This window comes from Lycorma delicatula, chromosome 13 (genome assembly GCF_047948215.1).
Source record: "Lycorma delicatula isolate Av1 chromosome 13, ASM4794821v1, whole genome shotgun sequence".
Classification (NCBI taxonomy): Eukaryota; Metazoa; Arthropoda; class Insecta; order Hemiptera; family Fulgoridae; genus Lycorma; species Lycorma delicatula.
Genome location: NC_134467.1, coordinates 9779009 through 9915528, shown reverse-complemented (window position 1 = coordinate 9915528; position 136520 = coordinate 9779009). Strand labels below are relative to the sequence as shown.

The 136520-nt window shown below is 31.8% G+C and overlaps 3 protein-coding genes across 8 annotated transcripts; all 3 read right to left on the bottom strand.

Annotated features, from left to right (window-relative positions):
* Nucleotides 1–19289: 19289 nt before the first annotated feature.
* LOC142333968 (uncharacterized) lies at nucleotides 19290–130445 on the bottom strand. 6 transcript variants are annotated; one of them, XM_075381623.1, is made up of 5 exons: nucleotides 129319–130445; nucleotides 86170–86322; nucleotides 85229–85378; nucleotides 21715–21843; nucleotides 19290–20045 (listed from the first exon to the last, which is right to left on the bottom strand). In XM_075381623.1, exons 2-5 carry the CDS (start codon nucleotides 86317–86319, stop codon nucleotides 19935–19937), a joined length of 540 nt encoding a protein of 179 aa, XP_075237738.1. In that variant the 5' UTR covers nucleotides 86320–86322; nucleotides 129319–130445; the 3' UTR covers nucleotides 19290–19934. The 6 variants fall into 6 exon arrangements, with proteins under 6 accessions (XP_075237738.1, XP_075237743.1, XP_075237739.1 ...); XM_075381628.1 differs by having other exon boundaries at nucleotides 130346–130445; XM_075381624.1 differs by lacking the exon at nucleotides 129319–130445 and adding an exon at nucleotides 102594–102651.
* On the bottom strand, nucleotides 108818–121880 carry LOC142334004 (uncharacterized). The gene is made up of 3 exons (XM_075381671.1): nucleotides 121278–121880; nucleotides 120041–120248; nucleotides 108818–112334 (listed from the first exon to the last, which is right to left on the bottom strand). The coding sequence occupies exons 1-3, from the start codon at nucleotides 121712–121714 to the stop codon at nucleotides 109158–109160; spliced, it is 3822 nt and encodes a 1273-aa protein (XP_075237786.1). The 5' UTR covers nucleotides 121715–121880; the 3' UTR covers nucleotides 108818–109157.
* LOC142333970 (uncharacterized) lies at nucleotides 119496–120914 on the bottom strand. The gene has a single exon (XM_075381629.1). It carries the CDS (start codon nucleotides 120781–120783, stop codon nucleotides 120274–120276), a length of 510 nt encoding a protein of 169 aa, XP_075237744.1. The 5' UTR covers nucleotides 120784–120914; the 3' UTR covers nucleotides 119496–120273.
* Nucleotides 130446–136520: the final 6075 nt, after the last annotated feature.

The following is a 136520-nucleotide window of genomic DNA, read 5'->3' as shown; positions in this document are numbered from 1 at the left end:
CTTGCTTCAGATTTATATTCAGATGAAGTAAAATACAAGGTGTAAACAAAAAATATCCAATCTTGGCTCATAAAAACAAAAATAGTTAACATAGTTCAGTGACTTTTTTCCCTTCAAATTAGACTCCTTTTGATGTAACAGTTTTATCCCAGCAATGTTTTTATTGTTGGAAGCTTTTTCCAAAGTCATTTTAAGTGAACCGATAAGTCATTTTGCTGCATTTCTTTTGATCTCTTCTCTGTTCTTCAAGACTTCTTTCCTCTAAGCAGAATTTTAAACATAGGAAGGTGCATAGCCAAAAATCACAGGGAGCCATGTCTGGTGATTAAGGAGTCTGCTGAAGTAGTTTGATCTTGTGTTTTGGCAAGAATCTCTGGGTAAGTTGTGATGCAAGGGCTGGAATATTGTCGTGATGAATTTTCCCAAAGCTGTAGTTTCTTGCATCGAACAGCAATTCTTAGCCTACGAAGAACAGTTATGTAATAGTAATAGTACTCTTCATTGACAGTTTGTTCTAGAGGAGCACACTTGTGATGAGCTGTGCCTTGATGTAAAAAAAATTTCAACATGACCATGAACTGAAAAAAAAGCAGAGCTCCTACCTTCCAAACTACTGGAAAGGCATCTATTGCAGGGACAAACATCTGTTTATCGCAATTGTGAAAAACATTTACTACATTCGTTTCTTCAAAGTTTAATATGACCTTTGCCACAGACGTTGATGGAATTATGAAATCTGAAATGTGAACATAAACCAAAACAATGGCGATTGTTTATAGATTCTTCCAAGGCCAGTTTGAAAGTAATTCTACTTCATATAGGAAATTTTCTTCCAATTGTACATATTTTCCATGCTATAAATATGATGGAGTCATGCGAGACAATTTTATATAGATACTATTTTAAGTTTAACAATATTGGGACTACAAATGTAAGATATGTTTCACTATATTAAAATTTATGAAGAGTAAAAGAAATTTAAATTTCATAAAATAAATATTAGAAATGGGTGCAGATCTTAATATAACATATGACCATGTAGGAAATTCAATATTACTTACTGCTAGCAGTAAGTAATTTTTTTAGCGGTGATGATATCGACGTTATTTAATTGTTGATTGATTCTGGTGCAGATACCAATGCTGAAAATTGTTCTTGGGAAAAATGTTTAATGAAATTACCATTTAATGCAGATCAAGATTTGTGTTAAAAACTAAATGAAGGAAGACTGGATGATATTGATGAAAGCAGCAATAAAAAAATTATCATTCACTTTGATGAACGAATTAAACAATGATTGCTGGTATTTCTACTATTAAAGAATGTGTAGATAGTAATGTTGTTTGTGTTGAAGGTGATGCTACTAATATTTGTAATGAATCTTTGTTAGAATATCTAATGAAGTTATCAGCGGCACTGGTGCGTGAATGATAGAATGATGCAGAATTATCATGATTAGTTTAATTCAAGCATTAAAAAGGTTTTTTCCAGTAAATATTTTTAATCAAATTTACTTGCTTCTAGTTCATTCGAAATTAAATTATGGATTGCATTGCTGGGGCTTAGTCTACATCACTTATTTTTATCTGATTATAATTTTGAAAGAAGTTATTGTACAGGTAATGTGTGGTGTGATAGAACATTATTTACTTCTTTTTTTTTTTTTAGAAAATATCTTTGTTTTCCATTAGATTTCTTTCTTTATAAGATGCTTCTAATCTTTTACAAAAGAAGTGGTAATGTCCGAGTGGTGATAGCTAAGGGTGAAAGCTATTATATAACTAGCAGATTTTTACAGAAAATATTACTGTTCCTAGGCCTTACTGTATACTGTATAAAATAATTTTCTTTTTCTAACACCTAAGTTCTTTAGTTTACTGCCTGGTAATGTAAGAAGCACCTGTAATCTGAATCAATTTAAATTTAACTTAAAGGAATAGAATTTCTGCTTAGCAATCGATGAGGTGGAAGTGTTGTATTCAGTGGTAATTTAGTCATGAAAGTTACCAATTTTAAATCTAAATGGGATCTTAATATACTTATATTCATACCTGGTTGGTAACAATATTGTGTTGTGTGTTTAAGTGTGTATGTGAGAGAAAAAAGATAACTGAAGAAAACTGGGTGTGTGTAGGAAGTTATTATTTTATTTTACTGTTTTTCTAATTAAAATTGTAAGCTTTTGCTTTGCAGGTAATATATTTTCATATGCAATTACAGTAATATCTTTATCGGAATATTAATTTATTTACATATTAATGTGATTAAATATCAGTGCGACCTAAATTAATTACCTAAGTGCTTTATATTTTATATAATGCATTATATTGTATTACTTGTCTTTTGTGTATACGTTTTCATGTTGCAGTTGAGAATAAATAAATTAAATTTGTTATTAGTAATGTCTTGTATTTGAAAAATGCTTCAGTGCTGGCAAATATTTTTTTTTTCGCTAGCGTATATGGAACAAACCATACAAGATATTGGGTATAATATGTAAGTGGAAAAACCTTAATTAGCACAAGATAGAACTGTCTGGAGGAGGAAGACTACTGCAAACAAATCCTAGGATTAATTACTATAAGAAGACATTTTATATTTGTACTACTATCTTACAGCAATTCTATTATTATAGATTGTATTATTATTAATTTTTTTTTTTGTTTTCATGGAATATCCTGTTAATTTGATATAAAAAATAAATAATTCTGAACAAAGACTTAAGAAAAGTGACAGATTCTGAATCAACTTTTAGATAAGCGGGATAAAGGACCATCCAAAAAGCTGAAAGTTTTTTTTTGTTAGTTATATAAACTGCTCTAGCAATTAAAAAAGTCAATTGTTGCGATAAATAATAAAATTACAAGAGCATCCAATGAGATAGAACTTTATATTATTTAACTTTGGTAATCTGTAGGAGAAACTGGTTTATTAAATTTGGTTTCAGCCATTGGCATAATACCTTACTTCTTTGTTTATAACCAGTTTCTAGGCTGCTACTATTTTCTGTACATAGATATCGCCCACATGTAGGTACTTCTACTGTGAAATATGAGCTTCACCGGTTTCAAAGAAATGGGTAGTCACTCAGACCTCAGTAGACCAAAAGAACTCTACTGAAATCAAATATAGACCTAAGTATTAAAAGGAGATTCTTTAAATTATTTGTATGTAGTGTAGCAGTTCATGATAGTGAAAGGTAAATAGATAAAAAGAGGAAAAAATAGATACCTTTGAAATGTGTAATTACAGGAAAACGTTTATAATAAGGTAAGTCTAATACTAGATAAATCCAAACTGAAAAGGTGTTAAGATGAATAAGAGATGATCAAATTTGTGACAGTTTTGAAAAACTATGTTAGCTAGGGTCACATATTAAATAATCTACGTTTAGTTAATTTTATGATTAAACTTTGTAACATGTAGAAGGTAAAAAACTGGATAAATAAAACATAATTTAGGATGTAGTTGTGATAAATATGTTGAGGTTAAGAGTTAACACAAAACAAAGTGAAATGGGGTCAGGTGTGTTTTTAATAGCCCTTGGTCCGTGGCGGTTGAGGCACAAGGGTGCATGGAATTAGTGAATATCTTGTAGTTTCCATTAACAACTATTTGCATGTCAGACAACTGGACACGGAACAGGGGACTATGCAGTTCGAGATAGATAACAACCAAATGTGTTTCTGTATACTACTCAAATATATCTGTCTGTGTATGTAATATGAGAGAGAGATATTTTATGCTTAAGGGGAACAGGCATGACAATTTTGGTTGTAAAAATCAATTTTCAATTATATGAATTGTTTTTGGATTCTCAGTTTAATTTATATGAATTGAATTAACTCATATTATGTCCAAAAATATATTCAAAATATAAAAAAACTCATATTTTTTTATCTGCACAGCTGCTACTTAGAACATAATACTGAGACTTTACTAATTTTTATTTATTTAAAATGTGCTCTAGTTATTGAAAAACTTGGTGTAGTGTAATAAAGCAAAAATATAGGGTAGCCTCCGTGGTGCGAGTGGTAGCGCCTCAGCCTTTCATCTGGAAGTCCTGGATTCGAATTCCGGTCAGGCATTTTCACACACGCTACAAATCATTCATCTCATCCTCTGAAGCAATACCTAACGCTGGTCCTGGAGATTAAAGAAAAAAAGTATATGTAGGGTAGGGTGCAAATTGTGCTTGTAAAAAAACCAGTACCACTTGCTATAGCCAAAGTTGTTAAGCCTGTGTTAAAGATTTGGCAGATAATTTGTTGTTCCTGAAGAGGATAATCCAAATGACCAGTCATATGGTGAAGGGATACACTAAAACAAGATAAGCAGCCGCTTTTAATTCACGTTTTCCATAAATTAGATTTTTTTAACTTTCTGTACCCTTTTCATGAGAACCATTCAACTTGGAAAATGAAATTTTCTGAGGAACTATGTAATGTATTAGTACAGCTAGTTGTACTTTTTTTGACATGTAATCTTTTTCAGTCTTAGTATAATGATGCTAACAATTCCAAAAAACTGATAAATAGTTTTAGAAAATTTAAATTTAGTAATATGAAAAAGTATCAGCTGATGTGATAAAGTTGTATTTAAATGTGGGAAAAATTTCAAAGCTGTAGTTTCTACTAGATGCGATAGGGGAATTTGAAATTGACAAATTTAATATTAAGATTCTATCTCCAAAGGCAGATAGAGCAAAAAAACCTATTTCAATTTTAAGAGGGAGGAGTTGATTTTTTGGGAAGATTTTTTTAAAATTATTTGTATATGAATTGTAGGTAATAAATTTTCTTTCATAATGTTCTCTTTAAAATGCCTCCGAAAAAAAAAATCGAAATTGTTTTTTTCACAATATCCCACTACCACTTTAACGAATTTTGAAAAAATGAACACGATTAATGCCTCATATATAGAAATATTTGTATCCTCTATTTTTCAAATTCTTATAAAAGTAAAACTACTTTTACTAGGATTAGAACTTCTGAGCCTTCAGCGAACCTCTGCTGTTAAACAAATGAATTACGATGACGAGTTTACCACTTGACGAGTAAATTCAATTCCATTACTTACCTTTTTACTACTAATCATTATATAACTGGAAAACATATATTGAAGTTTGTAAAAGTTGAAGCATAAACTAGCGCCATAAAATGAGTGGTAGAACTAAATATAATGAAACGGTGCATGCGCAAAGGTAAGTAAGAGTAGAGATAAAACCACGTTTTAAACCGATGCATAGAAGTGCTTATGTATTTTGAACACTGATCTCTATATAAAATTTCTATAACTGTCCGTAAATTTCTGCTTGTGTTGCGAAAATGACCATTCTTTTGGTTATCTGACTTTAGTAAAATCCTTACCATTACGATTATAGTCGCGCAAGCGTACAATGGTTTTATTTAGTTCACAGCCGCTCATTCTGCGGCGCTGAAGTATGCTTCAACATTGAAAACTTTGTAGTTTACGCCATAAGGATCCCCTATTCAGTTATATAGAGATCAGTGCTTTTTACTCATATGGGGATACGTATCGAAAGTGTTCGAATAAAAATTATTGATTACACCCTTGAATCACAAAATTGTCATCTCAACTCTACCCACCACGCTCAGATTCTCAACTATGAATTGGATAGGCGATAAGATATCAAAAAGTAGCGGCTCGTAATTAAAATTAGTAAGGGGTGCTGCTCCAGAAAATGTTTTTCTAGGCCTTTTCAAGGCCATGGTTAAATCTTTCTGTACGATAAAAGAACCAAAAAACTGAATCAAATAGAATAGCAGGAAGCAGGATAATAATCTAATTCTAAACTTTATCACATTCAAGAATATAGTGCACGGATTTTAAGCACAATGTGCTTAAAAGCCGTATTTGATTTAACCGTATAAATAATAAAATGTCAATACAGATAATATTTTTTTAGTATTATCAGATAACTTAATAAAATGTCCGCTTAAAAACACTATAGTCCGATGGTGCTTAATTTAAATTTCTATGTATAGAGAAAAAATTCTTATTAATTTTTACTAATTAACTACTCTTTCGCCCTACCAGCGTGTTTTTGGACAGATTTGGCAATCAAAGAGCCCTTGCTATCCGCCATCTTCTGATCAGAACTGAAAAAACAACTAAATCGTTTTCATATTCCTGGGCGGGCAACCCGGACATTTGGTCGGGGCGCCAAAATTTGGAAGTGGCATTTTGGCTGTAAATTTGAGAAAAATATTGATGTGTTAAATACCAAATTAATAGAAAATTTCACTTATCGATTTTTCGTTCGCTAAAAATTTACAGTGCGTAGCGTATTTATATTGTTTATGTCTATAAGCTAAAAATATTTACACTATTAGCATTCTTCTTCAAACAGTTTTAAATTTGAATTTGGTGTTTCCTTTTCAATTTGAGGGTCCTTTATTCCTTTTATAAAAGAGATATGAGGTATTCTAACACAAGCTTTTTATTCTACTAAATATCTGTACCCCTTCTTTAACATTATTATGAGTAAAATTTCCTTCTTAATTCTTAACTTCTGTTTTTTACTTAAAACAAAAAAATATTCCATAATAATTTTATTTTAAGATAAAAGAGAATAATGAAAATAAAAGATATATTGTAATTACACAAGTTGCGAGAGATTGATTAAAACAGGAATTGTGATTTACTGTTTACACAAACATATGTTATTTTGTTTCTTGAAATCGCATTAAAATTTCTTAATTTTAAATTTTATCAATTCACCAATTAAAAAAAAAAACACTTCAGAAGGAAATTGTAATTTCCTTCTAAACATTACTTTTTTGGTAAATCTTTTTTCTAATTATATAATTAGGAAGTTGTTATGATTATATTACACAACTTTTGTGTCGTACTTTTTTCAACTTATTAAATTATTTAAAAAAATTGCATATATTTATTAAAGTATTATTAAATATTAACGATTTACTATGCCCTTTCTTCTTCTTCATGTTAATCCTTTATTCAAAAATAAAATGTCTTAAATGTAGTACATCGCTAATTTTTTTCATTATAGATAACGTTTTTAACGTATGCCCGTAGAAAAAAGTCTAGGGTCGTCAAATCTGGGCTTTTCGGAGGCCCTACCGATCCAACGATTAGAAATTTTTCATCGAAAGCGGTCGAACGCCTAGGCTAAAGTGGGGGCGTGGGGGGGGGGGGGGCGAACCGTCTTGTAAAAAACATTACAGCAACGTTACTTTCCTGTTCGATTCGGTGGACTTGCGGGAAAACGTATAGTTGTAGCACGTCTAAATAAACATTCCCTATGACGTAGCGGTCGACATATTGCTGTGCACGTATGCTGACGGCCGGTTTACCGCGCTGTTAACTATCTAACTGTGACAATGTACTGCGGTGATTACCAGACTGTGCGCCGCGATGCCCTGTCCTTTTCACTACGGCGCCGCGAAATATTGTAAAAGCTTCATAATTAATTAAACCAAGACGTTTATAATGATTAATTTAACGTTAATAAAGTAAAAAAAATAAAGTACACGAGTTTTATTTATTTTTATCTCTTATTTACGAGTAGTCATACTTTTATTTAGAGTACGGCACCATGGTAAAATTTTAATTGAAAAGGGCGCGGCGACTCGGAAAAGTTTGGGAACCACTGATGTACAGCGTATGTAAGTATACGGAGTTTTGCGAGATGTTTTCCTAACAGATGACTATCTAACTGCTCCACCCGTCCTGTTAAACTTGTGTCTCGTGGCAGGACGGTGAGGAGCAACGAACTCGCCCGAAATAAGCCGATCGCTTGCTCGAGTTCTCCTCACAGTCGAGCTACGCGCGTATTTCAAATTCAACTTCTAATAAAGAAATTACGAGTTGAACGTGAATTAAATTGACCGCGTTTTGTTTATAATTTTAACATTTAAATAATTATTAATTATTCATAATATTTAGTTATACTAAAATAAACGAAATAATACATTTATAATTATTCAAATATTTATTTTTTATTCAAAAATAAGTATAACTAAAAATTATTAATTTATTTATCGTCGCTTTATCCGCACGATGAAAGTGACAATTGTCTTGTAATTTTAGACAAAAATAAAATATTACATTGTTCATGTTCAATATAGAATTCTAGAAGATAGATTGAATAAACTTGAAAAGATGTATCCTAGTTTTAAAATTGCATATGAAAAATTAAAAGATCCAAATAGTATACGATTCTTTAACCTTGCTTTTAAAGAATTGAAATTTAAAAGAAAACATAATCATTTTAATATAAATATGTAAATTGATGAATTTATAGAAAAGATGGATTTGTTGTATGAAAATCATTCAATATTTTGATTACAACACTAAAAGTGCAAGACGAGTAAATTATTGTTTCCATTTTTTTTTTTAGCAACTATTAGCAAAAACTGGCAGGCAAGAGATGAAACTTTCGGCTAAAGAAATTTAAAAATCAAAAGAAAAAATTTACAGTAGAAGCTGCTAATTTGAAAAATCTACCTCAAAAACATATGAGGATGAGCAACTGCAACCTGGCAGCTTTGTGTTACACGGACCACTATACACATTTAGAACACATTTCCTTATGATTGATAAATATTAATAGCCATCTTTTGTTTCTCCATTAGGTGACATACCAATTTCAAAACCAACGTATAATGAAGATGTTCAAATCAACAAAGTCTTGACGATGTTCTACGGGCCTAAAATTCAAGAATTTTTCAATAATCTGCTTCACGTATAAAAATATTTTATTTTTTTGATAATATTTAATTGAATTTGGTAATAAAGCTCATAACTTTTTTTAATAAAAATCCATTTGTATTATTTTTCCTAGTGTTATCCAGTATAATGCACAGAAAGAACTTAGGTCCTGAACTTATCATGTTCCCCAGTAAAAATTGGGGTTAGGCCATAATTTTTTTTTTCAAAAAATCCACTGGAACAGTGTAATATATTTCCGCACTAAGAGACGTAAAAAACAACTGAGACTTTATTATTATTACATCAGAGATGAATAGTATCTGTTAAGTTTTATCTTTCATCAAAAAATCTACTTAAAAACGGTCTCCTGAAAAATTACCTATAAGGATTTTTCCCTGCATTCTTCATATATATTTATTTATTTTAAATTAAATGAAGTTAAACAAAATACTACTTTAACAATTTAAATTTATATAAATCAACGCCAAATTAAAAACAACTCTTTTATTTGATGCAAATTTAAAAAAAAGGTCAAAATATAATAAAGGTTTTATTTAAAAATCTGCAAAAATGTTTTTTGCCCTGTGAAAAACGAAGTGATCACAAGAAATACAAGGCTGAAAGAACACTATATATTTTTTTGTTATCATGACAAAGAAACAAGCATAAAGATATTATAACTCAACATAAGTTATGATTCTCAGTAATGTAGGAATAAGGATTATTAGAGTAAATAAAATAATCCACATTCCAGTAAATTTTCCTTCTTATTTTCTTTTCTAATAGTTCAAATAACAGAAAGAATATTATCAATACCTTGTAATACAACAATGCAAACCAACTTTAAATTTAAATAATTAACAAAGCCTTTAATTACATTTATTTTTATCTTATAATGTATAAATTTCTTTACTTATATCTAACCGTATAAAATCTTAGTAGTTTGAAAAATTTTTCTATATCCCCTTATCAAAATGAATCAAATTCCAATAGAATTAAGTTATTACCTTAACGTTACTGATGATCACTATTTTATAAAGAAAATCTAGGTTTAAATTCAAATAAAAATATGGTTACAAGCTTAATTGAAATTTAACACCTGGGATATCCAGATCGCTAAAATTGAATCAACATATAAGAAAAATTGTTCTACAAACTTAAAATTACTGTAAATTATAAGCCAATTGACATAAAAATGGTTACCATTTACTCAATCAATAGAAATAATTATAAAATTAACATGAATACTAGTGTTTAAAATTAGTCAAATGCTAGCCAAGAGATATAACACCCATTGCTGATCATATATCCTCACCCCCTTGACCGATTGTAACCAAGCTTAAATGACATCATCCAGTCTTTAAAAAAAAAATAAACTTATTATCCTCTATCCTCGAATGAAATCACCTAAATGATATACTAATCTAATAGAATCATTAAACAGTAAAAGAATATGACCAAGTCCAGAAAAATATAACCCCCATTCATTTAAGGGAATTTGAATATGACCAAACACCATAAGAAAGTATCTCAACTATTTAAGAGGCATAAAATTATATGGAAAAAAATTACTTACGCTTTTCAGTAAAATTTTGGGATAATGGACCCAAAAAAATTTTGATTTCTGTTCTTTTGACTGATTATGACCAAAATTAAATGACATCAATGCCCCTTATATATATATATATATATTATCATACTAAATTTCATCTAAAACAATCAATCCAGTTTGGAGATATCAAGCTAAAAGCAGGTCGATGACATACAGTCTTTATATATATATATACACACACACACTTCCATAATTTTTAATGCTAAAATAATGCCTTTGTTTGGTAGTTTGGTTGATGAAACAAGATTTCAAAAAAACTACGACATGAAAAATTTGACCCAATTAACAATGGGACCCAATTTTACTTTATGGAATATACAGTAAAATTATATAGCCAGAAAAATAAAAGTTTTACAGGTAATAATAACAAATCTCCCTGAAGTATACTCTACATGGATAATGTAAATGTATACATTCTAGGTACACCAGGAAAGTTTTACAATACAATGGAACAGATCATAACAGGCAGTTACAAGTTACTGTGCATTTAGATAGTTCTCAATCTGCACTGCAGCTGCTCAAGTGTCATTTGCTTTTTAGCTGTTACTGAAAAGAGGTAGTGATGTCGTCGTGGTCAAAAACTGAATACCAGGCAATTTTGCATGTAAGTGTAGATGAGTTTTTTGAGCAAATGACTCCTGAGCTTGGAGAAGATTATTTTCATTTTAAAACAAAATTTAGGTGTACCAAGAGTTTGAAAGAGAAAATTTTAACCTTGAGGATGCAAAGAAGTTGACCATCTTTGTCTACGAGTGAAAGAAACATTACTACAGTACAAAAAATGCTTAAGACGTATAGATGTGAGTCCTGCCATTAAAACACCATCAGGTCATGCTATTCTGCGAGATCAGCAAATTAGAAAGCTTTGTAGCCTTTGGATGCCACATAACTTGACGATGATCAGATGGCACAATGTGTTTCATGGTGCTGTAAAATGCTGATAAAGTTTAAAAATGATATCGCCGTATGTGAACAGTTTTGTGATAAGTGACAAAACTTGGCTTTTCTATTATGCTTCCGATCGAGGCTCAGAATGAAGTGCGAGTGTTCGAAGATGAGTAGAACCTCATGGCTGTTCAAAAATCCAGATCAATGAAGGGAATGTGGCTTTTTTTTAATATGACAGGAGATTTAGAGCAGTTGTGTTGGAAACTTGTAACAGTTACAGGGAAGTGATATAATGAGGAACGCCTTCGCGTTGTCAAGCTCTTAATAATCTGCATCCAAACTCAAGGATAGATATAACGTTTTTTTTCACCATGATAATGCTCCAAGTATTTGACTAGTACTGGAATAAAACTGTTAGATTACCCTTCCTGCAGTCCTGACCTCGCTCCATGTGGCAGACTGAAAGGGAGACATTTTACAAACAATGATAATATCCTAAGGACATGGGACAACGAATGTGCCCAGATCTCTGACAAAACGACACGGTTTCTTTGAAGACTGGTTTTGAAGGATGGAGAAGTGTATAATGTGTAGTGGAAATTATTTTCATAAAAAATAAAGTTTTATTACAAAACTTTCCTAGTGCCCTTTGTCATAAAGCAATTCTTTTACAAAAATCTGTTTTTTTTTGTTTTTAATAGATTGTTACAGTAAGAATACAAACAGTAAATAATATGAACTTCTTTTCAAAAATGTTTTTAAAAGAATGTAACTCACCTTTAAAGTTTTATGTTTTTTCAAGTAATTTTTTCAGAACTTTCTACAAATAACAAATTATTCTAAAACAAATTAAAAAAATTATCGATTTTTTTTTAAGATTAACAAATTTATTATCTAAATACAGGAAAACCTCAGTTAACAGAATTTCACAGAATCACTTACACTTTTGTCGATAAAACACACTGAATGAAGGATGAATAAAAAGCATAATATGCTAATATATGCAGTAATAAATTATAGAAAAATATGACAGAGTGCTGCCATAAAACAGGATTGAGTTAAAAAAACTAATATATACAAATTGCTATTAAATGTTACAACAAATCTCAGCTCTTCATTTTCTCAACTAAAACTACTGATGGTGCACAATTTATATGCATAAAATTTTGAAGCTAAAAAATAACAAAATTTTTGGATCAAAATTCATAAATTTTATTCAAATATGATGGTGAATTTTTATTTACTAAATTTTTGTAGTGAGAATTGAAAAAGATAATATTTTTTGAGTCTTCTTTCTATGTAGCTTGTTCCATGAACTACTGCACCAATCCCGGTTGAATTTTCAAACAGGATAGCCCATTCTCTTAATTTACCATCCCATAAATTTCAAATTTAATTGTTTATCACACCTAGGAAGGTGTGAAAGCATGGAAAGGCGAATGTTGTCCGGTCCAGGGGAAGTGTCCTGTGAGTTTTTAAGTGCATTCCTAATAGCATATTTGCAATCATCGTTCCACCATGGAACGAAAGGACGTCTAGGATTACCCGATGTTTGTGGAATACATCTGTTGGCATTCTCAAGTATCATGGACGTAAAAGAGGAATATTGGTCAAGGATGTTCGCATCATCGTCATACTGCGATTGGAATGCTTTATGGTATCCATTCCAATCCGCCTTTATAACAATCCATCTCCGTGGCCTTCTTTTAATCTCGCAATCTACATCAAAACCAATAATAATTGGTCTGTGATCACTACCGTGAAAGTCATCACAAACAGACCAATTAAAATGAGGGAGTAAATTCGGTGAGCATATGGAGAGATCAATGTTAGATACAGTACCAGATGATAAGGACATGAATGTGTGTGATCCATTATTCAGTAGACAAAGGTCGAAGTCTTGTCTCACTCTGTTACATATTTGTCTCACATATTTCCTCGAGTGGAGCAGAAGATTGAGCCCCAGGAAATATGATGGGCATTGAAATCTCCTACTATTAACAATGGAGATGGTATTTGCGTGAGGAGATTTGAGACATCTAGAGCACTGAACTCAGTGTTCAGTGAGAGATACAGATTGCAGATATGCAATTTGAAGGGGATAGAGAGCTTTACTGCAATAGCAGGAATGACAGTGGTTAGGTGAATTCTTGTAGCCGACACCCCATTCTTCATGAAGATAGCCACTCCACCACTCTCCCTACTGTCTACTAGGCAATCGTATCTCTCACAGAACTATCCTCTGAGTGTAATTGGGTCATGTTGTAGAAGGTGAGTTTCTTGAAAACACATGATTAGTGGATCATGTGCATGCGCCAGTACTCTAATATCTTCAATGCGGGACCGAATACCTCTAACATTCCACAGAATAATGTTCATAAGCGTAAAAAAAAAATATAATTTTTTATGAATTTATTTCTACTGTTTCAGTTTCAAACCGACAAAACACTTCACGCATAACATATAACCAGACTTCTAGACAAAGATACTACAATATAATATTTAACTTAATTATTACCACGATCTGCTTGAACAAACTTTAATGGTTAATGGCTGCTCATGTACAAGATTTATTGTTGAAAAAATTGACTTGACAGCTGATTGTATTAATCAGCGAACACCTTTTATTGAGCGATCAATTTGAATTCAATAGACAAAATATTCTGTAAAACTGACTTAAAAATTATTATAATACTTTTATTAGCGTAAATTATAAATCTACCAAATTTTAGAAAAAATATAATTCAATTAAGGCTTACCTTTAAAATTATGAGTGAAGAGACTTCCTGTTGTCTTCTTCATCGGTCAAATATGTTGTTATCATATCATTCTGCTAAACTTACCAAAATGCAGATGATATTCAGCCCTACAGACAACCCTATTTATTGATCTATCCACCACAGGAATTAACGCTATATAGAAATCATTATCTCAGAGAAAACAACCGTAATCTGTCATTCTTGCAACATATGTTACAAGCGCTATAACCACGATAAAGACCGGGTTAGATAGTGTATAACAACAAATTAACATAGGTCTTTCTGTATTGAAAAAATATGTTATACACATTACCTCAATTCTGTAAGGGATATAATGAATCGTATATACAATTAAAATGAAGTAGGCTGAATTATAGATACTAAAGTATTATTCCTACAACAGTAAATTAAGTTGTGGATAAGTTTTAACAGGTGAAAATTGTAGTAAATATATTAACACAGAACACACATTTTATGATTAGAACTAAATTTTATTTAACTCCACTTAAAACAACTTATTAACACTCGCGTCTAATTATGACCTGTGGCCAGCAAAAAAGAGGGATCTGCTTGTTTCAAGAATTCAAGTTTCAAGTTATTAATTAAATTAATCTGTCTGTGGTTTCACCTTTTCTCAAAATAATTAAAACTGATAATTCTGAAGCGGTTAATAAATTAACATTTTTTATTTATTTTTACTGTTTTTCTATCTTTGCTGAGCTAAAATATTTTTTTAATCGCAAATAAGAAACGTTAAAAATAAATTCATTATTATAATTATGTGAACACATTTATATTGAGTTCGGCATCGCCCTACACCAGAGATTGAAATGATTCACTTGATGGAATATTTTTTGTCTCTGTGATTGCTATTCTTGTACGGAGTTTCACTGTATTAACTGTGTTCCATATAATAAAAACAATGGTACCAGGAAGTAATTAATTAAATAATTATTAATTCATTCTCTTTAATAATTACAGCTATTACCAGATGATGTAAGCTATTTATATTTAGTTAGATAACTACATACTATTGAACTTGTGAGTTAATGCAGTAACAGTTCACATCAAAGATCGAGTTGTATCAAGTCCATGCAAGAGAACTTTATGGAGGCACACTTGGACAAATGGTTTTTATAGGTTTATTTTGCGCTTTATATGATAAATTAATAATACTGGTCCTAGTGGAGTTGTATCTCTTATCCCTACTTTTGTCAATTTTACCAAATAAAAAAGTTTTTTCTTGTCTTTAAATTTCAGATAAAAATTGTTATCACATGGCAAACTGAATTTGTTATGTTTATATAATTAAATGTCACAGAAATAAAATTAACCAATTGTACTTGAAATATTGATATATGGACAGTTTTATTCAATTGATACAAAAATCAAGATATTTTACTTTTCTCTCTCTCTCTCTCCCGCCCTCTGATATCATAATATCATAATGAAATTAACTGTTTCAGAGAATTAAAGAATTTTGAAAAGTAGTGAAAAATTCATTCATTTAGCTAATACCAGAAACAAAAGTAGGTTATATTGCATTGTATTATTTTATTATTTTTTTATGTAATAAAACTTTATGGTATTACGCTTAAGATTTTATTTATACTTAAGATTATAAAAATTGAGCAGCAACGATCTTTATTATTTTTTTTTTTTGTTGGAATTATTAAATTATAGATAAAATTTAATAAGATTGTAATATCAGGTTAAAATAAATACATTAGAAACCAATATTCTTAAGGTGATCTGACTTGTTCTACGTAAAATCTGTGATAATCAATTCATCTAATCATTTAAATTGCTCTTTAAAGGGCAATTTAAAGAAAATGACAACCAGATGAATGACAATCATCTTTTCATTCTCTTTAAATTACCAGTAGTTAATTCTACACTTAAAATAAAAAAAAATAATAATAAAAAGAATGCCCTGAGGTAGATCATCTCCATATCTGGAATATACCATCTGGGGCAATAACAGTTATATGTACAAAACATATAGCTGGCTAGCGGGACTCCAAATCTTTTCCTCGAAAATGTGATCGTTCTTTTTTAATAATGCTGATCTTACTTTCAACTTCAGATCGATACACAGATCGGATTTTGGAAACTGGTTTACATCATCTTTTGTGCTGGTGATATAGCGACCAGAGTTGAAGCTACCAGGGTAGTAGACACCTACTACAGCTTGAATTGATCTCTGTTACACAACAGAGATCAATTCATTTCTCACTGCTCCCTGCGATGGCAAGCTTGTAATAAGGTGTCCATTTGTGTCGGTTCATAGGGCTCTCTGGTCTCTGCTTTGACATGCTGGTTCCACTGGCATACTGGGTTGGACATCCGGGGTTGGTAGCCCAAATATGGGGATGTACCTGGTGGCTACCCTTGTTACAGAAGGGATCAGTTTAATATGCCCACTTCTTAACAATTAAACATGACAAAGGGTTCATGTAAACACACTCATTTAAAATCATCAGAGATCACCCAAACAGAATCGATCTTCAATAGCTGTGAAGGATATACTACAAGGAATATCTCTAAAGTAAAGGCCATCGGGAAATTTAACATTTAAGTACTGTAAAAGTAAGTTTTAAAGGCTATTTTCTTCAAAAGTATTACTAACTATTAACAAACAAAACAAAGGTACAAAAAATTAATTTTATTAACATCAAAATATCCTAAATGTGGCTGAAAAAATACATTAATTTTCAAACTGAAAGAATAATACTTTTAACATCTGAGAATATCTAAAAATAAAATTATTTAACAAAAATAAGATCAACAGAAAAAAGTAAGATAAAACACCATTTTAATAACTTTATCCACAATTGTTCAAAAAAAAAGTTTAATGGTACAATAAATTTTTTATTTTTATTTCATAAGCTGGTAGAGTTTTAACAGCTGATAAACAATCACAATTTGTCTACAGAATGCGAGTAGTTTTGTACATTTTTAAAAGTTGTATTCAATTGTGCAGTGTGTGTGAAGGGGTGAGTGTTTTGTGTTCTGCGTTCTTAAAATTTCATTTCAGTTTTCAAATGAGGAATATGCTAACAATTTTTATTTATGGTTATTGCAATGGTAACTCCTTGGCTGCAAAAATGCAATATCAAAAAAGATTTCCTAATATAAGGGTTCCAAATCAAAACCTTCATTTCAGCTTTCCATTGTTTACGCAGAACTACATATTCTTTACCTACATATTCTTATTCTCTTGAAAGACAAGAACAACGTCGTGTCGCTTACAAGGAGAACGTGATATAGCAAGTTCAATGTAGCCCGGAACTTAATAATAGACAAATTTCAAATTGCATTGGTTTGCCACATAGTACAGCATGGCGAATACTTAAAGAAAATCTCTTACCTGTACTACTATCAGAAGGTTCAAAATTTACTGCTCGGCGACTTTGCATTGCAGCTAAAGTATTGTCATTGGCTTCAAGAAAACTGTCATAAAGTGTTCTATTTTATTCGCTGATGAGGTAACATTTATAAGAGATGGAGTTAATAACTTTCAAAATAAACATCAATGGAATTTTGAAAATCCACATGCTAGTAGAAAGCAGTTTTCAACACAGGTTTTCTGTTAATGTTTAGTGTGGCATTATTGATAAGCATATGATTGCACCATTTATTTTTGATGGTCGCCTTACAGGAAACTAGTATTTTTTTTAGAAAATAACCTGCTCTAGTTTTTAGAAGACATTCCACTAATAACGAGGCAAGAAATTATTTTTCAACACTATGGGTCTGCTATACATTTTTGTGAAGTAGTTACAAATTAACGTAACATTTAGGAACAACTGGATCAGGCGAGAAGGGCCAATTAATTGGGCCTAGATTACCTGATCTGACTCCAATGGCCTATTATACGTGTGGGCATATGAAATCGATAGTATATGCTGAAAAGATAACTGCAAAAAGAACTGATGGCAAGAATTTTCAATGCATTTGAAATTCTACAAAATAATCCAGATTCGGTGAAAGAGCCACCAAAGGAATTTTAAAATGAGCAGAGTACTGTTAACAATGAAGGAGGACATTTTGAACAGTTGTTGAAATAGTAATTTCTTAATGTGTTTTTACAATTTTACTTTTGATGAATGATTTTATTTCTAGGTATTCTTGGATGTATATATCATTCTCGGATTATGTTGACTCTGATCACTTTTAATTGTTTTCTAGATAGTCATAAAAGAATGGAGGAAAACACTGAAACTCAATGTGGTAGAAACAATAAGTTTAAGTTACAAAAAGGATAATCCAGCAAAAATTCAAATAGAAGTGTTAAAAGTAATTGAGAAAAAACAGGATTATATATTTCCTACGAAAAACAATTATAAATATTAAAAATAATCTATCATAAAAGAATTATTCATCAGTCAAAAAAAATTTCTTTAATATAAATCTCTTAACATACAACAAAAAAATTTCTTTAAGAAATGTAACAATTTTTTTTTAATTCTTAATTTTATTAGGGAAATTGTAACTTGTAGAGTAAAAAAAAACATTTTTTAAAATATATTTAGACAGTATATACACTTACAAAAATTTATCTGTAAATTTTCAAGTATCAATTCAGAGAACGGCGAGTGACCTGGCATCAAAGTCTCTGCACTCTATGTTTAGGTTTGCAGCTCCTATTCTATTGTGAACAGAGCATATATTTGGGAATGTAATAGGACTAACATGATTTCAGACGCCTATTTCAAAATGTTAATTTTTGTTTATTTTCAAGTGTCTTTAAACTGTTTTTAGAATATGTCTTTTGATAAAAGTTACAAATATAACTTTTCTTCTTAGTATGAATATTTAAATTATTTTTAAAGAAGAACTTTGATTAAAAGTCTTCTGACAAAAGTTGGAAACATAATTTTTCTCTTTTGCATGAATATTAATATGTATCTTTGAACTCTTTTTATAATTAAATGATTTTTACAAAAGTTACAAATTAATTTTTTTTCCCTTGGTATGAATATTTAAATATAATTTTAAAGAATAACTTTGATTAAAAGTCTTCTGACAAAAGTTACAAACATAATTCTTCTCTTTTGTATGAGTATTAATATGTGTCTTTAAACTGTTTTTAAAATAATATGTCTTTTGACAAAAGTTACAAATATAACTTTTCTTCGTAGTATGAATATTTAAATGTATTTTTAAAGAAGCACTTCGATTAAAAACCTGACAAAAGTTACAAACATAATTTTTCTCTTTTGTATGAATATTTAAATGCGATTTTAGATTAGATTTATCATTAAAAGTCTTCTGACAAAAGTTACAAATACAATTTTTCTCTTTTGTATGAATATTTATATGTGATTTTAAATAAGATTCTTGAATAAAAGCTCTTCTGACAAATGGCACAAATATAAGTTTTCTCTTTTGTATGATTATTAAGATGTCTCTTTAAATAGCTTTTACAATTAAATGACATTTGACAAAAGTTGCAAACATAATTTCTCTCATTTTTATGAATATTAAGATGTGTCTTTACATTTTTTTTATGATTAAATGACTTTTTACAAAAGTTACAAATATAATTTGTTTCCTTGGTATGAATATTTAAATGTAATTTTAAATGAGAACCTTGATTAAAAGTCTTCTGACCAAAGGTATAAACATAATTTTTCTCTTTTGTATGAATATATAAATGTGATTTTAGATTAGATTTATCATTAAAAGTCTTCTGACAAAAGTTACAAACATAATTTTTCTTTTCATTATGCGCAATAAGGTGGGTTTTTAAATCATCATCATGAATAAGAGCCTTTTGACAAAAGTCACTATTATTTTTTTTGTTTTTACCGTGAAAGTTAATGTTTTTCTTTAAATAACATTTGCATCTGATTCTTTCATTGCAATATTCACAAACCAAATTCTTTCCTTTCTGGATAGGCAACGTGTTTTCACTACTTATATTCTCGACTAAATTTTCTTCTGTCGTTACTTCACAATATGCACACTTACATTCACTGGATTTTTTTATTTATAATTCCATCATTTACAGAATTATTTACACATCTCTTGCAAGTAATACAATGCTTGGTGTTTCCACTGATGGTTGCTTTATCGATAGTAACCTGTAAAATTAAAATAACATTTTTTAATTTGTAATATTTTTAAGTTTATCTGATATTGTGTGTTTATTTTTAATCAAGTTTGCCTTTTTTACAACTTTAAAACATTCCATGAGTCTGGTTTTAAAGAATCTACTGGTCTTACCAATATAAATATGATCAGAATCATTACATACAATTTTATGAATACTACTCAAATTGTATATATCAGAAGTACTGTTACTATTTATATTAATACGTACATTACTCATTACATTTTTTTATATTTTATGTTTTTATCTCTTGTTGAGATTATAATTTTAAATATTTAATTTTAATTAAAGGTTTTAAAGTATAAGTTAAATTTAATTAGTTTAAAAATATTTTTAACATAAAATTATAAGTGGGCAGTATGCTGTCATGGATTGTAAGTGTTTGATGGTTTTGTAATATATATATATATATATATATATATGTATGCAGCTGATGATGTGAATCAAATTCACGAAAGCACTTCTGTTATGTAATGAAATAAGGTAAGTCATCCTACTTTAATTGTTCTATACTTATGGTTGATCTATTAAATATAAATTAATTTGTACTGGGTACAGAGGAGTATGGTTATTAAAAGAATTGCTTTTATAAATCACAAACAAATAATTCACTATTCACAGGGCGATGATGAAAATTATTTTGAGCACATATTTATGTACATTTTTATCAGAAGGTAGATAAATTTTTTTTTGTATATTTAAATATCCATGAATAGAGGAATGTTGTTTCTGTAAAAGAAAATAATTTTCTTACAAGAAGTAGTTTTCTTATTATGAAGTATTGTATTGAATTATATGAAAACACAGTACTGTTGTCTGGTTCAATTTGGATGGATATTGTTATTTTTTAAGAATAACTGACTTCTCTTTAGCAAAGATTGCATATTCAGAAACATAAACACAAGGATAGAATAAGATATTTAATTTTCAGAATATATGAATACGATCCTGAAACAAAGCGGCCAAGCGAAGAGTGGCACACTCCATCATCTCCTGACCAAAAAAATGTCGAATGAGCAAATCAAAGATCAAATCCATGCTGATTTGCTTTTTTGACAGTACGGGTATCGTGCACAAACAATTTGTTTCTCCATGAAAAACTGTCAACCAAGTGATTAACAAAGGTGTCCTTGAAAAGCTCAGGAAAAGCATGATTCGTGTGAGACCAGACATTGCAGACAAGTGGATGCTTCATTATGACAATACCCCGTGTCACACGACCATTTCCATCACGGAATTTTTAACCTCAAAATGCATTCCTACGGTTCCTCAACCCCGCTAGCTATTCACCTGATTTGAGTCCTTGTGACTTTTTCCTTTTCCTGAAATTAAAACATGTCTTAAAACATCATTTTGGAACTCTGGAACGTTCAAAAGACTGTGACCGACCAGTTAAAAGCCTTACCAGTTGAAGCCTTCCAGTGGTGCTATCAAGAGTGGGAACAACTCCACCGGTGTATAGCTGCCCAAGGGAACTACTTTGAAGGGGGATAATATTGTTGTTTGAAAAAAATAAAAACTTTGGTAAGCAAAAAGTCACTCTCATTACTTTTCTCACACACCTAAATTATCCAGATTTTGCCTTTCAAGGACCATCTGGATAATTGGTGTTCACTGTAAACAAAATATAACACTCTTACCACTTCATTTTCAACTTTAAAATTTTCTGTTTTAACTAAGTTGGTCTTTTCAATTGCTAAGGGATCTTTTTCAATATCACCATTCATAATGTCAAGCGGTTCCTCTTTCAGTTGTACTAAATTTATCTGCTGTAATAAAAAAAGCAATAAATTAATGCTATAAATATGTTTACGATTTATTATACAATTTATAAAATAAAAACAATTGAATATCTAATTTACTTACCACAAACAAACAGCACAGCTACAGTTAAATTATTATTATTATTATTATTAGGTGACTTTAATGTGCCAGCTTTAGTACTAGAAAATGTTTCTTTTGCTGAATGTTACCATACAAATTTAAATGTTAAAAATGCTGCTATTCTCCTTACAAACTGAAAGGTGGTATTATTTTCTATAAATTGTTATCTTTTACAATCAAATAATTTGTTAAAATGTTGCGGTAATACTCATGATTTAGTTTTTTTCTAATCTTACTGACAAAATGTTGCTTTTGGTGATATTTTATTGTGATAAATATCATTTATTGAAAATATCATCAGAGATAACATTACCTAGGATTTTGAATTCTAATTTTATTTCTCACAAATACTTACCAGATTATAAAAATATTAATTTTGCAATACTCAACATTTAGTATACGAGAGTTAGATTGTTATTGAGTAATCTTGATGTGATTGCCTAAATTCCTAAATATGTATAAACTACTTTTATAAATAATAATTAGCAGTTTTTAGGAAAAACCATTTATTTGTATCATACATGAATGAATGAGTAAATATTTATTTCACTCGTACAAAACATGAAATGCATAAAAGAATTGCAATACATAATTAGGAACATAATACCTGCAAAGGATAACCTGTGCGCAGACAAGAGCCATTTATAAAAAAGGGAATATAAAAATTAAAAAATAAACAGAAGTAACTAAAAGTTCATACATAAATAAATTAATGTTTTTATAAACAAAAAAAACAATTTAATTGTTAAAGACTGAGATCACTTAAAATTTTAACTTACTATCTTATAAAAATGACGAAAGAATAAAAATAATTAAACATAATAATAGGATAACAAATGACCATCCATACTCTTGCATTAAAATTCAAAATTGTAGATTCAGTAATGTGAAGAAGATTCATAAATATGAAGATGATGTAATAATTTTTATATTATACACACTTTTATGCTTAGTATATTGTACAAATTAGTAAATGTACAAATTTATTGTAATTATAAATTGTATAAATTAGTAAATTTTACATATTTTGTAACAACTTAAATAATGTAATAAAATTTTAAATAATTTCAGTATTAATATTATGACTATAATTATAATTATAAATTTAATCTTAATAAGTTTGCCTTCCTTAGTTTTGATTAGCTCCATTGCAGGATTTTATATAAAAAAACAAAACATTATTACGATTGGAATAGAAAATTAATTAATTACTTATCATTTACACAGGATGACAAAAACACGTTTAGAATAGCAATTCATATACATTATTTGTCATTATCCACTCATATTTTTTTTAAGAAGTTTTTTTTTCAGTTTGTTATATATAAATTTCGCAGTAATAAGATTTATTAATTTAGCAGAAACACATGAAATGTCATCTGAAGAAATTTTTTTATGTTGTTTGATATGTTTTTCTATTATGAGAAAAATATACACAGATGTATATTTACATCCTTTAGTCATCACCATATCAGTTCACGATGGCTCAATTAGATGACAATGATATGTAAACAAAGGTTAGTCTGTCTTGTACAGATTCAGGCCGACCATTCCTGAGACGTGTGGCTGACTGAACCCCAACAACCAAAGCACACAGTATCTACTCTTTAATTTTTAAATCCATACAAAAGCAACTAACGTTTACTAGGATTTGAACCAAAGACCTTCAATGTGGAAAATATATATATACATATATATCACAAATAATAAAAAAATAACCACCAAACACAGTAGCAGAAATCTAAAAAAAAACTAATAACAAACTAATTCATAATAAAACATGTTTTAACCGCAAACACCACGATTAATTTTAAATTTATGATGACGATGCAGGTCATCATTACTTTCAGCGATATGTGTGTACATCGTCGATCGTTATTTAATATACGCAACGATCACTATTTACGATTCGATCTTAAAAATTATTGTTGGTTTTCATAATCTAATAGCTATTCGGTTAACGCTGTAAATTTATAACGACGATATACATCGATCAGTCATCATTACTTTCAGAGAAAGCGGATGATTTTTATTTTTTTATAGTTGTAATAGCTAACTATCGACAGCCGATGTTATTTTATTCATATTATACATAAGAAACGGGATTGCTCGGATATATCTTTTGTTAAATAAAAAAAGGGCGTACCTCAAAAACGGCGCGCCCTGGTGCATTTTTAACGCCATTTTAAAATTCTTAACCCGAAAGGAACTTTGCCATCGCCCGGATCGATCGGTCCTAAACCCACGCGTCTAGAGATACCGCTACCGTTCTCGAGATACTAACACGAGCGAAATTCGCCCCAGCAGAATTGCAGGATCAAAATATTTCATATAAAGTAATTTTTTAACGGTAAACAGCAATATTCACCGACAATGTTTTCAAGGTTAATGATTTTTTAACGCGTATAAATAAGGAATTTAAAATCATCACTTACAGTGAATTTAAACGATTATTTTTTTATTATTACGTGCGATAGAGGGAGAATTATTTTGAATCACCGGCGGTTTATTTCCCACCTCGCAACCTTTACTACTACATATTATAAATTAACCGAAAAATTACCTTATGTTCTGCTTATCGTGTGTTCAATATGACCACCGTCCCGTCTAGCAACTTCTTCAACTCAAACTCTTATGTCTTTAATAACTCGACATATCTCGTTGCAAGCCTCGATAATCAGTTCCATCCCTGTACGAGGATGTTTAGGAAAAATCTTTTCCTTTAAAAATATCCAAAAAAAAATAATCACACGGATTCACATACTAACGGTGGGACTATAATAATAATAAAGAAAAAATTTAATTCACGCACACAGTGTTAAGATGGTTGAAATATACTAATATATTTAATTTTTCCCGCGCAACTTATATACAACATTTTTCACGCAAAATGACATGCAGTTGTTGTAGCCGATCGGTCTAAGGGGTCTATCGGCTGCGTCCCGTCGTACGCAGTTCGAATCTTAGCGGACTCTTAAATTTTTTATAATAAAATTATTTATTTATTTAATTTAAACCAACAGCTGCTCATCAGCGATACCAAGCTTTGAATTAATTATTATAAATAATATTTAAAAGGAAAATATTAACCAAGTTGACGCCCTGCGGAATTTCAAACTCCCGCTTAGGGAATAGGGAATTTTCCAGTGGGATTTTCTATTAAATTACATATTTTTACATTGTTTTTTTTTATATTTATTTTATTGTTATTATTTATTGTTATTTTTTTTTACAATCAGAGGTTAATGATTATTAATAAATCAATATATTTAAATTGAAAAAAAAGGAGATGAAGTCTGATTCGAACCGATATCCCTTCCTCTTGTAAGATCCAAATATTTCATTAATTAAAATTTTATTGAGGTATAACTCTGGAACCGATGAAAATAAGTACCGCTTATGATATAGCGTTGAAAAGCTCTCGAAGAGGGCTGCGATTAAGAAAGAGTCAAAAATATCAATTTTTGATCGGTTCCAGAGTTATAGCCAAATAAAATATTAATTAATGAAGTATTTGGATCTTACAAGGGGAAGGCACCTAGGTTTGAATCAGACTCCAAAAAAAAAAAATTATTAATAAAATAAAATTTGATGTACTTTTCATTTTAAAATAATGTGTATATGTAATTTAATAGGCGTAGAAGGAAGTCATGTGGTGTCCACATCAAATTTCTTAATTGTATTTCCAGCTGATTTGTTTCCTTTTCCAAATATCAGCCGATATTTTGAAAAGGATTTATTTATTATAATAAATAAATAAAAATATACATATATTCCTCATTCATCCTCTGAAGTATTATCTGAACGGTAATTACCGGAGGCTAAAACACGAAAAAAAAAGTATACATAATAACATATTTTTTTGCATCAAAACATATGTTTTCATGCAAATTCTATAATTAATAAAAATTAATTTCCGGATAACCGAGATCCGGTCGACCAAGAGTGTACCCGATGAGTTAAAACGGTTAGCGCTCGACCTGCTGATACTTACGCCGTTTGAATCGTAAAAATCGGACCAGCGGTTGCCGAGATATTACGGTGGCACCCCATCGGTCCCCCCTCCCCAATTTCCGAACGGCGCCACTTGAAAATATTATCGTCTGACGGGAACCGCTAGGAGATGGGGTTGCGAAAAGGGAGGTTGAGAAAATTTTTCAGAGCGCTAGGACCAACCGTTTTCGAGATATTTGCGATTTCCTTCTGAAAATTCGGATCCTATTAAAGTACTAAATTTTTCCCAAGCCAGTATATATATATATATATATATATACATGAGGTTTATATTTTTACATATATATAAAAAATATATAAAAAAAAGAAAGAGAGAGATAGCGAGATAGAGATAGATATAGAGATAGAGATAGATAGATAGAGAGAGAGAGAGAGAGAGAGAGAGAGAGAGAGAGAGAGAGAGAGTGTGAGAGGCGGGCGGGCGGGCAGTCAGGCAGGCTGGGAGGCAGGTAGGCAGGCAGGCAGGCAGACACACACAGAGAGAGAGAGAAACAAACAGACAGACACACACACAGAGAGAGAGAGAGAATTAATAACGGCAGTTAATCATACGCATTACACGCTATAAACATAATAATTAGCCGATATATTGATCTGTACTAATGGATGGTGGAAGAGAGACTTACCCGTTACTGATATTTTTTTGATCGCTTTGAAAACAAAACAAAATTTTTGTGGTACACTCAAATCTCTCCGTGTTATTAGCAGCGGCAAATAATTCGCTTTCCATTTTTTATAATTTTTTTTTTTACATCCCCTCAAATGCAATAACAATACCCAAATTTACTATAGACTATTCCTATAGATATTTTTATTAAACATTACATATAATAGTAATGTTATCCTAACATATTCGATAAAACACCTCGTGAATTTATAGCTTCAGGTCGGGTTAGTTTCATAAACTATAAACAGTAAAGGTAAATGAGTCATGAATTTTCAAACGCGCACCTTTTTTTCATTTTCAGATTTCAACGGAAATATCCATTTTGACCATCCCAGAATCTATTTTGACTAGTTTCGGCGTGACATCTTTACGTACGTACGTACTTACTATCTGTTCATTCTTAGAAGGAGATATGAAGTAAACAAACTGCAAGTGTGGTAGTGCGTGTATTACTGCACACTTTATATTTTCACGGAATTGAAAATAATTAGAAAAAAACGAAACTAAGAAAGTTATTTTGTCTTAACCCGAATATATTATATAAATTCATATTTTGTACGTATACATCTATTTTATATCGATAGACAAACTTATCAGAAACGTAAACGAATTATTTTTATTATGAAAGATATACAGTACAATTTGAAAAAAATATTGCCATAATCCTAGCATCCAAAAAAAAGTTGAAACCTCTCGATTAATGATAAATTTACTTATGAAATTCGGATTCAAAAGTCGACAGTAATATTTTGTTTACGCATTTATAACAACATTAGTTAATAAATAAAATACTTCATCGTATGAATTATTTATTCGATGGCGGATTATTTTATTTTAGTATTTAACTGTATTAACGTTAACGGCGACCGTATCAATTTTTATCGTATTATGTGTTTTTACAAAAACGTTAACATTTTATTAGAACAAAATGGCAGTTTTGAAAATCGGTTGACAAATAATCAGCTTATGATAGAAAATGTACGACTATTTTCTGTCAGATTTCATCTCCTCTATTAAATCGGCTAGTAATAAATTATTTTAATTTATTAGTAGTTTCTCCCGGCGTGCCTATGGCACGCCCTCCGCAGCTAGGCATTCCGGCCTGGTTGTCCTGGCGGGCGGCGTCTCGGAACGGGACTATTAGGTGGTGTCCAAAATCGATTACCTCTTGTATAAATTTTTTTTTTTTAATGATGAAAACCGATCAAGGAAAAGCGAAAAAATATCAGGAAATCTTCCCCGTTCAATCCGGTCCTTAGTCCGATTACTTGTATTCGGATTTGAATACTAGATCGTGGGTACCGGTGTTCTACGGCGGTCGGGTTTCGATTAACCGCAAATCTCAGGAACGGTCGAACTGAGACCGTACAACATTACACATCATCTTCTGAAGTAACACCTTACGACGGTTCTGGAGGCTAAACAGAAAAAGAGAGAGGCATAGGCGTCGGAAGTTTGAATTTTTTTATACGAAATGATATTGTATAGCATAATTTAAATTTATTTATAAATTATATAAATATTAAAACATATAAAATAAATTTATTAATAAACATACAAACAAAAAACCTTAGGCGATTCTTTTATTATATTTAAAAAAAAGTCTTCTCTTCAATAAACCAAAATCACTGTTCCACTTATCGTCTAGACCGTCCAAAATTTCTCTAAAAACAACATTTTTCACTCGTTTATTTCTACGCTCTGAAGACAATTTCACTTTCATTCCGCTCCGTGCTTTTACTCTTGATAACGCGACAAACAACTGCCCGTGCCAGAAAACTTCTCAAATCAATATCGACCGATTCAAAGGTTTTCTTATACAAAATCTAATCGCAGAGGAAACTGAAGTCTGTTCAATGAAAACCGTTTTGTAGTCTCATCGATCAAAGTTATTCTTGGAATACACACACACTGTTTCTCCTTGCTTATCTCCGGTCAAAATTTTGCACTTGTAGCATTATTCTCCATTCCTCTAACAATAACTCTCGTTACATCGCATAAACCATCTTTAAGCTCGAATTTCTTAAACGCAAGACGATCGGATTCTTCTTTAACTGCAAAACATAATTTAAAAAATATATTAGTAACATATATTTCGCGTATATAACGATTAAAGAAATAAATACGTATTACAAGTATAAATAATAAGTACAAGTAATAAATATATAATAATATAACAAGTACGGGACATGTACTAACCGATCGGAATTTTCCGCTAGCGATCGGTACATTCCGGTGCCTGAGCGCATTATTACTTATTGTTGTACGGAACGACTTCGCTCGGACTAGTGGTGTTGTTTTATGTGGTAAGCTAAGGGGGATGGACACACAACAAACAGACTGACACACTTATAAATGCCCTTAATAGGATAGCATTAACCGTTGTTAATACTATTTTTTTTTGTCTTCAGTCATTTGACTGGTTTGATGCGGCTCTCCAAGATTCCCTATCTAGTGCTAGTCGTTTCATTTCAGTATACCCTCTAAATCCTACATCCCTAACAATTTGTTTTACATATTCCAAACGTGGCCTGCCTACACAATTTTTTCCTTCTACCTGTCCTTCCAATATTAAAGCGACTATTCCAGGATGCCTTAGTATGTGGCCTATAAGTCTGTCTCTTCTTTTAACTATAGTTTTCCAAACGCTTCTTTCTTCATCTATTTGCCGCAATAGCTCTTCGTTTGTCACTTTTCCACCCATCTGATTTTTAACATTCTCCTATAGCACCGCATTTCAAAAGCTTCTAATCTTTTCTTCTCAGATACTCCGATCGTCCAAGTTTCACTTCCATATAAAGCGACACTCCAAACATACACTTTTAAAAATCTTTTCCTGGCATTTAAGTTAATTTTTGATGTAAAAAAATTATATTTCTTACTGAAGGCTGGTTTAACTTGTGCTATTCGGCACAATATATATCGCTCCTGCTTCGTCCATCTTTAGTAATTCTACTTCCCAAATAACAAAATTCTTCTACCTCCAAAATCTTTTCTACTCCTATTTTCACATTCAGCGGTCCATCTTTGTTATTTCATTACTTTTGTTTTGTTCTTGTTTATTTTCACGCGATAGTTCTTGCGTAGGACTTCATCTATGCCGTTAATTGTTTCTTCTAAATCCTTTTTACTCTCGGCTAGAATTACTAAATCATCAGCAAATCGTAGCATCTTTATCTTTTCACCTTGTACTGCGACTCCGAATCTAAATTGTTCTTTAACATCATTAACTGCTAGTTCCATGTAATGATTAAAAAGTAACGGAGATAGGGAACATCCTGTCGGACTCCCTTTCTTATTACGGCTTCTTTCTTATGTTCTTCAATTGTTACTGTTGCTGTTTGGTTCCTGTACATGTTAGCAATTGTTCTTCTATCTCTGTATTTGAACCCTAATTTTTTTAAAATGCTGAACATTTTATTCCAGTCTACGCTATCGAATGCCTTTTCTAGGTCTATAAACGCCAAGTATGTCGGTTTGTTTTTCTTTAATCTTCCTTCTACTATTAATCTGAGGCCTAAAATTGCTTCCCTTGTCCCTATACTTTTCCTGAAACCAAATCGGTCTTCTCCTAACACTTCTTCCACTCTCCTCTCAATTCTTCTGTATAGAATTCTAGTTAAGATTTTTGATGCGTGACTAGTTAAACTAATTGTTCTGTATTCTTCACATTTATCTGCCCCTGCTTTCTTTGGTATCATGACTATAACACTTTTTTTGAAGTCTGACGGAAATTCCCCTTTTTCATAAATATTACACACCAGTTTGTACAATCTATCAATCGCTTCCTCACCTGCACTGCGCAGTAATTCTACAGGTATTCCGTCTATTCCAGGAGCTTTTCTGCCATTTAAATCTTTTAATGCTCTCTTAAATTTAGATCTCAGTATTGTTTCTCCCATTTCATCCTCCTCAACTTCCTCTTCTTCCTCTATAACACCGTTTTCTAATTCATTTCCTCCGTATAACTCTTCAATATATTCCACCCATCTATCGACTTTACCTTTCGTATTATATATTTGTGTACCATCTTTGTTTAACACATTATTAGATTTTAATGTATGTACCTTAATACTATAAAAGAATTAACTTTTTTTTCAAAAAGAATGCGATAAAAAAATAATAACCAAAGAAAATCCAAAAATTTGATTTTCAAAATAACATAATTAAATAATTAAACTTTTATCTTCATAACGTAATTTTCAAAATAACAGTAATTATTATTATCGTTTTAAAAATTAATCTCGGAAGATATTCGTTCGATAATATTCATTCAATAATAATCGTTTAAAGCGGTCGTCTAAATCTTACAAACATAAGATTTTAATAATTTAGTTCGGAAATTAAAAAAACGGTAGCACCTATTACGAACAAATAACAGCGTTTACGTTCAACACAGGCCGGTTTTCAAAGCTGGTGACACGGGGACACAATATAATCAACAGTGTTAATATCGGACACCGTAACATCAGCGGACAAACAGTATCGCATAAAAGAAGTTACAATTTAACCGACGCAACAAATAATAGTATTTGAAAGCGGTAGTCGGGGTAAAAATCGAGCGAGAAGAAAGAAGTCTTAGCTGACAATAGGAAAAGACATTATCAGTCGGTCAGACGGTCGGTATAGCCGACTTAAAATATGAAATACGGTCGAATAGAACGTTGAAGTAAGGAGAAGAGCAGAGAAATGGCTGAAAAGCAACAGCAGTTTAGAACTTCCTTCCCTTAGATCCTGACCGAAACTGGAACCGACAGTCGGTGTATTACTTAAGAAAGAGCTGCCGCGTCAATACCGTCGTCTCATCTCCTCTATTCACACCTCTTCTACAAGTAGTGTACCGTTTCAACCCCGCCTGCTTTCATTACACTCTTGTTTGTTTCATTACAGACATTGTTAATCTGTACCCTCTAATTACCCCTGAACTCATCTCTTTCTCTTTAATTTTGAGTTTCATTTATTTTCTCGTCTAATAACAGCGCATTTAAAATCGTGTTAAAATATTTGTATTTAATTATTAAAATGAAATTCTACCTGTATTAGAAAAAAATAAATAAAAAGATAATAAAGTTTACACATTCCTTCTCTAGTTGTATTGTATAACTGAAAAAAATATATATATATATTTCTAAACAAATATAGTTTTTTCTGCGGCATTGAAATATATAAAAAAATATATGTTGTGTATATTATAAAAGAAAAGTAAAAATAAATTTAGTTATTTAATTCGTTTAAAATACTAATCGCTAATTAAACAGCGCATAATATATTAAATGAAGTACTGACACATTTCGATTAGAACTGAAATTTATTTTTGTCTTACCAACAACTAACGGTTGTTCAGTTAGATTGAAGGATCATTTTATAGCTTTAAAAGTATATTTGTCGCCGGGCAAAGTCGTTTAATAAAGATCGCCCGGGATGTGTTGTGAGTACTGTCACGATACATGTCACGTCTCATTATCGTAACATAATATAATTACAAATTAGCGTAAATGTAATCGGCGTGAAATCGATGTATTAAAAATATAAAATAACGAGTTACTAACCGATAACATTAATTTCAACGGATGTAACACGATATTAAATAATAATACTTACGATTATCAAATTACAATATTTTCTCTACCAGAAATATTACCTTAATCTGTAATACTCTGTTGGTTACTCAAAACTTAGGTATACTAGAAGGTATAATCGACTGTGAATCTACGTAATTACGAAATTACCGCGTTACGTGTGAAATTTACTACTATTTGTTTTTTTTTTTTAATTTTGTCCGCCTTAGATCTGACATTTTAAATCAAACTTTTTCAGAAAGGTGGGTGTATCGATATTTGTTTTAATTATCAAAATATCTCATTTTAAACTTAGTTAAATGTTTTCGGTTCTAAATTGTTTCAGAAAATAAATTTTGAAATCGTACCGTTCTACAAGAAATATTCAAAATGTATCCCCTTATCAGACTAGGGCAGTGGTAAAATTGAAAGACCGTATAAATTCAACTGAGGATACGCTCCTTTCGGCGTTGACTTCCGCGTAAGCTAGTCTGGATAAAAAATATTAAAACACCTTTAGGCCCCGGGTGAAAGTTAAACCCGCGTCCAGTCCCCTTATCGAGTACGATTCTATCGAACGTAAAGCGATGCGATTTAACGAACCGATAATTTTGAGTTCCAAACAAATAATCGACAGGTACTTAAGCGGAATAAGAATCTCTCGCAAAAATGTACAGGCGCGAAAAGTTCTCGCGATATATTTTTATAAAACTATTGCAGATTTTAAACGTAAACGTGCAAATTATAAAATTTACACCGCAGCTAAACCACACCGTTCACTCGCAGACCGTTGACACACCACACCGAAACATAGTGCACCAACACGCCCGCAGTAGACCGATTAATCGATAAATTTCAAATTGTACATATGTGTACTCTTTCTATATGTGACTGTTGTAGTGATCGATCGCTTATACTATACCCGTAACCAGAAAGGAACTACTAAGCGATACCGGTCGCATCGCAGACCTAATTACGGCAAGTCCTTCAACGACCCACCCACTCTAGGATATAGTTCGACGAGCGCGTTAGTGTGGGGGAATTGCAGCCACATACATCAGAGAAATGAACCGCTAATAGACCAAAAAGCGAATCGTACGATACGTCAATTTGACCTAGAAATACATCTATTCAAATCTGCGTAAATGACATCGAGCTTCCACCGTGACGACGGGAACCTGTAAACACATTCAACCGTCCCCAAGCGTCAAAAAATACGACTTACTTATCCTAAAATGTACAATCTTATAAAAGCACGGAATACGATATGCAGTAAAATCTACACTTGTCGGGGGTGAGGCCCTCGCCGCACTGCCCCTCTCCCGTTTAAAATGTTTTTTAAGTTAAACACCTTAAGTAAAATCGGTTTGTAACTCGCTACTAAATTTCTACAGAGTGTTTACTACTAAATTTCTACTTGGTTTCATTACTAGCGCGACTGTAAACCGTAAAGGTTTTTTCTTGATTATAAAATTAATTTTCCTTTTTCAATATCTGTTTTATATAAATATGTATTATGGATATAACAAAAAATAGAAGTAGTATGTAAAAAATATTCAAAATTTATTTATTTATTCCGCAATTTCTTTTCTGCTTACAGCTTTACAAAGGAAAAAATGTAATTATTATTCATAAAGTTAACAAAGATTCATTCCAGAATAATAGAATTTACATTTATTACTCAAAAGTGATACCGGCAAGAAGTTACGCGTTTTTTTAATGAAATTTAGCAATTAATTAAATAATCTTGGGACTTATATATTATTTATACTAATAATTTATTTATTACTTATTATCTAAAAAATAACTCTCTTGCTAGGAAGATTTTTGTGCTGTAAGTGCATTACATTATTTATATTTCTTAAGAAATATGGTTCTTTTATAAGTATAAATAGCAAACGTAGATATTTTTTCTTAATTAAAATCAGTTATTTAACTTGAGATTTAAAAAAATCAGATTTATTATGAAAAAATAATATTTACAGTAAATAATAAATGTAAATTTCCATATTCCACGCACAAGCTTCAAGTTTATATGATGATTCAAGGAAAAAAAAATAACACACAACTGCGCTGTAGCAGGGACAGTTTAAAACTGACAAAAGTAGACAGTAATATCAGTGTTAAACGTGACGCTAAAATAACTGCAGTTCGAGACGATTAGGTTCGATTTTAAGTTGCTCACCCGGTATTGCAATAATAAAAAGCTGCTTCAGAAGACCTTGTACTTTTCTCAAAAGTCTGTATAAGTGTATATTTATTTATACATCTATTCAAATATTAATCCTTTAAGGCCGATTTTTGAAAAATTCAGATTACGATAAAAGCGAAGTGTTTAATAAAAAAAAAATTAAATGAAAATGTAAATATAAATAAAATAAATTTAATAAATAAATTCTTTATAGTAATAAATGTTTTAATAAAAAAAACGGTAGTTCCATAGCCGATGATAAAATAAAACGATTATTTATAAAATTGTATAGCTCATACGTCGACAGACGACTTTTGTTGAGAGGAATATTAGAGGTAATTCTTTTTTTATTTAATTTTTTTTGGGATGACGCATCTCAAGTAAAAACATCTGTCAGTCTGACTAATGCGATGATGGAGCGAGGCGAGAGGGGTGTTGAAGAAACACAGGTGGCTTCCTTCGCTTTGATTGGCTACCGTCGGACAGTAATGATCAAGCGATGTAAACTTGCGTACATGTGTGCGTAAGTGTTTGTATTGCAGTCCAGGCACAATATTAATATCTCTATTTCTTATATAGACGTTCGATATAATTAAATTAAATCAAGATTTGTCGATTATTTTATATCTCTATTATTACATTTTATTTAAAATAATAATTAATCTCCCTTAATTTTAATAAACTTATTAAAAATATTACGATAAGGTTTATCCGTTTTGTAATTTACAAAAAAAAAAATATTCTAATATTACATAACAGATAAAATTTTTCGGGAAATCGAGTAACGGGAGGCAAAAAATTAATAATTTCAAAAGTTAAGGGATTTAGGTGAATTCTTTTCCGGTTTACCAGAAAAATTACACTCGAGAAAAGGTTTCGAACAAAAGAAAATATTAAAATCGGTCCGGGTAAACTTTACAAAAAAAAAACATTTTATTTACAAAAATCTTCGTCTTTTAATGGATCGTATACAGAACTAGACTCGCAAAGGAACGCAAAGAATTTCAGGACGCGTTCTAAAAGCGAAAAATAAACAAAAAATTCATATAACTTAAATCTGGAAACTTCAAGTTTTCGAGCACACCTTACAAAAAGCTAGGTAAATTGGAGCCAACAGATCTTATGTTAATCGATAAATAATGAATGTTTTCCTAAATAATTGAATAAATTTGCTCCTACAACTGCATCTATAATAATATTTTAGAAAATAGCCGTAAAAAAAAAAACAAGAAAAAATTGGCGTAAAAACGTTATTTTAGTTTGACATATTTTTTAAATTTCCATTAAAAAAATGTGTAAAGAATTAAATTCTGAGAAAATCTACGCAGTAACATCAACTGAACGTAAAAAATAATTTAGGAAATTTTATTTTGATTTATTTAAACAAAACAGATCGAAACATGACAGAAAAACTCTGTTATATAACGAAATTATATTGAAACAAGAATTATTATCAATATTGCAAAAGTCATTAAGTTAAGAAACAAAGTCATTTTTTATTAAAAATTCATAAACCGAAAGAAAAAATTAATTAACTTTTCAAACGAATATTATTTGTTTACGATATTGTAATACATCTTTAATACCGACAAATTTACAATAAAAAAAAATTTAATACGCTATTTTTCTGCCGTTTTTTGTTTAAATGAATAAAATTCAAATTTTTCAAAACTTCTTTATTCGAAGTTGTTTATGCGTACACGGATTTCTCAGAATTATATTTTACACAAATTTTATTTCTAAATGTCAATTTAACGTCAAATCTAAAAACTTGTTCTTAAAAAAGGAAATAAATATAAAAAATTAAAAATACCTTACCGCCTTAAAAACTGCTAACAAACTCGCTATTTAGTATAGGAGAATTAAAGGGCGTGCGGTTCACAATATTACGTATAGTATATTTCTTCAAATCTTTTTTTAGCGCGTAAAACTATTTTCCAATAAAAAAAATATTCTAAAAACTTGATGCCATCGGTCGATATCATCGCGTAGCATTTACGGGACAAATATTTGTCGGATATAAAAATTTAAATAGAAATTTTTTTAAGTTAGAAATTATACTTAAGAGTTTAAATACATCTTTCGATATCTATTTGAAGCGTTCATAAAAATTTTTATATTTTTACGAAAATATGTGACGTCAAATAAAGTATTCAAATATTTCCTTAAATATGAACGGTATTTTCATCTGAAAAGGTTTATTTTTTGAAGTACGAATAAAGAAACGAGTAAAAAAATAAAATCGATATGTTTGATAGTACATAAAACTCGTATCAAAACATTTCGTTTTATTTGTAAATATACGCATCGTAAGTCGGGTAATTAATAAATAATATTTCTTTCTTTATTAGTGTAAGCTGTTTCAATTTCTTTTATAAATTATCGTTATGTTTTTTAATCTTTAAATGGTTTTTAAACTTTAAATATTCCCGTTTTTAAAATAAAAATTGTCTAAATAAAATTAAAGCGTTACTTTTTTACTTTGTACGTGACTTACGCGTATTTGTAGTATATTGTATATTAATCGGGTCAAATTTTTACGCTTGAGGCATTGTATAGATCTTTACGATTAAAAAAAAAAATTACAATTTTAAGATAGAAAAATTCCAACAGAGTATACATCATCCGTCTGGAATTTTGTACGGCGGGCTGTTTATTTTTTAAAAATTTTATTGATATCTCCAGACCGGATGAATCGATTAGCGGGAAATTTTGCACCGGTTCTGTATAGGGGCATTGAAGTCATTTAATTTTGGCTGCAATCTATCAGAAGGACAGACAGAAACCCTTTTTACGTAGTTTTTACGAGTTCATAGGTAAGTAAAATATTTTCTGATCTCATTCAAACCCCCGCAAACAAAAAACTCATTACTATTTTTTGTAATTTCAAGACGCAAAGTTTCGCATACTTGTATTAAATAAACGATTTCAACTTTTAAATTAATATATATCAGTTTGGTTATTTATTTTTGCTATTCCGTTTTACCGGTGCGTAAATCGAGTAAATTAAAAATACTTTTTCTCGTTTTGGTTTTTTCCAAAGAAAGAAAATTATGAAATTTTTTTATAAAAATAATTCCAAAATTATCGGTCGCAAAAGTTTATTAAACATTTAAAAAAAATAATTTTAACACAGTGACGTTAGGAGATAATAAGCCTTTAAAGTTATTGTTATGCGCGTAAATACTGTATCTTAATACAGTTTCAAAAATCGATAATTTTTTAATTATTTTTATAAAATATTTGGGCATTTTTTTTTGAGGAAAAATCAAAACAAAATATCATATCTATTTTTAAACACTCGTATACATATCTACACAATTATATAAAGTAGAACCGCGTTTTTCTTTGTTAAACAAAGATAAACAAAAATTCTGATGTTGACACCACTTTACTTCTTTGTACGCCGATTAAATTACATATAAGCATTTTTTGTTGCGCTTCGTTTAAACTTATTTCATTTGAGATAAAATACTCCAATTCTTTAATAAAGCGGACGGTTACACGATTTTTGAAACTAGAGAACGCGTACGCAAATTAAGATCAGAAGAATTATATCGAACCAAACAGCGATTAAACGATCGGCAACAAAAAACAAATAAACGACACGATGATCGACTCCGACCTAGGGAGAATATTGTCCGACGATATCAGAGGAGTAATGAATTAAACGATCAGAATTTTTTTGCCGTTTATTAAAGATCGGGCACGTATATGTTGTTCTTGTGAGGGTCTATTTTTCAGTCGCACTATAGTCAACTTAAATGTTGATAAAATTAAACGGAAATTAAACTAGAAAATCCAAAAATAATCTAAATTATAATTTTTAATTAATATTAAATAATCAGATGTTTCACCGAATTTATTACATATACACATATGTGATAACGCCTATTAAATTCCATATACAGATTTTCAAAAGTACATTATAGAATTTTATTCCGGTAATAACTTTTTTTTTTTTATCGTTTAATTATTATTTATCGTAAATATTTTTTAACAAGCAGAGATTAATAATTATTAATAAATCAATATATAAATATAAAAAAAAAGAATATGAATTCTGATTCGAACCGATGAGCCTTCCCTTGTAAGATCCAAATATTTCATTCGTTAAACTTTTATTTGGCTATAACTCTGGAACCGATAAAAATAAATACCGTTTATGAAATATCGTTGAAAAGCTCTCGATGAGGGCTTATTACTGCGGTTAAGAAAAAGTCCTAAATCCGGATTTTTGCATTTTGGGGTTTTTTAGACTCTTTTGAGTTAGTCGTTTGCAATTAAAAGGGGAGGTGCACAAACAGATGTTACAATAGTCCTAAATCCAAAATTTCAACATCGTACCGGTAATCGTTTTTGAATTACGCGAGATACATACGTACGTACAGACGTCACGCCGAAACTAGTCAGAACGGATTAAGAGATGGTCAAATGGATAATTCCGTTGAAATTTATCGCGATTACAATACTTCCTTTACTGCGTACAAGGAAGTAAAAAACTACTCGACGAATCGCAAACAAATTTTTACCTCCGTTTCTTGACGTAAGCGAGTAGTTTTTAGATTTGGTTCGTTTCGAAAAAATCTCTAAATGGAGATTTACGGGTCGAAGCGCAAACTTTAAAGAATTAAATTAACGGACCGTGAACTGCGAGGCGTATTACTAAAATAATACCCTTAAATTTATGTTGCGTAAAATAAAATAATATTAAATAAATTTCTGTTTAACAATTACGGTTTTCCCGTGAGGCTGGAGCGGTGAGGTATACGAGCGCCTCGTGGGAGGCTAGACCGATCATCACCATCAACCGGTAAGAAACGGGGTGCCCCTGGGTTGCTGTTTTGGGAGGTGCAATGGGGTCCTCTTACAATACCTCTGCAAACAATCGTCCGATTTCCAAAATTCAAAGGGGGTATATGTTAGTAGGCTGAAAGCTAATTTTTACACGCATCAGGTTCATTCTAGAACTAACACACACAAACATATATATATATCGTCTCTTCGTTTGTTATCGCATCACGCGAAAATCAACCGACCGATTACTTCAAAATTTGAAGGATACATTCGTGTTTTCCCAGGGAAAGTTTTAAGCCATCCACCGACGCCCTAGCTCCCTTGTAGGTTAAGAAATAAAAACATTCATTATTTTTTCATCCGCAATGAGGGTGAAGTTGTGAAAAAAGATATTCACGAGGGAAATATAGACTAATCTTTTTACTTCGTTGTTATATTTCTGCCACCGCGGCAAAGAAATAGGTTATGTATTTTGCATCGTCAGTCGCGTGTGTATTTTAGTTACCGTTATTCTGTATTTTGTAATTTAGTTTCTTTTTCAGGGTCCTAAAAAGCCTGAATACTATATTTATTAGTATTATTCTCACAACGATGAGGATAACGTTTTGCGCGGGAGTTCAGGGGGTGGAATCTTCTAGGTAGATGGTAATGGCGACCGAAGCAAGCTGTGCGGGGTTCCAAAATGCCGGAAGGCACCAGTAGCCCGTAAATTGGCTCCGAGATTCGCCTGAACCGACCTGAACTCCGAAGGTCCAGGCTCTAGCTAGACCGGCCGGCTGGTGTATATATATTTTATTTATGCACTGGCGGTCAGCGAAGGAAGCGAGTGTATAAGGCGATTCGGGAAAATCGTCGGTTCACAATTTCTGTATCGACCGAATCGTTTTCTGAAATTTCTAGGTCGGCTCTCTACACCGTTGTCGGTGAGAGACTTCAGTACCGCAAACCGTGTGCGAGATGGGTTCCCAACATGCCGTCCGACCGACACAAAACAATGAGAATGGACGCCTCCCTAACGTTTCTCCAGCGCTACCGCGATGAAGGAGAAAAGTTTTTGAACAAGATCGTCACAGGGGACGATACACGGATCCATTTCGAAACTGAAGAAACAAAAGAACAATCCGGCGTAGAAAACGGCTGAAAACACAGGCGGCTCTGTTCTATGACGAGGGTATTGGAAAGTTGGTACCGCGCTGCGACAAATGTCTAAATCGGAGTGGCGACTATGTAGAGAAATAGCCTAACTATGTAAGTACTTGTTACAAATAAATAATTATTTATTTTCACCGTGATTTTAATTTCGTGACCGATCGGACCTTGAAAAAAAATAACCTTCGTACAAAAAAACTAAATAAGTTAGAAAATTATCCAAAGTAATAGAAAATTTTCTAATGCGATTCATTAGGTCAACGATCAAACAAACAAAATAACAGAAAACAAAAGCAGAAAACCTAGACGTTTCGTCCAAGATGTAGGGCTTTATCAAGACAAACTACAACTGACAACCCCCCCCCCCCCCGACACCTGATCTATAAGTCAGTCCCCTCTTTCATTCCTTTTGCCCAGCCCGTATTCACCCACTATATTTCCTTCCTTGCCTTTTCCAATGCTTGCATTCCAATCTCCAACTATTATTAAATTTTCATCTCCTTTTACGTGTTTACACTTAAAATGTACAGGTATGATTTTGTATCAACATAACGTTAATTTTTTATTAAATATCTGAATTCGGATTAATTTGCTTGCTTAAAATAAATATTTAGCATTTAAGAGTATTATATTTGTAATGTACAATCATTCTAATGTAACTTTGTGTTTTACAGGCATGAAAATTTATCAATATTTAAGCAACTTGGATGTAAGAAACTTTATTGTCCTGAGTGAAGCAAAATTTAAATTGAGGTGAAAAATGAAGGGTTTGCATTAAAAAAACAAATCAGGTTACTTAAATTGCATTTTGTTTTTTTATAACAAGATAGTACATTATAATTTTTAGTGGTATCAACAAAATTTCATTAGTACTAATTACAAAATTATTAAAGTACTAATAATAATAAATACCCATTCTTTGATTTCATACTTATCTATTTTTATATAATTGATTAAAATAAATTCACACTCAAATCTGTGAATTTAAAAGAGAGCATAAATATTACAAACCTCTTCAGGATTAGAAAACCAAAATATTGTAATCCTTTCTGTTATGGACAGGGAAAGATTAGAAACAAGTATGAAATTATTTCACTGAGAAACACAAAACGTATTTAAAGAAAAAGCATTGTTATTTGTAATTTTAATGTGCGGTTTTTGTCAAGTGGCAATAGAAATGAATATTACTGTAAATTTTTTAGACAAGCCAGACATTTTAAAATAGTGGAATTATAGTAATGTATTTCTAAACGGTACCACTTTTGATCATTTTTGGTTACTACTGGTATTGTTCTCCCAGAACAGGGTTAAGATGACTTGTCTCCACAGTTCAGTATGTTAAGACTCAAATCCTTGATGAGAATTTTCGGTTCAAGGAATGTTGCAAAAAATGCTGATGCTTTTTATGGAATCAGTTATTCATCCTGATTGGGGGTTGAATTACCCCCAATCCTTTACAAAGGTGTGGTGTCAGCGAGGCAATTATGCTATATGCTGCACCTGTCTGGGCTCACCGCTTGGCTTTTAGGTGTTATGCAGACATTTTGCTACGGGCCAAGCAACTCCTCTTTCTGGCTGTCATAGGTGGTTATAGAACAGTCTCGCAGGAGGCAGTCTGTGTTATAGCCGGAGTCAAACCAAGATATCTTGGCTAATGAACGTAAGGAACACTGCATTTCCAAGGTAAATAACCTATTGACATCACAGAACGAAAGTAGGAGATGGAAGACTGGAGCCTTGTGTCTTGGCAGGTCATGTGGGACGAATCCCACACAGGTTGCTACACGCATGGTATATTTCCTATAGTGTCTGATGTAGGTGCGATTAGATGGGTTTCCCCCAGTCGGTATATCGGCGAATTTGGCTAGGTTTCATTTGGTGGTTTCGAGTTAATGCCCGAATTTTGGGACTGAAGATACAGTGGAGCATGTCCTGTATGTCTGTCTCGATATGAGGTCAAACATTCACGATTTGTTAGGGAACTTGAGAGAATGCATTTCTTTCTGGATCTCCATATTAACTGGATGATCCGCAAAGAGTATTCTCTAGCGGCTGGTTTTCTTCGAGCCATTTTCTTTGTTTTTTCAGTATGTTTTTTTTTTAAAGAAGTGGAAGAGAATCCCATTTACGAGTGCCTGAGCAGTGTCGGGCTCACTAACAGGTTTTGCAAGATGATATTAAATATGTATGTGTTCCTGCGCACTACAGACTAAACCACCCCTGGCTACCCACCCTTCTTGATACAGCTGATGTGCATTACTCATGGAAGCGGGAAATACACCCTCACACACATTCAAACACCACAGTCAACAGGTACGGTTGGTTTTGTAGGTCTGCAGAGGGAGTTCAGTTGAGGTATTTGATCACGGCAGGATCCTGGGTGGCTAGGGTTCCGGCCTAGACATTGGATCGGTTGGAGGTAAGCGTAATGGCATCGTGTCACGGTTATATTGGTATTGTTTGATTCGATTTGGGGCTTTTACATCGGTGGCATCCTGACTGATTACTGTGAGACGTAATCAGAGGGTCTAAAAAGACGACATCCAGTAAAGCCCCTCAGGACTTGGAACAGAGGATGTGGTGTGGTGACTGGTGACGTTACCGTTCTTCCCCCTACAGGATTGGGATGCCCAGATAACAAACACTATTATTGAATTATTTTCTTTATTGAAAATGATGTAATATATGATATATTGAATATGAATAATATATCGTAATATGATCGGTTAGGGATTATGATTGTTTTCTAATAAATTCTATAAAGAATTTCAATCACAGTATAGCTACTATCACAGCTCCTTTTAAGGAAAATAAAAAAAAGGAAAATATTTTGTGATTGACATGGTAGTGCCCCTTTTGAAGAAGTTCCAGGTCAGTAAGTTACTTTTTTGAGTAAGTTTGTGAGATTTAGTGCTCTCACAACCAATATAGAGTATTTAACAAACGAGTAACATTTCATCTTGGAGATTTAGTAGTAATTAATTTATCAATGCAACAGCAAGAATTGTTAATGATTTAAATAATTACAAGACAGTTATTTATTAATTACTAGCAATACACAAAAATTAATATGTTCGGAGCGGTGCAGTCATCTGTATTCAGTTCATTATTTTAAAAATATTCTAAATGTTTTATGTATTCTTATAAAAATTAAAAATAATTTATTTATTAATTAATAATAATTTAATTATTTATTTTTATTTTATTTTTAATTTAAAAATTAAAATTTTTTTTTTTAATTTCAGTACTGAAGAAGCATATGAAAGCAAGTTTTCTGAAGCTAAATATGACAATTGAATCTCAAATTTAAAAAAAAAATCATAAAATTTATGTAAAGAAATGTATATTCCAATTAAAACAATTTGATCGCATAAAATATTAATTTATTGTCTGTTTTACATTTAATATACTTTTGTTGTTTGGAAACTTGATTCAGTAGTTATAATAAGGATTCTAAAGTACAGAAGTAATAAAATATGGAAACATGATGTTAATATTAATATAATTTTACTCTTTTTTTATTATGCAAGTAGAAGTTCCTTCCAACAATTCAAAAATATTCCACTTGCTACATTACATTAAACGGTAGCTGCTGTAAAGTAGCAACTTATTCACACTCATCTTTGGTTATATAAATGTTTGTTATACATAAACATTTATGTTATACATATATTAATGTATATCAGAGAGGACATCTGTGCATAACGCCTCTGTAATATATTTGTTCCGGACAATAATGCGAAAGCTTTTTCACGCTACAAAAAAAAACTGCATCAGTATAATTATTGATTTTTTTATTTTTTTTTTATTAGTCTATTCCCACAATTTTAAATTAGTAAGGATTTTATATATCGGATCATTTTATGCGGTATACATTTGAGATCATTCTCTGCACCTCACACTTTAAAAAAGTATTATCTTCATGGGCTTTCAAAACACTGGTAATGTATGACTGAATATCATGCAGAGTTTTTTTGTACAGTCTATGCTCGGTGTTTTTTAATTAGACACTGTATCAGTGTCGTGAAGAACCATGCAGGTATACGGTTGATCTTTACCGAGGTCTATAATTTTTTATATGTTAATAAATGACTTCAGCGAAACAAGTCATTATTAAAACAAACAAGTATTATCAAGCAGCTACAATGCTTGATAATACTTGTTCGCCGGTATGTTGATAGAAGATAACGCAGGGATGTTATGCGACGTTAACTAAACTGCTGACACTCGACAATGTTGAGTCTGGCATTAGACAATAGCTGTTGTCTAATGCTCGCATGTACAACAATTAACACAATCTCCTATTAGTGTTATTAGGTTTTAAATTTAATATCTGGTTTGGAGGACCAAAAACGGTTAGCACCTTCCTTGAATCATTCAAGGATTGCAATTTCTAATGGTGTTTGATGTAATAAATAATTATTGAATTGTAAACGATTAAAAAATTATTACACATTCACAAAAATGTAAAAACTTGAATGTCTGATGATAGCCACAGAAAATGTTTAGATAATTTACAAATGTACACTTATAGTTGTGGTTGAATTTAATTTGAAGATAAAACACACGCATCACGTTTATATATATATATATTAGCAAAACCAGTTCTTTTGTTACTGTATTTGTCCATATTCCCTTCTGTACTAATTACACCAAAGACAAAAGTATAAAAAACGTTTACCGCTAAGTAATTTTATAAGTGCAACTGATGATGAGGGAAATCCTTGAAAACACTATTACAAAAAACCAATATGCATAAGGTAAGAAGCATTATTGAATTCTGTACTTTGTGGTAAACTGTTTATACTTTTGTCTTTAGCCTATCTATATCTATTTATTTCACTTTCTTGTGAACATAACTTCTGTAATTTTGCACCGATCACTTTCATAATTGATTCATAAAATATGACGCAAAATCTTGGTCAGGTTTGTTAATGGGCAAAATCAGACCATGGAGGTGGAAATGGACGGGTCTTTTTTTAAAAAAACCAATATCGCAATAACTTTCTTATTAATTTCATGACGTTATATATCGACTGAATCTCGCCTATTAATAATTATAATATTTACAATTTTTAATTAAAATTAAACACATTTTAATAAAAAACTTAATTTTATTTTATTTATTTATTTTTTTCTTTGGAAGTTTTTAGGGGCATCGACTACTTTGGACATTAGCCCCGTCCCACTTCAAAACAAAAATAAAAAAGGTTCAATAATTCACATTTTTACGTATCAAAAATGTTCAAAATTTTACATTTTCCTATAACTTCTGATCCAACAAATTACTTCCTAGGCTTTCCTTTCGGCCATCCTTTCTTGCACCGTTTTTCCATTCTGCGAACGGCCTCAACTTCCGATGACAGTGTGTCTGAGGCCTCGGACGTGGCATCGTCTTCTCTTTCTGATGCCGATGACGTTCGCCGGCTTACATCAGCTGATGAAAGCTTCATCGATGCTGGTAACATCGTTGCTATTGAATCTAGACTGGCAAGCGATGCGCTTTCCGCGGCTGATGAGCTGGATTCTATCTCTACAGCGGTGCTGGGTCCAGCTGAAATAGATGCTCTCGCTGAAGCTGTTCTTTGAGCTTTTGGAGGCCCCGTTGTTACAGTATGTATATAGTCTACCTCTGGTGCTTTCTCGATAACGACTTACACCTCCATTTCGGTAGACTCGGATTTTCTTGTCGCTATTTCCTAAGGCTTGTAACTAAACGACGGAGCGATCTTTTCCTCTTTTCTAGACAAATCAAGATTTTTATTTACTACTTCATGCGACGGTGTTATGATCGCAGGTTTAGCTAGTTTTTTATGCTGCGCCGGTACGTTTCTTTTATCGACGATGTCGATGCGGGATTGAGCCTTCTCATGTTTAGACGGTTCTGTGCGATGAGTCGACTCTATCTTAGCATCGATGATTTTTTCTATCGTTGTTGCAAGGCTTGGTGCCATTGTATTAAGCAACTGCTCCGCGTTAATTTCGGTTGAAGAAGGGGCAGCGGCTGCTTCAGCATAAGCGGTCGATTGTCGAGGTGTTCGTTGACTAATAATTTTCTTCGCTTCAGGATAACTAACCTTCTGAAGCGTTTTAACTTCCTGAATGGCCGTTTCAGATTTATAGACCGGGCGATTCCTGGATCGGCAGTTATGGTGCCCTTTACAATTAATACAGATCGGAGGGTCTTTACACGGTTCACCCTCGTGCATCTTCATTTCACATATGCAGATTTCCTGCGCTTCACATCTAGCTGCAGTGTGCCCGAAACGTTGACACTTGAAACATCGCGTAGGCTGCGAAATAAACGCACGTACATCAAGCCGATGTATACCAGCACGCACGTTTTCAGGAAGGGTACGCCTGTTAAATGTCAATACATGAGAGGCCGAAGGAAGAACTTGGCCGTTTCTTCTCGTTGTTAGTCTGCGACACTGAATCGCTCCTTGACTCGACATTTCCTGTACTATTTCCTCTTCTGTAGATCACGGCAAACAAAAACTCCTCTGGATGTATTGAGGGTGCTATGCGGTTGCACTGATATCGCAAATTCACCGATCTTCTTCAATCCCTGGACTTTTTGACTTTGACTGTCGTTAATAGTTTCAACGTGTAATCCGTTAAAGGTTTTACGAATTTCCTTAACAGGACCACCAGCACAATTAGTTATCTCTCTTGCGATCAAGAATGGACTAACGTTTTGAAAGTTTCCATTCTCCTTGGTAATAATTAAAAATCTCGGTTTGGGAGCAATGTTTCCAAACAAAGACTTTCTCAATTCCTTACCGATTTTGTCAGCATCTCTCTTAATTTTATCTGACTCCTTGTTCTTTTTCCTCCATTTTATTTTATTATTTCCGTTTTAAAATTTTATTGAACGTAAGTAATAGTATCGAGAAAATTGCAATTCTTTGACGATTTTGTTTTATACGGTTATTTTAATAAGAATTACTGTAAGTAAGATCGATAACATAATTAAACCTAAAAATCCAATAAAATTATTCATTCTATAATTATTATTACTAGTGTTATCTACTCATAAGTCGTATAATTTTTTTCCAGAAAAAAGTAGTAATAAATACAGGATAACCCGTGGGAAACCGATGATTATTAAAAAAAAATCGGAACATAAAAAATAAATTATTTGCTAAATTTAAGCTAATATTGATACGATAAAAAGAAGTAAATCGTTTTTATTTTCTTGTACGAAATAGGGAAGTATTGTGATTACGAAAAATTTCGGTTTTCAGATTACAACGGAAATATTCATCGTCACCATCGCCGAATCCATTTTGACAAGTTTCTGCGTGACACCTTGTTTTCTTTTTCCTATTTAGCCTTCGGAAATTACCGTTCAGATAATATTTCAGAGGATGAATGAGGATGATATGTACGAGTCTAAATGAAGTGTAGTCTTATACAGTCTCAAGTCGACCGTTCCCGAAATGTGTTGTTAATTGAAACCCGACCGCCAAAGAACACCGGTATCCACGCTCTAATATTCAAATCCGCGTTAAAATATCTGACTTTACTAGGACTTGAACGCTGGAACTCAAATTAGCTGATTTGGGAAGACGCGTTCACCAGTAGACCAACCCGGAGGGCTTCGGCGCGACGTCTGTAGGAACCTATGTATTTATCTCGTAACTAAAAAACGATTAGCCGTAGGATGTTCAAATTTTTTATTTAGGACTGTTGTAATATCTAGCGGTACATCTTCCCGTTTGATTGCAATTGATCGGACCAAAGCGTCCAAAAAAGCTGAAATCCCAAAAAATATTAGAATTTGGACTTTTTCTTAACCGCAGTAATAAGCTCTCATCGAGATCTTTTCAACAATATACCATAAGCGGTACTTATTTTATTCGGTTATAGAGTTATCGTAATAAGAAACAGAGTCCGACAAGGATGTTCCCTATCTCCGTTACTTTTTAATCTTTACATGGAACTAGCAGTTAATGATGTTAAAGAACAATTTAGATTCGGAGTAGCAGTACAAGGTGAAAAGATAAAGATGCTACGATTTGCTGATGATATAGTAATTCTAGCCGAGAGTAAAAAGGATTTAGAAGAAACAATGAACGGCATAGATGAAGTCCTACGCAAGAACTATCGCATGAAAATAAACAAGAACAAAACAAAAGTAATGAAATGTAGTAGAAATAACAAAGATGGGCCGCTGAATGTGAAAATAGGAGGAGAAAAGATTATGGAGGTAGAAGAATTTTGTTATTTGGGAAGTAGAATTACTAAAGATGGACGGAGCAGGAGCGATATAAAATGCCGAATAGCACAAGCTAAACGAGCCTTCAGTAAGAAATATAATTTGCTTACATCAAATATAATTTTAAATGTCAGGAAAAGATTTTTGAAAGTATATGTTTGGAGCGTCGCTTTATATGGAAGTGTAACTTGCTTTATATGCTTTATACGTCGCTTTATATGTAACTTGGACGATCGGAGTATCTGAGCAGAAAAGATTAGAAGCTTTTGAAATGCGGTGCTATAGGAGAATGTTAAAAATCAGACGGGTGGATGAAGCGACAAATGAAGAGGTATTGCGGCAAATAGATGAAGAAAGAAGCGTTTGGAAAAATATAGTTAAAAGAAGAGACAGACTTATAGGCCACATACTAAGGCATCCTGGAATAGTCGCTTTAATATTGGAAGGACAGGTAGAAGGAAAAAATTGTGTAGGCAGGCCACGTTTGGAATATGTAAAGCAAATTGTTAGGGATGTAGGATGTAGAGGGTATACTGAAATGAAACGACTAACACTACATAGGGAAACTTGGAGAGCTGCATCAAACCAGTCAAATGACTGAAGACAAAAAAAAAAGTTATTGCCAAATAAAATTTGAATTATTGAAATATTTGGATCTCACAAGGGAAGGCACATCTGTACCAGTATATTTAAACTAATATTAAATTGTATAAACGGAATAAGAAGTGGTGGAAAACATCGTCATGTTATATTATTTTATCCACACTGCATTAGTCATAGATGTTCATAAACATCTCACTTTTATTTAAAAATTAGATATCCCGTTCTTTATGCAAGTTTAATTTCCCCGTTGTTCATTATAATCATAAAGAATTTATTGCAAAACCTAATTATATTATCCGATTATTCCCAGATTTAAAATATTATTTATTTACTAATAAATTTAATGTAAAAGTTTATTATAATTTAAAATTTATAATTTAATTTATTTGTATAAATATCTCATTTTATCATAACCTAAGCGTAGTAATTGTAGGAGTTATTCGGAAAAGTTCGGGAAATTTCGGCAAACCCCGTATTTTAGTAACTCAGAAACCTTCCCTGGCATGCGTCCAACCGTTCCCTAAAGTTTCATCGCTATCGGATGAACGGTTTAGGAAGGCATAAGAAACATACAGACAGACATTCATTTTTATATATATAGATATGTTACGTCAACCTCATGAAAACCACAACTTTTCTTTCTTTTCATGTTTAGCCTCCGGTAACTACCGTTTACATAATACTTCAGAGGATGAATGAGGATGATATGTATGAGTGTAAATGAAGTGTAGTCTTGTACATTCTCAGTTCGACCGATCCTCAGATGTGTGGTTAATTGAAACCCAACCACCAAAGAACACCGGTATCCACGATCTAGCATTCAAATCCGTGTAAAAATAACTGGCTTTACTAAGACTTGAACGCTGTAACTCTCGGCTTCCAAATCAGCTGATTTGGGAAGACGTGTTCACCGCTAGACCAACCCGGTGGGTTAACTTTTGGTCCTTAACAGCAATAAACCGAACGGAGTGCGATTTTTGGTTATCATAATCAGCGAAAATTTCACCGTTCATCGAGTTTTGCAGACTTCGAAATAGATGATAATCTGATAGCGCAAGATCAGAGCTATTTAGGGGAAGAGTTATTTTCCCCCAAGCTCCAATAATTTTCCACACGTTACTAAATAACTTCCAGGCCTTGCATCGTCATTTTGAAACACGGTTCCTCCTGCCGATTTTCTTCGATTTCTTTCTACAGTTTTACGTCGACATTATACATCTGAATCGGTCGTTTGATTCCTTGGAAGTAGCTCAAAAAGTACATCTTTGTATCCCGTAGAATTGACGGCACGATTTTTTTTTATGAAATTTGATTTATTGCCGGGCATCACGCTAGAATCGTCATCTTTTTCGGTCCATGTTATTGCAGAACATCTGCTTTTTTATCGACGGTGATAATTCGTTTCAAAAAACGGTCGACATCAATGCGTTTGAAATGTATATCGAAAAACTCGATTCGTTATGTTTTGAAACGTTGCTCGATATTTTGAAACGTTCATTCGAAGCGAATCTTTTTCAATTTGGGTGGAACCGCATCCAAGACACTGGATGCGGTTTTAAATCGTTGCGTGTGATACGTTAAATCTATCCTACGGTTATATGACGATCGATCGATTCAATTATTCTTCTGATTTGGTCTTCGTGGACTTCAACCAGTACTTGGACCAGAAAATCGGTTACATTCGAATGAAAAATCTACAGAATGGAATTTTTTAAACCGATTCTGGCACGTGCATTCTGTAGGCGATCAAAACTGTAAACTTTCAGATATCTTCTTGTGCGCGTCAGCGGTTTTCTTGCCTTTACGGAAATAAAAAAGTAAAATACTTCATTTTTCCACTCCATGATAAAATTGACCGTAAATTAACAGGTGCAAGTAAAATTAAGCGGAATTTGCTTCAAAAGACGATAAAAGTGACAGCTATCAAATACCAAAATAAAAAAAATTGTAACGTTGACAGAAATCTTTTAAAAAAGACATAAACCTTTAATTTAAATATAATATTAAAATCAGCTTACCGTTAGATTAGTTAATTCGCTCAAAATTTTTCGACTATTCTGCCATCTTCAGGATCGATCATATAATAATTTAGAATCAAAATATAAAAACGTAAAAAATTCACAAGATAAATCGTTAGAATCGTTGTTATAACGTAATAATTGTGAGAAAAATCGTAAAGGTATCTATTTCTTCAAACCAAAATTATTTTCGCCGATTTGAATGAAATTTCACACAATCGGGCACATTTTTACCGTTTAATTTTAGTCACAAATCGATGAACGGGACAATATATGGATCTTGTAAGGGTCCCGTACCTCAAAATTTACGTAAAAATTTGTTAAATTTCAGGCCGTCTCCTTAACGCAATGATGCAACAGATTTCTAAAATTCACCTTCCCACGTTCCAACACGTCCAAAAGAATTTAGCCTGCCGAACAACATTCTTCAGCCGAAGCAGGTTTGTGAAGAGATGTTGAAAATCTCTGTGTTCAAGTATTCTCATAAAAAAAATCACAGGGCGTTAGATCGGGCAATTGCGCTGTCCACGGGGTGTTACTTCGAATCGACACGATCCGTCCGAGAAACATCGCCCTCGAACCGTCAGCGAAACTTCGGTTGTACGGGCCGTGGCGATATCCTGTTGGAAGCAGATATTTCCTCGATGCATTTCTTCACGCACCGGTTCGAAAACGTTTTGAATCGTGTCCGCAAATCGCTGTGAATCGATAGTAACTGCTCGATTACCTTTCTTAAAAAAATAAGGAACAACGACTTCAACCCTCGATAACGGACACCATATTGTCATTTTATCACTGTAAAGAGGCCTCTCGTGGTTTCTACTAACCGAATAGCGCATATTCTGCTTGATGATACGTCCGGATAGGTGAAAATTAGGCAAATTTTATCGACGAGGCGCATCGCTAACGAAAACAATTTTCTCAGGGGGTAACGTTTCCGATAAAGTTTCGAGCAATTATTCGTTCCTGGAAATCACTTCGTGACGGTACTTGCACGGCAAACATCTTTCAGAGATGGAATGAAGATGTTCGTAAGAATTCGACGCGTCGAACGGCTGGATATTCCTAGATAGACCGCATGCTTATAATAGGACCGCTTTGGAAATATCAAAATCGACTATCAAAGCGCCTCCACATTTTCTGGGCTGTAACGGTCCATCGTCATCCTGGGAATTTTTTCACCGCCCTCCCGGATGTCTTGAAGCACATTCGATCGGGAATCGGACCTCCGGGCTGAATTTCAAAGCGAGTATAGAAAGCACGTTGCACCGCAACGTAGGAACGGTTTTTCGAAAAGTAAGCTTCGACTATAAACGCACGCTACTTCCTACTCTTACTGTACCTCGTGTGTTTTCTACTGAGGGGTTTTCCTTGTGGGAAACTTACGATATTATTTTTGATTAATTACATTCAAGGTAAAATAAAAGTACCAAAAGCAACATTTAGAGAACATTTGCGTTCGAATTCGTTGAGCCCATCCCCCATTTTTTTACGATCTCTCACCTTCACAATGCACCTTCAAAAAAAAAGGGAATATTCCACCCTATATATATATATACACACACATATACCTTCTGGAATTTGTTTATGCTAAAATTGTAAATTGGTTGTTTTTAATGGGAGAGGTGATGGGACGTAAAGATATGTAAAAACCCCGACGTGTAAAATTTCAACCGATTACTATACTTTACTTATCAAGGTTTTATGTAATTTCCATTGAACTACCCAGGCAAATTCTGAAGCAGTTTCTTTTAATTTTATTACTTTATGATTCTATACAATATATTATTATTACTACCGATCAAAAAATAAATTCATTAATTTTTTTAGAGAGAACTACCGGAGAATACTTCGCATATTATTTTTGACCATTATTGTACCGGATTAATCTCAGACGATTAATCTCAAACAAAAAAAAAGAGCTATTTGAAATTTTTTCATTAATTATTAACGAAAGATTAATCGATTTGTTTAGCGATCCGTATTGTTTGTGGAATTTGAACGACACGCTAAATTTTTTGGTCGATTCAGTTCAAGGTACGATTCCACAGGCAGCGTTTAGAGATGATTTAATAAAAACTGCGATAAAAGTAAATTTTAATAAAAAAATATCGGAAAGTTTTATAAATAAAATAAAGTCAACACACGATCTAGTAAATGTAGCAGAGGCGCTTAATTTAATTGTACCGTATATAAACGGTGAGTGTACTGAAGGCGATTTAACTAATTTATCGGATGTTATTATTAAACTTTTCAAAAATTATTCGACAAATCGAGAAAATGCAGTCGATCAAATAAAAATGAAATTAAAAGATAAAAGATTTATTCCAAACAAATTAATTCTTGAATTGGAAATCGCTTGAAACCGGTTACCAAACAAAATAAATTTGTTTAATAAATTCTTATACGATCGTAATGTAATTACACTTTACTGGAAATTTTAACGCGTTGTTTATTTTATCCCTATCGCAAACAAATATAACAAATTTTTAAAAAAATTAAGAAAAAAATTTCAGAGAATATTCTAATTTGGAGACACGTACATATCTTTGATGCTAAAATCGTATAATTTTTTTTAGCGGCGGTTATCATGAGACGTGAGGATCTGTTAAAACCCCGTTGTATTAAATTCGACCCGATTAATTACTATGCTTATCGAATATTTGAAAACGCCTCATTTTTGAGTTTAGGCTTGCGAAAAATTTCGCTCTAATTTCTGTTCGAAGAATTAAATAAAATCTTTAAAACGACAGTTACGGTAAAATTTGATAGGTTTATATACATTTTTGAAAATTTTAACAAAATTTGATATAAAAACTTTATCGTTTACTTTTTCGTCGAATATATCTAGAATAATTATATTGAAGGGGAAAATACGGTCATCCGTATCAAAAATCAGGTATCGTGTTTTTCTTTTTTAATGTTTACGTTTAAGCGTTCAATCGGTTCATCAAGAATATATTTGTAAGCGCGTACGTATTTGTGTCGCACGGCTTTTGGCCTTATATCTCAGGATTGACGGAACAGATTTTTTTCAAATTTGGCTTAAATATTTCTATATATGTTGTATTAATTTTGTTTTCGAATCGTTCAGAGAGTAGAGTGATATCGCGAAAAATCCAATTTCGATTTTCTTCGGAGGGTTTTAGAGAAACCTTTATTAAAGCAAATCTGTTATATGCAATACACATAAAAATAATATAAAACGTTTTTCTAAAACGGACAACCCCCGTAAAATTGAAAATACCTCTTTCTACCTCTTCCGGTTTAAATATTTTTGGAAAATCTTTCATTTTATACATTCTAAACAGAGCCGTCTAGAAATTTCTACAATGTTTTGAAAATTACAGTCTCCAGACTTAAAATGCATAAACGTTTTCGAGGTATTAAATACGAAAAAAGCTTTACTTAAAAAACTAAATATTTTACGCTCGACCTATATACGAATATTTTTAGAAAACTTTTTCTTAAAATTCATTTTCCAGGTTTAAAAAATAGACCTTATTGTTTTCTTACTTCTATGGCCATTCAAACCCTAGTAGGTTTTTGCCTCGTCAACAAGCTGTCTTTATCTTCATCTGTTCTTCGGCACTCTCTTTCCTCGAGTCCTTCACCTGACCTTTTCGGCTCATAAAAAGAAATGTTCTCAGGGATCTTGCGCCGATACGCCATTTTCACCGTATCTTTTTAACCGTTGTAACTTCATCCTTTCTTCAAACGTATAACCATCTTAATATTCTGTCTGTAATCGGCGCGCAGAAAATCTCTGTGCCCTCATAACTCTTCTTTTTTTCTTTCTTAAAATTGTTAAAAGTTTGGAAAAAATTGAGATCATCGCTCGATACTTTTTCCCTTTCTTAACTTCTTTTAAGTTCGAATTTCAAAAATCTAAAAATTCTAGAGAAATTAAAAAAAGAAAAAAGTAAATTTAACTGTTACTCCGTTTTAAGTCTTTACATTCAGAATTTCAAAAAAATGTTTCGCAATATTTTGCGGTTTCATTTCTGTAACGAGAGACACAAACACGTGTTCACTTATTACAGCACAACTCACGACCGAGCAGTCGCATCAATGTGCCGCTTGGACTAGAAGTAGCTTATAGACCGAGGTCAAAGATGATGTGCTTATGCAAGCTGCAGGGTTGCTCATCTTGCAAAGAAAATCAGTCTCATTACTTTATTGTCGCACCTCGTATATTTTTGTTTGGTCTAGATGAACTAGTCGGACCGTAAAACGTAAATATTTGTAAACAACCCGTTACCCAATTTTTGACACGATCGTACTTTCCCCCTTTAATATACGTAATTTTACTATATTCTTCGGGAAATAATAACATATTAGAATATTTCAGTCGTCGTTTGCATGTAGAATTATTTTTCGCCGGAGCTACTTTTTATTTTTCTTGATTTTTATAGAATTTTTTTTACGAAAAAAGAAGCAGATAGATTTGGAAAAGATCAGGGAATGATGATTTTTATATAAATTCTATTCAAAAAATGCGAAGAAGAAGAGCAGATACGTGTAAAACATCCCGGTCGCGAGTTCAGAGAATAAGGAAACATTAAAACGATTTACGGAAGATATTACATCAAAACTTGTAGAAGGTTAATTTTTCTTTGTTTTCTGTCAGTATACACTGAAAATACACGGGAAGGGATGTAAATCGATTTCATAATATACGTAAAGATTTACCGACGGTTAAAAATTTCAGTAAAATTCTCAGGAAATGAACCGACCAGCGTACCGGATTAGTTTCGACTAGTTTTCTATCGAATAATACCAGTTAAATCTATCGAATTTTGATTTTAATTAGAGAAAACTTGAAAAATTAGAAAATTTCCTGTCGTTGAGAACGTCATAACGATTAAATAAATATAATATCTGATCGCGATCAAAAAATTTAAAGTCGATTACAGGCAGATTATATAATTTAAATTTTCTTAAATCGTTTGGTAAAAACAGTAAATACATCAAATATTCCGTACGGGTAATTTGAATCGAATAAATAAATTACAAGCAGATAAACACTGGTTTTTACTTACCGCTAATTTCACTGAAACCGGTGTCAACGTCATAATTGTGAGCCCATATTAGAACGCCTTTTGTTACATCCATCCGTGGATTTGTGATGCTCCATTATTTAAAGGAAGTGACATATTGTTTTATTCGGGATTACATTCCGGACGATAAGAACCCGTTCCGGTATTTTTGAAAAACTCGCAGTTTTTTATTTTTCGGAAAAAAATGATAAAATAAGCGCGCGCACGTGTACTGAGCTTAACGATAAAGTGGGATTACCTTTGCAAAATTGAGAAAATCGACCCCGACATTTTATCAACAGATCGACCCGTATACACGACCGCACAAAATTTCATCAAAATCGGTTCATCCTTTCAAAAGTTAATAAAATACGCAGGGTACATAAAATACGCACAAATATTACCCTCCGCTTTTTTTTGTTTTGCGTTTTGGGGTTTCCGGTTCATGAAACATCAAGAAACGCAAAATAAAACCCGCACAACATTTTTTCACTTATCGTTATACCCCGTAACTTTCACCTTACAGCAGAGCTACGAAATTAAAACTAAGTGTTCTGAACCGATGTTTACGCGACCTTTTCTTTGACTTCTTTGTACGTATGTCCTACAAAAATATTTCATAATTTAATAGACGACGGTAAAAATATTACGTTTGCAGTATCGATGTATTAAATTAGCCTCTAATAACATGTATCGTACGAGTGTAGGGGAAAGTTTAGTATTACATTTCCGCATAAAAGAAACGATTAATTTTTTATAATCACAATTAATAGAATCCGTGAATTTTACAATGGATTATACGAGATATATAAATAAGTACGAGCCGGAAAAAATATTTTTTTTCTTGCACCTGCTTTTATATACGCATTTATAATTTTGTTTCTCCTTTTTAAAAATTAATTTGAAGTATTGAAACGAAACGACTGATATTTCATACAAAATATTTTATAAACGAATCTGTTTTTAGACTTTTAACCACGAGTTTTAAATATATAATGCTGAAAAATATAATATAACGTACGGATCTTTATATATATATATATATATATATATATATATATACTAATTTTAACATGCACTTATTCGTTTAAACGTCGCAGCTGTAGTAAACACTGTTCTTCGCTTATCTACATTAATTTAGTTATGTAAATTTCTTTACAATATAGTAAAAAAATGTATCTTCAATCGTTTTAAAAAATTATAAATTAACCGTTTTTATTCCGTAAGTATTTATACACAGCCGGTCAAAATTCTGGAAACCCATCGATAATTTTAAAACCGTTCCGAATAGAATAATGTAACTTTCAGAATAAGGTATGCGTCAACTATACTTTTTTGATGCGAAACAAAATTTCAACCCCTTGACCGAAGGGTCACTTATTTTAAACGGTAAAACTCTTTGTGCGATAATCATTTTAAAGGTCTCTTTAAGAAAAGAAAAACGGTATAAAATAAAAAGTCGGTTCGATAACTGTACCCGAAATGCCGGCGGGGTAAAGTTTGGGTTTTAAAAATTACTAAATTTAACGAGTTCAAATAATAAAATAAAATTAACCGATTTAAATAAAAATTTATTTTAAAAGTTAAATTTTAATTTAAAAAAATTAAAGTTATTTTTTTTTTTTTTAATCGTCTTCGTTCCGATTTAACGAGTACATAAAAAAAAATCTCACCTAATCGTGCCGATCAGCCGATCGTGGATGGTCTCTTACCAAAAATGAAGCTTACTTCCGTGTCGTGTAATATTCCACGTCGAGTGTCATTAATAAACTGTTAGCCGACCTATCGTAATAAATTCTCATAAGAAACTTAATTTATCGCATTTGTAAGTCGATTTTGTTATTTACATCTTTTTTATAATTGTTTTTTACCGAACCGGTTTTTTCTTTTGCTATCGACATGTCACTTAGCGAATAAGAGAGGTCGTACTTTTAACGATGACGGGTTTTGGTGATAGTCAGGCCGTATAATGAAGTTTACGAATCGTTCAATCCGACGGTTAATAGTCGTAACCCTATTTCAAAAGGTCCGGTGTTAAAAATCATCAAAAGATTCGAAGAAACAGGGAGGCCTAAATCTGCAACAAATCGTTAGAAATTACGTAAGAATTTATTGAGAATCCTCATTCGTCCACTCGAATAGAAGCACGAGAACATAACGTTAGCCAAAATTCAGCATTCGAACATCAAAAAGTGAAAATTTTAAACGCTTTAAAATTCGTCCGGTGCAAGAACTTAATGAAGATGACTGTCATCGTAGATTTGAGTCGTACAAAATTACGATGAACAATATTTTATTAAACAATATAATTTTTACCGGTGAGGTTATATTTTTTTTTTTAACTGCTATTTAAATCTCTATAATCGTCGACTCGTACGCGTAAAAATAAGTAATCAAATCTTTTATTTTAATCGGTACATACCGATCGCGTCATTATAACGTGAATTATAAAAATCAAAATTTAAATTACAAAATAAATAATAGGTGTTATTAACGCCCGTATTTATTATTTAAAATATAAACACGACATGAAGATACCGAATAAAAAAGAAATATTTATAAAACGATTTACAATTCAGAAGGCATTAATAAAAATTATTAAACAAATATTAATGTACGCGTTCGACGGAAAACAGTTAATTCCGGGTTTTTAAAAAACTTTTAATTATTATTATCGTTCGGGTGTCGATCTATCGGTGGACCCTTTATTTTAGCACATGTAAACTGAATTCGAATCTTTTCTTACGGTTACACGGTTTTTGTTTTATTATTACGCACGCTCGGTTTTCCATTTTTGTGTAATCTTCTCGGTTTTGTAATTTGATCTATAATTATTTTTTATTTTAATCGCTGATTTTTATTGTTTTGTCTTATTTATGTTTATTTATTCGTAATATTTCCGTAGGGGGAGGAAAAAGTTCTGCCAGCCGCCGTCAGGCCGGCTAACGGCAGTGAGGGGCTCTCACCCGCTAACAAACCTCCCCTCTAATCAAGCAGGGGCCGGATCTAAGCCGTACCGTATATACAGACCGTGCATGATCACCCAGGCGCTCTACTATCGCAATACGGATGACCGGAAGGCGTTCACAAATCCCGCCACCTGTCACGCCAAGCCGTGCAGAGACCGTCCGTCAGTCGCTTCGTTTCTGTCCCGTCCGGCCGCTATTGAAGCTCTCATTTGCGATTGTAAGCGGCTATAAACGTATATATTAAATTATTTTTTTCCACATTTACAACCGTACTAGTGTTCAAGTGTTTTATGATACGTTTTAAAATCACCACCCAAAGCCAGTCTCTCGATTTTTCTCAAAAGATTATTTAAATAATTATCGACAAACTTATTTCCGATGTTTTTCCGTATCATCTCAGGATCGTTTAGTATAAGTTCAATATAATTTCGGATTACAATGAGAAACTCTTAACATTTTGTCGGTATACTATCGTTTTCATACGACCCCAAACGAATGAATGTAGCGGCGTTAAGTCGGCAGATCGTGGTGGTCAATCGATCGGTCGACCGCGTCCGATCCGGTCTAAGAAATTAGCGTTCGATCGATTTCTAACGACTAAAGAAAAAAGCGGTGTTGCACCGTCGTGCTGGAAAATCATTTACGATCGAGTTTGAAAATGTTTCTCCAAAAGAGCCGGCAAATTATTTTTCAAGAAACGAACGACAAAATTTTGTCATAAATAATGCCGCGCTAAACATTAATGTGAAATCTACGTTGGAAACCGGTTTCCACAGTACCGAGTGAGCAGTCTTCGCTCTATGAATTATTACGTTTAAATTAAAGATTTACGCCGTTTGTCGTAAAAGTAGCTTCGTCAGTAAATAAAATCGTATTTATCGGTGTCGTCTGGAAGCCTTTAAAGCCTCTAAATAACTCTCGTTGTACCGTCTTGTCTTTTTACCGATCGATTCACGGGATTTAGGCGGCTCACTTCGTTTTTTCACAGATTTATCCGTTTTGCGTAATAATTTAATCGAAAAAAAAGAACAGTTTACTCCGTCTGACCGCACGGTAAACAAAAACGGTACCGTCGGTTATTATTAACTTCATTGAAACTAAGCATTTAAAAATTTAAATAAATGCACCGGACGCACGCTTCGCATTCGAAACTACACTCGCGTTCTGCGATTCCTTACGCCTCTTTTATACCGGGGAGAGCATGACGTGTGCAGATGTATCGTACGCGTATTCCTCCAACATGACGCTCTCGCTGTGAATATTACGGAAGCAGACCAAATTACCAGGAACGCGTACGCAAGTCGGAACCTGAAATTTACTGGCGTTTGTATACTTCATACGCGTCGCTATCGACGCAGATAAATAGTTTTAACTACATTTTATTAAGTAGGGATTAGGGGGTCGCGAAGTATTCGTTATATATATTTTTTTTTTACTTTTTGAGGATCGTGGAGGTTGAGAATCACCGTCTTAAACGAAGGAAAATAAATGTATATTACAAAATATAAAACCGTAAGAGTCGCGACGTTTTAAAAAATTAAACGGTCTAATCGACGGCAAAACACATTCATGATGCTTCAAAGCAAAAAAAAAAAATTTAATAAATATTTTTTGGAAATAATATTAACAATAGAACGGTTCTAAGCGTATTCAAAATTAAATTAAAGTTCTAGCATAAGATCGAATTACTCTTTAAAATTTAATGTACCGAGTCGATTTGCAGAGTGCAGTACAGTATCTCCTCTCCATTGTACTATTGACAGTTCCAGCACATAGTAAAACTCAACGCATCTGCGCGTATACGCTTCTTAAGCTTTAAAGTGGATTATAATTTGTAATTTTTTAACTGTTAATGATAAATAAATTTTGTATAAAGTGCTAAATGTGTTAAAAGTGTTAAATGACCGACCGGGATTCGAACCCGGAACCTCCGGATTAAAGGCCGAGACGCTACCGTCAACATGCCTATATGTCAACATTTTGTGGTTTTTTTTTACAGCGGGAGAATTTAAGGAATGCTTTGTACGCATGCGGTTGGATAAATAAACTTGATCGGTTTAAATAAGCGCTACTAATTATAACAATACGCAATAACAAACCGACTGAAATAAAACCGTTTGGTTGAATCGTTCTAAATTTAAGAAATTTCGCGGCGGTAACGAATTAAATCTGTTATTTTTATAGTTTATACAGTGTTCATAAAGTCGTGCAACCCGATGAAAAAAAAAACCGCAACAGTAATTCAATTGTACGCAATAGAAAACTAAACAGACCATAATTTTAAGTTTATTTCCTTTATATGTCGCAGTAAACGTTCAAAATATTCGGTTTGATCGACACGTTTCTTTTTTTTCGTATAAATTTCCTTAGAATTGCTTCACCGTTTTTCTCTTCGATATTTTATCTTTCAATATATCGTTCGAAGCGTGCGAGTTTTCTTTTGAAAAAGTACGTTTTTAAGGCGACCCCGTAAATAATAGTCTGGCGGTGAAAGATTCATGAAGATCATTGTCTACGTGAGATTAGACGAGTATCGACGGCAGTATAACCGTCTTGTAATCGACTATTTTCGCCCAAAGTTATGAAATCTACAATAGTATCTTAATAACGTTTTGCGATTAATGTTTCTGTGAAAGATCCGACGAAAAAATTGTAATACGTTTTCTGCTATCGGCTATCAATTTATTATCATATAACAGATAAATTATACGTGAAAATAAAAACAGATTTAAAAATTAAAAGAAGTCGATATTTTTAAAGTTTGATCGGCTTCCCCGCCCCAATATTAACTCCAAAGTATTATTTTTAGTCGCTTGCACTAGTTTATGCCCAGGAAAACGTTAAAAAAATAATCGATTATGAAAATGCGATAAATGAAAAGATCGATTTTTCGATTTTTGAGGAAGGGAAGAATTTTTGGGCAAATTCTTTTTTTAACGCGCGCAACTACTGAGCTTAATATAAAGTGGAGAGCTACATTTGCAAAATTTTGAGCCGATAAAATATCTTCTCCACCCGTTGGAGATATCGACCTCAAATTTTTACCGAAGAATCGCCTCGTATACACGAGTCTGTACAAAATATCATCAAACTCGGTTCATCCAGTCAAAAGTTATTAAGCTTCAAACACCCCGACAACAACCTTAGATACGTACGTACGAACATTACCCCCAAATTAGTTTGTTTTTTGGAGTCCTTCGGTCGTCAAACTTAGAGAAATGCAAAAAAAAAACCTTACCCCGTTTTTTGATTAATTACCGTACTTTAATTTTTTTCAGCACAACTCTAAAACTACCATGTCAGGAAAGAAAAAGAAGATTCGTCCGGTTTCACTTTTTCACGAAATGCGCACCGATTTTTTAATAATGTGATGGGCCATCGACGATACACGTAAAGATTCTCAGAATTCCATACCGTACTGTTTCGGTTGATGATGTATCCAAAATGAAACGGAAATAAAAAAAATTTTATCCAGAACATGCGCACCACCTGGAATGAAATATTTGAAGGAGTCAGGTCACTGTTATAAGTCGTCAGGGTCTCCTAATTCTTACATTACTCGGAATGTTTTTGTAGCCTCGTGATACAACCCGGATGGAAAGTCGAATTTGTAAAAGAGTCCCTTTCCAGAGCGACTTTCCTTTTATCGATGAACGTAAAAGCGATTAAACGCGTAATGAATTTCCTGCGATTTAATAACGACAAACGAACATTAAATTTACCGCCGGATACGTTCCCCGTTTAAAAACGTTAGACTCTAAACGAAAAATAACAGATCGGTTCGGTAAAAACATTCTGTCGCTCGGAATAAGATCGAATAATTATTTAACGCGTCGAATAATAAATAAACGCTAGGCTTGCAAAAAGTACACGCGTGTAATATTTTCGTAGATGGAGGATTAAAGCGTGACTTTATGAACGGGCTGTAGATGTAGCTTCTGACATTATTTCCAAATCAGCAGGAGTCGTCTATGTTGACAAACAGCAGAAATAATAGTAGAGCTGTAAAATATTATAGCCAGCGGTATAAAAAGGGGTGATGTATTTACATTATCGTTAATATTTTCATTTTTTCAATAATATTAATATACTTTTGTATTTAATCAAATATTAAAACGTATCTTTTCCTATCTTATAAAATAAAGCTTACCGAACGATTTTTAAGGATCGATCCTGTTAATTACAGGAGTATACAAAATTAATTTTTCTATATACGAAACTTCTGGAATTCCCTGCTCGGTTTCGTAACTAATCTACGAATTAAGGTAAAAACATTGCCAAACCTATTTATTAATTTTCGAAAATATTACTAACATTTGATCAACGATTCTTTAATATTCCGACGGTTTAAAGAGAAAACCGAACGCAGTTCGATTCGGAAGAGCCTTATCGAAAACAAATGAATTTTATTAAAGTTTTACTAATAAAACTATCGATAACGTTTAGAAAAGAATAGCTAAAAATTTCGAAAATATAGAGAAATAACCTTATATTAAAATAATAGAGAACGCACGAATAAAAAAAATGCAATTTCATCTCGGAAATTAGTCTTATCCTAGGAAATGCTAAAGATGAGCGTCGAAATATCAGACGATGACAAATAGATTAGAAAAACAATAATCGTTATATATAATCGCAAAGCGGCTTGCGAGGTCATCCTCGAAAATGTCCACCAGGATGCCGCTATTATTCTAAGTGACAAGGAGCATTTTCATCCATTAGGATTTGTAAATAAACAAAATTAGCGTTATCGGGCTTCGCATAATCCACGGCAAATTCTTGAAAAACCACTTCACAGTCGATATGTTACAGTGCGGTGTGCGGTTTCAAAGTTCGGCATAATCGTCCCGTATATTTTTGAGGAGTTAAATCGCCGAGTAACAGTAACATCTCATCGATACGTAAACGTGTCGAATAAATTTTTGCGACCGAAACCGAATGACTTTCAAGGACGTGACATTTGGTTTCAACAGGACGGTGTCACCGTCCGTACGGCGAGAATCGCAACGGATGTTCTGCGAGAAACCTTTCCTGGACGTTTGATTTCCCGATTTGGCGACATTCCTTGGCCGGCGTGTTCACCTGATCTGGCTGTTTGTGATTTTTTTTTGCGGGGGTATCTCAAACGTAAAGTCTTCAGTAGTCGACCGCAGTCGATCGCAGAACTCAAGGAGGCTATTCGACGACAAATTGAAGCGGTTCCACAAGCGATGATCGAGCGAGCAACGTCAAATTTTAGAACGAGGTTAAGCGAATGTGTGAGGAGTAATGAAAAACATTTGGACGATATAATATTCAAACGAAAAAATCTACGCAAGTAATTCACTATAAATTGCAAAAATTGATTTTTAATTTGATAAATTAAATGTTTTAATAGTACGAAACACAGTTTAATTATTATCCCTCAAAAATCGTCAGGTTTATATGCCGGACCCTGTAAAAGACACGTAGACCAAATTAAAAGAAATATTGAACCAGAATAAAAAAGGGACTAATGATAAATAACAAAAGATAAAATAATACCTCCGCGTTGTCTGTAACCTTGTAACAAAAATAATTTATTACAAAGGTTAGTAAATGTAAACGTATTAAAAAACAAAATTCTTAATCGAAATAACATTTAAACTATTATCCCTTTCCTTTAGATTTTATTCGTAGGCGGGGATATACATTGCGTTCGGAAAGCAGTTGTACAATACGCTTCAGAATTACCAGATGCGTTCTAATCTTTCGGCGTTAGGTTTGTTGCCCGGTGAATTCACTGGGCGTTGTTCAGTAATAAACCTCTCTTTTTGTGTTTAGCCTCCGGAACCACCGTAAGGTATTATTTCAGAGGATGATATGTATGAATGTAAATGAAGTGTAGTTTTGTAGTCAGATCGACCGTTTCTGAGATGTGTGGTTAATTGAAACCCGACCGCCAAAGAATACCGGTATCCACGTTCTAGTAATCAAATCCTTATAAAAGTAACTGCCTTTACTAGGATTTGAACCTTAGAACTCTCGAGTTCGAAATCGGCTGATATGCGATGAGTTTAAGACTAGATCGACTCGGTGGGTTCAGTAATAAACCAAAACGTCAGCTGTTGAGTTGTCGCTGAACGATGCGCTTCATTTCGTTCGTTTATCGGAATCGTTAGTTCCGAGAAACGTAATGGTTTTTTTTTTTCGGTAGAGGAACGCATTTTTCTCGTTGAAGACGTCTTTCGCGAAGGTAACAAGCACACTGATGTAGTGGAGCAGAACTTTTTTGAAAAGTTTACAATTACTCCTCTTCCTCACCGCAATACGGTTCGAAATCTTATCGAAACATTTCGGGCGACAGGATGTATTGAAGACGCCGATCGAAGTGGAATATCACCTAGACTAAACGAACAGAAACTGCTTGATATTTCGAACGTTATGGCCGAAAGTCCATCGATGTCAACGCGTAAGTAAGCGCAGCAGCGAGATATCGTAGTTGCTACCGATCATAAATCTAACAAAAGAACTGCAACTCCCCTACAAAGCAATGTGTGTTCAAGAACTGAAGCCTACAGATCATACCGAAGGACTAAATTACCGACTAAAATTCCGTCGGTATCCTCGACACGACATTTTTTACAGATGAAGCGTGGTTTCATATTAATTCACAAAATACATTACTATGGTCTGCAACTAACCCCCGTGAATTACACGAAGCGAAAATTGGAGTCCGGTTCAGACTATTTTTTTACCTCAAAAATTGAATAAAATATGTTCCACAACCGTAACTGTTTGAAAAGTAATGTAAAATACAAAATTTAAATCGCAACACACAGTGTTATACGTCTTACGTTAAACTGCTGGAAAAGAAATAAACTTTCGGAAAAAAATATATGTGTAGATTATTTAATTCTAAGTAAATTTATGTAAACGACTGAACATAAAGGAAAGTATAAAAACATTGACTGAATAAAATAGAACGAAACGTGGAATAAGTACACGTTATTATAATATTATTAAACCAGACCTAAAACCATTTTATTATTAGCAAACATCTACGGAGAAAATCGCTCTATTAAAAATAAATAAAAAAAGCTGACATCACAGTTGTAGTACTTTTCCGTCACGCGGCTTTTTTCTGATGCAAGGCTTACGTACAACTTAATTTAAAATATTTATCGTTTTATTTAAATATAATATTTTTCCGTTAATTTAATTCAATGATTCTAACTAAAGTGCGCGCGCATACCGTATTCTATTCGCGCGGATGTGGCGGTACTAGCGGCCACTTTAAATACTTTACTACACTTTAAATATTATTAATTTTTTAATTCTGCCGCTCAACTGCGACGTCACAACATAACAGTCGTCTACAAAAATACCCACCGGGTCGGTATAGTGGTGAATTATGCATGCAAATCACCTAATTTTGAAGTCAAGCGGGCCAAAGTTAATCCGTATAAAAGTAATTGCCTTTACTAGGATTTGAATTCTAGATCGTGGATACCGGTATTCTTTGGCGGTCGGGTTTCAATTAACCGCACACCTCAAAACGGTCGACCTGACACTGCACAAGGCTGCACCTCATTTACATTCATACATATCGTCCTCTGAAGTTATACCTAACGGTGGTTCCAGAGGCTAAATAGAAAAAGAAAGAGAGACGACTACAACAGCTGTATGTCAGTGCTACACTAGCGCTTCTTTTGGTGAGAGGGGGTACTACTATTGAGGGTGATCTTGCTCTACAGCCTCACCTCTTTGACCTTTTAAATTGAAATTTTAATGTCATCAATGCCTCATATATAGTAGTAATCTGATTAGGTTGTCATAATCGGTTCGGTAATTCTAGAGATATAAGGTGATTTAGGACGTGGCACCTAACACCGAACACGCACATACGAATTTTCGGAAAATTACCATTCGGTTTTTTGGGTTCCTTGGCTGTCTAAACCTCAAAATTTGGTGAAAACCGTATGTACCCAAATTAGGCCGATTATCATAATTCCCCTTCTATAGCTGTAGCTCTACTATAGCGCTACTCGGGAAAGTAAAGGAAAAATTAAATAAGGTGAATCGGTTGATTTCGAAGTCGAGAGTTCTAAGGTTCAAATCCTAGTAAAGGCAAGAATAACCTTTTTACGGATTTGAATACTACATCTTGGATACCGGTATTCTTTGGCGGTTAGGTTTCAATTAAACAAATATCCCAGGAACGGTGGACCTGACGAGTTACACGTTTATGCTCCAAAGGGAAAGACCATAAAAATGACTACACTAAAACACTAGCTCTGATGGTTAGCCGTATGACCTTCAAAAAAGGTCCAAGGTGATATGTGCGATTATATATTTCAATGTAAAATTTTCTACTCCTTTCATCGGCAGATCAAAAATAGGTCATTCCGTGTAAAAAAATCATGTTAACCTTAAAATAAGGTAAAAGTCACGTTCAAGGTTACTATGAGATGTCTCTTTCCAATCTGTCTAAACGAATTAACGAATAACGAATTTTCTATGACACGTCATTAACATTATCCGATTTTCTTATAGATTTACAATATTATTAAAACTTACTGATTAATTTAATATGTAAATCGTTTTGTTTTTTTTTTCATCGTTTTCAGGCAACGTAAGTTTTTTAATATTCAAACATGAGTAAATGTAATACAGCGGCTGAAATGTTTACTGCAGTATTAGCACTTACGGGTAACAGATTATTGATAAATGAAAAAAATGAAAAACACCATTAAGGGGAAAAATTGTGTTAATATTGGCAATTATTTCATTATTTTGACGGAAGTTCCGTCAGACTTAAAAAAAAGTGTTATAGTCATGATACCAAAGAAAGCAAGGGCAGATAAATGTGAAGAATACAGAACAATTAGTTTAACTAGTCGTGCATCAAAAATCTTAACTAGAATTCTATTCAGAAGAACTGAGAGGAGAGTGGAAGACCGATTTGGTTTCAGGAAAAGTATAGGGACAAAGGAAGCAATTTTAGGCCTCAGATTAATAGTAGAAGGAAGATTAAAGGAAAAAACAGACATATAATTCAATGAATGTTACCTTGTTGTTAAATAATTAACTGGCAAGCTTCCATTTTGGTGTCGTACTATTTTGCATGTTTCAGGTAATTATATTAATTTTTAAAAAAACCAAGTAAAATAACAACTCAAGTATAGCATTTTGATAAAGTCGCAATTAATTTTTAGTTAATTTTTTATATACAAGTGTGTTAAAATAATACATGACAATAGCATTATGATTGCAAAAAGAGATCACCTCATTTTTTTTACAAATAACAGTTTTGTAAAAAAAAACCACTGAATTCAGTCATTTTAATTATATATTTTTATAGTAACATATCTTTACGTTTCTTCTACACGTAAAATTAATATTCTGTTCATTAAACAATAATAAATAACGTAGATCGCATTAGGAACGGGTAAATATGCATTCCACGGAAAAAAACCAGGTGCTATCTCAGCATTTGCTTGGATGGATTAAGGGAAACCACGATAAAATACTAAACAAAAGAACTACTTCGTAATTCTCAAGAGGTCATTGAAAATTATTTCCACACGTACACGTATTTATATTTACATTTCTTTTTATAATGTTGTAAATATTACTATTATTTAAAAAATATTCGATAAAGTACTTTTAATTGAATTTTAAATAATTTTTAAACGGCAGTATTTTACTAAATTATAATAAATCTCTCGAGTCGAAGAATTGCGGTAATGAGAAAAATAGTAGCAGTATCTAGTATCAGCCATCAGAGACTCAACACGTATTTAACAGTCATGTATAATTAATTTATAACAACGTTACGTATATGAAGTTTGAATATTAGAATAAATATAACTTTGGATATAATCAAAACAAAGATTTATATATTTCAGTGAACCAGCGAATAATTTAAACCCAACCGAGGTATTAAACCAAGGTGGTATAAATTATTCGACATTTTTGGTCCCCGGGCCTGATTACCAAAAATGTCGAATAATAATAATATTAGTAATACTGTGTTTGAATTGATTTCTTTATTAGATGATTTTTTATCATTATTAGTATCGTTTATTCAATTTTGCAATTGGCGTTCTATAATACATAAATCTTGCTCGACTTATTTACGATCGAAAGATAAATCATCATCATAAAATTCCATTTAAAGTTTTGATCGAACGACGGCGTATTTGCCTTGCAAATTAAAAAGATTCCTTAACTTAATCTGTAAATTACTTAACTTAATCTGTCAATTCTATCATCTTGTGAACGATCAAATCTGTCAGTAAAATGAGAATTCTCGATATAGAGGCCTTTACTGACCTTCTTTGTCTTATTAATTGTTCCGATTCCATAATAGTATTAAATATTTTAAATTAACAATGTGAAATATTAACAAACTAAATTAAATGTGAAACGAATCGATATGTAAATTAAATTTAATATCGTGTAATCATATTACAATGATCTAACATCATTGTTTTGATGTTATTAACAATTAACATCATCAATTTTGATGTTAGAAATTGCACAATTTTAAATAGAAGTTGAAACGCGTTTATTTTAAAGGGTATTCAACAAAAATACAATTTTAATATAAAAAGTCACGATACGACAACCCTGGCTAAAATGACAGTCGCATAACATTTTTTTTCTTTTTATATTCGCAATTACGTAGTTTCAAAAGCGGTCTACAGTAAGTACTATTACTGCTAAATTAAAAAACATTAACACTGAAAATAAAAATTAACCATTAAGGATATTTAACCTAACAAAAATTTACATGCGTTATAAATTTAAAGCCAAATTTTAAAACAAAAATCAAATTTTTTTTAAAACTATATTTAAAGGGGACCTTAACTACAAAATTTTAAACAACAAATTAAACAAATTACATTCAAAAAAGGATCTCCTCCCTTGTGCAAATACAACTTCAAGCTACCCCTAACTGAAGTTAAATAAATTATAGCTTAAACCAGTCAATAAAATCAAAAGGTAATAATTTAAGAAAAAGAAATATTAAATAAAGCTACCCCTAACATTATCTAATTTAAATAAAAAAAACAGTAGTTAAAATAAATAAAAGTAAACTTAAAAAGTTGATATCTAAAAGCCACACAAATATAAGATAAAGCTACCCCTAACATTATCTAATTTAAATAAAAAAACAGTAGTTGATGAAGTAAATTAAGTGAAACCTCACTCATGCTAAATTGTAAAATCCAGAATTAAACTGAAACTGAGGAAATCAAAATTCTTAATGCATCACACATCCTTTTACAAAAAGATAAGCTAAACTAAGCTTATGGGTTCATACCCCATCGATGAATAAATTCTCTTTTTAATTAAAATAAATTTATCAAAAACAGTATTTATCACAACAATAACCGTAAGAATTATCATAACAATATCCTCCAACAGAATAATATTCTCATGAATATCTATAGAAATCCATTTAATTTCTTTTCTACCCCTTTTTAAAAAAATAAATAAAATAATGAACAATCTATAAAATATTTAATTATTCAAAGAATATCCTCATCAATTATAATAACCTCAATAATTATTAATGCTATATTAACTGCCCCATTAATGAAAGAATTTTAATAATAATGAGAATTTTAATAAAAATAGGTATAATCCCATTTCACCTATGAGTACCAAGAATTATGCAAATAATAAGATGAGAAATATGTATAATAATGATAACTATACAAAAAATCATTCCCACAATTATTGCAACCCAAATAACCAGAATTAAACTAATAATAATATCAATAATTATATCAATAATTATGGCACCAATCTCAGGAATAAAACAAACATCACTAAAAAAAATTAATAGCATACTCATCAATCTCAAATTCACCAGTAATAATCTTTTCATTAATAATTTCAAAACAACAATTTATTCTTCTATTAATTATATACACCATAATCAACTTAACTATAATAAACACGTTCAAAAAAAATAATATCAATTTTTTAAACCAAATCAATACTCAAACAAATTTAACAAAAACATCCCTAATAATTTCATCATTATCAATAAGAGGTATACCTCCAACTACAGGATTTTTAATAAAATGAATAATTATAAAATCAACAATTTGTATAGCACCAACAATTCCATTAATTATACTAATTTCATCAATTATATCAACATCTACATTATTTAACATCGAGTTAAATACATCATATTTGACTGATTCTTTTATTTGAGAAATTTTAAATTTATAAAATTCATTATTTTAAAAAATCATTTAAACAAAAAAAAATCAAGTAAAAAAACACTACTTTTTACATAACGTTTCTAAAATCTAAACATACTGTAAAATATCGTTCATTGCAATCTGCAATTAGGCCTGCGCCTCACTGTGAAATTATTCAATTTCCTGAGCCACCTGTGAATGTATATTTTGAAAGCAGCGATGAAGAATCAGGCAGTACTGAAGAAGCCAACAATGATTTTGATTTTGAATTACCTTCCGATACCGCATCTTATATCACAAGGTAAATTAAACGACTCTGTTAGGGACTTAAACTTATCAAAAAATCAAGCTGAATTGTTAGGATCAAGACTGCAAGGTTGGAATCTACTTCAAAAAAATACTAATATTTCGGGTTTTCGAAACTGACAAAAAGAATTGTTTTAATAGTTTATTGATGAAATTAATTCAGTTTACTGGATAAACATTGATGAGCTTATGTCACACTGAGGACAAGTTGATAAACCTGAGGACTGGCGCCTTTTCATAGATTCATCCAAGTACAGTTTAAGAGCGGTTCTACTACACAACGGTAATAAATATCCTTCGATACCAATCGCTTATGGTATTAATTTGAAAGACATACAATGTGATGAAAGATGTTCTTCAAAAAATAAATTATAAAAAAACATAATTGAAACATATGTGGTGATTTGAAAGTTACAGCTATTTTGTTAGGCATGCAGTTAGGCTATACTAGGTACATGTGTTTTCTTTGCGAACGGGACAGCCCAGCTGGGGATAAACATTGTTACCAAAGAGTGGAACAAATGAGACCACTTAACTCCAAATGGAAAATATATTATTCAAGAGCCGTCGGTTGAACCAAAAAAAAATATTTTTACCCCCTCACCAGACAGCCAGAAATTTCTTCTGCTTTGCTAAACCACCTGTCGTCTTAACTTTGAAGGGAAAAGTGTTGTACATCTTTTGTGATAATTCTACATCACAAAATAAAACAATGTAGTTTTTAAGAAGCATTGTATGAGTAAATCTCTAAACGTGTATTAAAGAAATTATTTTGTATTTCCCAGTGCAAGGCCGAAGCTTCCTCCCTGCTGTAGAGTTTTTGGCAGGGCAGAAAAGATCCTATGGAAAATACACAATAAAAATATTTTAAAAAACAGCTTTCATGATCTTAATTTTTCTTTTGATTTCTTATACATCAATTTAAAAGTAAAGGCTAGATAAGGCTCATCAATCTTTTACTCGTTTCAGTTTTACAATTGTTTCGTCTTTTTCTACTCTTTATTATAACCAAACAGTGCAAAAAAGGAGTATGCTAAAGCCAGAACCGTGTATGCATCAGCTATTAAAAAAGCCAAGACCAAATGTTGGAAGGAACTACACGAGGACATTGACAGAGATCTGTGGGGGAAAGGCTACCGGTTGGTATCAGAAAGATTAGGTTGACAGTTTACTGGTGATCGTGAAGGATAAGGTATGTGAATACGTCAGGAAGCTTTTTCTGAAACAAACAGAGCCTTTCAGAGAAGAAATACTAGCTGACATTATACCGCTGTTTACCATGCAGGAGCTTAAGACTGCAGGTAAAAAAATGAAGCTGCATAAGAGTACGGGTCCGGCTGGCATTTCGGTTGAAGTCGTCCGGATCCTGATAGAGGAAGCTCCAGTTACTATTCTAGACGTAATGAATAAAATGACAAAGGGTGATTTTATCCCTACTTCTTGGAAGACATCACAACTGGTCTTAATACAGAAACCTGGAGCGCCGGAGAGCGCAGTACCATATAGACCGATCTGTTTAGTTAAAAATCTTTGCAAGTTATTAGAGCGAATGTTAGAGGCCAGGCTGAGGAATTACATTGAAGAGAGAGGTGGCCTTAGTCAATGGCAATTTGGTTTCCGGTCGAGGAGATCAGCGATTGATGCTGTAAAAGAGGTGATGAAAACTGTCGATAATGCGATGAAAGGTACTCGGTGTACGTGTCAAATCCCAGTGGTCATATTGGTAGATGGCCACAATATATTATATTCTCTCAGTTGGAAGGCTATATTCAAGGTGTTGAAAAAAAGTCAATGTCCCTGCATACCTGAGAAAACTGATTCAAATATATCTGCAGGAAATTTGCTGTATGGTGTACCGGTATGGTACAGATCTCTGAGGTATGATCATAACAGACGACAGCTAGAGGGATTACAAAGGAGGATAGCTCAGAGAATTACATGTGCCTACTCCTCGGTATTCACAGAGGCTTTTACTTGTGGTCGCCAGAGTGTTTCTGCTGCAGCAGTTGGCTGATTCACGGGTGAAGATAGATGATGATATGAGTAAAGAAGAGACATATCGTGAGGTATTAGAGAAGTGGCAGATAGGGTGGACTGTTTCGTGTAAAAGTAAATACACAAGACGATTAATATGTGAGATTGGACCGTGAATCGGGAGAGAATTTGGCGAGATAAATTACTACTGGCTTACACAGTTCCTAACCGGCCACAGCTCCTTCAGAGCGTACTTGTTTGCAAGACACAGAACAGATAGTACAGAGTGTCGGTACTGCAATGAAACAGAAACATCATCTTTTCCTGTAGTAGATGGGAGAAGGAAAGATGTGAGTGCACACCAGTAACAGGGCAAATTAATCCTGACAATGTAATGTGAAGCGACCGATTTGCAGCTGTGGCTAATTTTGTCTGTAGAGTGTTACAACAGAAAGAAAATGATGAGGCAAGAAGAGTTAGATGACAAGCGAGTTGAATATACAACAGAACCCTGGCAGCCAGGTCAGGTGTCGCAAGGGAGTGAAAGACAGCCCCTCATGCAGTTGCCGCTCGTTTGTGTTTACATGCATGGGTGGTAGATGAAGCGAGGGGACTCCAGTAGCCTCTGAGCAAGTTGCAAGTGAAACCAATGTCCAAAAGGAAGGTAAATAGCGATGTAGGGTGTGAATATTAGCTAAAGTGAGTACAGTTGGTAGAAGTCATTATATTATCTAGATGATTGATTAAACTATAGTTAATTAGAGCAAGCAGTGAACTAAAACAGCCCAAGAAGAAACAGTCAGAATAATGTAGCTTCAGAAGCAGCGTCAAGAGCCAGAAGGTGAGGCGGTGAGGGACAGCCTTCAGTGGAGTCGCCATCTGTCCACGCTTGTGCAGGTGGGGGCAGCGATGAAGCTACAGGACTGCTAAGCCCCCCTATCTTGTCACCCCCCGGTGTTGTGATATACTTAATTGCAAAAACAACCACCCAGCTCTGGGTGGAAAGGAACAGTGAAACCGGAGTTTTAGTCGGCGATAGGGTGCAGGCATTCATAGGCTCTATAACATCTAGCCGAACCCATGTGAGTCCAACACTCCTCCACCACGTGGGGGTACATAAATGGTATTTCTCCACAACATCGATTAAAAAAAAATATATATATACTTAAATATATAAAAAAATGGTAGGCGACATTTAATTTAAATAGGCATACAATTTTTCAAATTCTAAAAAAAAGTTCATAGCCATCAATAGTCAATAGTCATCAAGCCAATGGTTTTTTTAATGGACCCTTTTACTCACCTAGTACAATAGGAATGTGTGCACACCTTGCAGAGCTTGTTCAAGTAAGAACTGAGGCAAGCAACTTTGGATCTTCGTAATGACATTAAGCTAAAATAATACGTATCAGGTAAGAACTTTTGTATTGCACTACTGAGAGGTTTTCATTCTTAAAAGAGTAGCTTGCAGGACAGAATCATTTTTCAGTTACCATATATCTTTGCGAATCATTTTTGACAATAAATATTATAATATTAAAATGTATCAAATAATATCAAAGTATCAAAATGTGTCAGAAGACATAAAATATAGATCTCAACTCGCTGATGAGCATCCTGTTGAGTGTTTACGAACAGAATATCATCATACTGATCTAATAATTATGAGGCACTGGTCAATGAAATGGAATGTCAAATATCACATTGATTTTTAGATTGATATTATTTATATAAATACATATATATATTTAATATAATATGAACTTTGTAAACATTCATTTAGCGCAAAAATTTAAACAATAGTTTTTATGAATTTTAATAGTAAAAATTAAAGATAGAAACAGATATCAATTTGTGCATATGTAAACATAAAATTGCTTTGATAAGATATGTAGTACCTGCTCTGCCAGTATTTCAAAATATATTGATATAATAAAATTCAAATTTTTCCCCCATCTCTTTATGGGGATTTGATTAAGATAAAATACTATTAGAAAGTATCTTAGCTATCAAAGTTGAATTAAATTATGTGAAGAAATCTACTTACAAGTTTTCAACAATGGCCTTTTTTTATGTTTTTAGCTTAAAGAAAAACAAACCAACATACTTGGCGTTTATAGACCTAGAAAAGGCATTCGATAACGTAGACTGGAATAAAATGTTCAGCATTTTAAAAAAATTAGGGTTCAAATACAGAGATAGAACAATTGCTAATATGTACAGGAACCAAACAGCAACAGTAACAATTGAAGAACATAAGAAAGAAGCCGTAATAAGAAAGGGAGTCCGACAAGGATGTTCTCTATCTCCGTTACTTTTTAATCTTTACATGGAACTAGCAGTTAATGATGTTAAAGAACAATTTAGATTCGGAGAAACAGTACAAGGTGAAAAGATAAAGATGCTACGATTTGCTGATGATATAGTAATTCTAGCCGAGAATAAAAAGGATTTAGAAGAAACAATGAACGGCATAGATGAAGTCTTACGCAAGAACTATCGCATGAAAATAAACAAGAACAAAACAAAAGTAATGAAATGTAGTAGAAATAACAAAGATGGACCACTGAATGTGAAAATAGGAGGAGAAAAGATTATGGAGGTAGAAGAATTTTGTTATTTGGGAAGTAGAATTACTAAAGATGGACGAAGCAGGAGCGATATAAAATGCCGAATAGCACAAGCTAAACGAGCCTTCAGTAAGAAATATAATTTGTTTACATCAAAAATTAATTTAAATGTCAGGAGTATCTGAGAAGAAAAGGTTAGAAGCTTTTGAAATGTGGTGCTATAGGAGAATGTTAAAAATCAGATGGGTGGATAAAGTGACAAATGAGGAGGTATTGCGGCAAATAGATGAAGAAAGAAGCATTTGGAAAAATATAGTTAAAAGAAGAGACAGACTTATAGGCCACATACTAAGGCATCCTGGAATAGTCGCTTTAATTTTGGAAGGACAAGTAGAAGGGAAAAATTGTGTAGGCAGGCCACGTTTGGAATATGTAAAACAAATTGTTAGTGATGTAGGATGTAGAGGGTATACTGAAATGAAACGACTAACACTAGATAGGGAATCTTGGAGAGCTGCATCAAACCAGTGAAATGACTGAAGACAAAAAAAAAAAAAAATAGCTTAACATTATTTTATAAATAAATATTACTTTTCCGACAAATATGGCTAGAACAGCTATATTGAAAGGTGAAGTAAAATGATCATGTCAAAGATAGGGTATTGGGTTTTTTTCTGTAAATTTGTACGTTTTAGGGTCAAAAAACACAATATATGTATGTATCGTACAACTTATTCTAAAGTCAAGGCGTTTTAAAAATTTTAATAAAAATACACAGGTTTTTTAATATTTTTTTTTTTGTATCGCATTCTGTGAAATGGACAATTATTTTTTAAAACATTATGTTTTTTAGTCAAGTAACCAGAGCCTGGTAAAGCCAATCACATCGTACATACAATAAGAGTGGCAGTAGCTGTATTTGTTGGGCTGCCATGCCATATACTGCCTGCACTTTTGATATTCACATGAAGATTACACACACACACCAAAAATCAAGTAGAGGTAAGAAAAATTCTAAAAATAATAAATTACATTTAACTCAATTTGAACCTTTAAACTCAAAATTTAACAGAATTCTTTCTTAGTGCTCACTTACATTGTAAGAAAGACATGTATACAAATTTCCTTAATTTCAAATTAATCTTCATCAAGTATTTTTAGAAGTTTTTTATAAATGACTCTCATGCTATTTTATAATTATAGATATATTTGGATACAGTTTTTAATATTCTTTCACAATTACTTCTAATATACTCTTAACTTAATGAACATCTTAGTAACAATGTCTTAAACTTGTAGTTTTCATTTGTTATGTATTAATAATAGGAAGTCTAAAAAGTAATGAATGTTTTGCACACTATATAGTTTAATGTCCTAAATCTCAGGGTATATGAGTTGCAGTGAGTCAGGCCGAATGTTATTTGACAGCTGGCAGTTGAAGCTACTAGATGTGCAAAAAATGTTGCAATTCTTATACTTGGACGTAAGGTATTGTGCTATGAAAATCAGTGGATGTTCAGCAAAACTGATGAGATCTTACAATTTTATTTCGATAAAGATGCAAATGCTGCGCAGAACCGTGAAGAAACTTGTGCTGTTTATGGGCAAGATATGTCATCAAACACAACAGCCAAAAGATTGTTCAGTCGCTTTTGTTTTGGAAATTGTTATGTCCAAGATGCTCCTTGCAGTCGAAGACCAACAACAAAATCACAGAAAAAGTGAGTGATATTCTGGTAAAAGTCTAGCCATGCGAGCCTTCATGACATTGTCAGTGGCCTAACACCCATCACCAAACACTGTTAGTCCAATCAGAGAAAGCTGGTTACAAAAAGAAGCTTGACATTTGAGTACCACATGATCTGACTGAGAAAACTTTACTCAATTGAATTTCTATTTGTGAATCTCTACTGAAACGTAATAAAACTGAGCCATTTCTGAAGCCAGATGATCATCAGTGATGAAAAGTGGATAACCTAAGAACACAATGGTGAAAAAGATTGTGACTGAAGCAAGGAGAAACTCCATAGTCTGTGACAAAGCCCATACTGATGGCCAGGAAGATTATGTTGTGTTAGGTGTAACTGGAAGGCCATCGTGTCTCACAGTCTGGTGCTACCAAGCAGTATGATAGACTCAAACCTGTACTGTTGGCATTTAGTGTGACTGCACTCATCAATAAAAAAAAAAAACGGCCAGAATTAGTAAATAGAAAGGATGTCATACACCATACTGATAACCGCCAGAAAGCGACATCTTTAACAACCTATCAACAATTGCAAGAACTTGACTGGGAGATTTTGATGCGTCTATCATATAGCCTGGACCTACACCGGTAGCATAGCACTTGTTTCAGTCTCTGCAATAATTCCCGGAATGGTGTTAAATTAGTTTCAAAAAAGGCCTTTGAAAACCTTGTAACTCAATTTTAAGAACGGAAAACTTAGAAGTTCTATAGTGTAGGATTTATGGTGTTGACAGAAAAATGGAAGAAGGTTATCAAAAAATATGGTCCAGGTAGTCTCAAAATGTAATTTTTCAAAAACAATAAATGTATTCTACATTTTGGATTCCAAAGGCTCAGTACTTTTTAGACAACCGGAAATAAAGAAAATACGAATTATGTAATATGCAAGTTATTTCAAAGCTTTATTAACAGAATGTACATATATAACATAAATGGTTCCAAATGATTTTGTTTATAAACTAATTAGTTTAGAGTAGTATATACAATAATGTAAAAAGAAAAAACTAGCCACAAACTGCAAAGATCCTATAACAGAGACAATTTATACCACTTTGTAACCTAATTTGACTTTTCAGTAAAACTTTCTAGATAAAAATTACAAATGAAATTTTCTAACCCGTATGAATAGAGATGTCTTTTTAAATGTCTTTTTGTCCCTGTGACAAAATGTTTTCTTACAAAAATTACAAGTAAATTTCTTCTCACCATTATGAACAGAGAGATGTGTTTTTAAATTAGAGCTTTCATTAAAAGTTTTTTTACAAAACTTTCTCATTTGTATTAGTAGAGATATGTGTTTTTAACTTACTGCGTCGAATAAACGTTTTTTTAGAAAAATTATATTTTAAGTTTTTTTTTACAACATGAATAGATAAGTGTGACTATAATATAGATCTCCGAGTGAAAGACTCCTGACAAAGAACACATGTGTGAATAGGAAGATGAAAAGATATAACATTCCTTTCTTTAACACGTTTTTCTGTAATTTGCAAGCACTTTTTTTAAAAGAAAAACTGTTAAAATCATCATATTCTTCATCGATGACATTATCACAAATGCAATCATATTTTAATTTATTGCAAACCACACAATTTGATGTCTGTAAACTACTTTCAGTAATTCTTTCCTCCACATCTTTCTTCAATAAGATAAAAAAAAAATGTAACTGTTAAGTTAAAAATGTATCGGAATTGACAAATCTACAAATTGACAACTTTATACTTTAATATTAAATATCTTATGTTCATATTTAAGGAAGCACAATATATTTGTTTCAAAGTAGCAAAAATAGAAATTTCATTAGTACAAACAGTTAAAATATAAGGAACAAAATTTAACAATCCCCAAACTACATGCTACATAGCATACAAACTAAAACTGGTCTGACAACAGACAATTTTATAATGGCAAATAAAAAAAAAAAATTACTGTAGTTTAGTTCTGTTAATATTAACTGAAAATAGAAACCTGGCAATAAGTGTAAATATTTTCCAAACTCATCCCCAGATAAAGATATTGGTCATTACATTTGTTCTTAAAAAATCAAACAAGAGTAATAAGATCGGTTTATCATTTTTATTAGATTTTCATCCGCTGGAAGAACTGAATGAAATGAAAAATAAGAGAAAATAGGTTTAGTACTGGATGGGTGAATCAAGTTAATAATGAAAGAGTCATATACTGAAGATCCAAAATTATATTAATTGATCATGAAAATGGGGCGTGAAATGTTAGAAGTCAAAAAGGTTGGTAAGTTAGAAAACTAAAGAGGAAAATGGATAGGATAAATGTAGATGTAGTAGGAATTAGCGAGGTTCGATGGGAAGAGGAAAAACGACGTCTGGTCTGGTGATTTTAGAATAATTGACTCAGCTTCAAATAATGGGCAGGCAGGAGTAGGTTTCGTAATGAACAAGAAGATAGGGAAGAGAGTAGAGTATTTCAAAATGCAAAGCGATAGAATCATTGTAATAAGGACAAAATCAAAACTTAAACCGACAACGATTGTTAATGTCTATATGTCTACAAGCGCCCATGATGATGATGATGATGATGTAGTGTATATGAAGAAAGGAAAAGGCAAGGAAGGAAATATAGTTGGTGAATACGGGCTGGGCAAAAGGAATGAAAGAGGGGACTGACTTATAGAGTTTTGCACAAAGTATAATTTAGTAATTGCCAACATTCAGTTTAAAAATCATAGTAGAAGAAAATACACATGGAAAAAGCCAGACGATACTGCAAGGTATCAGATAGAATCTATCATGTTTAAGCAAAGATTTAAAAATCAACTCGCTAACTGCAAAACTTACCCTGGAGCAGACATTGATAACGACCATAATTTAGTGATAATGAAATGTAGATTGGGGTTTAAAAGCCTGAAGAAAAGGTGTCAGATGAATCGGTGGAATTTAGAGAAGGTTGAGGAAGAGGAGGTAAAGAATTTTTGAAAAGGACATCGCAAGAGGTCTCAGTAAAAAATATAAGGCAGGAAATGTAGAATAATGGGTAAACTTGAATAGGAAATTCTTAAATCAGCAGAAGCTGAACTTAGGTGGAAAAAGAGAACTGGTAAAAATCCTTGGGTTTTAGACGATATATTGCAACTGATGGATGAACGTAGAAAATATAAGAATGCTAGTGATGAAGAAAGTAAAAGAAACTATCGACAATTAAGAAATACAACAAACAGTAAGTGCAAACTAGCGAAAGAAGAGTGGATTAAACAAACGTATTCAGAAGAACACAGATTTATAATACGAAAGGTAAAGTCGATAGGTGAGTGGAATATATCGAAGAGTTATACAGCGGAAAATGGTGTTATGGATTATACAAACTGGTGTGTAATATTTATGAAAAAGGGGAATTTCCGTCAGACTTCAAAAAAAGTGTTATAGTCATGATACCAAAGAAAGCAGGGGCAGATAAATGTGAAGAATACAGAACAATTAGTTTAACTAGTCATGCATCAAAAATCTTAATTAGAATTCTATACAGAAGAATTGAGAGGAGAGTGGAAGAAGTGTTAGGAGAAGACCAATTTGGTTTCAGGAAAAGTATAGGGACAAGGGAAGCAATTTTAGGATGAAAGAAGAAGAGGATGAAAGGGGAGAAACAATACTGAGATCTGAATTTAAGAAAGCATTAAAAGATTTGAATGGCACAAAGGCTACTGGAATAGGCTATTTACCTGTAGAATTACTGCGCAGTGCAGGTGAGGAAGCGATTGATAGATTATACAAACTGGTGTGTAATATTTATGCAAAAGGGGAAGTTCCGTCAGACTTCAAAAAAAGTGTTATAGTCATGATACCAAAGAAACCAGGAGCAGATAAATGTGAAGAATACAGAACAATTAGCTTAACTGGTTATGCACCAAAAATCTTAACAAGAATTCTGTACAGAAGAATTGAGAGGAGTGTGGAAGAAGTGTTAGAAGACCAGTTGGTTTCAGGAAAAGTATAGGGACAAGTGACGTAATTTTAGGCTTCAGATTACTAGTAGAAGAAGATTAAAGAAAAATAAACCAACATACTTGGAATTTATAGACCTAAAAAAGCCATTCGATAATGTAAACTGGAATAAAATGTTCCGCAATTTAAAAAATTAGGGTTCAAATACAGATAGAAGAATGACTGCTAACATTTACAGGAACCAAACAGCAACAATGATAATGGAAGAACATAAGAAATAAGCTTTAATAAGAAAGGGAGTCTGACAAGGATTTTCCCTATCCCCGTTACATTTTAATCTTTACATGAAACTAGCAATTAATGATGTTAAAGAACAATTTAGATCTGGAGTAGCAGTACAAGGTGAAAATATAAAGATGCTATGATTTGTTGATGATATAGTAATTCTAGCTCAGAATAAAAAGGACTTAGAAGAAACAATGAACGGCACGGATGAAGTCCTATGCAAGAACTACCACAAGAAAATAAACAACAAAACGAAAGAAATGAAATGTAGTAGAAATAACGAAGATGGACCACTGAGTGTGAAAATAGGAGGAGAAAAGATTATGGAGGTAGAAGAATTTTGTTATTTGGAAAGTAGAATTACAAAGATTGACAAAGCAGGAGCGACATAAAATGCCGAATAGCACAGGCGAAACATGCCTTCAGTCAGAAATATAATTTGTTTACATTAAAAATTGATATAAATTACAGGAAAAGATTTTTTATAGTATACATTTGGAGTGTTGCTTTATATGGAAGTGAAACTTTGATGATCAGAGTATCTGAGATAAAAGATTAGAAGCTTTTGAAATGGGGTGCTATAGGAGAATGTTAAAAATCAAATGGGTGGATAAAGTGACAAATGAAGAGGTGTTGCGGCAAATAGATGAAGAAAGAAGAATTTGGAAAAATATAGCTAAAAGAAGAGACAGACTTATAGGCCTCATATTAAGACAACCTGGAATAGTTGCTTTAATATTGGACGTACAGGTAGAAGGAAAAAATTGTGTAGGCAGACAACATTTGGAATATGTAAAACAAATTGTTAGGGATGTAGGATGTAGGGGGTATACTGAAATGAAACTACTAGCACTACAAAGGGAAACTTGGAGAGCTACATCAGACCAGTCAAGTGACTAAAGACAAAAAAAAAGTGAACATCACTTCGAGTCAATTGTGGATTTGTTGTAGTATCAAAGCTACAGTTCATTGTGTCAAGGTTTGGGAAAAACTCTTGCACAATTTTGGCCAGACAATGTGATAAAACAATACAATAGCATCTTAGCATGTAATTTAACACCTGAGATCCAAATTCAATACCACATCATTTAGAAAAAATTAGTAGATTATGAAGTTACTTATTTTTCTTCAACAATCAATATTGATCAAATTTCGAGTAATGATGAAAGGATCTCTTTATAAATAAATTATATAAATTTCTTTGCTAAGATCTCTAAAATTGGTTAAGAGGGCAAATCAATCACTACGTTGATTGCGTTTTAAAGAAGGAGAGAGAATTTTTTTCACCCTTACAACTCACACAAAGCACTCACGCATTTTTTCACAGCTATTTTAGTGACAAAATTTTGAGTAACATGATTAGCATCTTTGTAGACAAAATATTCAGAAGTTATCACATTCTTTAAATTAAATTCATTGCTACCATCTAACTTGAAAATATACCATTCTAAAGCGCGAGCTCTAACAGGAAGTTCATAATCCAGTGTATTCGAAAAGTATCTACACACCTACATAAAAATGATTATAGGTTGAGGGATTTTATTCTGTGTTAATATGAATAATGTTTTCTACAAAGGTTTGTAATTCTGTATTGAATGCAGTTAGCTTCCATGACCCGATCAGGATGTTGTGACAAGAATATGTGTCAACTAAAGAAGATACGAATCTTTCTTGTCACTGTTTGTTCATTGTATTTAAATGATTGAGGCTGTCTTTCCATGTGCACACTGAACAGTGAATATTTCTCATTTAATACATCTTCATAAGCATAATGGGTATATACAGACAATGAAAGATTAGTATTTTATTAGATTTCCAGGTACACTGGTTCCTAATCGATATGGCGTAAGAACACTAATCGAAGACTTTGGGGAGATTGGATCAGTAAAGAAATATGAGTGAAGTGGTAGACCATAAGTACTCGATGAAGACGTATCGACTACTATGTGATGTAGTCTTAACAAATCCGTGCAAAAGTTAGCTTAACAGAAAAACAGCTGCAACAAGGCAATTTGTAATAAGCTCAGTCTTGTCCCATATAAAGCGATTCAAAAGTTATTGGCCAGAGACTGTGCAAAGAGAATTCAATACTGGGAATGGTTTCAACAGTTTCTAGTGGATGTTTGTGAGCTGCCAACTATTTAAGCACAAATTTAATTTATACTACCATTTAAATATGAATTCAATTCTCTGTGAAAAGAAACTCTAAGAAATTAACCTTGTTTTGAGAAAGCTGATACTTTGCTAAAAAATAGTAGCATTTCAATATATTCTACTAATTTTCAGATTTATATCATGCAATAGTCATATTTCTATTGAATAATCATTTTATTATAATTACAGATTATAATTTAATACACATGAAAAAAGATTCCAATCCATGAGTACTGAAAAACGCTAGAGAAATGGCATAAAACCACATTAAAAAATCCCAAGGAACCCTCAGAAAACTCATAAATACCACACTAAAAACTATACAAGAAGTACAGATTTTGGAATAGTAGGCTCATGGCTGTTACCAAAGACCAATAGGAATGGTATTAAGAAGTACAATATTTCTTACGTTTATTGATTTTATGGATGTTTCATAGCAATAATGCAACATGCTGTCTGTTGGGAGGTAAACAAACAATTTTTTCTGGCTGTGCCACATTTACAGTATCATAAGAGACACAATGAAGTAGTTTCTCTGAGGACAATAATGTTCTTTATAAAACTGGTTTCTGTGAAAAGATTATAAATTTACTTGCAAGAATATATAAGCTGCATTTCAGTAGGTTTGTTATGTGATGAGAAACAGCATATTTTGACACTATAAAGATAGAAACAAGAAACCTCATATAAAATCTCACTCGGAATGGTTATTCTTTATCAAAAGCCACGAGTTTTCGTAGCTTTTGGAGTGACGTGTGACTTCTCAATCCTACAAATACTGTTTTATCATTTCACATACACTTTGGTATCACTTTTTTTAAGATTTTAATCAAAATAACAAATTATTAGATATTATTTAGAATGCTAAATATTAGGTAAACCATCAAATAGTAAATGAAAATATCTTACTTGTCTAGATGTTGTCAGTTTATCATCTATCATAGCAACAGGAGCAATCAAATGTACTGTTCGCTCTGTTTCATGCTTGATTTCTTGTTTAATACTGGAAGATAATGGATCTTCATCAAGAAATGAACTATCAGTTTGTGCATCCATACTCTGCAGCAAAATATAAAGTAATAATAATAATAATTTATTATCTTTATATAATTAACATCTATTAATAATATATCTATTTTTCTTACAATTATAAAATAAATTGATTTTCATAGAAATAACTCATCCGTGTGAGTACATCTACAATAATATTCAACTGGAATTTGCAGTATATAATCACACATGATAGTGCAAGAAAAGGGAAATATTGGAGGCATTGGCATTAAATTAATAGATCAATAGAAAAATGTTTGCACAATCTAAATTGTTTGGTAAAAGAAACAGGTTGCTGGTGCAAATATAAAGAAGCACATCAACCTTGTTTGGAAACAAAAATTGCAGTGACATAGAATAAGGATTATTGGAACCTATAACAAAGTTTCTTGTAACTAAACATGCTTCATAAAGGCAAGGATAGCTTTGTACTCTTTTAAACATTTATATAAACAATGTTAAATGTGGGTATAAAATTAATATGTTAGTCACCTTTGTTTAAGGCATGAGGCATCTGCTCACTGTATTTTATTTGTTACGTATTGTTGTACAAAATTTATCTACCATAAAATGTTAGATGCAATTTGTTAAACAAAGCTATTTAACCCACTATACTCCACTAATAAATGTTTTTTACACTATAAATGAAAATATCTCTTGTCAGACATGAATGCTCAATAATATGTGGGCTAAAAACAGTAAAAAAAAAATATCTTTACGAACAGAAAAATTGAAAAGTCTTACAATAACTAGCTTTTATGTTTTTCACTTAAGCCAAAATAAAGAAGAAAATAGGTTACTTGTTTAAAAATTGTCAATTTATCATCATCAGTCTTGGCAAGATGTACAAACGAATATTCTTGTTGTCCAGTTTCATGCATGTCTTCTTTTTTAATGGGCAAGGATAATGGATTTTCTTCCAAAACTGAGTCGTTAGTTTGTGCATCCATACTCTGCAAAAAAAATATAAAAATATATTAATATCCTACTACAAAAGTGTGACTTAAAATAAGCATGTTAAATGAAATATTACTGAAACATAACATCTGATGAAGTCAAGAGCTTGGAACTACATATATTGTTAAAGATAATTTAAGATATGTTATGTATAAAACTGGGTTTTAAAGCACTAAAATGCATCAGTTATGTATGGAAATGATTTGCTATACATATAATTTATATTTATAACTAACACCACATGAAAACCAGAGTTTTATGGTATAACTGAATTTCTAAATCTCCAAAAAATCTTTATGAGTAGGCAATAACAGTAGAGGTGATGGTTTTTTATTACCTATATTGATACAATTTTTTGCAAAAGAAAACCTAAATATAGACTATATGCTATGTATATAGACTATGATGCTAAATTAAACAAGGATTATTGCATGTTTTTAAAGTACTAGTGGAAGTCAATTCAGTTGTATTAAAAACAAAAATTTAATTTTTATACAATCAAAAAATTGTCAGAAGAAAAACATAATTAATGAGTTAAGAAGCCAGTAACATAAAATAAGGATATATAACATGAACTATTAGAAGAACGCGAGTCAAAAGTGAGTGTCCTAACCTGACCCTAGTTATAACTTTGTCACATTAGACATGAAAACTTGTAAAACTGCAGACTCTCATATGCCATTATCAACCAAACCAACCATTAATAAACACATTACAGATTTTTGCATGAAATATTCAGGAGCAGCATTCGATTAACTTAACATCTAAATTTATTACAGTGTTTCTGGTAAAGCCAGACTGCATTAATTTTCTGTGGTACAAAGAAGCCATTGTGGAAAAGTTAAAAATTTAACATAAAAATATGAGATTATCTCTTCTTATAGAAAGTTTATGAGAACCTTCTACAACTACCTTTTACAGAATTGAACAATCACAAGTACATCAAATTTAATCAAAAATATAATTTATATGTAGGATATGATTTCAACTGAAAAAACACAAGCACATCGAAATCTGCCTATTGCCATAAATATGTTTAATGTTTTAATTATACTTGTTTGAGAATACTTCAAACTATTTCGCCTACAGAATAATTCTGAATATCTCTCTCTTGGTGTTCACGACTAATTTCCCGTTTGCTAATGCTCTGACTCCGTCCCGGGTGAGCTTCCGTAATTTCACAAAAAGTAACATAGCGATTTCTTACCTTCTGGGTATCCAAATATGATTAATTATTAAATCTCTTATTATACAGTTTACTATATTATATTTAGTTATATTAATATACTTACGACACGTAAATAATACATACATCTTTCACTCTGTAAAAATAATTTTAATGACTACCAAACACCACACAGATCACAGAATAGATTTCATATATATATATATATATATATATATAACCGAGGGTGTAAACAGTGACAGCACATGGTAGGAATGCATATCAGTTATACTACTGTGCTATTGGGGTGTTCGTAATCATACACCACAGTCTACAATATATGTACAAATAATGAAATAAGTTGCCGAGTTAGTAACCACCATGGATTCTCAAAACTTCTACTGAACAAACGTGTGAGGAACCAATAAGTTCCTCTCACCATCAATATCATTCTGAATATCTGTCTGTTGTTCACGACTAATTTCCTATTTTCCAACAGGTCGGTTATCACTCGGACCCATTATTTCACAAAAAAATAACTAAACTTTTCTAACCTTCTTTTTTTCTAATATATTCAATAGGTTACTACGTCTAGGTTACTAGGTTAATTACTACGTCATTTTTAGTTTTTGTTGTATCGCATCAATTCGATTTATCGATGTATGTAGATTATCGATGTAACTTTTGGAGCCAGTCAATAAAATCTGTTTTCAGTATTCTATTCAATTTTCACTTTTGTCTTTGTTATTTATGTTTTAATTAATAAATATTTTTCTACAATTTGAATACGCGTGTCTTTAATTAAATAGAGACATAAAACGTTGCTACGAGGAGTAATATTTGTGTACAAAAAAAGTAAAAAAAAAAGCTTATTGTTTTTACACGTTCAAACATATTTGAGTCAAACTATCGACATTAAATACATGAATAAAAGTTTAATTGAATAACACTTAATAATTTGAATAATATTTATTTTATACTGTTAAAAATGATTGAAATATTCGTCATATAAAACAAGTTCATAGAATATATTTTGAGTATGTTTGTTCCATTAATTCTTCGGATGACGATTTAATAGGCAGGAAGTTACCGGCGGCTTGTGAAAGCATATATATGATACAAACAATTTTATTTTATTATAGTCCATTTTATCAAAAATTTTGTTTTGTTTATGAATATGAACAACAATATTCACTGTTTGAAATATCCGTCTTCAAAAATCCGTGTATATAATTATACATTTAAATATATATTTTAATGTTTGTGTGGGGGGAAGATAGCATGATTTGTAAGGTCCTCCCTGTAATCTCATGCAAACTAACAGTAACAGCTCGCCTCCTTAATAACATGTTGAACTACAGAATGTTCCACGTTATCATGGGATCCGATATAAGCTCACCCAGGAAACTCAAGCGACCTGCCACAAGGATCGGTACTTGTGCCTCTCATTTCAGCTTCTGTGTTGCAGACATGCCAGAGACAAGATCTAAAATGCATGGCTACGCCGATGACTGGATGCTAACAACAAAATATAGATTGTTTGACGAGTCGGAGAAGGTCCTGATGGCTGACCTGGAGAAACTGGAAAAGTACTTCCGGAGATTGCGCCTCCAACCAAATGCTAGTAAAATAGAAGTGTCACGCTTCCCCATCGGCTTAAAAAGCCGATGACTGGGTGCTAACAACAAAATGTAGATCATTTGAGGAGTCGCAGGAGGTCCTGATGGCTGACCAGGAGAAAACGGGACCACAGAGCAGACTAACGAAATCCCATGTAATACTCAAAAGCGCCGGGTTTTGACTTGCCACATAAGACTTGGTCAATGCTAAACGGAGTACAAACTCAGCATGGTAGATGCGCCTATTTCCTGTATAAATGGGCTAAAACACCGACGCCACTTTGTGAGTGTGGTGAAAATTATACTGTTAAACACATTACAGAAGTTTGCTCTAGGACAACTTATGAAGGGAATCCTGAAGATTTCCTGATGACAATTCCAAAATCAGTAGCTTATATTAATTTGTTGAATGTTTGTTTGTAATTTTTTACTGTAATTGGTGTTGCATGTTGGAGCCATACACTAAATAAATAAATTAATATATATTTATTCCTCCTCTATGAATCATGAGACCTTGCCGTTGGTGAGGGGGCTTGAGTGCTCAGTGATATAGATTAGCTGGACCGAAGGTGCAACCATATCGGAGAGGTATCTGCTGAGAGCCAGACTAAGGAATGATTCCTGAAAGAGGGCAGCAGCTCTTTCAGTAGTTGTTAGGGGTGGGAGTAAGGATGACTTAAACGGCCATATCAACATCACTCAGTACTCTGAGTACTGCGCAGCTGAAAGCAATGGAAAACTACAGCAGCTTTTTTTCCAAGAAAATGTGGATCTCTGCATTTTCATAAGGCAATGATGGAGGCGCCTTCCTTGGTAAAATATTCTGAAGGTAAACTAGTCCCCCGTTCGGATCTCTGGGTGGGGACTACTAAGGAAGGGGTCATCAGAAAATTAAAAAATAACATTCTACAAGTCGGAGCGTGGAATGTTAGAAGTTTAAAAAAGGTTGGTAGGCTAGAAAATTTAAAAAGGGAAATGGATAGGATAAATGTGGATGTAGTAGGAATTAGTGAGGTTCGGTGGGAAGAGGAAGGCGACTTTTGGTTAGGTGATTTTAGAATAATTAACTCAGCTTCAAATAATGGGCTGGCAGGAGTAGGTTTCATAATGAACAAGAAGATAGGGAAGAGAGTAGAATATTTCAAAATGCATAGCGATAGAGTCATTGTAATACGGATAAAATCAAAACCTAAACCGACAACGATTCTTAACGTCTATATGCCTACAAGCGCCCATGATGATGGTGAGGTAGAGTGTGTATACGAAGAGATTGATGAAGCAATTAAACACATAAAAGGAGATGAAAATTTAATAATAGTTGGAGATTGGAATGCAAGCATTGGAAAAGGCAAGGAAGGAAATATAGTGGGTGAATACGGGCTGGGCAAAAGAAATGAAAGAGGGGACCGACTTATAGAGTTTTGCATGAAGTATAATTTAGTAATTGCCAACACCCAATTTAAAAATCATAATAGAAGAATATACACTTGGAAAAAGCCAGGCGATACTGCAAGGTATCAGATAGATTATATCATGGTTAAGCAAAGATTTAGAAATCAACTCGTTGACTGCAAAACTTACCCTGGAGCAGACATTGATAGCGACCATAATCTGGTGATAATGAAATGTAAATTGGGATTTAAAAACCTGAAGAAAAGGTGTCAGATGAATCGGTGGAATTTAGAGAAGCTTAAGGAAGAGGAGGTAAAGAAGATTTTTGAGGAGGACATCGCAAGAGGTTTGAGTAAAAAAGATAAGGTAGAAAATGTAGAAGAAGAATGGGAGAATGTTAAAAAGAAAATTCTTAAATCAGTAGAAGTGAACTTAGGCGGAATAAAGAGAACTGGTAGAAAACCTTGGGTTTCGGACGATATATTGCAGCTGATGGATGAACGTAGAAAATATAAGAATGCTAGTGATGAAGAAAGTAAAAGGAACTAACGACAATTAAGAAATGCTATATACAGGAAGTGCAAACTAGGGAAAGAAGATTGGATTAAAGAAAAGTGTTCAGAAGTGGAAAGAGAAATGAACATTGGTAAAATAGACAGAGCATACAGGAAAGTTAAGGTAAATTTTGGGGTACATAAATTAAAATCTTGAAATGTGTTAAACAGAGATGGTACACCAATATATAATACGAAAAGGAAAGTCGATAGATGGGTGGAATATATTGAAGAGTTATACGGAGGAAATGAATTAGAAAATGATGTTATAGAGGAAGAAGAGGAAGTTGAGGAGGATGAAATGGGAGAAACAATACTGAGATCTGAAGTTAAGAGAGCATTAAAAGATTTAAATGGCAGAAAAGCTCCTGGAATAGACGGAATACCTGTAGAATTCCTGCGCAGTGCAGGTGAGGAAGCGATTGATAGATTGTACAACTGGTGTATAATAGTTATGAAAAAGGGGAAGTTCCGTCAGATTTCAAAAAGAGTGTTACAGTCATGATACCAAAGAAAGCAGGGGCAGATAAATGTGAAGAAAACAGAACAATTAGTTTAACTAGTCATGCATCAAAAATCTTAACTAGAATTCTATACAGAAGAATTGAGAGGAGAGTGGAAGAAGTGTTAGGAGAAGACCGATTTGGTTTCAGGAAAAGTATAGGGACAAGGGAAGCAATTTTAGGCCTCAGATTAATAGTAGAAGGAAGATTAAAGAAAAAGAAACCAACATACTTCGGATTTATAGACCTCGAAAAGCCATTCGATAACGTAGACTGGAATAAAATGTTCAGCATTTAAAAAAAATTAGGGTTCAAATACAGAGATAGAAGAACAATTGCTAACATGTACAGGAACCAAACAGCAACAGTAATAATCGAAGAATATAAGAAAGGGAGTCCAACAAGGATGTTCCCTATCCCCGTTACTTTTTAATCTTTACATGGAACTAGCAGTTAATGATGTTAAAGAACAATTTAGATTCAGAGTAACAGTACAAGGTGAAAAGATAAAGATGCTACGATTTGCTGATGATATAGTAATTCTAGCCGAGAGTAAAAAGGATTTAGAAGAAACAATCAAAGGCATAGATGAAGTCCTACACAAGAACTATCGCATGAAAATAAACAACTACAAAACAAAAGTAATGAAATGTATTAGAAATAACAAAGATGGACCAATGAATGTGAAAATAGGAGGAGAAAAGATTATGGAGGTAGAAGAATTTTGTTATTTGGGAAGTAGAATTACTAAAGATGGACGAAGCAGGAGTGATATAAAATGCTGAATAGCACAAGCGAAACGAGCCTTCAGTCACAAATATTATTTGTTTACATCAAAAATTAATTTAAATGTCAGGAAAAAATTATTGAAAGCATAGGTTTGGAGTGTCGTTTTATATGGAAGTAAAGCTTGGACAATCGGAGTATCTGAGAAGAAAAGATTAGAAGCTTTTGAAATCTGGTGCTATAGGAGAATGTTAAAAATCAGATGGGTGGATAAAGTGACAAATGAAGAGGTGTTGCGGCAAATAGATGATGAAAGAAGCATTTGGAAAAATATAGTTAAAAGAAGAGACAGACTTATAGGCCACATACTAAGGCATCCTGGAATAGTCGCTTTAATATTGGAAGGACAGGTAGAAGGAAAAAATTGTGTAGGCAGGCCACGTTTGGAATATGTAAAACAAATTGTTAGGGATGTAGGTGGTATACTGAAATGAAACGACTAGCACTAGACTGGAGAGTTGCATCAAACCAGTCAAATGACTGAAGACAAAAAAAAGGGTAATAATTAAAATAACAACATTAAAATGGATATTAAAAATAACTACAAGCAACCAATTTATCCTAAAGGAAATTGAAAAATATCATACTTAGATGTTCAGATAGCATTACTAAATTATTGCACTGATAAATAGTTATTTATTTTCCTTAATAGCATAATAGTTATTGTATGTCTGTTTCCACCATGTGGTGCCAGTTCAGAATATGCAATAAATACATTTAAAAAAATACATAAATACATGAAATTATGTTAAGTTTATATAAGATCACTGCATTACTTATTTCAAATAACATAAATTTAGTAAAATATGAATATAATAACAGTGAATTAAAATTTTTAACTTTTGGCCTTTTGGATCAGCTGGTCTTGGTTCGATCCCCTTTATAATCTAACACTTTTCATCTATCATTTTCCTCAATAACATACATGTCATCATGTCTGAGGTTGTAATTTAAAAAAAAAACAAATTACGGTATATTTACAATTCAATCAACTTAAGAAGTGTGGCCAAGATCACTCAATGTTGCCTCAATACTCGTGTGACTAATGATTGCCGTCTATTGAGCTTTTACATCAATTTTCTATTCAAACACAATATCCTCACATCACCCTTGATAATTTGGTTATCTATTCATGCATATCTATATATATATATATATGCAGTACAACATTAAAGATGGTCCACTCATATATTTGATGAGACCATACCCTGGACAACAGTTTAACGACAGTGTTAAGCATACATTTAATTATTATCAGAAGAGTTGTTGAAAATGGTTTTGCAATACTTACTCATTTATATTTCAGAATATATAACCACCAACTTTACTCAAAATCAAAAAAATGTGGACAATATAGTTTTGGCAATTTCTGTTATACAGATGTGTGCAAAAGTAGATCATTATTATGATCTACAGTATTAATATATATATCTGTTACTGTTCTATTCTTTTGTTCTGTTACGGTTATTTTCTTTTCTTTTCAGAGCATTGCTTAAATCATGGCTAGTAATTTATCAACGACCAATATAAGTGGATAATCAAACAATACTGGAAGACAGAGAATGCTGAACAGGTTTAACAGAAAAGCACGGAAGAATTCAATACACCTCCACCAAGTAGACCATTAATTTACAGATGTGCGATAAATTTGATAGAACTGGGTCCATCTGTAATATGTCAAAGAGTGGCCCGAAAATGAAATGTTAGTTACTTAAGCATTTACTCAAAGCCCAACAAAAAACAAAAAGAGAGCTTCTGTTGAGTTAGACATTTCCCATAGATCTCTTTTTCATCTAATGCAACATTTAGGTTTGAAAATTTATCAACCACGATTACTTCATGGATTAACAATCCATGCTGGAGGATGATCCAGATTGCCGTTTACAATTCTGCAAGATACTTTTAAATGAAGAAAGACAAGGTGATGTCATCATTCGAAAAATTTGTTGGTCTAACGAAGCAAATTTTAATCTGTAAGGAGCTGTTAGTAGTAATAACTATGACTATTACTCAACAGATAACCCCCATGTAATGATTGAAAAACAATTGAATCAACCTGGGGTTACAGTTTGGGCGTGCCTTTGATGTGAAGGGGTCATTGGGCCTGTTTTTTTTTTCATACAACTATTACCCATGAAGTCATTTTTAACATGCTGAGGGATATTGGTATTCCACAATTACAGTTACAGCAGGATAATGAAGAGTTCTCTTTCTAGCAAGATGGAGCTCCTCCCTGCAATGCTCTATCAGTGCGTGGGTTTCATGTTCATGACAAGTAATAACCCTACAGGTGGATAGGTCAACACGAGCCACTTGAATGGCTACCACTATCATCAGACCTTAGTCCAAAGGACTTTTTTTTGGGGTGATAACAAAAAAACAACAACACACTGTTGATGATGAATTACGTATCTTTTCAGCTGCCAACCATTACAAGCATTGCCAATATCCATTTTCTTTGGTAATGGGGTTCCATGTTTTAGATTTTCTAGCGAGATCTTTCAATATATTCATCGCAAACATTTGCAAGGCTTCTTTGAAAATGTCTGCACGGCTATGCAGAAAACGCATCTTTAAAGACTTATTGCACGTCATATTTCTATATGCCTCAATCATATTGTAAATTATCTCCTTGTAATTAGGTGCTTTGTGTTATCCAAGAAAGTTATTAACAACAGATTTGAATGTTTTCCAAGCTTCCCATTCTGTTCCCTGAAGCAACGCATCAAAATGTATGTCTTTCATTAGATCTCGTATCTGGGGCCCAATGGAGATTACATTCCTTGATTTTGATATCACTAATTTTAGGAATCTCCCACAGGTACTGGAATCCCTTTTGCTTTTGATTCATGATCTTCATATAATTTTTCATCAAACCAAGTATGATATGTAGCAGAGGCACGTGTGTTTTATGTGGATGTGCAAATGGTTCATGTAAAATGTTCTTTGTTCCAGGTACAAAGTGTTCATACATAAACCATTCTTTCACAGTGTAATGTAACGTTTTTTTGTTCTGCTATCAACCTCACATAGGAATCACTTTTGCTTTGCATAACCAAACTGCATTCTGGCAAGCAGTGCTATAACTTTTAAGTCACCACATATCTTCCATCAGCAAGTACTATAAATCACAAAATCAAGTAAATGTTTTTCATCGTTCCTTACAACTCCATCATATTTATAGCATAGAAATCAGGTACAATTGGAAACAAATTTCATGTATAAAGTTTCATGTAATGATTGAAAAACAATTGAATCAACCTGGGGTTACAGTTTGGGCGTGCCTTTGATGTGAAGGGGTCATTGGGCCTGTTTTTTTTCATACAACTATTACCCATGACGTCATTTTTAACATGCTGAGGGATATTGGTATTCCACAATTACAGCTACAGCAGGATAATGAAGAGTTATCTTTCTAACAAGATGGAGCTCCTCCCTGCAATGCTCTAACAGTGCGTGGAATTTATGACAACTAATAACCCTATAGGTGGATAGGTCAACAAGGGCTACTTGAACGGCTACCAGGATCACCAGACCTTAGTCCAAAGGACTTTTTTTTGGGGGTGATAACAAAAAAAACACACTGTTGATGACATATGTCAATTCATAAGAGAAGCATGCCAAGTAATTAATAACAATAAAGATCTCTGCGTCAAAGTGTGCTCAAGTGTAGAAACTAGACTACAGGAATCTGTAAATGCTCAATTTGAGTACTTAAGAGATTGCACTTAATTGTATTAATTAAACTTAATTATAGATTCTGTGTCATCCTTATTGTGACTTCATAAAGCTATTGTTTTTTCATAATTAAACCTTTATACCTCCTACTGTATACCTATTTTTGCACCCCTCTGTCACTAAAATTACGGTCAAGTTCCAAAAGTTAACTAATTAAAACAACGATACCAAACACCTAAGTAGCTAAAAAGTTTACTGCTGCAGGGAAGTAAACAAAAAATGCTGTTTGTTTATGAGAAAATTTTAAAAGTAAATAACTATATAATCTTGAATCTGATCGGAAGATAATATATATCATGTCAGTATAAGATAAATCATAAATATAAAAACAAATTATAATGTTGTAATTATAAGGTTAACAAATTAATGTTAAAGTAAATATGCTAAATGTAAAAAATTATAACAAAATATATCACAATTCATATGTCGCTATTCAAAATTATTTCTTTCTAATACTTAAAATATGCTGAACGGGCAGATTCGTTTTTTTGTAATTAACAGTAAAATTATCTCAACAAAAGAAAATCATTAAATTCAGATGCTGGATGTGTGAACGGCATGGCAAAAACACCATACTTAAATATTTATATTTATAAGCGACTAAATAAATCAAATTGTGAAAAAATCTTATGTATTTTTATCGGCCTAAATTAATTTCTATCTGAAATATGTATATAAATCTATATGTATATTGGTGTCTATGAGTCGCTAACCTTTCACCTAAAAACTACTCACCTGATTAAGCTGAAATTTTTTATGAACACATTTTACACTAGCAAAGAACATAGAACTCAACACATCAAATTAAAGGACATTTTAATGACTTGCAGTAAATATATGATTATGTTCTTTGACAAAATTCAACTTTAACATAGCCATACTTTCGATTAGATCAAATTCAGAAAATGCTTGATATTGACATTAGTTTTTCTATATAAATGGTCTCTTTTTCTTTTTCGTTTAATGGCTCAACCAACACAAGCATTTTCCACTCTTAGTGCATATGCAATGCAACTGGACCTGTATCTGCCTCTGGTTACCTGACTAAAACATAAAATATTTTTCTAATTTAAAAAAAATTCCTTTCAGCAAGTTGGTAGGCAGTGGTAGATTTCACCGGTGCTAAGGGGATAAAAAAGATTTCCACCTTAATGTTAACAAAAACCTCAAATTTACTAAATATGACAATGGTTGCATGTGAAAAAAAGTTTCACATGTTTAGCATACGACAAGCCCCATAATCTTAACAATTCCAGCAACATTTTGGTCATACCTTGCCGTAAGGGTTAGTCATATCAAAAATTGTTTCAGACAAAAGTTTTAGGTAATGTTTAGAGGAATAATGACCACTTTAAACAGATTTGATTCTTAGGTAGAGCTTCATTCATGCCAGTCATTGTTTCTTTTAAATTTTTTTTACTCTCAGCAACACCCAACGTGTAATAACATAATACTATGAAAAAATTAATGATACTGTATAATTATTGGAAATATAGTTATTAAACACTATTTGATACTCTTTCGGAATTTCCCCACACAAAATGTTTTTATTTCTTTTTCTGACAATATATGACTAATCGTTCATATATCAACATAGCCTACACTCACTCACCTTGTCTAATTAACGATAAACATATAAATTATATACAACAATGATGTAATCTTTAATGATGGCTAATAGAGTTTTTTGGATTCTTATTTATGTGAATTTTTATGGCGTCACTGACATATAGATGAGGAAGATTTGTTCAACTCAATATACGAGTTTCATCCTGTAGTATAATTTTTACCATTAGGTAAAGCAAGTACTGTATTGTGTTTATTAAAGTAATTTCCTACAATTATGATTGTTGGAAACACAGATGTGGATTTGCTTGGAATGACCAACAAATCATACAATTATTTAATATCGCTGGCAAGTACTGGTTTTTGTAGTATTATTTATAAGTATACTACAATGAGTCAAGATCATGTACAGATCATGCATTTGTTAAAGCAAAATTTATAATATACATAGCGGATTTATTCCATTTAGAACTTAAATCTAGTTTAGATACAGAAAACTGGATAACACTGATACTGTAGATACATTAGTAATAAATTTGATCAATAAACTTACTGACTACTTAAATAAACATAAACAGATTATTAAAATATCACATAAAAATAAACCACTAAAACAATGGATCACTCTGAACATGGTAGCTGCTATGAAAGAAGTTAATAAAATGCACCACAAATTATTAAAAAAACCTTTTGATACAAAACTAATACATTATTATACGAGATATTCGAACATATTAAGGAATATAATAAAGCAAAAAATTCATTTTTTTAATAAGTTCCAACTAAATAAAAACGATATTAAGAAAACGTGGAAATGTATTAATAAAATATTAGATATGAAAAATGAAATTACACAACCAAAAAATGAACCTAATAAATTAAATAAATACTTTACAAATGTAGGAGAAAATTATGCAAAAGCGATACTAAAAAATACAAAAAACTTAAACCTGCCTCTTTCATTAACCCTACCCTCTCTTAATAGCCTGCTTCTTAACCCAACGAATATCACTGAAATGTTTAATGTAATAAAAAAATTTAATAATAACTCGTCACCAGGAATCGATGGCGTTAATGCTTCTTGCTTAAAAGAAATAAGTAACTACATAGCAAAACCACTTGAACACATAATAGTCGTTTTATTGAAGGATATTTGCCTACTAAATTTAAAAGAGCCAAAATAATCGCAATACATAAGTCGGGAGATAAAAACAATCCGGTTACTGTTAAGTAACTTTTTCCAGAATTATTAAAAAACCGAATAATAAAGTTTCTTGATCAAAATAATTTTATTCATAAAAATCGGTACGGTTTTCAATCTGGAAAATCAACAAAAGATACCGTTTTACATGCAGAATAATTTTCAATTTTAATAAAAATAATAAGACTATATTAATAATCCTGTATTTAGCTAAGGCATTCAATACAATTGCTCACAAAATTTTAATATATAAACTAAATAACTGCAGTATACGAGAGCCAGTAAAAGAACTGTTTGAAAACTACCGTAAGGGTTAGAACTCAAATTCAGATTTTAAATAATATCAGTGATAACAGAAAATTCTCACATTTCGGACTACCACGAGGTACTGTTCTCTCACCAACACCTTTTCTAATATATATCAATGATCTTTTAAAACTGAACCTTCCTAACGGTACCATAGTATCTTTCGCTGATGACACATCTTTGGATTTTTTCGGGCGAGACGTGGGATGAAGTACATAAGACAGCTACCCGTGCATTACTTATGGTAAAAATCTTTGTTTGAAAGCCATATTCTTACGTTCAACCTAAATAAGACGAAATATATGTCCTTTTCGCCTAATGAATCCGGCAAATCTCCTCGTCAATTTCAACTAAAACTACATACATGTTCAGTAAATAATGGCGAATCGATAGTCAATAACTGTCGTTGTCAGTCGATAAACGAAGTTAAATCGATAAAATATCTCGGAATAATATCGGACGATCATATGAAATGGAATGTCCACGTACAGTACTTAATATCAATACTAAAATATTTTTCACAAAATAAACAAAATTAAAGATCTTGAAATAATAAGAATTATATATTTTGCGACGGAAATTTTCGGAAATTAACTGCACAGTTCGAAAACCAAACATTGTCAAGGACTTGTGTATATGCCTGGCATAAAGAGTTCAAGCAAGAACGAGAACGAGTGAAAAATCAGAAACACGACCGCCGTCCTCGGACCAGCATTACAGACGAAAACATTCTTGGGTGAGATTACCCAAATTTGCAGAATAGGTCGGAATAAGTTATGAGAGCAATCAAACGACCTTACAGTTCCGTAAAGTGTATCCCAGATGGGTCTCTCGTATTTAACGGCAGATCAGAAGTTGAGATGCTTGGAGGTCTGTCAGAAGCTTACAGCAAGGTTTGCAAAAGAAGGTGGACACATTGTCCTTGCAAAAAAAAGGACACCTGCGTCGAAACGTGGATCCACCACAACCACTCCCTAGTTGAAACAAGCCAGTACGGATTGGTGGAGAAAAGGGGAGACAGCCCCAGTGAGAGCCAAGACTCGACTGTCAGCTGGGAAGGTTCTTTCAACCATTTTTTCGACTGGCAAAGCGGTTTTCTCATTGATTTTTTGCATGAGCGAGACACAATTAATGCTGCTTACTACAGCTAGCTGTTGAACGAGGTGAGGACTGCATATCGCCAGGCTCCATACTCCAGTTCTAACGGTCTCAAAACTAGAAGAAATGCACGGGACTTAACTTGATCTTCCTCCCTACAGCCCGGACCTATCGCCCTGCGATTTTCATTTGTTTGGGTCGCTAAAAGAAGCTCTAGGAGGGCAACGACTTGAAAATGACGAGGGCGTGTAGGGCTGACTCCTGACATAATCAGTTTCATTCTACGATAAAAAACCTTCCTTCTCGCTGGAAAAAATGAAATTCTAAAGCAGAAAACTAAGAAAAAAAATTATATTTGCCCTTTATTTTTCAACAAATATATTTTTTTAAAAGATAAAATCCCGTTTATATTTGATTTACTAAAATACCTTGTATTTTTATTTCGTTTTTTTATTAATCATACTGTTATAATGACATGAACTCGTGGCTAGTGCTCAAGGTTTCTTTTGCTACTTGCATCAAGGATAAATATGTTGAATAAAATGGTATGTTTTTTTTCAACTGACAAAAATTATTACACATTAACTGTGAATCTAGTTACAATAAGTCATCGAATCAATGTTTATATTTTCATCATTCAATCAATGGACATTCTAGACACCATCAGAGGTAAAATAATAAGGGCATATGGAAAGCCATAAATAATATTGTAGGAACTAAGACAAAAAAAAAACACAACCTCAATGTATCTTTAACAAGTACAAAAGGGATATTACAGATAAAGCAGACATTGCCAGTGTATTTAGCGAGTATTTTACAAGATTATCAGAAAAATTAACACCTCAAGCTTACGGCAACATGTCGTAATTATGTAGTTGGTGATACGATAAAACCTATGTGGATCTTTTTTATATCTCTGACCAGTAAAGAGGAGATTGAAAGGGTTATTCTCTCCTTGACATGTAAAAAAATCAAGGGAACATGATAATATATACATTGAATTCTATAAAAAAAAAAAAAGAGTTAAAAATGTACATATATTGAAATTTATCATTAATAAAAGTTTTGAATCTGGTATTTTCCTGCAAGTATCCAAAAGGTCGATTATGAGGTTTTAAAAAAGGAGATTCAAGAGAAGCGGAAAATTACCAACCAATACCTTTGGTCCCTGTCCTGTCTATAGAACAAATCACAAAAGAAAGATGGGTTAATTTTCTCAATAAAAACAATTATTTTAGTAGTCAATTTGGATTCATAAAGAATAAAAGCGCTGAATTGATACTAAGTGAATTATTTAAAGACGTATTCAGCAGCATAAATATGGGGAAACAATTTTCAGTTTTGTCCTTAGATAAACAAAAAGCATTTGATATAGTTACACACAAAATCCTCCTACTATAATGTAAAAAATAAAATAAAGTATACACTACAAGTACAGATGAAGAAAATTCACATATCCTGCCTCTTCTTTGTATTCAAAGAAGTTTCGAAAATCATTTGTCTATTTAGGATCTAAGATATATAACATCTTAGACAAAAGTAAACAGCGTATAACTGTTGAAAATATCGTCATTAAACAGGTGAACAAATAAGTTGCCAGTACTCAGGACACCAGTGCTGTTTTCTAAATTTGAATGAATAAAATTAACATAGAACAAATCAAATTTGGACAGTATTCAAAATTTATAAAATGAACAAAGGTTTTGTACTACTGTTGTGAATCAAACCATTAATGAACCACACACCACTTTATATGTAATATTTAATAATATGTAACTGGACTCGATAGATCAAACATTAGATTAATTAAATTTAGATTAGGCAAATATTTTAAGCATTAATACACTAATTCATGTATTAATACTTTTGGCACTAGATCTTTTATGTCGCTTTAGGTATTGCAGAGAATGAACTTTGCATAATTTGCAAATTTGTCATTGGAATAAATTTAAATCCGATTTACAGTAATAATTTTATATTAAGAAATATATTATATGAATTTTAAACTGTACTATAGTTTTTCCAAAATAATTTTATCAATCATTAAAATACATGCATTTTAATGAATTATGATATTGCACAATATACTTATACAATATATTTTTTATGGTTAAAAAAAGAGAAATTTTGGGAAGAGATTAGAAAAAAATGCCCACATTTTACCAGAAAATCATTGCAGTTCATTCATTAATAATACAATTATTTTTGTAGTGCTTTGTATCAGATTACAGGTTATAATAAAATTTGAATAAAGTAATATAATACACTGTATTCTAAATCTTAACTATCATTATACACAGAATAAAATAACAGAGGTAATATTAAATGAAAATCCTTACATAAGTAAAAAAAGTATCTTCACATAACCCGTTTACAAGCTGTTATTTACACACTTTGCGCGAAACTACGTATTATATATCGATTTATCGATGATATATATCGATAAACGTTACTTGCGCACGAGGTGGCACACAAGTTTATTAATAAATTACGTTTTTCAAATAAGCTAAATGAATACAAAAGTTAAAGCGGTGGTGTGCGTGTACAATCTGTTCATTCTTAGGAGATATGAAATGGGAGTGTGATAATGCATGTACGTACAGCACACCACTGTACGCGCCGAGCTGTTGTAACTATCGGATGTTATAAACAATACATCACTGACTTCAGAAAAAGGTATAAATGCCCTTATTCCATACTGGATATTTTTAATTGTTGTAATGCGTTTAAGAACTTTTTTTTGTAATCTTGACTGTGTATGTATATTCGTTTATTGTGAGAGTTGGTAGTCCGATTAGTCTGTATGTGTGTGCATTCGAATAGTTCATCGATATGACTGATAATTCAGGAACATCGTTTAATAAGCACAGAAAAGGGAAATATTTGCAAATTGGTGGAAAAAAAATAGTTTTAAATGTATTCAATTAGCTGCTGGAAAAAATCCTACGTTGAATAAAAAGGAAGTAGTGAAACTTACTTCTGAATTAACTGGTGTGTCAGTTAGTAGTATTAATAGATTACAGACTGAAATAAATAGAGAAGAAAAGGTAGAAACTCCTGTTAAAAAAATAAAAATGTAGATAACCTATGTCAGGAAAATGGGATGAATTTGACAAAAATGTAATAAGATTGACTGTACATAATTTATTTTTTTCGAAATGAAATACCAACCACAAAAAAATTGCTGGCTGTGATAAACTGTGACAAGACTTTACCAAAGATTAGACACACTAGTTTATACAAATTACTGTCGTCTATGGATTTTAAATTTATTAAAAGAAATAAAAAAAGTGTAATTGTTTGAATGAGAAGAGGTCATAATTTTTGGCGTAATTATTTTTAAAAAATAGAAAATTATAGAAAAACCGGTAGAAATATATTTTTCTTGGATTTGAAGTGGGTAAATGAAGGCCACACCACTTCAGGAATTTGGTGTGATACAACAGCTATATCAGTAAAAACAGCAATTTTGTCTGGATTAAGCAGGGAACTGCAACCTCCAAAAAATAAAGGAAAGCGATTAACAGTAGTACATATTGGCAATGAGTATGGAATTTTAGAGGGGGGATTACTCACTTTTGAATCCAAAAAATCTGGAGACTACCACGATGATATGAACAGGGATATTTTTAGGAACTGGTTTGAAAAAGTATTGTTGTTATTACCCAAAAATAGTATTGTTGTAATGGACAATGCTCCATACCATAGTGTGAAACTGGAAAATATTCTAAACAGTTTGTGGAAATTTTGTAGAAACAAGAAATTGCTTTATGGCTGCAACCAAAAAATATCCACTTTAGAGAAAATAGTTTAAAAGCACAACTCCTTGAACTTGTAAAACACAATCGTGACAAATTTAATAAATTTTTAATCGATGAATTGGCTAAATCAAAAGGTCATACAGTGTTAAGGCTTCTCCCTTATCACTGTAACCTTAGTCCGATTGAGTTAGTGTGGAGCCAAGTAAAAGGCTTTGTTATCCAAAATAATATTCATTTACTGTAATCGATCCTAAAACCTTCCTATCTTTTTTTTCAATCTTATCTATAGTGGACTTCTTTCTTTTTTATAAAGATTTTACAGCATATATTGCTTCCCGTTTAACCACATAATAATGTCTTATTTTGACATGAAGTATTATGTTTTTTATTACGTATATTTTTTATATGCTGTTTTTTCTTGCTCTTTCCTTTAGAGATCCTATAAGTAATTTAAATATATAAACTCTTATAATTTTTCCATATTTTTCTTTCATCTCCCAGGTGTCTTCTCCATCTTTAATCATAATTTCTTTCTTTTCAAAAGAAATTTGTAATCCGACTTAATTGCCTACTTCCTTTAATAGTTTTGTCTGTATTTTTTTTATCTCTTTGCCTTCCGAAAGAATCAAAATATGTCATCTGCACTAAGCTGTTTCTATATTATATTTTAATCTTCTCGTTAAATTCAGTATTGTTGTACACCTTTATTTGTGAACATACATAACAAAATGAGTGAGGTCTTTCATTCACACTGTTCGTAAACTTAAATAAGGAATTAATGATTAATGTGATGTGTGTAAAATCCATGGAAGCAATCAAATATGAAATAAATTAAATTAAACACATATCAATTAGGAACTTACCGAGGTTGAAGAATAAAACTGGCACAATGAATTCATATTCTATTAAGGAATTTGAATAAAGAATTGAATGCAGTTGTTTCAAACATTCAAAATCAGAACTCTACTATGGTGTATTATTGTTTTAAAAAATCATCGTTTAAAAAGATTACTGGTTAAATTAATATAGTATTTATAATGTACTAGTCTACAATATATTAAGTTACTATGTTTGGAAATTTCAGCATTCAAAATACAATGTCCAAATGACGTTTCTTTTTCATCAGTTCATTTAACACATCTTCTGCAGTTGAAGTGTAGTTTCTATGTATATTGACGAGTTCTAATTCATTCAAACATATATTTTCAGAAGAAGGAAAGGCGGCGAACTGGATCTTATATCGATCGATTTTGTTACTCTGACAGTGAGAAATTAGAGGATGGGTTTGACCCCTCCCCTGAAAGTTTACGTACTTTTTATTATAATATACTGTAAATTTACACATATATTCGAGTACCTGTTTAAAAATCCATCGTATTCTCTCCTCTAATTTCTCAATGATGGATTTTAAAACAGGTACTCGAATATATGTGTAAATTTACAGTATATTATAATAAAAAGTACGTGAACTTTCAGGGGGGAGGGTCAAACCCAGTACGCTCTCCCCCTTGCGTATGCCCTGTATTGACATAAGCCATCATTTGCTTTGTTTTTTTTCTGGATGCTCCTTTGTGATTTTCAACAAAAAGATTATTTCTCAGGAACGAGTAAATATACTCTTAACTAAATTTGACAAATCTACGACTAGAGCCTTGTACAACAAAATAAAAAATTTTATCGCCTTCAAAAATTTCAAAATGCCGGCCGTCCTAATTTTTTAATCAGTATCTTTGTAATTGTTTGTTTGATCAAATTTTTAGTTAATTAAGCATTCTATTTTGAACAACTGACATTTTATTGTAAAAGTCTGTTGACAAACAATCGAGTTATTGCAGACAATTAATCCGGCAGTACACTCGCGCACCGTAATGCACCGGATAATTTTTGCCTGTTTTTATTTCCTCCACTAAATGTAATAAAAATTATCACCTTGCATTACGGTGCAATAATATACTTGTATCATTATGTATGAGTTCGTAATTAAAAAAGAAAAATTACTAGATATTTACAGTTTTATAAAATTAATCGGCGCAGCAAAGATAACTCAATGTCCCTCAATATAGGTACAACTGACAAACACCATATATTGGGCTTTTACAATGATTTTCTATTCAAAAACAAAGTCCTCAAATTATCCGTGAAAATTAAGTCATCTCTTCGTGCACGTGTTTTATAATTGCAGTACAATAATAAATATGATCCACACATATATTTTATGAGACCGTACCCTGGGTAACGTATTAACGATGACAAACGATAATTTAGTAGTCGTCAGAAGAGTCGAAAATGTTATTGCAATACTGACCTAAAAATTTAGTATATATAATTGCCGATTTAAATCTAAATCAAAAAATGTCAAGAATAAACTTAATAAACTAATGAAAGCGATAATATTATACACAAAAGTATCTAAAAAAACTTTGCTCTTGCTGGGAAGTAATACATCACAAAATGCTTTAAGATAAATCATAAATGAAAATACAAATTATAAGATACAAAATTGATTGTTCATATTAATTAATATCTGTTTTCCAAAATAATCTTTCATGTAAGCATTAAGAGAAATAATCATTATACTTTTTACTAAATTTAGCAGTATTATTAAAGCTAACGGGTAATAATTTTGGTTGTTTACAATATTAAAGCAATACAGAAGTGGTTTTTTTATTATTGATATATGCATTAAAAAGCATTTCATCTGTGTAAAAATAAAGTGGATTACACTCTTTTTGCATTGCATTTTAAGGTACAAGAATTGAAAAATTTACATCTGCAAACTGAACTGGAATTTTTAATTTGTACATGCCAGGGTGAATCTTTTTGTATGTCTTTCTTTTGTTTGTGTATACAGTATCTCTTTTCAGCTGCCAACCATTGCAAGCATTGCCAATATCCATTTTCTTTGGTAATGGGGTTCCATGTTTTAGATTTTCTAGCGAGATCTTTCAATATATTCATCGCAAACATTTGCATGACTTCTTTGAAAATGTCTACACTGCTATGCAGAAAATGCATCTTTAAAGACTTATTGCACGTCATATTTGTATATGCCGCAATCATATTGTAAATTATCTCCTTGTAATTAGGTGCTTTGTGTTATCCAAGAAAGTTATTAACAACAGATTTGAATGTTTTCCAAGCTACCAATTCTGTTCCCTGAAGCAACGCGTCAAAATGTATGTCTTTCATTAGATCTCGTATCTGGGGCCCAACGGAGATTACATTCCTTGATTTTGATATCACTAATTTTAGGAATCTCCCACAGGTACTGGAATCCCTTTTGCTTTTGATTCATGATCTTCATATAATTTTTCATCAAACCAAGTATGATATGTAGCAGAGGGACGAGTGTTTTAAGTGGATCTGCAAATGGTTCATGTAAAATGTTCTTTGTTCCAGGTACAAAGTGTTCATACACAAACCATTCTTTCACAGTGTAATGTAACGTTTTTTTTGTTCTGCTATCAACCTCACATAGGAAACACTTATGCTTTGTATAACCAAACTGCATTCTGGCAAGCAGTGCTGTAACTTTTAAGTCACCACATATGTTCCATCAGTAAGTACTATAAATCACAAAATCAAGTAAATGTTTTTCATCGTCCCTTACAACTCAATCATATTTATAGCATAGAAATCAGGTACAATTGGAAACAAATTTCATGTATAAAGTAGAATTCCTTTCAAAATTGCCTTGGAAGCATCAATTAACAGTCGCCATTGTTCTGGTTTATGTTCACTTCTCAGATATTTCATAACTCCATCAATGTCTCCAACAATTGTGGTAAACTGATGTTTTGACGCCATTAAAAACAGATAGTAGATGCCATTACTGTAGTCTGGAAGCTAGGAGCTCTGCTTTCTTTCAGTCCATCTGAGACATTAGGTGGGTGGCAAATAGTTGCTCAGTATTTTCAGTAATCTGTTTGTAAATTATCTGATCCTTCACTTTTAAGATTATCTTCAGTCGGCCTTTTTGGAATAGGTATTGACCTTTTCATCAGGTGATACAGGTCTCAAAGTTGATGAAATATTGGGGTATGTGATGTTTTTTGTTTTAGATGTACGATCAGCAACCTGTGTGAGACAAAAGTAACACTCTGAAATGTGATCATGGGGTTGCCTCCAAATCAGAGGGACAGTAAAAGGCAATGAGCTTTATTTTCCAGCAAGCCAAGCTCCAAGGTCAGTTGCAGAAGTTGAACACATATGTGGAGTCCATGGTTTGTCTTTGTCTGTCTCTAACTGGACTGCCAAAATTAAGTTTATAACCTTTCTTAATTAATGAAGTTATTGTCCTCCTAAATTGTCAACAAATATAACAAAAAACATTACTGTTACTCGCACACTTTTGAGAAGACATGTTGAAACATTCAGCAGATATATTTACAGTTGATGTTGTTATTCTTATCTATCACTCTAGATGATTATGAAAATTAGTAATAATGAAGATTAATTATTACCGATATTGCTTTTTATTATTTATTTACATTTTCTGAAGCATCAGTGTGCACTACAGGTATGAATTACAACAAAAAACCTATAAAAAAGTATTTCTTGAAAATTGAGGGTGAATAGAATTTAAGGATTTTTACCATTTAGCAGTTACATTTTAATTATTTCAGTGGCAGTATTTCAGAAAGCAAAATCATTGTTCTACAGTGCTATCAATTCGAAAAATTGATCAATATAAAGTTGGTTAATAAACACAACATTTTATTTAAAATAATAATTGTTTTTACTAATTAATGAGTCCTAACAAACTTCTAGTAGTTGTAAAAATAATTTTAGTTACAAGTGAATATAAAAATATATTTTATTAATAATAACAATATTAAGACATTTTCTTTAAATAGCATTATCAATCTATTTTACACACAAAATTACAAGAGGATATTTACTTTTATGGCCACTAAAGTAGATATTTCTTATTTAACAAATAATTTAATAATGTTTCAGAAAGTTAAGCAAAACAAACCATTAATTGTACGGGTTTTACTAAAATTTAGCTACATTGAAATAGTAGTATCTTGTTGTTCCTCTGAAATCAATATCTACAATAAAAAATAAAATAAATCAACAATATCAGTTGTTACCCAAATTGTAATCATAACATAACAGAATAATTATTTCAAATAAAATCTAAAATGAAGCAAGCAATAAATTAACAATTTGTTTATTATATAAATATTTAGTAATAAAATACATAATGTCATAATTAAGAAAAACACATTCACATAATTGATCAGAATGTTCAACACTACAATTATTCAAATCAGCTTCATATTGGTTAGGATTATACGATTTAATAGTTCTATTTGATATAATTAAACTCTCTAAAGCATTTATTAATTGCCTTTTACTTAAATCGATCTTACATTTCTTTAATTTCATAATAATTATATCACAATAAATTGGAAATAGTTGTTTAATTTGCTCATCGTTATAAACACAAAAATTATCAGATTCTGATATTGGATTCATCTCATATTTAGATAATTTACAACAAAATTTATAAAATGATAAATTATCTACTATGTTTATAGATTGCATCTTTATTAATTCAGCATTACAAAAATTAATAAAATTAATATATTGCAATTTTACTTCAGTGTATCTATCCAACTCTTCAGGAAGAACTAAAAGTAAATGTTTTATAAATGATTTAGCTGCATCATGAGGAAAGTCACCAGTATCTAATAATACTTTATGGCATGTTGCTTCTCCATTATTATTTCTTGCAGCAACATCAGCATTACCATATATAATTAATGCATTTATAAGTTCGGGACAGTTAGTGTAATGAAGTAGTGTATTCGATTCACAATCAACCAATTTTGCAAAAACACGTTTTTCTAAAACGGTTTTCATCATTTTAACTGATGTTTTTTTATGTATATCCATAAATAATGATCTATAGAAATAGAAATGGTTTATATCTAAGACAATACAATAAAATATTTTTTCAGCATAAATCAATTGACGACTTGAAAAAATATCGAAAATTAGTTGGAAAATTAGTTTATTATCTTTCTTTACTAAATCTGAATGATCAAAGATAAGCAAAATGGCAAGTTCAACATGACGAGAATATAATCGAGATAAAAATGATGTATGAAATACATCATCATTCTCATTAGTATCTTCTTTAACATATAAAAGTTCAATTAAAATCTTAATATCTGAAAAATTATTACAAACAAAAATTAAAGATGTTAAAGATGTTTGACGAAGTATTGTCCGATTTTTATGAACACTCGCTCCACTATCTAATAGTAAAACAAGAATATCTTCATTATCATAGACCAATTGAAATGCATGGTATAAAGCTGTACGACCATCTTTATCTATAGCATCCATATAGGCACCATTTTCAATTAATGTAGATATAATTTCTGTTTTAATACTTTTTTTACCATATCTATAATGTTTATCAAATAATATGACATACATTATTGGTGTTAAACCTTTATTATCACAAATATTTACATCAGCACCTTTCTGAATCACAAAACTCACATGCTCTTTATTATTATTAACATTTTTTAATATATACAATAAAAGTGTATTATTATTTTCATTATGAATGTTTATATTCACACCATTATCAATAAGTATTTGTATTACTTCTTTAAACATACGGGAATGAACAGCATGCTTTAAAGGTGTTAATCCATTGTTATCAATTACATTCACATCAGCTCCATATTCTATGAGTTTAATAATAACATCGATATCACACTCATACTTTATAGCATAAATTAGAGGTGAATATCCTTTGTTATCTGCCGCATTAATGTCGGCTCCATTATGCATGATATTAAAAATAATATTTTTGTTCATATTTAACTCTATTGCAAACATTAAAAATGTTTTACCATATTCATTTTTCTTATCATTGTTTCCAATTTGAATAATTTCTGCAATAAATTTATCATTGCTTTTCTTCACAACTTCTACATCGAACCAAAAATGATCATACCAATTATTTATTTTACTAAAATCAGCACCTTTTTTAATAAGTAAATTAATTACATCTTGATCATTATGATATATAACAGCATAAAGTAAAATTGTTCTGCAAGATTTATCTACTGCATTTACATCGGCTCCTGCATTAATCAATCCACCAATAATTTCATTACTGTTATTCTTAATTGCATACATTAAAGGTGTAACTCCATCAAAATCACATTTATTAACATTTGCACCTATATTTATCAATTTATTGATTATTTCTACCGTATAATTGTTATTTATTGCATATACTAAAGGTGTTAATCCGTATCTATCAATCGCATTAACATCTGCACCGTTATCAATAAGTGCTGATATAATTTCCTTATCTCTATTAAGCTTTAAAGCTATTAATAATGCTTTATCATTTACATCAAGGTTAAGGTATCTCATTTCATTAACGTTTACACCATTATTAATGATTTCTGTAATACAATCAACACAACTATTATGATTCAGTGCCAAATATAAAAGACGATTACATATTTTATTCATTGTGTTTATAGTGAATTGATTATAATTTAGTACATGTAAAAACTGTTTAATTCTACTTGTTTTAGACACTACATTAGTTAGGAAGGTATCACTTAACAAATAGCTTCCTGAGCTTTCATCAATGTATAATCCTCTCTTTATAAGTTCCAACCACAAATCTTCATCTGCATTCAGTGGAAATTTCATGAAAGGTTTTTCCCCGGAATAATTCTGACCATTGGTATCTGCACCTGAATCTATCAACAATTTAATCACTTCGATATCACCGCTACAAAAATTACTTACTGCTATATGTAATATTGAGTTTCCTAAACGGTCACATATTTCATTAACATTTGCCCCCATTTCTAATATTTCTTTTATGAAATTAACATCTCTTTTACTCTTTATAGATTGTAATAATGGTGAAACATGTCTTACATCTGTATGATTAATATTTCCACCTCTATCAATCAATCGTTGTATCATTTTGATATCCATACCAAGCCTTATAGCAGCAGTAATAATTGATGGTAAATTATTGGTAATGTCAAAAATATTTTTAACATCAAAATAATCTAATAAAATTATCAACATTTCTTTACTTTTTGTCTTATGAAATAAATAATATAATTTAAAATTTGTCATTATCATTTTGATTTCATTCGTATTCCTTTCCAATATTTCAACAACTTTAACGACGTCGTCATAAACGATTACTTCAACAATATTATCGTAACAGTTCGTTATGTTATATTTTGAAGGACCTGGAAACATCTTTAATATTCTTTCGAAAACTTTTGAAACTTCTTTACTTCTGATTTGATTTTACTAAAGATTTTTCAATCTAAAAAATGAAATTAAAAATATTTATAATTCAAATTTATTCTATGTACGATTTAAAACTAAAAATTGTTTATTATAAAATATTTCATTTTTTTCTCCAACTATATGCAAAAAATCCCACTGTTACAATTAAAATATAACAATAGAATAAGTAATGTTAGATAATACAACGTAAATCATTCATATTGTTAAATATTTTTTGAAAGTAAATCAACAGAATATAAATTTATTATTATTATCAAATCAGTGCAATGTTGATCACAAAAGTATGATGATGACTAATAGAGCACCAAATACCCCAGGAAAAATAAACATAGTAATTATTACATCTTATATTATTGTATTTCTATATACGGTGCATCACAATATATATACTTTTGTGGACTATCCCAAGGTTACACAACTAAATTTCTTCATAATACTTGTAACACTGTTAATACGTCATTAGTAAACAACATATCGATGGCATGAGTGAAGTGTAGGACATTATTCGATTCTGTACAAGGTTTCCAATCATTCCGTCTCGGCAAGTGCTTTTTTATTGTGTGGACTTTACGTGGATCTAAATCACTTTAAGTTAAACCATCCAAGCTTCTGACTTAAAGCAATATAAACTTGTCCTTTTTCAAATATTTTTTCCCTAAATCTACTTCAGCTCCATTTCATGTTGTACCTTGCAATTTGTGCACTGCTGCAGCCAAACTTAAAATTAAAGGTAGCATACGTCTTTCTACAGCTCCGTACCATTTAGTAGCTTCAAACATTGTACTTAACTACTGTAATAGGTACAAAACCATCTTTATCTTTTGTTTTTTTACTTATTGGTTCGTCATTGAATTTATTAACACAGCTTTTGGTAACTCACCCCTTTCCAGTTGGTCCCTTCGTACGGCAGGCCATTTGAATTATTTCAAAATTCCCATAGAGCTGCTAAGTAAACTACCAGAACTTAATATATTACACTGTAATAACTTATGAACGCTCTGTACTTGTACGTTATACAACAGGTCACCACAATTATTTATGTCTATCGGAATAACATTCCCAGGGGAGTTTTCCCAATTTTACAGCTTCTTGTGATTCATCAATAGCATTTTAATCAGACATAGAAAATTATAAAATAAAATTGAACCGACATCAAAGTACACTAGAATGAAGAAACAATTTTATCCAAATACTTAATTAATTCCTTAAATACTTTTTTGAATTAGGGTCAAAATATATGATCATACTTATGTGGTACTTGAATGGACTTATAGATTACATACCCATATATGAAAAGATGTAATAATCACAAACAGAAAAGCAGGCTTCTTACTTTTTAGCATATTTTGATAGCGATTCCAATTTTTAAAAGTAATTGTTTTCACATTATAACTACATTAACAACCAATGCCAGGGAAGTATAAAAACCTTGTTGTCAGTTTTTTTAATTTATAATTATGTTTAATAAAATTGGACAAGGATATGCTTAATTTTCTAGACTGAACATTTACAGTTAGAATAATGCAATACCCTTTAAATATGCTTTACTCTTTTTACCCTTTATAGGTTAGCCTGATCATGCAATTGTAGTTAATGGATGTGAAACTGTTTACACTGCCACCATTTAAAGAGTTAACGTTACTTATGCACATTATATTACAACAAAAGTAATAATGGGTTTGAAAAACAAACCAACATACTTGCCATTTATAGATCTAGAAAAGGCATTCGATAACGTAGACTGGAATAAAATGTTCAGCATTTTAAAAAAATTAGGGTTCAAATACAGAGATAGAAGAACAATTGCTAACATGTACAGGAACCAAACAGCAACAGTAATAATTGAAGAACATAAGAAAGAAGCCGTAATAAGAAAGGGAGTCTGACAAGGATTTTCCCTATCCCCGTTACATTTTAATCTTTACATGAAACTAGCAGTTAATGATGTTAAAGAAAAATTTAGATTTGGAGTAACAGTACAAGGTGAAAAGATAAAGATGCTACGATTTGCTGATGATATAGTAATTCTAGCCGAGAGTAAAAAGGATTTAGAAGAAACAATGAATGGCATAGATGAAGTCCTACGCAAGAACCATGGCATGAAAATAAACAAGTACAAAACAAAAGTAATGAAATGTATTAGAAATAACAAAGATGGACCAATGAATGTGAAAATAGGAGGAGAAAAGATTATGGAGGTAGAAGAATTTTGTTATTTGGGAAGTAGAATTGCTAAAGATGGACAAAGCAGGAGTGATATAAAATGCCGAATAGCACAAGCGAAACGAGCCTTCAGTCACAAATATTATTTGTTTACATCAAAAATTAATTTAAATGTCAGGAAAAATTTTTTGAAAGCATAGGTTTGAAGTGTCGCTTTATATGGAAGTAAAGCTTGGACAATCGGAGTATCTGAGAAGAAAAGATTAGAAGCTTTTGAAATCTGGTGCTATAGGAGAATGTTAAAAATCTGATGGTTGGATAAAGTGACAAATGAAGAGGTGTTGCGGCAAATAGATGATGAAAGAAGCATTTGGAAAAATATAGTTAAAAGAAGAGACAGACTTATAGGCCACATACTAAGGCATCCTGGAATAGTCGCTTTAATATTGGAAGGACAGGTAGAAGGAAAAAATTGTGTAGGCAGGCCACGTTTGGAGTATGTAAAACAAATTGTTAGGGATGTAGGTGGTATACTGAAATAAAAAAATATACTGAACATTTACAGTTAGAATAATGCAATACCCTTTATTCTTTTTACCCTTTATAGGTTAGCCTGATCATGCAATTGTAGTTAATGGATGTGAAGCTGTTTACACTGCCACCATTTAATGAGTTAATGTTACTTATGTGCATTACATTACAACAATAGTAATAATTTAAATAACAACATTAAAATGGATATTAAAAATAACTACAAGCAACCAATTTATCCTAAAGGAAATCGAAAAATATCATACTTAGATGTTCAGATAGCATTACTAAATTATTGCACTGATAAATAGTTATTTATTTTCCTTAATAGCATAATAGTTATTGTATGTCTGTTTCCACCATGTGGTGCCAGTTCAGAATATGCAATAAATACATTTTAAAAAATATATAAATACATGAAATTATGTTAAGTTTATATAAGATCACTGCATTACTTATTTCAAATAACATAAATTTAGTAAAATATGAATATAATAACAGTGAATTAAAATTTTTAACTTTTGGCCTTTTGGATCAGCTGGTCTTGGTTCGATCCCCTTTATAATCTAACACTTTTCATCTATCATTTTCCTCAATAACATACATGTCATCATGTCTGAGGTTGTAATTTAAAAAAAAAACAAATTACGGTATATTTACAATTCAATCAACTTAAGAAGTGTGGCCAAGATCACTCAATGTTGCCTCAATACTCGTGTGACTAATGATTGCCGTCTATTGAGCTTTTACATCAATTTTCTATTCAAACACAATATCCTCACATCACCCTTGATAATTTGGTTATCTATTCATGCATATCTATATATATATATATATATATATATATGCAGTACAACATTAAAGATGGTCCACTCATATATTTGATGAGACCATACCCTGGACAACAGTTTAACGACAGTGTTAAGCATACATTTAATTATTATCAGAAGAGTTGTTGAAAATGGTTTTGCAATACTTACTCATTTATATTTCAGAATATATAACCACCAACTTTAATCAAAATCAAAAAATGTGGACAATATAGTTTTGGCAATTTCTGTTATACAGGTGTGTGCAAAAGTAGATCATTATTATGATCTACAGTATTAATATATATATATATATATATCTGTTACTGTTCTATTCTTTTGTTCTGTTACGGTTATTTTCTTTTCTTTTCAGAGCACCATTGCTTAAATCATGGCTAGTAATTTGCCAAGGACCAATGTAAGTGGATAATCAAACAATACTGGAAGACAGAGAATGCTGAACAGGTTCAACAGAAAAGCACAGTTGAATTCAATACACCTCCACCAAGTAGACCATTAATTTACAGATGTGCGATAAATTTGATAGAACTGGGTCCATCTGTAATATGTCAAAGAGTGGCCGGAAAATGAAATGTTAGTTACTTAAGCATTTACTCAAAGCCCAACAAAAAACAAAAAGAGAGCTTCTGTTGAGTTAGACATTTCCCATAGATCTCTTTTTCATCTAATGCAACATTTAAGTTTGAAAATTTATCAACCAAGATTACTTCATGGATTAACAATCCATGCTGGAGGATGATCCAGATTGCCGTTTACAATTCTGCAAGATACTTTTAAATGAAGAAAGACAAGGTGATGTCATCATTCGAAAAATTTGTTGGTCTGATGAAGCAAATTTTAATCTGTAAGGAGCTGTTAGTAGTAATAACTATGACTATTACTCAACAGATAACCCCCATGTAATGATTGAAAAACAATTGAATCAACCTGGGGTTACAGTTTGGGCGTGCCTTTGATGTGAAGGGGTCATTGGGCCTGTTTTTTTTCATACAACTATTACCCATGACCTCATTTTTAACATGCTGAGGGATATTGGTATTCCACAATTACAGTTACAGCAGGATAATGAAGAGTTCTCTTTCTAACAAGATGGAGCTCCTCCCTGCAATGCTCTAACAGTGCGTGGGTTTCATGTTCATGACAAGTAATAACCCTACAGGTGGATAGGTCAACACGAGCCACTTGAATGGCTACCACTATCATCAGACCTTAGTCCAAAGGACTTTTTTTTGGGGTGATAACAAAAAAAAAACAACACTGTTGATGATGAATTACGTATCTTTTCAGCTGCCAACCATTACAAGCATTGCCAATATCCATTTTCTTTGGTAATGGGGTTCCATGTTTTAGATTTTCTAGCGAGATCTTTCAATATATTCATCGCAAACATTTGCAAGGCTTCTTTGAAAATGTCTACACTGCTATGCAGAAAATGCATCTTTAAAGACTTATTGCACGTCATATTTCTATATGCCTCAATCATATTGTAAATTATCTCCTTGTAATTAGGTGCTTTGTGTTATCCAAGAAAGTTATTAACAACAGATTTGAATGTTTTCCAAGCTTCCCATTCTGTTCCCTGAAGCAACGCATCAAAATGTATGTCTTTCATTAGATCTCATATCTGGGGCCCAATGGAGATTACATTCCTTGATTTTGATATCACTAATTTTAGGAATCTCCCACAGGTACTGGAATCCCTTTTGCTTTTGATTCATGATCTTCATATAATTTTTCATCAAACCAAGTATGATATGTAGCAGAGGCACGTGTGTTTTATGTGGATGTGCAAATGGTTCATGTAAAATGTTCTTTGTTCCAGGTACAAAGTGTTCATACATAAACCATTCTTTCACAGTGTAATGTAACGTTTTTTTGTTCTGCTATCAACCTCACATAGGAAACACTTATGCCTTGTATAACCAAACTGCATTCTGGCAAGCAGTGCTATAACTTTTAAGTCACCACGTATCTTCCATCAGCAAGTACTATAAATCACAAAATCAAGTAAATGTTTTTCATCGTCCCTTACAACTCCATCATATTTATAGCATAGAAATCAGGGCACAATTGGAAACAAATTTCATGTATAAAGTAGAATTCCTTTCAAAATTGCCTTGGAAGCATCTATAAACAGTCGCCATTGTTCTGGTTTATGTTCACTTCTCAGATATTTCATAACTCCATCAATGTCTGTGGAAAAGGCCATATTATCCTTCGAAGAAACGAACAGTAGTAAATGTTTTTCATAATTGTGGTAAACAGATGTTTTGACGCCATTAAAACCAGATAGTAGATGCCATTACTGTTGTCTGGAAGCTAGGAGCTCTGCTTTCTTTCAGTCCATCTGAGACATTAGGTGGGTGGCAAATAGTTGCTCAGTATTTTCAGTAATCTGTTTGTAAATTATCTGATCCTTCACTTTTAAGATTATCTTCAGTCGGCCTTTTTGGAATAGGTATTGACCTTTTCATCAGGTGATACAGGTCTCAAAGCTGATGAAATATTGGAGTATGTGATTTTTTTGTTTTAGATGTACGATCAGCAACCTGTGTGAGACAAAAGTAACACTCTGAAATGTGATCATTGGGTTGCTTCCAAATCAGAGGCACAGTAAAAGGCATTCTTTTCAGCTTCTTTTTCCATCAAGCCAAGCTAGCTCAATTGCAGAAGTTGAACACATATGTGGAGTCCATGGTTTGTCTTTGTCTGTCTCTAACTGGACTGCCAAAATTAAGTTTATAACCTTTCTTAATTAATGAAGTTATTGTCCTCCTAAATTGTCAACAAATATAACAAAAAACATTACTGTTACTCGTACACTTTTGAGAAGACATGTTGAAACATTCAGCAGATATATTTACAGTTGATGTTGTTATTCTTATCTATCACTCTAGATGATTATGAAAATTAGTAATAATGAAGATTAATTATTACCGATATTGCTTTTTATTATTTATTTACATTTTCTGAAGCATCAGTGTGCACTACAGGTATGAATTACAACAAAAAACCTATAAAAAAGTATTTCTTGAAAATTGAGGGTGAATAGAATTTAAGGATTTTTACCATTTAGCAGTTACATTTTAATTATTTCAGTGGCAGTATTTCAGAAAGCAAAATCATTGTTCTACAGTGCTATCAATTCGAAAAATTGATCAATATAAAGTTGGTTAATAAACACAACATTTTATTTAAAATAATAATTGTTTTTACTAATTAATGAGTCCTAACAAACTTCTAGTAGTTGTAAAAATAATTTTAGTTACAAGTGAATATAAAAATATATTTTATTAATAATAACAATATTAAGACATTTTCTTTAAATAGCATTATCAATCTATTTTACACACAAAATTACAAGAGGATATTTACTTTTATGGCCACTAAAGTAGATATTTCTTATTTAACAAATAATTTAATAATGTTTCAGAAAGTTAAGCAAAACAAACCATTAATTGTACGGGTTTTACTAAAATTTAGCTACATTGAAATAGTAGTATCTTGTTGTTCCTCTGAAATCAATATCTACAATAAAAAATAAAATAAATCAACAATATCAGTTGTTACCCAAATTGTAATCATAACATAACAGAATAATTATTTCAAATAAAATCTAAAATGAAGCAAGCAATAAATTAACAATTTGTTTATTATATAAATATTTAGTAATAAAATACATAATGTCATAATTAAGAAAAACACATTCACATAATTGATCAGAATGTTCAACACTACAATTATTCAAATCAGCTTCATATTTGTTAGGATTATACGATTTAATAGTTCTATTTGATATAATTAAACTCTCTAAAGCATTTATTAATTGCCTTTTACTTAAATCGATCTTACATTTCTTTAATTTCATAATAATTATATCACAATAAATTGGAAATAGTTGTTTAATTTGCTCATCGTTATAAACACAAAAATTATCAGATTCTGATATTGGATTCATCTCATATTTAGATAATTTACAACAAAATTTATAAAATGATAAATTATCTACTATGTTTATAGATTGCATCTTTATTAATTCAGCATTACAAAATATATAAAATTAGTATATTGTAATTTTACTTCAGTGTATCTATCCAACTCTTAAGGAAGAACTAAAAGTAAATGTTTTATAAATGATTTAGCTGCATCATGAGGAAAGCCACCAGTATCTAAAAATACTTGGTGGCATGTTGTTTCTCCATCATTATTTCTTGCAGTAACATCAGCATTACCATATATAATTAATGCATTTATAAGTTCAGGACCAATAGTGTAATGAAGTAGTGTATTCGATTCACAATCAACCAATTTTGCAAAAACACGTTTTTCTAAAACGGTTTTCATCATTTTAACTGATGTTTTTTTATGTATATCCATAAATAATGATCTATAGAAATCAAAATAGTTTATATCTAAGACAATGCAATGAAATATTTTTTCAGCATAAATCGATTGACGACTTGAAATGTATTGAAAATTAGTTGGAAAATTAGTTTATTATTTTTCTTTACTAAATCTGAATGATCAAAGATAAGTAAAATGGCAAGTTCAACATGATGACAATATAATTGAAATAAAAATGATGTATGAACTGCATCATCATTCTCATTAATATCTTCTTTACCATATAAAACTTCAATTAAAATTTTAACATCTAAAAAATTATTACAAACAGAAATTAAAGGTGTTTTACTTTCACGAAGATTTGTCAGATATTTATGAACACTCGCTCCACTATCTAATAGTAAAACCAGAATATCGTCATTATCATTGTCCCTTTGAAATGCATGGCATAAAGCTGTACGACCATCTTTATCTAAAGCATCTATATAGGCACCATTTTCAATTAATGTAGACATAATTTCTGTTTTAATACTTTTTTTACCATACTGAACGTGTTTATCAAATAATATGACATACATTATTGGCGTTATACATCAGCACCTTTCTGAATCACAAAACTCACATGCTCTTTATTATTATTAACATTTTTTTAATATATACAATAAAAGCATATTATTATTTTCATTATGAATGTTTATATTCACATAATTATCAATAAATATTTCTATTATTTCTTTAAACATACGGGAATGAACAGCACGCTTTAAAGGTGTTAATCCATTGTTATCGATTACATACACATCAGCTCCATGTTCTATGAGTTTAATAATGACATCCATATCACACTCATACGTTATAGCATAAATTAGAGGTGAATATCCTTTGTTATCTGCCGCATTAATGTCGGCTCCATTATGTATGATATTAAAAATAATATTTTTGTTCATATTTAACTCTATTGCAAACATTAAAAATGTTTTACCATATTCATTTTTCTTATCATTGTTTCCATTTTGAATAATTTCAGCATAAATTTATGATTGCTTTTCTTCACAACTTCCACAATGATCAAAAATTATCATACTTACCATTTATTTTACTTAAATCAGCTCCTTTTGTAATAAGTAAATTAAAGACATCTTGATTATTACAAAATATAACAGCATACTGTAAAATTGTTCTTCCAGATTTATCTACTGCATTTACATCGGCTCCAGCATTAATCAATCCACCAATAATTTCATTACTGTTATTCTTAATTGCATACATTAAAGGTGTAACTCCATCACAATCACACTTATTGACATCTGCACCTAAATTAATCAATTTATTGATTATTTCTACTTTATAATTGTTATTTATTGCATATACTAAACGTAATTCGTGTCCATCAATCGCATTAACATCTGCACCGTTATCAATAAGTGCTGATATAATTTCCTTATCTCTATTAAGCTTTAAAGCTATTAATAATGCTTTATCATTTACATCAAGGATAAGGTATCTCATTTCATTAACGTTTACACCATTATTAATGATTTCTGTAATACAATCAACACAACTATTTTGATTCAGTGCCAAACATAGAAGACGATTACATATTTTATTTATTGTGTTTATAGTGAATTGATTATAATTTAGTACATGTAAGAACTGTTTAATTCTACTTGTTTTTGACACTACATTAGTGGAAATTTCATGAAAGGTGTTTCCCCGGAATAATTCTGAGGATTGACATCTGCACCTGAATCTATCAACAATTTAATCACTTCGATATCACCGCTACAAAAGTTACTTACTGCTATATGCAATATTGTATTTCCTAAACGGTCACATATTTCATTAACATCTGCACCCATTTCTAATATTTCTTTCATGAAATTAACATTTCTTTTACTCTTTACAGATTGTAATAATGGTGAATCATGTCTTGCATCTGTATTGTTAATATTTCACCTCTGTCAATCAATCGTTGTATCATTTTGATATCCATACCAAGCCTTATAGCAGCAGTAATAATTGATGGTAAATTATTGGTAATATCAAAAATATTTTTAACATCAAAATAATCTAATAAGATTATCAACATTTCTTTACTTTTTGTCTTATAAAATAAATAATATAATTAAAAATTTGTCATTATCCTTTTGATTTCATTCGTATTCCTTTCCAATATTTCAACAACTTTATCGACGTCGTCATAAACAATTCCTTCAACAATATTATCATAACAGTTCGTTATGTTATATTTTGAAGGACCTGGAAACATCTTTAATATTCTTTCGAAAACTTTTGAAACTTCTTTACTTCTGATTTGATTTTACTAAAGATTTTTCAATCTAAAAAATGAAATAAAAAATATTATTAATTTAAATTTATTCTATGTACGATTTAAAAGTAAAAATTGTTTATTATCAAATAATTCATTTTTTTCTCCAAATATATGCAAAAGATTCCACTGTTACAATTAAAATATAACAATAGAATAAGTAATGTTAGATAATACAACGTAAACATTCATATTGTTAAATATTTTTTGAAAGTAAATCAACAGAATATAAATTTATTATTATTATCAAATCAGTGCAATGTTGATCACAAAAGTATGATGATGGCTAATATGGCACCAAATACCCCGGGAAAAATAAACATAGTAATTATTACATCTTATATTATTGTATTTCTATATATGCTGCATCACATGAACTTTTGTGGAGTCTCCTAAGGTTGGACAACTAAATTTCTTCATAATATTTGTAACACACTGTTGATACATTATTAGTAATCAACATATCGATGGCATGAGTGAAGTGTAGGACATATTCAATTCTGTACAAGGTTTCCAATCATTCCGTCTTAGCAAGTGCTTTTTTATTGTGTGGGCTATTAAGGACTTTACGTGGATCTAAATCACTTAAAGTTAAACCATCCAAGCTTCTGACTTAGAGCAATATAAACTTGTCCTTTTGCAAATACTTTTTTACCTAAATCTACTACAGCTCCATTTCATGTTGTACCTTGCAATTTGTGGACTGCTGCAGCCAAACTTAAAATTAAAGGTAGCATACGTCTTTCTACAGCTCCGTACCATTTAGTAGCTTCAAACATTGTACTTAACTACTGTAATAGGTACACAACCATCTTTATCTTTCATTTTTTTACCTATTGGTTCGTCATTGAATTTATTAACACAGCTTCTGTTAACTCATCCCTTTGCAGTTGGTCCCTTTGTAAGGCAGGGCATTTGAATTTCTTCACAATTCCCATAGAGCTATTAACTAAACTACCAGAACTTAATATACTACACTGTAACATAACTCTTGAACCCTCTGCGCTTGTATATTATATACATATAATATACAATAACATATAATATATTATAACAAGCCACCACAATTATTGATGTCTACCAGAATAACATTCCCGGGGGAGTTTTCCCAATGTTGCAGTTTCTTTGAGATGCTTTTTCAGATGCAGAAAATGCATATATATATAATTTTATTTGTTTATTTTTTAAATAATTATTAAAAATAAAATAATTCAGTACTGAATTACTGTAACGATAAATATCCTTATTCCATTTTGATAATTGCATGAAAATTGTAAAAAATAATATATATTTTAATTTCTGAGAACCTTATCTTATACTTGATAGCATCTCGTTACATTATTTCTCTGCAATTTTTTCTTATTTTTCTCATTTTTGCATTTCTTTGAGGGTATTTATTCTCAAGTACTTATATAAGTGAATAAAAGTGAAGCAGATTTCTGGTCATCTTCAGTAAAATTGCATACTTTTACACTAGCAGAAATATATAGAAGAAATAATCTCAAGAAACGAGTTTTCATACTTTTTAAACCTGTCAGCCCATTCAATAACAAGTGCCTAAAATTAAGCAACCGATACATAATAGCAGATAAATTAATTTTATAAAAAAAAAAAAAGGATGTAAGCTACTAAAATTATTATCTCTATCAAAATAACTAACATATAATATATAAAACTGACATATATCATACAAAATGCTTACTTGGTCCCCCACCAGTAAATAAAAATAAGTTAGTTCAGAATGGTGGAAACCACAAGTTTAAAGAATTGACAAAACAATGGAATCAATTATGAGGGACTACCCACACGAAGGATATATATTAAATCAGTCAAGGTTCATGAAAAGCAGAAAAATAATCATATTTATAAAGGTCTTGCAGGAAAACAATAAAGATCTTATCACTTCATTTGGAATAATTTTAGATTTTGAGGAAATACAGAGGATACAATATAGACAATTTAAATTAAAAAAATTAACAAAAATAATGGTCCTCAATACCAGCATTTTAACTTGTGTACATTACTCTGCTTTCTTATTGGAGAAAGAATAACAATATATTTACAAAGGATATCAGATGTTGAATTAACACCAGATGACTAGTAAAACATAGTTTTCTAGAAACATTAGTTTCTTTGAAGAACAAAAATTTGTTGTAAAGAAGTCAAAAGCAGAGAATATAAACTGTTGCATTGGAGTGCAAGTGTGAGGTCTTCCCTCACACGGCACATGTAATGTAAATGCAGTCTTTGGAGGTATTATTGTAATATTTTGTTGAATAAGCTGAAATGAAAAATGGAAATATTTTGGACACGATGAGACAGCAGCATATGGATGGGCGGGTTCAAGAACCAAGAAGAGTAAAATATGTTGAAGCAAGTGACAAGAATTGAGGTCAATATCAAAAGGAAAAGGGACAAAACTCAAGTAGGGAGTGTAAGGATATGAGCCCAACAGCGATTTACAAATGCTAGCATCAACTCTGAGATTTACCCATTTAATTATCTAGTATTAAGAATGTGTTCACACATCAGAACTTCATCACAGGCAATCAGAATCAATTCTCATTATTGGCATTGAAAGTTTTAATCGCACCAAAATCATATAGCCCGTGAATTATAAGCGTTAAAACATCATTTAAATTTATTACAATTTTTTAACCTAACAATCACTCCTTTTACTAAACATAATGATTAAAAATATATTTTTTAATATGATCATTTCTGTTAGTACGAAAATGGGGATACGGGCGCCTGGCTGAATGAGGTCACGAATTCAAGATGGCGGTGGTCGGCCATCTTGCATTGTAACGTCAGTGGCGCTCGTAGTCTGTCAGTGTTGCCAACCAGGTTATATATTTTGTATTACATTATTGAAGTAATATTTCAAAGGAAGAAGCACTGTTGAAGGAGTGTTGGTAGCACTGATGAATTGTTTAATTGTTGATTGCGACTAACGTCAATGAGTCTGGGTCGTTTATTGTCGCAGCCGGGTTCTTCTTCTGCCTCTTCGTCGACGGTGTCGCTTTCGTCGCCGCTGCTTGATGGTCGTCGTCCGTATGCTGCTTCGAACGCTCTGTTGAGCTCGTCGTCGTCTGCTCCTGGAACCGCACCCTCTTCTTGCCGCGACGATTCCCCGCAGTCGTCACTGAGGCCGTCCCCTTCGACAACGATTCATCGGTCGACGTATATACGACGTATATAACGACGTATATACGGTTTGTAATAAAGGCCTGAACAAGTGCAATACAATATATATATTGGGTCCGCCGAATTCGGTTAAAAACTATTTCTTTGACGCTCTAGGGTCGTTCTTCTTAAACCCGGGTTATATTATCAGCCCCAGTGGCAACGAACAATTTCCGTTTACGGGCGGCCTGGCACGGCGTGTAAATATTTGGAATGAAGCCCGCCTCGATCTCTACTATTATGAGGATATAAAACAAATTATGGCCGGGGATCAGTTAGAGGTGCAGGTTAAAAACCATCCTCCTAGAATCCATCCGATTCGAGAAAACATCCCTTATTGTTTTAAGCAATAGAGTTGTTCCCGAACGACCGTGCCTTTTTTATAAGGATGCGTAAATATGAATGGCGTTCATGTGGCTTTTTAGCTCGATGCCGTAGTAAGCCCGACCCTGTGGCTGTAGGACTGCTGTTATGTTGGGGAGCGGATGTTAGGAAACTGAAGGACGGGACACGAACGTACGCTTTAAATATATTGAAAATACAATTAAGCTTTTTTTTACAGATAGATCGGAATTATTGTAATTAAATAGAATATGTAGTCGCAATGTATTGTAAGGTATAATTGAAAATAAACATGTTAGTCGATAATACACATTTATCTTTTATTTATACAAATTACCTTAATATTCACAATTTTATTTACAGATTAAATATAAATGTTATGTTTTGCGGACAGATAAGACTCAAAGTATGTAGTAATGTCACAAATATCATTTGTTGACATTAAAATAACATTAAAACCGTCTGTATCTGTACGATAAATGTTTTATAACAACAGATTTCACTTTTGAGGTCACACTAAACGTATTATTTAAGATATAATTGAGTCTATATTTGGCATTTTGTTTATTAACAAAATCGCCTGATACGCAGCTTGCAACAGTATCTGACGTTGACGGCATGACGCTCTCACGTTCTAGTCGTGTGAGTTTATAGTCCTCCGTAACAAGGTTATCGCCGTCCAGGTTTGACCAATAGCCGAACGCGTCGGAGATGTCGGCTGACGTCTTAATGAACGACTTATCTCCGAGACATTGGCCCTGAGGTCGGCCGTATGTTTCGTTATTATACGGTAAATCAAAACTGTATTTAATATCTATTTCCGTATCTATTTTGCAAATACATACGGAGGATTGTATATGAGCGTCGTTCATATCATTAATATAAGAATTATTTGGCAATACGCCAACATGCATTGTAGGCGGCAAAAGACCGCCGTTATATTGGTACAGGCCGTGCGACATAAAGTCCAGAAGGGAGGGCTGCTGCATCTTGATGAAACTGAGAGGACCCCGATGGGATGCCACGGGAAAGGCAAGACAGGGGGGCAGTCGACTACCACGACACTCCGACATTCCTGCGCATAGCCTAACGGCGGTGGCCGGGGATGTTGGGGGTGTTTTAAAAAAACTAAAATAAAAGAACACTTTATTCTTAAATGTGATATTTCATTTTTAGTATCGAGTAAGGTTTAGAATTAGTCTACTACATATCTAATTTAACAAATAAAAATGAAAAGTAAATAAATTAAAATATAATTGAAAAGTTAATTAACGGAATAAAAACTAAAAGTGAAATAAAAAGTACAGTTTGAAAAAATTAAACTGTTTTTAAAAGTTTGAAAGGGATAAAAATACCTGTTTTGGGCAGCCATTGTATATGGAAATATAAAAAACATGGTGAAGCAACCAAAAATATTTTGGTTGGATCACTTCAGTGACTGTTATAAATAAATATAAGTAAATACAGTGACTGTTATGAATAATGTAGTTGTTTATGAGTTATCAGAACATTTCAAACTATACTTACACTGATTGCACTTTTCTGATGAAGGATATTGAAAGTCATGCAGAATATTTAATAATATTTATCATGCAGAAAATATTGAAGGTTGTTACACCCACAGTCTGTTTGGTCAGTCTGCCAAATATTGTTACATTGAATGTTGTGTTCAGTCAGTACTGAATGATTTTATAACCTTGTGTTAGTATCGATTCAAGTCATGAGGGCTTATAAATTTGAACTACACTGCATCAAATTTCATATGTGTATTTAAATTGACTACCAACATTAAAAAGATTTTTCAGATTTTTAAAAAGTATTCTTTTGGTTGAATGAAGTATTTTGAGTGATATTATTGTTTAAACACTGGTAGATTATCAGTTAAAGACAATTATCACTCAGGGTAGCAAACTAGAATTCTGTACAGAAGAATTGAGAGGAAAGTGTTAGGAGAAGACCAATTTGGTTTCAGGAAAAGTAAAGGGACAAGGGAAGCAATTTCAGCGCTCAGATGAATAATGGAAAGAAGATTAACGAAAAGAAACCAACATACTTGGGGTTTATAGACCTAGAAAAGGCATTCAATAACTTAGACTGAAATAAAATGTTCAGCATTTTAGAAAAATTAGGATTCAAATACAGAGATAAAAGAAAATTGCTAACATTTGCTGGAAAAACAGCAACAGTAATAATTGAAGAACATTAGAAAGAAGCCGTAATAAGAAAGGGAGTTTGACAAGGTTGTTCCCTATCCCTGGTAATTTTTAATCTTTACAGAGAACTAGCAGTTAATGATGTTAAAGAACAATTTAGATCTGGAGTAACAGCACAAGCTGAAAAGATAAATATACTACAATTTGCTGATGATATAGTAATTCTAACTGAGAGTAAAATGGATTTAGAAGGAACAATGAACAGCATGGATGAAGTCCTATGCAAGAACTATGTAAAAATAAACAGGAACAAAATAAAAGTAATGAGATGTAGCAGAAATAAAGAAGGTGGACCACTAAATCTAAAAATAGGTAGAGAAAAGATTATGGAGGTAAAAGAATTTTGTTATTTGGGAAGTAGAATTACTGAAGATTGACGAAGTAGGAGATATATGCAAGGAACAAGGCCAAATAGTTGTAGAAATGATACTGTCCTAAGTAGTTATTACAAATGATTAACACCAATGTAAATTAACATCAGAAAATACATATTTAGTTACAATTACGAGGTAAAATATGTAACAAAGGGAAGATGTACTGAAAAGTAACATTATTAAGTTGCAAAAATATATATTTCAGTTAAAAGCTCTGCTATAAGGATAAGTAAATGCTAACAAGCAGGCTAAAATATAAAAGGCTATTATGAAAGCTGTTGTGATCATGCAAAATCATGGTTATGTATGATTAACACTGCATCCTTGACATTTGTGATATGCACAGTGCCTGTATCTAAGCCCACAAGGCTGATCTAGTGGTTGGTTAACATTCAAACATATCACCCTCTGAAGTAATACCTTACGGTTGTTACAAAGACTAAACAGAAAATGAAAGGTCCCAGTATCCTGGGGCTTTTTGAGTGTTTTAAAAAAATTGTTTTAATTTTGTAATAGGTGAATAATATTAACATATTTAAAAAGAGAACAAAATGCAGTTTATTTTAATATATTGTATTAATACCTATTTTACCTACTTAAAATTATGATGTTCTAAAAGTTACATACATATGAAGAAAATAAAAAATTGTGATACTTTTTTAAACATACTTAGCTTCAGTGTGGTAAATTTTGAAACAGTCAGGTATACAAAAAGCTACTGCACACTCAGAACACCACCAAGTAGTTTCCTTTTTTCTAGCTTTCCCTGAGGCTTTGTTTTTTCAGAGCAGACTTTATAGACCTTTTGAGGACTGCACTTTCTTTTCAGTTTGGGGTATTTTCTAAGGAAAGTGATGACCTGTAAGTAAGTCTTTGTTTTTACTGCTGTTGGTGTGGTTTACTGTGCAAGAACTCCTGCCTTTTATTCTAAAGACATTCCAATTGATATAATAAATTTTTTTTAAATGACATTTATGCCCCATGGGTGATGGTCGTGATTCCCATGATAAAATAAAGGCACTGGCAATTTTGTTCATAAATAAATGAAAAAAATAATTTTTTCAGCCATTTATTTACTTACATTAGAATGGATAGTATGAAATAATATGGTAATTTTTATCCATCCGTTTTATTTTTATTATAATTGATAATCATATACGGTTTTTTGTTTTTGAAATCAAAAACTAACATGTGCCCCAAGAGCACATATGTACTTCACTTTGTCATTCTATGAACTGAAGATAACTTAAATACTTCTCTAGTGTCTTCAATTTGACACACAAGAGATGATTTCTTCTCATGTAGACTCGTTTCTGTCTAGCTTTTTTTTTTTTTTTTTTTTTTACTAAATTTATTTTTGGCAACTCTTTCCAATAGGACATTCAGCATTAGTCTGTTCAGCATTCAGCAATAGTTTTATGCCATAAACAAGAAATCGTATCCTGCCTCTAAATCCACATACCCCATCATTAACTGTCAAATTTTCCCTTTGAGAAAAGGATGTGGCTATTGGCGATTTAGAGATCAAATGGTTAAAAAAAAACCTGGGTTCACAGTCCGAATCTTCACAAAAATGGGATTCAGGTAACGTTTCACAAATTAATCTATGTTTTGAGATCGTGAATATACATATTTGGAGAGAAAACTATATAACTTGGCACTAAAGTATGCACTAATAATTATTATTTTTACTTACGAATAAAAAAAAAATTACACACAAAAACGTAACTACATTGTTTACACTGAATTCTACGGCACAAACATCTTATCTAACTAAAACATGTAAGGAAACTTTATTCTTGATACTCGATTTTCAAAAATATCCGGCAGAGTGCGGAATAAAACAAAAGAATCATTCCAAAAGAACTAAAGAACCACCGTTAAAGCGTAACAACGAATTCAATCTGTATGAAATTTATAAAAGAATTAAATACGAATGCCTGTGGATTTCATTGGCTCCAGTCACTACGAAAATGTCGATAGCCCACGACATCCACGGGCTTAGGATTCAAAGTGTTAAAGGTAGAATAAATTCTGACAGGACTTGAATTCGGATAATAGCCCAGTAGTTTAATTTTGTTATTAGTACCGAGCGACTATCAAGAGGTTGATGTGCAACTAGTTAAACTGTATAAATATGGTTGCCGTACATAACTTTGCATGGTAGAATTTTCACAAACAAAAATAAACTGAATGGCATATCAGTGTAACGGTCAACATTCATCTTAATAATGGAAATATCGTTGGTTAAGTTGACAGCTGAGTCATTATTCATCTTTCTTTTTTTTTCTGTTTAGCCTCCAGAATCACCGTAGATATTACTTCGGAGGATATGTATTAAAGTAAATGAAGTTGTAGTCTTGTACAGTCGCAGGTCGACCACCCCTGAGATGTATGGTTAGTTGAAACCTGTTCAGTTTTTTGTCAAGGTCGCAGACACAACGTTGGTCGAGAGCCAACAGTTTTGTCGATTTCGCAATACAGGGCTAGAATTTGTCAGCAAATCAGAAAATAGAGTTATAAACAACATACCAATCTGAAGAGAAGATTAAAACCTAACACCATGCTTCTTGGGAAATGGAATCATGATTGTTTCAAGAAAATCTGACTACATCCCATCGTTGTAGATCCCATTACATAAATTTGTTATCTCCTGAAATCCTATTTAATTCTTAAGCAGTTCTGTTGATCCTAATAAAACTTCCAATTTTGGTTTTGCTTGTCCTACTTCAGGTTATTCATTTTATTCCAGCCTTTATAAGATCATTTGGCTTCCTTTTGAGCAGTGTTGTTACTTTATACACTTATTCCACCTTTCAAATATCTTTCCCTCTTCCTATAACACTTTACCATTTTTACTGGTAATTTCTTTAGTGTGTGTACCATTCCTATACTTATCTCATGTTACTGTTTTTACATTTTATCACATTAGTTCATACCAAAATATTTTTTCTGAATTTTCTACATATGAGCGGTCTCAAAAGGCTATTTCTTCTTTACTTTTAGTGTTCCTCTACTAACCTCATTATTCAGTTTTCTCCATGATCTCATGTCTTCATCATATTTCTTATAAGACGACGAAAAATGTAAGAAGCCAGTGTATAATTTTCATTACGAAGACTATCGTATTTGAAAAAGAGACTGCATTGTTTCCAATATTAAACACATGGTGAGCAGAGTGTACAATGATAAACATTGGAGTCAATGTTTGAAGCAAATTTGAGACCAATGTTGGACACATTGTATGGCAGTGCCTTGATCATGACATGAATTCTAAATCTCAGAGCTATATACAATCACATTTTGTATACAGAGCAACCCCTCTGTATAAAAGTATACTAATGTATATTCCCTTTTAAAAATTGACCCCTCCTTCTATTGAAGCCTAGACATCTGTAAATGAATAATGAAATAAATCCAAAATCTCTTGCATTATCAACATGGGTTAGATCATTGTTATTAGTCGTACAGCTATGGTAAGGAGGATTCATTTTACTGATTGAAGAAGAGGAATTATTCTCTTCTTCCAAAAAAAATATAATTATTACATTTTCCCTTATTCATATCTAGATCACTTTAAATTCACCAATTAAATACACAATATGCATGATCTCAAAACATAATGTAGTCAATCAGTTCAAAAATGTGTATACATTCACAAACATTAAATAACTTTAATTTTTGATAACTGATGACAATTATTTCCAATTAATAAAAACAATGGAGTAATAATTTACTGTGATGTATTATTTTCAATCAGGTAACTATGACAGAATCTCCTGGTGCAAAATTTATACACAAAGATTTTGATTTATCTTCAATTAATGATATGGTAGCTGTACTAGCTGGAATCCTATTCTAAATTGATTTATTTTGTCAGTGTCATATTAACAAAATTATGAGGTGGCAGTGTACATATCTCATGAGCAAAGTCGAGGTCCTAAATTTTCTTGAATGAATCCTACCAGTTTTTTTATCTTCAATTGCCTACCTCGACAAATTATCAATTACCACCAGAAATATTTAAAATGATAGTACTCAGTGCAATCTGACACCTTTATTTAATCTTAACCTCTTGGTCAACTTTCCTGGGTGAATGACTTGAGATTTATATTTCTCTTTAGCAATGTTTATTATGTTTGTTGGTAAATTATATCTTTCATGGTTTTCCAGATGTTAAAATTTTCTTAAATTAAATATTTAACCAAGATTTTCCTTCTATCTTCACATTCATTAAGCCTATTCTACATCTTACATCAGCCAACTCTGACTTTCTCACCCACTACATCCAACTTTTTATCTCCTAACACTTACTGAAATATTAAATTAACAATTACTGAAAATTATAATTGTACTGAAAAATGAAGAGATAATAATAAGATTTTACAAGAATAGAAGCTTAATCAGAAAAAAAAGAAAGCTAACTGGCTGGGATACATTCTGAAAGAAAAAAGATTGGTTAAAACAGCATTTTATGTTCTTGGATGTCTGTAGCTGGAATAAGCAAAATAAAACGATTTGAAAGGCCTTGAAGAACTTCCTATGATTCCAAAATATGATACCTTTTTTTAATAGGATGTTAACATAAATATTAATGAAAGAATAAACAGTATTTTTAAGCATTATCTAAAAATACTTTGTATGAATGAGTACAACTCCTATATTGATAGTAGAGGTACTGATGATAGGGCATACTGTATTCATCACATTCTCTATAAATCAATTTTATATAAACACAATGTTTCTAGTGCTGTCATTCTGGCACATTTTAAGGATCATAGGGCTTTTGCTATAGTTATTTCTAAGAATGGAGCTCAAAGTAATTCATAAAGGATTTTAAAGAGGTTAGGATAAGGTAAATTAAGATCATATTTATATGAACATGACTGGAGGGAAATTCTTGTATTGACGATGTTAATTTTCAGTTTAATAACTTTTTACATATTATATCAGGGTATATTAATCAATCAAAATCTGTTATACTGAATCCTTAAGTTTAAGAACAAGATAGATGTATGGATTATGGCAGCTAAAAAACAACATTTTAAAAATGTGAGGGAATTACCTGCAAAGAATCACTGAATTAAAAAACCAGTGTACTTCTATGCCTACTATTAAATATAAAATATATATAAATGTTGTATCTGATATGGTAAAATTGCTAATATTTTTAATGAATATGGTTCTTGGATCTACTCTTATAAGTTCTATTAATGTCCTACTTTTGCATAAATTTTATAGTAAAGCTACTTCTTTTTCGGATGATACTGCTCTACTTAACCTATCTTGATAGGTTGAAAACCGTAATGCACAGTGATTTGGATAATTTAGGCTTATAGTTTTGCCAATAAATTAGCTCATAATGCTTTAAAAATCAAATATATAATTTTTACTTTATCATCTGCTACCAGCTTATTAGTTTCATTAATATATTAGAATGGTGACTGTGCTTGTATACAGTGCAAATGTTAAGTCATATACCAGATGAATTTTATTAAATACTTGGCTTGATGGTAATGACAAATTTATGGGATTTGCATATACAGAGTTTGAAGAAATATTTATTTATATGAATTAAAACAATTTTATCATATAAGGAAGTTTTTTCCACTAGTTGTTCTTTGCCAGAACTACTTTGTTTTTAGTTCATTCAAAATTCAATTATAGATTGCACTGCTGGGGATTGGCCTAAGAAAAAATAAATGTGTGGATTATGGCAGTTAAAAAACAATATTCTAAAAATGAGGGAATTACCTGCCAAAAGACAGTGGAGAATTATAAATCATTACATGTGTTGCTGATCTGATGTCAATTTATTTTTTTTCAGTCATTTGACAGGTCTGTCAGTGGAGAGCTGCGTCAAAGCTCTCCAAGATTCTCTATCTAGTGCTAGTCGTTTCATTTCGGTATACCCCCTACATCCTACATTCCTAAAAATTTGTTTTATATATTCCAAACATGGCCTGCCTGCACAATTTTTTCCTTCTACCTGACCCTCTAATATTAATGTGACTATTGTAGGATGCCTTAATATGTGGCCTATAAGTCCGTCTCTTCTTTTAGCTATATTTTTGAAATGCTTCTTTCTTCATCGATTTGTAGCAACACCTTTTCATTGGTCACTTTATCCACCCATCTGATTTTTAACATTCTCCTACAGCACCACATTTCAAAAGCTTCTAATCTTTTCTTCTCATGTACTCAGATTTCCATATAAAGCGAGGCTTTATATGGAAGTGAACAGATACTCAAAAATAGTTTCCTGACATTTAAATTAATTTTTTATGTAAACAAATTATATTTCTGACTGAAAGCTAGTTTCACCTGCGCTATTCTGCATTTTATATCGTTCCCGTTTCATCCATCTTTAGTAATTCTACCTCTGTAAGTGGTCCATCTTCATTATTTCTACTAGATTTCATTACTTTCATTTTGTTTATTTTCTTTCAGTTTTTTAAATTGCTAGAAAAAGCAATCAAAAAATGTTGGTTAGTTTTTATCCAAAAATAAATTTTATATTCGTGTCAATTTGGGTTTCAGGAGGGTGAATACTATATTTGCAATGCACGTTTGTTATTATTTCTTGATATTTATGAAGAATTTGATATAGTTAACCATCAAATTTGCTTTTATTTAAAATGTACAGTACTGAAATTAGAGGTCTAGCTTTAAAATGGTTTGCGTATTATCTGGAATGCAGAAATAAGACCATAATTATGGGAGACTGTATGAGCAATAACCTTCAGGTGAACTGTTTAATTCCCAGGGCCCGGTTATTAAGGACCTATTGTATTTATAATTTCTATTAATGACCTATTTCGCATAAATTTTATGCCAAGAGGAAGCTATGGTAGAGGTTCCTCTAGTACATTCATCTAAGAATATCAATAGGTAGCAGGCTGATCTGGACTGCTTTAAAAATCAAATTATCTAATTTTTTCCTTATTATCTGCCTCCAGGTTATTAGCTTCATTTATATACCCTAGTGTTGATTGTGCTCATATTAAACTACAATGCCACTTTTCAAACATATCTTGGGTGAATTGTATTAAATACGTAAAGTTGAAGGTAGATTGTATATTATCAAGGAATTTACATATACGTGTACAGTTTTCAAGAGATTTGTTTACATGCATTAAAAAATGTTATAAGTTTTTTCAGTAGATGTTTGTCAAATCTACTTTGGTCTAGTTCATTCAAAATTAGACTATGGATTGCATTGTAAATGAATTTAGCAAACTATTGTAATGTGATGTGTGGTGCAAGTAGGGAAAGCCTTTCCCTTTTTTTCAGTAAATATCTGTATTTTCATTAGATCTCTTTGTTTATAAGGTCTTCTAATCTTTTACAAATGAAGTGGTAACATCAGGGTGATGATAGCTAAGAATGAAAGCTATTACTAAACAGATTTTTACAGAAAATGTTACTGTTCCAAGGCCTTATCGTACATGGTTTCAAAAACCTTTCTTTTTTTACACCTAAGTTCTTTAACTGTCAGCTGGGTGTGCAAGAAGTACCTAGCAAGAAGAAGATCAATAATTCTAGCAATGAAGCCAAAAAATGAACATAAAATACCCTTATGAGTGCTAAAAACTAGGAAATTGTTAATTCTGAGATAATGCAAAAATTTAAATGCAAGATAATATTTCCAGGGACAAAAATCACTAACTGTGATCTCAAAGCTGTAATTTAGGTTTTACCTGAAAATTTACTTGAATTAGGGGAAAATATGAAAATCAAAATAAATAACCAAACTTTGTATACCACCTCCCCCCTTAACATACTATAAATTACTTTGAAGCACAAGGTAAATTTGAAAGGTTGGTTATAAAACTGCTCGACTTCTTATGAAGCAGTATACTAATTTCGTG

What these genes read in the sequence shown, in the direction of transcription:
- LOC142334004 (XM_075381671.1), bottom strand. Translation starts at nt 121,714, where the DNA reads ATGAGATACCTTATCCTTGATGTAAATGATAAAGCATTATTAATAGCT. An exon ending in AATGGTAAGTATGATAATTT is followed by an intron (nt 120,249 to 121,277) that starts TTGATCATTGTG and finishes TGATTTCTATAG; the next exon opens with ATCATTATTTATGGATATAC. An exon ending in GAGAAACAACATGCCACCAA is followed by an intron (nt 112,335 to 120,040) that starts GTATTTTTAGAT and finishes AATCTTTAGTAA; the next exon opens with AATCAAATCAGAAGTAAAGA.
- LOC142333970 (XM_075381629.1), bottom strand. Translation starts at nt 120,783, where the DNA reads ATGTATGTCATATTATTTGATAAACACGTTCAGTATGGTAAAAAAAGT.
- LOC142333968 (XM_075381623.1), bottom strand. Translation starts at nt 86,319, where the DNA reads ATGGATGCACAAACTAACGACTCAGTTTTGGAAGAAAATCCATTATCC. An exon ending in AATTGACAATTTTTAAACAA is followed by an intron (nt 85,379 to 86,169) that starts GTAACCTATTTT and finishes ATTTTGCTGCAG; the next exon opens with AGTATGGATGCACAAACTGA. An exon ending in TTAAAGTTGAAAATGAAGTG is followed by an intron (nt 20,046 to 21,714) that starts GTAAGAGTGTTA and finishes TTAATTTTACAG; the next exon opens with GTTACTATCGATAAAGCAAC.